The sequence below is a fragment of the Equus przewalskii genome, chromosome 6 (genome assembly GCF_037783145.1).
Source record: "Equus przewalskii isolate Varuska chromosome 6, EquPr2, whole genome shotgun sequence".
Classification (NCBI taxonomy): domain Eukaryota; kingdom Metazoa; phylum Chordata; class Mammalia; order Perissodactyla; family Equidae; genus Equus; species Equus przewalskii.
This window is the reverse complement of record NC_091836.1, coordinates 58379206-58523384: the sequence shown is the minus strand read 5'-3', so window position 1 is coordinate 58523384 and position 144179 is coordinate 58379206.

Genomic DNA, 144179 nt, shown 5'->3' with positions numbered 1-144179 from the left:
CCTCTAATTTCCCTTGGAAGATAGGTTCCCAATCTAATTGTCTTCTCTGCTTTGCCATTTCCCATGGTGGTCAGCCTGCATTCTCCTTGGCTTAATTTTGTTTCCTTAGTCTGGCTCCTTTCCTCTCAGTTATAATTATCCTCACTTGGGCAATAGCATTTTCTGTTTGATCTGGTTTTTTTCCTCCAAAAATCATGCAGAAAGGTAGTCAGTTACACTCTGGTCTTTGTCATTTGGCTGAGCAAGCGCTATCCCCTTTGGGCCAATTTCGCCCGCGCTTTGTGTCAGTTCCTCCCATGGTTTCCTCCCTCCCTCCTCACTTACCCTTTACCCTCACAGGAGAGCAAACCTCTGGGCAGTTATGTTCAAGCCCATTAGAAATAACTGAGCACAAAATCAACAAAATCTCCAAATCACCCTATTTTCAGACTTCCAATTACCAAGTTATGAAATAAAACTCTCAGCTTCTTCCTGCCTCCCTTTTTCTCTGGGGCCCCAGGCAGAAGGCAGAACGATGCGATTTAAAAGTCTTCTATATGCTTTGCTTTTTTCCTTTGTTCAATTTTAGGCTGTAGGGATGAAGACTCAGAAGGATTGGATCCAATTTCCTGTTTGATCCCTTTCTGTTCCACCAGAGATAGGTCACTGAACCTCAGTGTGCCTCAGTTTCCTCATGTAAGGGGTAGCAGAAAGTCCTTTAATTTAATGTAGGAAAACCCTGTTCTCCTTGGGTTAGCTCTCCTGAATTCTGGGTAGCTTCCTGTCTTCACTCAAGGCAAATCTTTAGTTACCTGTCCACCTTTAGATCAGACCTTTGGTTTTCTGATTGCCTTGCACATAAACCTCCTCTCCTCTATTGATTTGAGAAGAGATTCGTGGACACAGCCCCTGCTCCCACACAGGTTCTCCTAACTTACTCCTCTCACATCTATTACGTTTGACCTGCCTCGTCTGCTCTGGATCAATAGCAACTTCACGCAAATCATCTTGATGTGTAAGGCAAGAATAAAATCTTTTACTAATGTGGGTGCTTCTGAGGACACTGGGGACTTCGCTCCACTGGGAGTTGGAAGATATGGACTCAAACTCCAGCTCTGCCATTAATGTCTTGAGTTATAAAAGCAACTCTCTGGTTCCTGGGATGCTCAGTTTCTGAGTAAGTAAAATAGCAATTATAGCAACACCTGCTTCGTACATTTAATCCAGGCCACAATGCTTTCCGTTAAAGTGTTATGCAGGGGGGCCGGCCCCATCGCTGAGTGATTAAGTTCGCACACTCCGCTTGGCAGCCTGGGGTTTTGCTGCTTGGGATCTTGGGCGAGGACATGGCACCACTCATCAGGCCATGCTGAGGCGGTGTCCCACACAGCACAACCAGAGGCACTCACAACTAGAATCTACAACTATGTACTGGGGAGCTTTGGGGAGAAGAAGAAGAAGAAGAAGAAGAAAAGATTGGCAACAGATGTTAGCTCAGGTGCCAATCTTTAAAAAAAAAAAGTGTTATACAATTATTTGAAAGTATATATTCTGGAGGAAAAAACCACTAGCCCATTTCAGGGAGGCATATAAATAATTCCTTATTGTCTGGAACAAATCCGTGATTCTTAGATGCTAGAAGTTCCACAAGGGTTTAGGGCCAAAATCTCATCCTAAAGGCAAATAGCATCTACACTCATCCTATATTCATATGCCCCATGAGGACAAATGGCGTTGATTCTGATCTTGGTACTTGCTACTTCAGAATTCTAGTTGTTTCTTCCTCAGATGCTTTTCCAACAAAAATGTATTTTAACTATTTCATTTCTTCTTCCTAGAATTTTTGACTTTTCTTTTATGTTGCTGCACATTCTGGGATGAGACAGGTCTCCAACATGAAAATTCTTGTACCATTTATCTTGCCTCCATGAAGATGCAGTATGATAACTAGACATTTTTCTTTGTGTGTTAATGAGTATGTAATGACACTATAGTGAGTTTACCCTATTACTTTTCTATTAAAGGATTGGCAGTTGATAATATGTTTTAGTGTAATTTATTTTTCTCAACAAATTTACCCTAAAATGTGCAAACAGTTGGCTGTTACAATACAGTAAATAAAAATTATTTATTTTTGTAACTGATGGTCCAATTTTTTTTCTTTGCTATCATAATTCATTTGGTTTTTATCTTGGATGTCTCCTTGTCTTTACATGTGATGAATATTTTCCCCAATATAATCAATCTTTCAATGGATATTCTTTCTCATATTTATTTGTCAGCAATGTAATACTTTATCCTAGAAGAATTGGGATATTTGATTTTAATTGCTTGTGTTCTATCTATTTTGTTGCAATCACAGATGGAAGGAACTTTGGAAAGTCGTTTAATCAGTTGCTCTGCCTTTAGGTGAAAAGGAGCAAAACAATCATTTACAGGATCCGTGCAGAGAGATCGGCAAAAAAGACAATTCCGCCCTCCTTTTGGGCAATCACTTTTTACGATGAAATTTGCAAGCCTGCTGCAGTTTTACTTCTTTTGGGAAAAAAGTATGTTTTTCCTTTAATCAAAGTAGATATGCTCATTGAATTGTACTCATTGTCATAACTGAGGTTTGGCTGTCACCTAGTTTTCTGCTTTAAGCGCATTCTTGAAGTTTCCTTCGATTTCTACATATTTGTTTGCTTTTATCCTGTGGAGATTTACAAAATATCAGTCCGGTTTTTAATTAGAGTTGTTTTTAGTTTTGCAGGCTCAAAATCAAGAGCCAAGTAGTAGTTTGTGACTCTCTCCTATGAGCCATGTGAAATGTATCACATTCTTTCCTTTCTTGCTTTCTCCAGAATGTATTCTCGTTGGCCCTTTTTAATTTGATCTTGGATTATAAACCAGTTTATTATCCCATTCTCATGATTGCTTCCTTACTGTCCTATGGATTCAGCGTGCTTTATATTTCTTCTGCACAGGTCATTCTCCCCTCAGTCTATCCAATGCCTACTAAATTTACTCTCACTAAAGTCAACAGTTATCTCTTTTTTTTTAAGATTTTATTTTTTCTTTTTCTCCCCCAAACCCCCGGGTACATAGTTGTGGGTCCTTCTAGTTGTGGCACGTGGGATGCCACCTCAGCATGGCTTGATGAGCGGTGCCATGTCCGCACCCAGGATTTGAACTGGTGAAACCCTGGGCCGCTGAAGCAGAGCGCACGAACTCAATCACTCAGCCAAGGGGCCGCCCCCCTCAATAGTTATGTCTTTATAGCCAGAACCATGGAATTCTCATCACCTGCAACCTTCTTGATTTTTTGGTAACAGTGTCATTGTTGAACACTTGAGAGAGTCTGGATGGCCCTAGAGATGCATTTTCTTTTTCCTTCCCTTAATTTAGTAATTTATCCCTTTCTTGAGGCAATAATCTTCTGAGGGCTCTGCTTGATGCATCGTGTGATGGGAGTTTTCCCCCTAGCTGGTGGGAACAGGAACTATGCCTAGCCATGTATTCTGCCTGATACTATTTGCTGGTTTTTTCTCCTGGCCTCAAGTATTTTCCTCAAAGACATGTGATAATTACTACTCAGCTGAAGTTCTGAGAGGCACCTTCTGCAGCTCTCCAGAGGTCTCCCTGTAGCTGTCTCCTCTCTGTTCCCTGCATTGCAAATTTTCCACTGTGGCCTCTCTGAATTCTGAACTCTGTCTTCTCAGCTCAGGGAGACTGCTGAGCTCTGTGTGGGTACATCCTTCCTGTGCTACAGCCTGGAAACTCTCTCCAGTCAGTGAGCTTATCAAAAGTAAGATGATAAAGAAGCTTATCATCTCCAAGCAGTAAGCTATCATAGGGTTCACCTACTTGGTTTCCCTTCTCCCCAGGATCAATGTCCTCCTCAGTCTGCTGTTCAATGCTGGAAACTTTTGTTTCATAAATTTCATCTTTTTTTATTTTTTTTAAAATTAGAGGGTAAACTCAGTCTCTGTTCCTCCATCATGGACAGTGAACACATTTAAATTGTGACTGTCAATGTTAAGCCTACTATATTAGGCACTGTGAGCAGAGCGGTGGAGAAGACAGCTACTATGCTCGTCTTTCTTTGCTCCCCTTGAATGGCTCTATGACCAGACTTCTTCCTTCTTAATCTGACTGTGGACACTTGGATTTTTCAACATCATTGGGCTGGCTATGTCTCTCTAGCTCCTTTTTCCTGGCTCCTGCTTCTTACTGCCAACCAAGACATGTTTATTTGGATAGCTTAGAGAAACCTAAAATAAAAAATGCTCCAAGCTTAACTTATCATCTTCCAGACTTAAGTTGATTTCACCTTCTCTATTCGATAAAAGTAGCACTATTATGTTAGAGTCACCTTTATCTCTAATTCTTCACTCTTCACGTTCAATTAATTACCAATTCAATTATTCATTCAGAAACTATTTGTTGAGCATTTATTATGTATCATACGCTCTTCTGGGCACTGGAGATGTCCACTGAACAGACAAAATTCCTGACCTTTTGTAGTTTACTTTTCATAGAGGAAGGCAGTCCATGATGAAAACAAATTATATAAAATGTTTGAAGATGATATATGCTGTGGAGAAAAATAAGGCAGGGAAGGGGTAAGGAGTGGAAGGGCTGGGACGTTAATTTTGAATAGTATGATGAGGGAAGTTCTCATTGAAAAGATGACGTTTGAGCAAAGATTTGAAGGAGGTGAAGGAGGAAGCCATCAGGACATTTAAGGGAAGATTCAAGTAGAGAGAACAACTGGAGCAAAAGCCCTTGGTGTGCCTACAGTATTCCAAGAACAGCCAGGAGACCAACAGGGCTGAAGCGGAGGGAGTCGGAAGATGTAGACAAAGGATTAGTGGAGGCGGTATTGTTTAGAGGCTTGCAGCTATTCTAAATTCTTTGACTTTGACTCTGAATGAGCTAGGGAGCCTTGTGAATCCTCTGAGCCAAGAAGTGACATTATCTGACTTAAAGGATTACTCTGACTGCTGTGCTGAGACTAGACTGGAGTTGGTTAAAAGTGGAAACAGGAAGAACATTTAGGAAGTTTTTGCAAATATTAAGGTGAGAGAAGATGGTGGACTAGGATAATAGGCATGGAATTGGCAAGAAGTAGTTTCTGGAATAATTTGAAGGTAGAACGTAACAGTATTTCCTGATCGATTTGGATATGGATATGAGAGAAAGGGAGGAGTCATGGATCCCTCTGAGGTTTATGTTTTGTGCAACTCAAAGAATAGATTACAATTAACTGAGATGGGGAAAACCAAGGGTAGAGCAGGTATAAGGTAGCAGATTAGGAACTTGTTTTGAGGCATGTTATGTTAGAGAGGTCTGTTAGATATCCAAGTGGATATGTAGAGAAGGAAATTGCATATACAAATCTGGAGTTCAAGGGGGAGATTCTATTTGGAGATAAGAATTTAAGAATTACCAACATATAGGTGAAATGCAATGTCATGAGATTGGTGGGAACACCAAGGGGATGCGTGTAGCTAGAGAAGAGATGAAGTCTTAATACTAACTCCTGGGAAAGCCAAAGTTAAGAAGACAGGAAGAAGAAAATAAACCAACTAAGGCTACTGACAAGGAGCTGCCAGAGAAGCAGGAAGAAAAACATGAGTGTAAGTTCTTGGAATCCAAGAGAAGAAAGTGTTTCAAAGAGAGAAGAGTGATCAACTATATGGAAAAGGATACTGACGGATTAAATAAGGTGTGGACTGAGAACTGACTATGGCCAATAGTAGGAACCTGTTAAATAGCTCTTACTTTCATCATCTCCTTTTCATTTCTACTGTCCATATCATTTCTTCAAACTTTCATGATGTCTCACCCAGAATTATATATAAAAATTTCAAACAAGTCTTCTTGTGTTGACTCATCAGCATGCATATATATTTCACATTGTCATCGAAGTGACGTTTCTCAATAATGCTGCCATCACATATTTCACAATGCATTGCATTTGTTTTTCCCTGTCTCCTATATCAGATTTACAACTCCTCAAGGTGAAGAGGTAGATTCTTTCACTGTATGTTTAGCAAATGAATAAAGGAATGAAGAAAAGCTCTCCTTGATTACTGCAGCCATCATTAACCCTCTGACTTGAATGCCGCTAGTGTTCATTTAACCCTCGATAGCCATTTATTCTCATTCCATATGCTTTTGTTTTGTCAGATGATATTTAATGTAAAAGTTTAGATTTATTAAGCAGTACCTACAATATTCCAAGCACTACTCTGACCATCTTTAGCCCTTATTTTTCTAAGCATCATTTTTTCTTCACAGTGATCCTATTGGGTAATGTTATTGTCATCTCCTTTCCTTTAGGCAAGGAATTCAAGGCTCAAAGAAGTTAAGTCCATTCCACAAAATCAGGATAGAGCTGTGATTTGAACATAAGCATTTTGCCATATTAAACTGTATTGGGAAGCATTAGGTATAGGACATTCCTCGAAGCTACTGGTCATGGCCTACATTTTTTTCTGTACCCCTCTGGTCCTTTTCCCATCCCCACATTCTGAGAACAGAGCAAGGCCCATAACAGGATTCTAAGAAATGTAAATGTCTGATGATTGCTTTGTGGGATGACCCAGGCTGTTGTCAGGAGAGGTAAATCTTATAGTGGCTAGCTTCTCCTACTTAGTCACCGCCTAGCATATGGAAAAACTGGCAAAAAGCCCAGTGTGAGCAGAACCAATCTCCAGAAAATCTGTCATGCAGGAAAGGTACATGCTGTGTGAGAGAAAAATGTAAATGCCAGTTAAACTGAAAAGAGCTTTGTTAGGGAGAGAAAAGTTTGCAATGCAAAAAAACCCTTTTTTTGAAAATGTCTTCAGATTGAGGTTTTTTTTTTTTATTATGCTGTGAGCTTCTTAAGGAAAGGGGACACATTTTAACAATTTCTTGAACAATATATACCAAGCACAATGCAAATTCTTGTATACATTCATTCATTTAACCTATATGTATTGAGTAGCTATTATGAACTGGGATATTTTCTAGACACTTGGGATACATCACTGAATAAATAGACAAGAATTTCTGCCCCTGTGGGAAGAGAAGGCAGACAGGGAATGGATGGGCTATAAACATTATAAATCACTAAATTACATGGCACGTTAAAAGGTGATAAATGTTATGCAGAGAAAAATAGCGCAAGCGGGATCAGGGGCGCCAGAGTGACGGAAAGGGCAGGTGCAATTTTCTGATCATCGTTGGCTTCCTTCAAAGGTGACAGTTGAGCAAAACTTGAAGGAACTGAAAGAGTTATGAATGCATGGTGGAGGCGGAGGGTCTGCCAGCACCAACGTGCCAAACAGCATGAAGGAGGGTGGTAGAGGTGAGATCACTTAGGCTGTATCAGCCTTTGTAATGACTTGCTCTCACTTGATTGCAACAGATCCTTAGACCGGCCCTATAAGGTAGTATTATCATCTGTGACTAAAAATGAAGAAACTGCAGCCCAGAGAGGGGCAAAGTGATTCATTCGCGGTTGAGTGGTACGCAAATCGGAAGGCTTGAATTCTGATTTCAGAAACAACTCTTGAGTCATCTCAAAAAAACAGGTTTTGTTTTTTTCAATCTCCATCATCTACAATAGTCCCTAACACATAGCAGTTGTTCCATGCATGTTGATGAATGAAGAAGTAAACCTTTCAATCATTCTTTTTAGGTGCTAATCTTCCATGTCTATGTTCTCTTCTCAGATTCACTCTATAAGAATCTTGTATTTGAAACCTAATGTTGACACAGAGAAGAATAAAAATAAGAATTGATGATTTTGATATGGTAAGTAAGACAGGCAGATTTGTATTCATTTTTTTAAGTTTCAATTCTGGTTGTAATATTTACTACCTGTGTGACATTGGGCAGTTTTCTTCTCTGAAAAATCAAGATAAAAATAATATATGCATAAAAATTATGTAGATACATATATGTATACAAATATGTTTATGTATATATATTATAGGGTTGTTAGTAACAACACAGAAGTTAAAGCATGTTTTATATAGTAGACGTAATAAAAGATGATGATGATGATGCATGATTGGAAGACACACAGGAAGGTTCTTTGCTATCAGGTGTCAAATAATCTATATAAAAATATTTCTTATTAAGGTCTTTTTTGGCAAAAATTCAGCAAAGGAAGTGCCACCTTGAGGTGGCTGTTTCAGCTGAAAGTCGCTTTTAATGAATGCAAGAGGGTCTCGGGCTCGGGACTGGGGTCACAGTAACGGATTACTGTGGGCTTGCTGCTCATTGCTCATCTTAATCTTATCTCTAGGGTTGTCAGTCTTGACATTTGGTGATATTATGGAGTCTAGAAAGTTAAAAAAAATGAAAGAAGAGAAAGAACAAGGGCAGATGAGATTCAGAGATTGTCTCAAAAACATAGAAGTGACAAGAGTTTTATCTGAGACTTGACTGAAGCAAGAACTAAGACATAAAGTGAATTCAGTAATATCCAGAAAATATTTATGGAGCACTGAGCTTATGCCAGTCCCTGTGCTGGGCTGTAGAGTTATAGAGACTAATAAAATGACATGGTTGTCCTCAAGGAACTCATAATCTCATAGGGAGGCAAGCACATAAGCAAATAATTACAGCCTAGAGGGCTGGAATTGAACTATGAGCAGGTACGTGTTGCGCACAGAGTAAGGCTCGGTTTATTCGGCTTCATGTGGTGGTAACAGGGGCCACTGAGATCGCTTCACAGCTGTAACTCTCAGACTCCAGCCTTTTCGCTGATGGTTTTAGTTTCAGGGAAGGAAATTCAAGTCAGAAATTTAAACAGTAAAACGTACCTGATACCTTCAGGCTTTTCAGAAGTTTTGATGGTTCAAGAAACTTCTGGCATCAAAATCCAGGTTTGAGCAAGTCTCTTTCAGCTTACAGCTTGAATCTACGTATTTGGAAAGTGGGACAATAGCAAAACCAGTTTCTGTGGTTATAAAGGAATCAGTGTCTTAGAACTGTGATACTGTTTGAGGAAATCACTTAGCTTTCCCATACTGTGTACTCACCTCATAGACAGAGAAAGCAACAACCTCTCAGTGTAACAGGAAAAGGTGCTACTCAGAGGCCCCACTTGGCTTTGAGTGTCTTATTTAGAAATTCAGTAATTTATTCCACAAACATTTATTGAATTTTTACTATAGTCCAGGCACTATGTTGGGTGGTCAGGATATAATTCTTATCTTGAAGGAAGCCACAGCCCATGAGGTGTTACGGCATGATAGCCGGGATGGTTTGAGCCATTTACAGACAGTTTGATTCTGCTTTGGCTACTGCAAGCTTCAACCAAATTAAGCTTTCTTTACTCCAGGCATTAAAAAAAGAAAATGAGGCAGGAGTTAATGCCATAAAATGTGAAAGTGGCAAGAACTTCCCTCCACCCAGACCAACACTCTTGGTCCCAGGGCTGGAAGCATCATGATCTAGTTCTTTCCCTTGGAGGATGCAGGCAGTGGCAGACATGGTCTTTGGTTCCTGTCTAGGAGGTGCTGGTCGTCCTGCAGAGTTGAGTCTCAGGCATATGTACAAATTGCAAGCTATGTTTTCCTTACGTGACAACCAATAAACATTTCCCATTGAATTGGGGTTCCTGGAAACCCCAGGTTGTGAATTAATAAGAGGAAATGGCCTCTTTTTAATTTGGAGGCTTGAACAGGCTGACATTTTCTGCTCATGTCCTACCTGCTAAAGTTTCTATTTTGGGAGAACATTCTTTATACATAAGCATTTCCCTCAAGAAAATCTGTGTATTTGTGATATGAACCGAAATTTAGTTACTCTCTAGTTTGTGCCTTTAAGAGCCACCATCACTTCAACTAAAGTCCTGAAGGGGTGAAAAATCTGCATTTTGACGTGACCGTTCTTCTCAGAACAGCTGTACTGCTGGGAGGCTACTTTTATTGATGGCTCTCCTTGTATTAGCTTTACACTATATTAAATTGTTTAGATGATGTCAGTAATTGTCTACAGTTTCAAGAATGAAGATCTCTTTTTCACGTAAAAAAATCACATACTGCTATATTATAATTAATGACAGGAAGCCACTATGAATACAATGCCATTGTGAAATTAATGTTTTATTCACCACATGTATGTCAGACACATGTGTGAGCCATTTAAGCAGACTATGACAGTGGTTGATGCACAAAGACTGGATTCTGTGGCCCCCCGAAATAGCTCTGCAGCTCCCTGAAATCCTTGGCCCTCGGGCTGGGAGCTGCAGCACCTCGGCCACACTGCTCCCCAGCTTTATTTTCTTTGTTTCATTTCTTTTTAGAGCTTTTAACAACCAACAGGGCATGCTGTTAGAGAGACAAATTCTTTGCCAAGGAAAGCATACTTAGCCATTAGAGGAAATGAAAAATCCAATAAAGCAAGAAATGCAACTTGACCACTTTGGTATAAGCAAAGCAATAACTATTTAATGGCTAGTAAATTTAATTGTGGAGATGACAACTTTTTTATAGCAGTAAATGTGATTACACTTTGGCTCTGTGTTTCTGTGGCCAGCTGTGAAAAGCCATTTGTCACCTGCCTGGCTCTCTGGGTGGCTCTCAAAATCTGCTGTCATTGTCAGAGGCAATGCTAACCAGCCCAGAACCAAGAACGTTTAATTGACCCCAGAGAAGTTCTAACAGGTCACCTTCTCCGTAGCTGCTTTTTTGGGAAGGGAAACACACGAAGCTTGTTTAAGATTTGAGTACTTTGGTTTCGCTGGTTTGGAAGGTAGATGCCTGGCTTAGTTATATGAAATTTTGACTGACGATAAAGTTATTTGTTAGGCTGGGATATGGGCGGCCTCAAGGTAGCTGAGTTAGCTAGACATTAGTGCCTACTCCGATGTTCAAAATCCCAGAGTAGGAATTTTCTTCTAGACAGGCTGGGGAGTAAGTTTGTCAAACTTGTGAATATTCTCATTCTGGTTATGTGTTGAGGGTAACCATTTACTTCTATTTTAGTCTGAAGGAGTTTACTGGGCTCTTTGCTGAGAGCTGAGTTTAACTGGGGAAGGAAGCTTAAGCACAGTGAGTCTTGAGAGGTATGGAGGGGGAAGGGATGACAAAGATAAGGGAGCAGGATTAACAAGGGGTAGACATAGTCAAGGACTGCTAGGCATGTGACATTTCTATGGATACTGCTTTACTACTGCCAAGGCCACTTATGTATATCTCTGGTCATTATGAATCTTTCTTCCTTTTTGGATAAAGCAACAGGAATGTGATAATTACAGACCTAAGTTTGAATATTATCTCTGCTACTTTATACATGTATGAGATACCACATGCATAAAATGGTGATGATGCTATTTCATGGGGGCATCAATTTTTGAGAATAGATATGACTATCATTTTGTGAAAACTGACACTTCCTAAGGGTGGCAAGATAGAATTTTCTGTTGCCCTCATCCACTTTTTTTCCTTCCGCTCCTAACACCTGATAGAGAGAAGCCATGTTAGTAGGAAGACTATGTTATTAGAAGAATCACTGCAGGCGAGATAAAGCTTTGCCCGCTCTACAGATGCTCTGCTCTGAAAATTTCATAAGAGCTGAGCCAACTAGGGCAGGGAGATTGGTAATTAAGGAGTGAATTTTTGTGTCAGGTTACCTGAGTTTGAAGGTTTTATCACTTATTAACCATGAGACTTCAGGTCTGTTACTTACTCCCTTTGGACCTCAGTTTCTGTAAAATCGAGATAATTATAGCATGTCTGACTCCTTGATTGAGCCTGCAGCCATCTGGAACTGGTCCAGGGAAAGAGAGCTGACATGTAGAAAAGACAAGGGGAAGAGTGAAGAGGGAGAAACATCAGAGAGAAAAGGGGCTCTGGATGGCCAACTGTGGCTAACTTCATGAGAATACAAATAAATGCACATGCCATCTTCTGGAGTCCGTGTGACCACAATTGGGCCTCTATTTGGAGGTAATTTGGGCAAATGTTTCTGTTGCTGCTTGAGTGCTTATGGAATGAAAATCTATCTCATATCATTGTGCTCTGATGATGCATTCTCCTGGCTCTTTGAACACAGAAAAACTCCTTCAGGTGTCAGCACTGTCTGTTCTTTCTCCCAAGAACATTTTTCCATCAACTCTTCAAAATAACTGTTTTTCTCTCATCATTCACATCTTGCCTCAAGTGTTAGTCCCTCTCAGAGGCTCTTCTCTGTGTTAGGGCAAAAATTAAGTTGATTAATGTAATAATAAGGTTTCAAAATATAACACTCTCTCACAGGTAGCAGCCCAGGTCTGTGGGGGTATCTCAGCTCCCTGAGGGCACACATGGACTTGGCTTCCTTCCATCTTATTTCTCTCTCATCTCTAGGGTATTGTCCTGGCCCACTTTACAAGCAACGTTAAGTAATTGAGACAGAATTTGCACACATCACTTGCACTCACATCTCATTGGCAGGAAGTTAATCATAAAACCATATCTAGCTGCAAGGGATGCTGGGAAATAAAAGCTCCAGTTGGGCAGCAACGTCCTTTCATTCAGATGTTATCATTTGAACCTCAGGTGACCATACTCCATACCAAAGGACATTCCTATGCTATCAGAGATGTGAACTTTATCTGGAATCTTATTTCCCCAGGAACTATGCTTCTATATTATCTGGATTCATTTTTGAATTTTAATTAACACTGACAGCAATGTTTTTGGTTCAGTCTTCAAGAATACCCATTGATGCGCTAGAACTTCAACACAAATTACCTGCGTATCTTTAAGCTGGAAATCTGGTTAGGTTTTGTAAAATCTTGGGAGCTACTCACTTGCCTTTGTCTTCCAGATTCCTGGCTCTTTAGTTAATCATACTTATAACTCAAGATCATAATTCTACTGCCTGGGTGTTACTGTTCTGCCTTCCCTTCTGCACGTGATCACAGAAGAGGCTGCGTAGTCCTTCTTAGGTTAGTGCTTACAGCAGCCTTTACAAACTGATCTGATTTGGCTATTTGCCATCTGCCTCAAACAGCTTTAGCTTTTGGTGCCTTTCTACCAAGCATATGTCTTTTTGGACAGCAAGAGGTTTTGTTCATTCAGAAGGATTTCATCACCAGGGGTTATAAGCCTATCTTAGTTTTTGCAGAGTTTGAGGTCAGCTTCAGGTATTTTCATCATTCACACTCAAACATGCTACAAATAATTATGTAAATACTGGCTCAGCACCTCATGTATTGCCTGACACATAGTAGGAGCTCAATAAATATTTGTTGAGTGAACTAATACATGAACTAACTTCACAGATGTATTTTTTCCAACAATCTTTGTGATAAATGTTATCTATATTTTACAATTGACTTGGCTACACCGTGGTTACCTGTATAACAAATTGGCTTGGGAAAAATCACCCATCAACATTCGGGGCTATTTGGAACCATTAAATGTTGGCCTTGCCTTCTGAGCGACAAGGTCAACAGTTCTCCTCACAAGAGGACACTATAATTTCTCTCCTTCTCTGTTCCTCTAACTCATTAAAATTAAAATTTAAAAACCTGAATATCTCCCATAGGCATCCTAAAAGTTCTTGCTCTTTTGTTTGCTTTCTTTGTTCAGAACACAGATAATTTTATACCATGAATGGCTTGATTGCTCTTTCAAATATAGTGGCATTTTGTTAGATTTTGAATGGACTTCAATATTTTGTCTGTTTTTGGATGGAAACAATTGGCTCACTTGCATCTGGTTTCAAAATGAAACCGGAACTGCCGTACGTAAAGAGGCCATCTGAATTTAAGTTTCAGGAAAGAATTGCTAAGTGTCTATAAGGGGCCACACACAAGTTACACAGTGCCAGATACTTTTGAGTACACTATCTTGTCTAATAATGTCAAAGATAATCTCAGTGACTTTCCTCTTCTATAAATTATCCAGTTTTTGGACAACTTTTGCAGAAGTGACCTTTCATTTTGGTGTTGTGTGAATCTGTTTAAGGACATACTGGTAATTTCAGCAATTGCTTAATTGCTTGCTATAGAATTGATTGGTTATATTCCATGAAGAGCTTGCAGAAAACAGGGGCTGCCATGTCCATATCATGTATCACTTAGGGCCTGACACAGGCCTTTGACTCAAAACGTGTCTATTGAAAGAATGAATGAGTGAATGACACAAGAAAACAATCACATCCTGTACTTCACCTTTCTCTTTATTCTACTAAATTTATGGAGCACCATGTGCTCCCTTATGATGCCATCTGTTAGGATTTTATCCTACTTAAATAAGTTTGACAGTGCATAAAAGAGCTAGAAGCAGGACAACTGCATAAGCTAACAAGCTAGCCTCGCGTAGTTGCTTGGGTGCTGACAGAAAACAAGACTTGAGGGTCAGAGACAAAGGGCTTTATTATTCACTGTAAAATTGGTAGCAGGAATATCAGCATAGTTGCACCAGTTTGACGATCCCTAAATTCCACACAGCAACAAAGAGGACCAGGTGGTGTCTTCATGCTCAGTGGGGTGCACCACCGAAAAGGAGCCCTATGATTAGGAAATTTACTGCTTTCACAGCATGCAGCAAGCAAATGTTCTTTGATGAGAGGGAGAGCATATCACAGCATAGGTCTATGTAGGGCATTCCTCACTTTCCAGAAGTAGCACAATGACATTTTCATTTTGGTGCTGAATCATCAGAACCTTGTAATTTTGGCCTTCACAGAAAGACGTAGGGCGTGCCAGGTGCCTGTGGTAGATTGAGTCCAACATCAAGGAGCCTGAAGATGCTTCCATGTGACATAGTCACTTTGCAGAGACGACTGAGGTTCTGAGAGGTGAAATGACTTGTTTGAGGTTATACCTGTGATATTCCCAGAACAGAAACCCATTTCTCCAGACTTTAAATCTAACACTCTTTCCATTATACCACCCTTGCCTCTCTATGTGGCTTTTCTTACTCATATTCCTCGTAGCTGTACCACAATTTTCAACTGCTAAAAGAGATTCCTTACGTGTTTCTTTGCTTGATAGCCACCAAAATAAGTGCTACGATCCTGTGGTGCAGCACTTCCCAAAGCATGTTGTGTTGAACACTGGGGCAGCAAAAAAGGCTCTATGGAAAATCATTCAATCCTCAAGTGTGTTTAGGAAATAGTGCATTCATTGTCCCACAGCTAGAACTTTGTAGTGTAGGGAGAGTACAGCATAAAGTTTAAGAGCTTGGACTCTGAAGTCTGGGAGGTTTGGGTTCAAGATCTGCTCATTGTATTTATGGTCCTCAGCATGATATTTCAATTTTATGACTTAGTCTCATCCTAAGAAAAAATGTAGATGATAATATCTATTTCAGAAATTTGATGAAGTGATTAAATGTGGTAACATATTTAAAGCGCTTGGCACATTGTCTGACATATAGCTTAATATGGCTCCATCAGGTAGCCATAATTAATGCAGAATAGAGGCTCTGAGAAATCCTCTGCTAGAGAAACCCACAAAACATTAAATCAGTTTCTCAGATATTTGGACCATGGAACAGTAAATGTATTTATCTTTTGCATTACTCATCTAGATCACATGGGTTTATTACTCTGAAAGACACATTGAAGGAAAATTTCCCGGAGAAGCAAAAAGACTCTGCCTCATTTAGAGATGGTTAGACCAAGGAATTAAACTCCATACAGAGGAGCTAAATTTCATGCAGAACTTCTCTAATTTCCTTGAATTGCTATATAAAACAGGAAAAATTTGGCTCTTGTGGTACTCTTAACCGCAGGTCAGGTTCGTGGGCAGTTTCTGAGATGTGTTAAAACTTCACTGCTTATTGATTTAACTGTATGCCTCTGAAGAGGTTGATTTCACCCTGCCACTGCAGGGGAAATTCTTCTGACGGCAGGTTCACGGAATCTTTATTCCAAGGGCATGTGGCTGATGATCGGACCAAACACACCCCTCCAGAATGCCAAATACTCTGCCCGGACACAGGTAAACACAGGTGGAACCCAGCCGTCAGGCATCTCTGCCCTCTGTGACAAAAGGGAAGTCTGAGCTTAGATTGGTCCAGACTCTCTGTCTGGAATTTAATGAACATTGTGGGTCCTGAGCTCCCCAGCTTTTTGGGAAAAGCTTTCTGTTTAGAAAACTCTTAGTTAAAAGGTCAAATACACAAGAAAGCCTTTGCCAGTGCTTCTGAGAACTGGTCCTTTACTGCCAGGGTGTACTGTCCTGTAAGTGCTAATTATGCATCTCTCTTCCCAACTCTGTGTTCGGTGATATCTTGTTGGTAGCTTAAAACCGGGCTTGGTGGGAGTTTTTACACCACAGAAATCAGCAAATGCTATAATTCAGAGCTTCTCCCAACCCTGGAGCCGGTTTATCAGCCCACTGCCACCTTACTCCCTCAAACGTGTTTGGGTGCTTTCATGCTAGTCATTGCCTTATCACACTCACATCACTTTGGTTATTTGTGTTGCCCGCTAGACTTGAGGGCAAAAATGATATTTTCATTTCTCCTGTATGTTTAACATCTAGCACGTTGGTAGGCATTCAGTAAAGGTGCTTGAATCCATAAATGATTATTATTAAATCATACATAAGTGGGTTATTTAATCCAAAAATGAATTACTTTATGGTCACTTACATGTGATTGAGTTTTCTATGAGAAATGGAAAGAATTGTGTAGGTATGTGCTCTACATTGTTCAGCAATGTGGTCAGCTCAGTTGGAGTATTTATTCTTGGATTACATTACAATGTCTGGAGCTACTCCAAGGATAATTAGTATGTATCTTTATCCCCAGGGCAGGATTCACCTGATTGCTATGGCATCACCCTGTGTGGCCATTTGGTAGGAGGAAATCAGAGCTAAGTCTAATTGCTTTTCCAGCTACTAACCCCTCCCCTTCCCTCAGGATCTGGATGGAATTGCTTCCTCCTTAGAAGGAAATTGAGGTTACAGCTTTTGATGCAATAAAAAATTGTTCATTAGGGTATAATGTCCAGTGTCAGTACAGTTTTAATCAGGATGACCTGTTGAGAACTTTGCAATCAAGAATCACTATTCTTAAGATTTAAAAAGGGTACTGTTGACATTCACTGTGACTAGGAACTGGGCTTTTAAAGTCAGAACAGAATATAGAAACCATTGCTTAACCCATGATAATAAGATTTAAAAATGCAGGTCCAAAGAAGGAAATGACTTATCCAATTGTACCATTAGGATGCATGAGTGACCTTATGACCACATGATTCATAGTCCTTTGCATGCTGAGGCCAATGATTGTGGCCATTGCTTTCTATGATTGGTACTAAAAGAAGCACAATTAATTCTGATGCCAATGGAAGACTTTTATTAGAAGTAAGAAAAGCAATCTTTTATTCTATGCTCACTATGGTGCCAGGCCTGTGCTAAGTGAGTTACATACGTTATTTAACCAGTATAACCCTATGAGGGAGGAATAATTACCCTTATCTTACTGATGAGAAAAATGGGGCCCACAGTGGTTGAATTAGATGTCCATGATCATGTAGTTACTGAGAGGCAACCTGGTGTTTACATCCAAGTGCGTCTCCCACCAAAGTCAAAGCTGTTAACCAATATAGTATATGGTCTTCCATTTCACTACAAGTTCAAAGAATGGCAAATTACATATATGTATCTTATTATATATATATATATGTATCTTCATTTTTGAGGAAGGAAAGATTCAAGTTCAAATATCAATAATATTCTAAAGAAGTTCTTTTGGAAATTATCATTTTCTTCCAGTCCATAATTTCCCTTCTTTCTATGTGTTAAATGTCCTGAGAGTACATACAGAATGCATTTTGGAGGCAATAAGGGAAACAATAAGATCATTAGAATTAAAATTGAGAGGCTGGTGTTCTAGATCTTTCTCTGTCTCTGTATGACTTTGGTCTTGTCACAAGAGGTATAGACGAATATGTATGGATTTAGTATGCATAGTTGAACTTCAACCCAGATGTTCCCAAGCTCTGCAATTACAGCATAAGAATAGGAGAAAATTATACTTATCCATTCATTTATTCATCTTCCAGACAAATGTAAAATTAGAAATTGGAATAAGAGCAAGGGAGGAAAAGTATATGATGAATGCATGCCAATATTAGGAGACCTGAAGCTATTCATTCCTTATAAACTTATTGTGTACCTACCTTGAGACAGGCACTAAAGATACAGAAAGAGCAAAGTCAACACTGTTCTTACTTTCACAGTTTATACTATGATGAAGAAGATAAGACATTTATCAAATCATCTCCCAGGAAAATGTGAAATTGTAAATTGGAATAAGAAGGAAAAGCATTTGATGAATGCATGCTAATATTAGGAAGACCTGATGCCACAGATGTAATAGTAGAGTCTGACCTTTAACTTGAGCTCTGAAGAATGAGTGGTGCTGGGGTCCAAGATGGGGTTTTGCTGCTCCATTTTCCACTACTTTGGGGTTTCCTGTTAAGGGAGCTGTGCTTACAAGGAACAGCAGCCAAATGGGAAACAAAGAACCAATGCTGTTGGTCATTGAGCACGTGTCCAGTCCTCTCCAGTGCAGAGTTTCTCCAGTATACTGTGCTGGAGCACAAAGCTTATGATGGGAAGTGAGCAGGGCTTCCTTCTCCTTCCCCGGACATAATAGGTGAGTTTATGGCAAAGACTGTGTCTGCTATCCAAGTTAGACACAAGTACGAGCTGCTAGAATTGGGAGCACAAATGAAGCAGGAGCAGCTTCTGGAAGGAAGACCCTACCCATAAGTGCTTGTACCATGTGGCTTGGTAGCACAAACAGAAGTAGGAAAGGGTCTGCCACACTTGGGTGCAGTAAGTAAATAGGAAAACGGCAGCCTCTGCTTCAGTCAAATGCAGGAAGTCGAGTGCAAGACAGTGTGCTCACATCATCGGTGTCCCCTCCCCTCAAAGAAATGTGGTCAAGTGTACTTCAGGTTCTGACCTGTCAGATTAGCCACTTCTCTGGGACGGGGCTCCGAAGAAGAAATGTGGGCAGAAGTATCCTAAGGTGGATATCTGAGGGGAGGGAATTTTTACCTCCCTCTCCAGCAAGTAGATGTTAACAAGAGAAAGTGGTGAGGGGATCGGGGGAGTGGAACACTCTAGGCTGATGAGCTGAAAGAAGAACACCTGCAAAAGGCTGAGATGGAGAATGTTCAGACATTCAAGGGATGGAGAGAAAACTTGTGCCTCTGAAGTGCAGAAGATGAGAGTGAGCATCACAGTGGGGAACATGAGGTAGAGAACAGACAAGGCTAGACTATGTGGGGCCTTGAAGCCCACTCTAAAGAGCGATAGTGTTCTGTCAATAATGGGAAGCTCCAGATGGATTTGCCTTAGTTTCCCCATCGTATACAAGCAGAAGAGAATGTCTAAGATCAATTTATGCCCTTAAAAATACTATAAAGGCAGTAGAGCTAGGATGACCTTATGTCCTGATCTGCGTGGGAATGCTCTGTGTTTCTGCCTATTTTCCTAGCTCAAGAGTATCCTGGATTGGATGGTAAGTTATAGGGCCACCTTAGTGTTGCTGTAAATGTGTATGCTCTGGAACCACACTGCCTGAGTTAACATTCCAGCTCTGACATTTCCTGGTGGTGTGACCTTGGGCAATCATTCTGTTCCTTAGGTGCATAATCTCTGAATGGGTTAATATTACAGACACCTCAGAAATACACAATATTATAAGAGAATACTACGAAAAGCTATATGCCAACAAATTGGATAATCCAGAAGAAATGGATAAATTCTTAGAATCATACAACTTTCTAAAACTGAATCAAGAAGAAATGGGGAATTTGAATAGATCAATCACCAGTAAGGAGATCAAAACAGCAATCGAAAACCCCAAAAATAAAAGTTCAGGACTAGACGGCTTCCCTGGTGAATTCTACCAAACATTCAAAGAAGATTCAATACCTGTCCTTCTCAAACTCTTCCAAAAAAGTGCAGAGGTGGGGAGTCTTCCTAACTCATTCTACGAAGCCAACATTACTCCGATACCAAAGCCAGACAAGGACAACACCAAAAAAAGAAAAATACAGGTCAATATGACTGATGAACATTGATGCAAAAATCCTCAACAAAATACTAGTAAATTGAATACAACAATACATTATAAAGATCATACATCATGATCAAGTGGGATTCATTCCAGGGATACAAGAATGGTTCAACATTTGCAAATCAATCAACGTGATATTACCACATTAACGAAATGAAGAATAAAAATCACATGATCGTCTCAATAGATGCAGAGAAAGCATTTGACAAGATACAGCATCCATTTATGATAAAAACCGAATAAAATGGGTATAGAAGGCAAGTACCTCAAGATAATAAAGGCCATATATGACAAACCCACAGCTAATATTATTCTCAATGGAGGAAAACTGAAAGCTATCCCTCTAAGAATAAGAACCAGACAAGGATGCCCACTTTCACCACTCTTATTTAACATAGTATTGAAAGTCTTAGCCAGAGCAATCAAGCAAGAAGAAGGAATAAAAAGGACACAAATTGGAAAGGAAGATTGTCACTATTTGCAGATGACATGATTTTATATATAGACAACCTTAAGGAATCCACTAAAAATCTTTTAGAAATAATAAATGAATACAGTAAAGTTGCAGGATACAAAATCAACATACAAAACTCAGTTGCAGTTTTATACACTAACAAGGAAGTAGCAGAAAGAGAAATTAAGAATACAATTCCATTTACAATTGCAACAAAAAGAATAAAATATCTAGGAATAAACTTAACCAAAGAGGTGAAAGATCTGTACACTGAAAACTATAAAACGTTGTTGAAAGAAATTGAAGAAGACACAAAGAAATGGAAAGATATTCCGTGCTCTTGGATTGGAAGAATTAACATAGTTAAAATGTCCATACTTCCTAAAACAACCTACAGATTCAATGCAATCTCAATCAAATTTCCAACAACATTGCTCATAGAAATAGAACAAAGAATCCTAAAATTTATATGGAACAACAAAAGACCCTGAATAGCCAAAGGAATCCAGAGAAAAAAGAACAAAGCTGGAGGTATCACACTCCCTGATTTAAAAATATGCTACAAAGCTGTGGTAAACAAACAGGATGGTACTGGCACAAAAACAGACACACAGATCAATGGAACAGAATTCAGAGCGCAGAAATAAACCCATAGATCTATGGACAGCTAATCTTCGACAAGGGAGCAGAGAACATACAATGGAGAAAGGAAAGTCTCTTCAATAAATGGTATTGGGAAAACTGGACAGCCACACGCAGAAGAGTGAAAGTAGACCATTATCTTATACCATACACAAAAATCAACTCAAAATGGATTAAAGAGTTGAATGTAAGACTTGACACCATTAAACTTCTAGAAGAAAACATAGGCAATACACTCTTCAACATTGGTCTTAGCAGCTTGTTTCCAAGTACCATGTCTGACCAGGCAAGGGAAACAATAGAAAAAATAAACAAATGGGACTACATCAAACTAAAAAGCTTCTGCACAGCAAAAGAAACCACCAACAAAATGACAGGACAACGTAACAACAGGGAGAAGATATTTGCAAACCATATATCTGATAAGGGGTTAACATCAAAAATATGTAAAGAATTCATACATCTCAACAACAAAAAAACTAACAACCCAATTTAAAAAATGGGCAAAAGATCTGAACAGACATTTCTGCAAAGAAGATATACAGCTGACCAACAGGCACATGAAAAGATGTTCAACATCGTTAACTATCAGAGAAATGCAAATCAAAACTGCAGTGAGATATCACCTCACTCCTGGCAGAATGGCTATAATTAACAAGACAGGCAACAACAAGCATTGGAGAGGATGTAGAGAAAAGGGAACCTTTGTACACTGCTGGTGGGAGTGCAAACTGGTACAGCCACTTGTGGAAAATAGTATGGAGATTCCTCAAAAAATTAAGAATTGAACTACCATGTGATCCAGCTATTCCACTGCTGAGTATTTATCGAAGAATGTGAAAACACGAATACATAAAGATACATGCACCCCTATGTTCACTGCAGAATTATTCGCAATTGCCAAGACTTGGAAGCATCCTAGGTGCCCATCAAGGGATGAATGGATAAAGAAGATGTGGTATATATACACAATGGAATACTACTTAGCCGTAAGAAACAATGACATTGAGGCCATTTGTGACAACATGGATGGACCTTGAGGACATTATGCTAAGTGAAATAAATCCGAGGGAGAAAATCAAATACCATATGATCTCACCCATAACTAGAAGGTATAAACAATGACAAAAACACATAGAGACAGAGATTGGATTGGTGGTTACCAGAAGGAAGGTGGGGAGGGAGGAGGGTGAAAGTGGTGATTAGACACATGTGTGTGGTGATGGATTGTAATTAGTCTTTGGGTGGTGAACATGATGTAATCTACACAGAATTCAAAATATATTACAGTGTACACCTGAGATTTATATAATGTTACTAACCAATATTGCCACAATAAAATAAATAAAAAATAAAATGGATTAATAATAAATCTACATTTAGGGTATGTAAGGATTAAATTATTAATATACATAAAACACAGAAAATAGTGCCTAGAACATCACAAATGCTTAATAAATGTTAACTGTCTTGGCTGGCCCCGTGGCTGAGTGTTTAAGTTCGTGCGCTCCACTTCGGTGGCCCAGGGTTTTGCCGGTTCAGATCCTGGGCACGGACATGTTGAGGTGGTGTCACACACAGCACAACCAGAGGCACTCACAACTAGAATCTACAGCTATGCACTGGGGGACTTTGGGGAGAAGAAGAAGGAAAAAAAGGAAAGATTGGCAAAAGATGTTAGCTCAGGGCCAATCTTTAAAAAAGAAAAGTGTTAACTGTCATTATTATTGTACATTTTTCTGTTTTCTCTTACTCTAATAGTTTTTGGAATAAGCACCTAGAAACTTCTAACTGCATTCCACTGAGCTTACATTTAACAATAGGAATGGCAGGGTTGGTCAGAGACCCCAGAGTTACAATGCGTGAGGATGTCCATTAATGCAAGCCGTCATCACCGCAGGGCATACTACGTGTCAGCTGCCCTGCTAAGTGGTTTACAGAAGGTTTTTCATTTCCTCCTCCCCCACAACCTCTGAGGGCATGCATCATTGCTCTGGTTTATAGATGAGGAACCAGGCTCAGGGAGGTTAAGAATTCATCCAGGGTAACAAAGCAGCAGGATGACTTGATTCATGATCCATGATCTAAGCCATCACATTCCACATCCCTCGGAGGCCAACCTCAGAGGGGAGGCAGTGCTTGGTTCTTCTTAGGAGCCAGCCAATGCTCCTAACCCATTTGTCCAATTTTCCCCTGATTCAGACACATTTATATTTTCAATCTGTATCATTCCCTGGAGCAAAGGAAAGAAATACACTCTTTAAGTCTGTCATCCACTATGCACAGTAGTAAGGGATTTATTTAATTGACACTAAACTTCTTCCTTTTCCTCTCCAAAGGGATCTCCTTGTTCTTTTCTGTGAGAATTGGGTGAACCAGTCAGCGTTCTACAGGATGGTCACAATGTTATGGGTTCCGAGCATGTGCTCTCTCGACCGTCCCCTTTCCTTACTGAAGAGCTAAAACCTTTTCCTTCTGTCCTCATGTCAGTCCTTGTTTCTCAACCCAATGCATCCGTGTTGAAATGATAAAGGTTGTAGTGTATAAAGTACAAGACTGAATAGATGCACTTTATGTTCTGTACTTGAAAGGTTAAGTACATGGGGACAGCAAAAGATTACACCTTATGTGCTCACGTATGATTTTGAGAATCAGAAAGCCAGATTTTTTTTGCAGTGGCTCTTTAATCTACAGTTCTCACTGAATGAAAGTGTTATTATTCCCTTGGAGCCAAGCAGATCTCAGGTGAAATCTTAGTCCTACCATCTACTTGCTATGTGTCCTTGGCAAGTCGTTCCATTCCCTGGGCCCTGGTCTTCCCGTCAGGACGCCCACACGAGGGACACGGACACTTGTACCTGTGAAGCGTAGTTTAAAGGCACTTCAGAGCCACTTTCTCATTGGCACCTTTCAGTAGCCCAGAGCCATTGGGCAGCTTGTAGCGGAGCTGGAAAGATAACTCAGAGCTTCCATTTCCATGTCTAGAAGCAGCTGGTACAAAGAATATGGGTTTTACAACAAGACCAACTTGTATTTGAAACCCACTTCTAGCATTTTTAGCTTTTTGTAACTCCTCTGAGTCTCAGTTTCTCACTGTAAAATCCCCATACAAATATTTCACTCTTGGGAGACGTGGGAGGCAGAATAATGGTCCCTCAAAGATGTCTACATCCTAAATCCCAGGACCTGAGAAGATGTTACCCTCTGTAGCAAAAAGCACTTTGCAGATGTGATTAAGAATCTTGAGATGGGAAGATCATCCTGGATTACTGTGTTGAGCCTGTTGTAATCACAAGAGTCCTTATGAGAGTAATAGGAGGGTCAGACTCAGGGAAGGAGATGTGACAATGAAAGCAGAGGTTGGAGTGATGCAAGGAAGGGCCACAAGCCAAGGAATATGGGTGGCCTCCAGAAGCTGGAAGAGGCAAGGAAATTCTCCCTTAGAGCTTCTGGAAGGAACACAGCTCTTCTGACACCCTGACTTTAGGACTTCTGACCTCCAGAACTGTAGGATGATAAGTCTGTGTTGTTTTAAGCCACCAAGTTGTGAAAATTTGTTACAGCAGCAATAGGAAACTAACACAGGAGATTTATAATAATAATGATAATTTATAGTGATGATGATTAATGACAATAAAATTAATAATAGTACTTAATGTGGTGTATATGTCCCAGGCAATTTTCCAAATTTTATAAATTTATACAGTTTTATACATTATACAGTATATATTTTATGTATTTATTTATATGTTATATATTATATAATTCTCCAAACAACTCTCACAAAAACAACATTTTACAGATGAGGAAACTGAGGCACAGAGAGGCTAAGTAACATTGTTGAGGCCACACAGCTAGGAATGGGCAAAGCTGGTATTTGAATCTAGGCAATCTATAAAACACCTACAGAGAGCCTGGCATGTAGTACTTCTCCAACAAATGGACGGCATTATTATTTTTAGTCCCACCACATCACATTGCTTCTAAATCTCTGCATCTGTAGGGGTCCTCATACTGAAGAGATGGGCCCTCCTGATTCCAGGATCTGATGGAACCAGTCTGTGGGAAGGTCCTGAGGCTGTGCCGGCTATTGTATTGCACTTGCATTCCTGCCCCAGCATCCTTTCTCCTTTGGAACCCATAAATTACCCGGCCTAGCCCTGGTGACAGAATGATGGAGCTGGGCTGGTGCCTGCAGCTGGGCTAAGTCAATAAAGGTGATAATGAACACTAAACAGAATTTGAAGAATGACTGGAAAAATTGCTCCTATTGATATTTCTGGCAGCCATCTGCTGCAAAATCAGGCTGAAGTGGGTTGTTTCACATGGCAACTCCCTTTGAGACAAGTGACGGCAGCAACGATGAGAGTTTGTATTTGTGCAGCTTCTATAAGCATTTTAATATATATTATCTAATTTTATTTCTAGAAAAATCCTGTGAAGTAGGTCTCATCTTACAGATGAGAAAAAAAAAAAAATACACAGGGGTTGATTTCATTGCCCGACCTCCTGGCCTTGTTGTGGCTTTAAAAACAGAGTGATTTTGGAAGTTAAGTAAGGACAAACTTTGGGTAAACTTTGTCAGCATGCTTGGTTCCGGACGTGTGGTCAGGGGCAGCGGGGATCCCCAGCCCCCTGACCAGGACAGGGGCTCAGGTGGTTTCGGCTCTACTCTTAACAACCCCAGGCCAGCAGAGCTCTGCTCATTTGGAATTGTTTCACCTCATAAATATTAGAGACCAACATCTTTAACCTCCTCTCCATGCTTCGCTTGCTCTCGCGGGATCTATCCTCAAGTCCTCTGCTCCGTGTAGTAATGAGTGCTCTAAACTCTACAGTTCTAGCATACTGTGTCCCTCTTTGCTGGCTTTGCCCCCTGCCGCATCGCTAGCTTCTAGAACTATGCTCTACGTGTAGTAGGTACATGATAAACATTTTTTTCTTGGCCAGTTGGTCTGGAGGAAAAAGATTCATGAGACACGGTTTTTGATTTATGATCCTATATAACATTTTTATGGAGAGCCATTTTTAAATCCAGTCACTGTTTTTCTTTTTTTTAGTCCTGATTTGTAAGTTTTATTTCACAGTTACATAAGAAGCCTGAATTCTTTATCAGCCTTATGACAGAGGCACAATGGTCATTATTTTAAAATCACAGCATGTTGAAAGAGAAGGAAGTCCTAGTAGAATGGAGGAAGTCCTAGCACTTAGGTGAGAGAACAGGGGCTTAGAAAGGGTGAGTTCAAGGTCACCCAGTGAATTATTGGTCGAGCCAGGACAAGAAATAGTAATGTACATTTCCTACACACAAAGCACTATAGCAGTTCATATACTCACACACTATTTCATTTAACCCTCAACAAACCTGCGGGGCTTAGAAAGGTTAAATAACTTGCCTACAACACACAGTTTGTGAGGGAAAGATGAAAGGGACAGTCTAGAGCCCTATGCTTTAGGGACGCAGCTTTCCTGACTTTTCCCCACACCTTGAATTATTTATAATTTGTCCTGGTTTACTCCCACATCTTCGGGAATCACTCTTTAATTTACACATCCTGTTGGCACAGAACTACTGTCTTACTGTTTTTGTAAAAAATGTCTAACCAGTAGAAGAGCTTATTTTTCCCCCAGATAGTCACCAGCTTAAAATATAAATTGCTGATGTGTTTGTCTGAGATAACAAGTAAAGTGACTTTTATAACCCTCTACTATCAGAGCCCATTACCAGTTGTTAGTTTATCTGTGTTTTGTACTTTACATTGTGTAAAAGCTTTTCATATATTTTATTCTATTGGATCGTTGTAACAACAGGCATGTAATAACAGGTATTATTCTCTCTATTGTCCAGATAATAACTCTGAAGTCTGTGGAGATTTACTACCCAAGGTCATGGTGCTGGGCAACTACAGGTCCAGGGGCCAGCCAGAGCAGAGTTGCATATTCCACCCTTCCCTGTAAGGCCTGTGTCCCTGCACTGGCTTCTGAGGCAGGTGAGCACAGAGGGAGAGGGAGGTGAAATCCTAGGTATGCGGAACAGGATGTGCGTGCCTGGAATATGCATCTTGGTGCCTCGATTCACCTTGATGCTGATAGAAAAGATGTGGTACTTGTCTCAAGCCTGTTAGGAACCACCGTAGCACAGTATCCCTCAAAGGGGACGGGTAGATGGGTGCATTAGTCAGCCTGAGCTGTCACAACAAAATACCCCAGCCTGGGAGGCTGTACCAACAGAAGTTAATTTTCTCACAGTTCTGGAGCTGGAAGTCCAAGATCAAGGTGTTGACAGGTTGGTTTCTCCTGAGGCCTCTCTCCTTGGCTGGCAGATGGCCTTCTCCTGCATCCTCATATGGCCTGTCCTCTGTGTGTGTGCATCCCTAGTGTCTCTTCCTTTTCTTGTAAGGACACCAGTCCTGTTGGATTAGGGCTCCTCTCTCATAAACTCATTTAACCTTACTTACCTTTTTAAAGACCCTATCTCCAAATATGGTCACATTGGGGGTTAGAGATTCAACATATAATTTGGGGGTGGTACACACAGTTGAAATGCATCGAGTTCAGAGAGTGAGCCCTTCTTTCTCAACGCCTGTTTAAACAGCTTCTACAGCTGCCAAATCTATGGGCGTGGATGGGTTGTGTTTGAAGCTACCAAGTCAAGTCGGCTTTCCTCTCTAAATACTGTGCTTAAAAGCATACCATTTACAAATTGAAATGAGAAAGCAAGAAGAAAGAAATGCTGCCGTAAACCTTCAAGCAAAAGAGAAAAGAAGACTGTGGAGAAATGGAAATAAGTAAACTGATAATTCTCTCCAAGCTGGAAAAAATCAATTGTTACCACATCATCCCTGACAGTGATCTAGTTGAGATCAATTCCATTCGAGTTAATAACACCTGCATGAGTGCCGCTGTAACAGACTGTCAGTTTTATTACTGGTCCTGCGAGCTCCGGGTCCCAGCTTCCAAAATGAATACGAATGAATGCTGGGAGTTCAACCATTACAAGAGGATTTGTTAAAAAATAATTCTTGCGTTTTTTAAACTGTCCGAGACAGCAGTCAGCTTCGTGAGTCAAATCACTCCAAGGGGGCAGCTTATTAGAGTCCACACTAGATGGACTGCTCACCCCAGAAGTTTGTCATATGGCAGAGAGGAGGCTGTGCCGGGATTGTCTGACATTGATGAAAGACTCCAGTGTTGTGTCATTGTCTTCTTGTTATTTTGTTTTTTTAGCCACCCGAGGATTTGTTCCAAGAGGCAGAACTTTTGCAAAGTCTATTTTGGCAGGTGTTTGAACTGTGCTCTGTACCCGGAGCTTGAGGCCAGGGTTTCAGGTCTGCCTCCTGTACAAGCCAGGTTGAAAACGACGCCTCTCTCTATTGTGGTGCAAAACCTAAAGCTCGTGCCCTACCGCAGTCGGCTTCATTTCAAACTGTTGGATGAGTTCTTTAATTTTTTCATGTACATACGTCTTAGTTCCCACCGGCTCTCAGTGGGAGCTCTTCCACTGCCTGCAGCAGAGCCACCTGGGGCACTGGCTAGAAAGGAAGATTCTGAGCCCCAAGATTTGGAAGGATTTGGAGTGGCTGAGGCTGGGACAAGAGATTTAAATGTTTTAGCTAGCATTCCAGAAGATTCTAATGTGTCACAAAGCTCAAGAACCACTATTTTCTGTCACTTCTGTAGGCCCTGGAACACCTGTAGTGTAGTGAAAGGGAAGGGACCTAAATTTTGTTCATTCCACCACAGCGTAGACTGCTTGTTGCTTAACAAAATCTATACTCTCTTCTTGCAAAACTGCTAAACTACATTTCCCAGCCTCCTTTGTATTTATATATGGGCCTGTGATGCAGTTCTAACCAATGGAATGTGATTCTAGGATTGCTAGATAAAATACAGGCTGCCCAGTTAAATTTGAATTGTAGACAAATAACATGATTTCTAGTATAAATACATCCCCAATGCTGCATGGGGTATACTACTTATACTAAAAAAAAAAATGCGTTATTCATCTGGAATTCAAATTTAACTGGATAAAATATAGGATGTCTGTCCTGTATTTTTATTTGCTAAATGTAACAAACCCAAATATGAGGGAAGTGACAGGCCCCACAAACAGACACAGCCCATAGAAAGCTTCCACTTGTGCCCCTCCGTCTCCTTCCCCATTTGAGCTGGATGGATAGCGACAATAGTTGAGGAGCCTTTGGAAACCACCTGTTGAAGACGGCAGGACCACTATCAGTCTGGCTTCCTGAGTGACCTCATGAAGGAGAGCCACCTGCTAACTCATTCATCCTCTGCTCTGTTATGTAAACAAGAAAAAAACATCTAGTGTATCTGAGTTATGATGAATGTGGGGTTCTATTTTCTTCAGCAGTTAGCTGCTAGGCTAATACACTTAATATGTGACAGGAACTACACATGCAAAGTAGCAATTAATCCTCCTTATAACTGCCTCAAGCTAGAATTGTCCCCATTTCACTCCTGGGGCCAGTGGGGCTCAGAGCTGTTAAACAACTTACCAAATATTTTATCACTGATTTATTCTAAGTGTACGAATTACCAAGCTGATTACTTATGGACACTATTTATGGTCATTTGTGAATTTGAATGCTAAATAAATACTCATAATCTGGAAGATGTTGTATTTTGTTTAGCTTCACTTTTATTTTCTATTTTTAAGTTAATTCATTGATTTAGTTGAGGGGCATTCAAAAGCTTCAAAAGGGAACACACTGGGAGGAGTGACATCAGCATCATGGTGGAGCGAGCTCTTCCCTTAGACTCTCCCACATAAGATACAATGAGAAGGACATTCGTAACCCAACAGAGGACATTCATACAACACAACAGATATCTGAGAGATCCATGCAGCCATACATCTGAAGGTGGAGGTGCTGGACCCCTGGGAGGCAGTGGAAGGAGGTAAGGGGATCTCCTCTCCCTCCTCCAATGGCAGCGACTAGGGCACAGATTGTGTGCAGCTCTGAGAGGAGAGCGGGGAGGGGGCAGCCCTCCACAGGACACCTTGGCTCTCAGAGTTGCCTCCCAGCCTCTGGGAAAGCTCCACACTGAGGAGGCTAAGCAATTGTGGGGGTGTCTTCACTCAGCCAAGCACCCCAGGAGAGCAGACAGCGAGTGCAGAGTGGGAGCACCCCTGGGATGATGCAGGCAAAACAAAGAACCCCTCCCTCCAGCTGGCGCACCACTTCAGCCAGTTGGCCAAAGCAGGGCACCCCCAACAGAGTGCCTGTGCATATGTTTGCAAAGCAGTGGTGGTGAGTGGGCAACCACAGACAGACCCTGTCAGGAGAGCTTGCAAAGGACAGCCTGCCAGGGATGGCTGCCGGCCCAGAATACACAGCTCCCTGCCCCCTACCCTCCCTGTGGTGGCAGTGGAATCTGTGACCAGATACTACTGATATGCAAAGGCACAACTCCTCCCCATCAAATAGCATGAGGAAATATATTAACACTCCAGAACAGAAGAAAAATGACGAGCACCGAGGAATCAATGCTGAAGGCACAGAAATTTGCAATCTAAGTGACAGAGAATTCAAAACACTTATCATAAAAAACTTGAGTTGCAAGAAAACTCAGAAAAACAGTTCAATGAAAACCAGGAATAAAGTTAATGAACAGAGGGAATTCTTCACAAAAGAGATTGAAACCAAAAAGAAACACACTGAAAATTCAGTCTCACTATCACCCCTATTCCCTAGCCAACTAATTCCCTATCTAGGAAGCAACACCGTTTCTGTTTGTGTGTTTGTGTGTGTGTGTGTCTGTATAGTTTTAGTTATGTTCTATACATATATAAACACACACACACACACACTTCTATTTTAACCCAAATGGTATCATACTATTATGCTGGAAATAATCGAAGACTATCCGTATAAGAAAAACAGAAGCTCTATTCAGAGCTTGCTATAGCAAGAGAGTCAGCTACCATCATTATATTTGACAGAGACTCAAAGGCAGGCAGAGGAGTGGGAATGTTTTATAGTGAAGAGAAAGGAAGGCTTCAGATGTGCCCTGATTGGAGACTGTTGGCTGGAGGAAGCTGAATGTGGGAGAATAAGAAGCAGGGCATCCTATGTGACCGGTTGGGCCGCTCTTGTTGGTTCTGAATTGTAAGCGGGGACTAATATAGGGAAGCTGGCAGTCATTGACCAAGTCATGACCATTCTGGTTCAATTGCTTACAGAGGTTGTCCTTTGGCTTCCTGGTCTGGTTGCTGCGGGGGGCATAGGTCAGAGTTTCATTGTCATATGTGATCTGACCGTTGTCTGTTTGTATATTCAGTCTCTCACTATGTACACTTTCTGCACATTGATTTTCTTCTATTCCTATTAGACTACAGTAATATTGACTTTTTTTGGTGTATAATTCTATGGATTTTAATATGTGTACATTCATGTAACCATTATCTCAATCTCGCCCCTCAAACACTCCGTCTTGCTGGCATAAACAAGCCATCCCTGACTTTTTTACCACAATTACCCACTGAATCTATTACACCATGTGATGTCAGTATCAATTTATCTCCACTCAACACTGAACACATTTTTTGACTTGACTTACTACATAGTTGCAGTAAATAGAAGCAGGATGTTACTAAATAGTACCAAAAAGAGACATAACTATTAAGAGTTGTGATTGCAGAAGGTTAGGAGGGGCTGGAGCTCTCACGGTCACGGTGGAGGTGTGAAGAGGGAGGCACTGGCGTAGTCTGAAGAGGACTAGGTGCCTCCAAATATACATTTCACTGCATGAGCATCAACCCCTCTGTGCAATTCTGTTCAGTTTGCCATGGTATCAAATATTCTGTGTCATGCTTTGAGCTTAGTGATGGGATATGGAGATTAAGGTCACAATTTTACTCTCATGGATTCACGTTAGTGAGGAAGCCCGCCAACCAAAATAAATGAAGAACAGTGTGCTTAGCGCTTTGGCTGACACGTGAGAACAGTTTAGCTAATCCTGAATTCAGGGCAGAAGGCAGCAGGGAAGGATTCACATCTCAACTGAATCTTGAAGTACGGGTAAAACTTAGTCAAAGAGGCAAGTGGTGTGCACGGAAGGGTATGCAGAGGTCAGCAGATAAGAAAGTGTGAAGTGCTCAGTGCCAAGGAGGAAGAGAACAAGGGCCATCAGGAAGTACCTGTGCGTCATGCTAAAACTATGGATTTTTTTCCCCTGAAGGCCATGTTGATTTCAAATGGAGGGTTAGCGTGACCATTTTGAGGCTCTCTCTTACTCACCCAGGCAAAGCGAGGGATGTCTTTTCCTGTGCCCTCACTGAATGTTCTGTAAACCTCTTCTTTAGCAATTATCTGACTGAATTCCCATTGTTTGTAACTAAAAGGCAGAAGAGCATCTAGGAATTGAAGTCAGATGAACAAGTGTTCAAATGCCCATTCCAGTGTTTATTTCCTTCTTTCCAGCATTTATTTTCTTTGTTTCCTTGGGTAAGCCACTTAACTTCTCTGAATGCCAAATTCTAATCTGAAATGGGGTCGTTCCCACATCACAAAGGCAGAGTGAAGATTAAATGAGATACTGAATGCAAAGTGCTTGGTACTTAATAGGGCTTCAATAAATAGTAGCTATAATGGTTTGCAATCTCATCTCCCCAGTGAACTGAATTCCAGAGCCAGTGTCTTTGCCTATTTGCAGCCCACATCCATCAAGTGTCTGTCACAAAGAACGTGCTCAGTAAATATTTGTGGACTGTTTGTATAAATCAGATTCAGAGTTTAGAAAGACCAATTTTGGCTTTAGAGAATAGATTGCTGAGATGCAGGTTTAGAGGAGAGTTTACCCAGGAAAAAAATGCACTTCGCTCAAAGCAAACAGGCTAGTTTGTGAGACTGAAGGGACCAGTTTTAGTTATAAAAAGCCATGAACAAGAAATAGTAAAATGAATTTTCCCTTGGCACTTTAACTTAAAATAGTCATTGATTATAAATAGCATTTAAAATTGTTACTAACATCATACAAATACTAATAAGGGGAAACATGATTTGGGAATTTACTACGTGTCAGGCCCTGTGCTTAGTTTTATATCTGGATTGCTTTGTTTAATTCCCATCACAACCCTAAAGTAGGTAGTCGTCCTTGCATTTTATAGACGAAGAAACTGAGGTTTAGAAATACAAGGTAACCTGCTCAAGTTAACCTATTAACTAATGTGATCCAAATAACATCCTTGGTGTAAGTAAAAGGATAGTGTGAAGGTTAATTTTATGTGTCAACTTGGCTAGGCTATGGTGCCCAGATGTTTGGTCAAAAACCAGTTTAGGCCTGGCCCCAGGGTGTAGTAGTTAAGTTCAGTGTACTCTGCTTCAGCGGCCCGGGTTCACAGCTTCTAATTCCAGGTGCAGACTTACATCACTTGTCAAGCCATGCTGTGGCGGCGACCCACATACAAAATAGAGGAAGAATGGCACAGATGTTAGCTCAGAGCAAATCTTCCTCACCAAAAAAACCCCAAAGAACAAAACCCCCAGGCTAGATGTTGCTGTGAAGATGTTTTTCAGATGCGATTAACATTTAACTCAGCAGATTTTGAATAAATTAGATTATCTGTCATAATGTGGGTGGACGTCATCCAATCTCTTAAAAGCCTTAAGAGAAAAAGATTATGGTATCCAAGGAAGAAAGGATTCTGCCTACACACTGCCTTCAGACTCAAGCTGCAGTGTCAGCTCTGCCCTGGGTCTCCAGCCTGCCTGCCTGCCCTGCAGCTTTCAGAGCAGTGACCCCTCACAGTTCAGTGAGCAAATTCCTTAAAATCTCTCTCCCTCTCTCTCTCTTTATATATACATATACACACACACATATACATATCCCATTGGTTCTTTTTCTCTGGAGATCTCTGACTAATACAGATGTTATTTCTCGATTTTACAGATGGAGAAACTGAGGCTTCAGGTCCCCCAGCTAATAAAGGTTGGAGCTTATATCTCAAAATTATTTCTTTCTGATTTCACGTCTGGGACATACCATTGATTTCTATATGATGCTCCCTTCCTTCTCTTATTTGTTTTTGGAAGAGAAGAAAGGGAGATGTTAATAAAGGAACACTGATAGAACAGGACAAAGAATCACGAGGAGAGAAAGAGAGCAGGAAGTACAGAAAGCCATAGAGCCAGCAGCCTTGTTTCTAAAGCCGTCAAAGTTGTCTGCCTGGCTTTCTATGGTGGCTATGATTTGGTGTGTCTATTCCCATAGAGCCACATTACGTGGTGATCAATAGGTCCTCTTTAATGCTACCGGACAGCTCCATCCGGTCTGCAAACATTCTCGTTATTCCCCATGATATCACCTTGTTTATTTCCCTTGTGGCACTTAGAATGACCTCTCATTATCTTAAATTCCTGGGTTTATTTGCTTATTATTTGCCTCCCCAACTAGAATGTACATTCCATGAAGGCAGGGATATTGTCTGTCTTCACTAACTGCTTATCTTCAGTATCAAGCACATTGTAGAAGCTGAAGGAATGAATGAATGCCACGTGCCTCCACACCTTTCTGTCTTTAAACCCTCTCTTTTCTTCATTGCCTCCCTAATTGTACCAATTCCTCAAAACCCAATCCAAGCTCTCATATGTCCCAAAGCCTTCCATGATTGTGCTATGTCCCCACAGCATCTGCCTTCTTTCAGTGCTTAAAGCCTACTTACTCTTCCAAATGCTCGTCCCTTTGCCTCCAAAGCTCTCCAGCCTCTCTCCTCCTTTTGCTTAGCCAAATCAGCTTGGACATCCCTTCTTCTATAGGAAGCCTTCCCTGACTTTCAATATGAAGTTTATCCCTCCAATATGCATCATTATTATCACCTTACTACCCTCTTTCTATGTCTTCATGATCATTTCCCTTTGTAATAGTCAATACACTTAAGATAACTTTCTATTCCTTATCACTTTTGAAAGAACTTGTTCAGTGTACACCTCACCTACTACATTTTAAATAATGTAAGAGTAGTCCAGGGGGCTGGCCCAGTGGCATAGCAGTTAAATTCATGTTGTCTGCTTCAACAGCATGGGGTTTTCAGGTTCAGATCCTGGGCATGGACCTAGTACTGCTTGTCAAGCCACGCTGTGGCAACATCCCACATAAAATAGAGGAAGATCGGCACAGACGTTAGCTCAGCAAAATCATCCTCAGGCAAAAAGAGGAAGATTGGCAAGAGATGTTAGTTCAGGATCAATCTTCCTCACACACACACACACACACACACACAAAAGAGTAGTCCTGTTTCTCTCCCTTTCTGCTTTATCTACAGTAACAAATTCTTTGTGCACGCAATAGAAATGAAATTTGAGAAATGTCTATTGGTCGAATGACTGGAGAGTGCTCAATGGTCTGTCCATTTGCAGAACTGTAAGAACCACCACGTTCTCAGTGATGGAATATAAAAGTAGCTATCAATTGTTAAGTGCTTACTATGTGCCAGGCACTTTTCTATTTGCTTTCCATATCCTACCTTGTTTAATTCTCACAAAACTCTGAGAAGTAGGCAAGGTGTTATCACCCCTATTTCACAGAGGAGGAAACTGAGGGACAGAGAGGTTGTGAGGCTTGCTTAAGGTTGCATGGGTGGTGAGTGGCAGAGTTAGTACTCCAACCCAGGCAGTCTGCTCCAGAGCTTAACTTCACCCAAAGCCCTAGAGCTTGCAGTCTTGTTGGGTGGCAGGCAAGAGTTTGAGATAACTGGCAGACTGAATCTTCATCATTTTAGTTTATTTATTATTCCCTTTTTTGTTATTAGTCATTTATTTGTTCTGCAAGTATTTGTTGAATGCCAGGTTCTGTTTTAGGCACTGAAGATGGAGTGGTAGACCAAGCCAACATGGTCCCTGTGCTCACCAATAATTGAATACGTTGTTGTGGTTCTCAAACTTGGCTCACAATTAGAGCACTTAGGGTGCTCTAATTAACTTCATTTAATCAGCTGGCCTAGGGCCTGAGCCTCTACATTTTTTAAACTCTGCAACTGATTCTAACTTGCAGCCAGGGCTGAGAACCACCTCTTTAGTGCTTGGTGCCAAACCAATTCAATATCACAATCACCTGGTAAAGTTGTTTAATGCTGGAGCCCTTCCCTGGCCTTTACCTCCTCCTACCTCCTGACCTAATGACCCAGAGTCTCTGAGAGCAGAACCCAGGGATCTGTGTTTTTAAAAGCTCCGTGTGTGATTCTGCAACTGGCCAGCAGACCCGTGCTTTAGGATCATCAGAGCAGTTGCCAACAGTAAGACTTAACAGATGTTAAGAAGAGTTTCTAGAGGGCTGCGGCAGTCTGAGCTGCATTTATGAACCATATTGCTTGAACCGGTCTTGAAGGTAGGTGGGAAGGAATAGAGGCTTCCACTCATGCTATGTATCATGCACGTACTTTATTATATAGTGTCTTGTTTTAAACATGTTTATTCTATAGGCTTTCTACTCAAAATCTGGTCTGGGAGTCTGTTAGAAATGCAGCATCTTGGGTTCCACCCCAGAATCTGCATTCTTAACAAGATCTCCAGATGATTCGTATGTATATTAAAGTTTGAGAACCATGGTTCTCTATGTCAGCCTGGGCCTCTCCCACTCACCCAATATACTGTAAGGTCCTTGAAGGAATAGGGCGTGACTTATTAGAAGAAGATTTATAGAACTAGTTTAGGCACACATTATTTTAATTAATCCATTCAACAACCCTGTGAAGTACATTATTGTTATATGCACTTTTCAGAAATGTAAATTGAGGCTTAGGAAGTGAAATGTTACTTGTCACTTCTAGTCTAGTGTTCTTTCTGTTATCAGACCAAGATTTCTTTCATTCTTCACTCTCTTCACCAATATCCAACACCTTGATAAACATAAGATTTCGGGTTCAGGAAATTCCTAAAAATTATAGATTCTCGTAATAAGTTGCAAGTGATCTTAGAAGTAATATTACCCAACTCTGTCACTTAAATTTGATGAAACTCTGGACCAGAAGCTTAAGGACCCTGCTCAAGGTCACAGAGCCAGCAGGAATGAAATAGTGAAGTGAACATTCACGTCTCCTGCTCTACATCTGGGGCTCCTTCCGCTACACCTTGGTGCCCACCTTCTTGCTGTTCTTACTCCTACTAATGCCTTGCTTTGCCTATTGCAAAGATAGCTTCTTAGAATAGCCTGATTTTTTTTTTTTTTAAAGATTTTATTTTTTCCTTTTTCTCCCCAAAGCCCCCTGGTACATAGTTATGTATTCTTCGTTGTGGGTTCTTCTAGTTGTGGCATGTGGGACGCTGCCTCAGCGTGGTCTGATGAGCAGTGCCATGTCCGCGCCCAGGATTCGAACTAACGAAACACTGGGCCGCCTGCAGCGGAGCGCGCGAACTTAACCACTCGGCCACGGGGCCAGCCCCAAGAATAGCCTGATTTTTAAGCCCTTTCTAAGACAGAGCCAAATAAGCACTTCGGGTGAAAAACATTTTTAACATGTACCTGTGTGGAAAATTACCTACAATGAACTGTGCTTAGAGTCACCGTGTGATTTTCAGTTATTCCACAGATGCGAGAGGACAGGGGCCTCCCTTTTATGAGGATGTCCTATTCTGAGCCCCGTGCTCAGCCCAGCTGTTTAGTGAGCTTGGCCACCTGGATTCTTTAATTTCTCATCAGAATGTCCTCCAGCCTTGAACAAGTGGTGAGCCTTGGACTTCTTCCTAGCATGTAGAAAATTGTGGTAGTAACTGTTTTTCAGGGAACACACAGTGCTGTCATTTTGTTCACTTTTGATTCTGACCTGTCATTAATATCACATATGCATCGGGGGTTGGGGGGGGTAATTGCCTGACATAACAAAGACTGCCGTAGCTGGCTGTACCAAGGCAAGTGTTAGACCAAGTCTTCAAAATCTTTCATGGAGTTGTTCTCCAAATCTCAGCTTGTTAGAACTCTTTTATTCTAAATTTTGTTTTCTCCATCTTTCTTGCTTTTCCTTAACACATTGTAAAGTGTGCAATCAACTTAAAAGGGCCAAGTGCTCAAATTCAAGATAGGGAGGAGAGCTGTTGCTTTCTCATTTGCTCTGGTATTTGTGAAAGTCCCTACCTCAGTCTCTTACTTTGCTTTGTTGTCCCTCCATAGCCAGCAAAACCATTTCCAGGTTTATAATTAGTAGTTTGACTCCCCACTGATTCCCTTTAACCAAAGGTGGAAGGAATTAATATTATTCTAATTGGAAATATATTAAAAAAGGGAGGATCTTTGTGACTAAGCAGGGAACAAGATCATTAACACAGACACCCATGCTTGATCCAGCTGCTAAAAGTGCCACATACTTCAAAAACTGCTTGATGCCTTTGGTATCAGTCTCTTTAGAGTAAAACCCCATTTATCCAAGGAAAACTCCTCCAATTCTGAGCTTCTGCATGAGACTGGGGAAGAGGTAAACTCTTACATACATTACTGAGTACCTGAAAACAGAGAAAACCAACAAGGGCATTGAAACCCTGAAGACCAGGTCTACCATTTTGGTGAATTTGCTACTTAGGGGGAAAGGAAAATTCCTTTTAGCTGGCAAGTCCATAGAACACCAATCTTGCCAAACAAAAGATGTAAGGGAGGAGAAAAAAGAGAAACAATCAAAGCAATATGCAGAAGCGGGATGACAGTGGCTGGTTTTAAGCACGTAGGGGTACTGGCGGTATTGGCTCTAGTTTGGAAGAACACTATGGGGTTCATTTGGAACGTGTCAATCTGACTTCACACTCAATCCAACCAGCTTGGTTATCTAGTTTCCCAGTCTATTGGAGATTCAAAGCAACAAATTAGAAAGCATGAAAAAAGCTGTTGGAGGCAAGCACACTGACAGTAGCCAGAAAGGACACTGCCAGCTCTCTGAAGGCAGAGAGCGGAAATCTGTGACAAGCAGGCTGAGGAGTCTAAACAGTGTAGACATCAAAAGCCAGCCAGTGATAGAAGAAAGTCCAATAACTAAGCTTCCTAATAAAGACTCCGAGTCTTCAATGAATATTCTTACTTCCAGTGTACTTTAAAAAGACAGAGAGGAATGTAGTATTTTAAGAAATGCTTTACAATGAAGTATTTTGATGCTTGATGGAAGCCTTTTCATTTATCTGGAGGAGTCATTGCCATTTCTTTTTCTTCCTGGCATTTTGTTTCCATCTTTAACAAACATTTTTTGAACTCATAGTCTGTTCTAGGCACTGTGATATGAGCTGAGGGTACATTGATGCACAGAATAAGACATGGTCCCTGCCCTTATGTTTAATGTTAAGACCACGTAATTAATGTCTAATAAATACAGTTTAATGACTGATGATTATTCCATTAGACTACAGACAAAGTAAACTTGTGCCGTGGAATAGAGAGACTGCGTGCTATGTGAACCCATAACACAGGCAGCGAGGTAGTTGGGGTTTGGGCAAGGCTTCCCCAAGGAATTGACCATTGATGCCTGAAGGATGAGAAGAAGTAACTGGCAAAGAGGAAGGGAGTCACTTTACAAGCTGAGGAAACAGACTCCTGTGTTGGAAAAGGGCAGAAGCAGTAAGTGGGGGTCTGCAAGTAGGGGTCTCAAAGGAGGAAAAGAGAGGCAGCCGTTCCTGCCAGCACACGCTGTGCCTGCCATCCAAACGGGTACCAGTGGGCTTCAGGCTGCAGCTCAACAGAAATGTTGGTTTTCTGGTTTGAAACTAGATTCCACTCTGAGGAGGCCGATCTTTTGGTTGATGCATTTAACTATTTCAGAGTTCACTGGTGGGCGGGTGCTCTCTTTAGTGCCGGAACAGTTAGAGGACAGCTGAGGGATCTGCCTTTGCCTACGGATACGCCAGACTCCTGAAGTGGGGAACTCGACAGCGTGAATGGCTTCCAGTTTAAAGTTTGACTATTCCCTTAAAAAAAACAAGGGCAGGGGCTGGCCCCGTGGCCGAGTGGTTAAGTTCGCGCGCTCCGCTGCAGGCGGCCCAGTGTTTCGTCGGTTCGAATCCTGGGTGCGGACATGGCACTGCTCGTCAGACCACGCTGAGGCAGCGTCCCACATGCCACAACTAGAGGAACCCACAACGAAGAATACACAACTATGTACCGGGGGGCTTTGGGGAGAAAAAGGAAAAAATAAAATCTTTAAAAAAAAAAAACAAAACAAGGGCAGCAGGAAAACAGTCTGTGAGACATCCTATGGCAAGAAGAATCTACGAGCAGTTCCAATTTCTGCTACTTCTAAGACTGATGAAGATGGATTGATAACAATAATTGGTATCAGAATCATGTGTCACCTCATGAAACAGAGCAGTGCCACTGGCCTGATAGAGGTAGGAACACTCTTGCCTTATTTTCTGTTTCATTCTGGATCAGAGATCCAGGTCTTTATCAACAGGAAAATTATGCCCCCGCCTGTTATGGACTGCATGTTTGTATCCCCCCAAATTCATATGTTGAAATCCTGACCCCTAGTGTGATGGTATTAGGATATGGGGCCTTTGGGTTGTAATTAGGTCGTGAGAGTGGGGCCCTCGTGAATGGGATTAGTGCCCTTATAGGAAGAGCATTTGAGACATGAGAGTTTTCTCTCTCTTTCTGACATGTGAGGATACAAAGAAAAGATGGCCATCTGAAAACCAAGAAGCAGGGCCTTCACCAGACATGGGATCTGTCGGCACCTTGATCTTGGACTTCCCAACCTCAAAAACTGTGAGAAACAAATGCTTGTTGTTTAAGCCACCCAGTCTACGTGTATTTGTTATAGTAGCCTGAACTAGGTTACCACTTCTCTTCTAAATGGCGCTATTTTAAGGTAGTGCAAACATTGTCCTCTTCTGTTCATAGCTTTTGATCATTCTTTTTAAACTAACAAGACTCAGAAAATAGCTTCTCAGAAAATAAGGAGCTACAGCTGCTGGGGGCAGTGCTTTACACACATAGGGTGTTCAGTAAATCTTTGTTGAATGAATGAAGAAGTGATTCCAAGAGATGTTGGCCTTATAGTGAAGTGCTATGGATGTGGGTTGAGACTGACAGAACACTCACGGTAACACGAGTTGAGACTGTAGGTTCCATTTTATGTATATTCTGAGTTATGAGTATGGGAGGAGTGTAATTACAATCCCGTCTTAGTCCAGCAGAAGGACACTAGAATAAAGCAGGTCAGAAACAAGAAATTGTGACTGGATCTGTGTTCCTGATGATGATATGAGGAGAGAATCCCCTAGGACTCAGTGAGTGTGAATGACCTGAAGCACCACCAGGCATCCTGTCCAAAGACAGACATGAGCCTATGTGGGAAAACAAAAACCAACCAAACAAAAAAATCCCAAACAAGCAAAATCCTCCAAATTCATAACAACAGGGGAAGAGACAATAGACCTAAAGATTCGGAGGAACAGCGTACCTCTGTAAATGACTTATTATGGAAATCCCCCAAAATGTTTGAAAAACTCTTGAAAAGATCTGTGAGTTATAATAAGACAAGACATCTATGAAACACAAGCAGAAAGCTACAAGGAGAATCTGTTCAGATGCCTCATGAGGAGGATGATTTATAATGATAGAGGAAAGGGATGAAGAAGATAAAATGAGGAAGAATAAGTAAGACAAGTAAAATTAGTCAGCAAAATTAAAACACACATTTGAGGAGTGTATATTTTTTAAAGAAAGAAAAATGAAAGAAATAATAAAGATACCAGCAAAAATAAAGGAATTGCATAACAGAATAGAATTGAGTCCAAGAGCTATTTCTTTGAAAAAGGGAATGAAGTTATACTTGTGAAAGTCTAGTAAAGAAAAGAGAGAAACCAAAATGGACAAAAACGGAAATGAAAGAGTTTGTAATAATGAACAGACGAGTTTAAATTTTGAAAAACGCACTGTAGAAAACTCCATGACAATAAGTTGGAAATTTGGCGAAATGGGTGAATTTTGCCTGAGAAAAAAGTCTTACCAAGTTGACTTAACAAGTAGAAAATTTGAATAGATCAATAACCAAAGACTAAATGGACAAGACTTATCAAAGAATTACCTCCAAAAATGTTTAGACAGTTTAAGGGGCCGGCCCTGTGGCCTTGTGGTTAAGTTTGGTGCACTCTGCTTGGTGGCTGAGGTTTGGTTTCCAGGTGTGGACCTACAACACTCATCAGCAGTCATGCTGTGGTGGCAACCTACAGACAAAATAGAGGAAGATTGGCAACAGATGTTAGCTCAGGGTGAATCTTCCTCAGGAAAAAAAGAAAAAGGTTTAGACAGCTTAAAACTTTGAGGAAACAACAAATGATTTTTCTGTAATATACCTTTATTATATAAACTATATAAAAGCTTAAAAATAAGAAAAGCTATTTGAATATTTTATAAAGGTAGCGTGTTCTTATCCACAACTTTGACAAACATAGCACCCCCCACAAAAAAACCCCACCTCTTTAAAAGATGTAAATAAAAACTAGCAGATTGAATTTCAAAGCATGTTTTGCAAATTATCTACTGTCAGGAGCATTTAGCTCAAGAATGAGAGATGATTTAATAGCAGGGCATTTATAAGTAAATTTTTCATATTAATGGTTGATAGAATAAAGTATGTACTAATCTCAATAAATGAAGAGATGTTATTGATAAAAATTAATATCCAAAACTTTAAAAAAACAGAAGATATCTCTTTTTCAGCAATAAAAAATACCTACTTTAACAACAGGTATCATTGATTGAGGATTTATTCTACAAATGTTTATTGAGTGTCTACTATAAACCAGATACTGTTTAAGCCACTGGGAATACAGCAGTGAAAGAAACAGACAAAACCTCTGCCCTCCTGGAACTTAAATTGGAACAAAGTGATGTTTAATACGAGAGACAACCTATGTAGCACACTGATATTTACAAGAGTTAAGAGGGAAAGTAAAGAGAAAGCAGAGTAAGGAACACCTGCAGAGGTATGCACTGCAATTTTAGGTTTGGTGGCCAGAGAAGGCTTCCTAGAAAGGTGACTTTGGAATGAAAACCTGAAGAAGGTGAGGGAGTGAGCCATGTGGGCATCTGGGAACAACTCATTCAATATAGAGGGAATATAATACTGAGAGACGGAGCTGAACAAGCCGGGGTGAGAGCAGCATGAAATGAGGTCAGAGAGGTAATGGGGGTGGCGGGGAGACGGTGGCAGAGGGACAGATTGTGGAGGGACTTACAGGCCACTGGAATGATTTTAACTCTTACTTTTAGTAAAACAGGCCATTGAAGGAGGCCAAGGTAGGATCACTCGACTGCTATGTTGAGATTAGGCTGAAGGGATGGGAGCAAAAACAGGGACACTATAAGAGGCCTCTGCAACCATCCGAGCAATCTACGATAGGGGTACTTTGAAACTGTGAAACGACACAGTGAAGGTAGCACGAAACTCTAGAGAAACTCCCACTAATATCAGAGACAAATGTGTGCTCTCTCGACATTATTAGTTAATACAATTCTGGAAGTAGTCTCGAAAGATAGTAAAAGTACAATTATTGGTTAGCAATTAAAAATGTTAAACAATATTATTTGGTTCTGTGAAAGTCTGTACGCTTGGATTTCTTTTATCTCTCTGTATGTTTTCAATCTCCTTTGAGGCTCATTTCGTTGGTGGATTGAATGTACGTGTGACTGTTCCACAGGATGAGCTTGCAATTTTCTTTGTTTGTGGATAAGTATAAAAGGGTGGCGTCAAGGCAGGGAGGACTCACTGTGGGTTTCTGAACAAGAGGATACAAGCTTGAAAATTAGACACTTCCGGGTCCAAAGTCCAGCTCTGCAGTTTGTGAGTTTTGCCCTTAATTATTCTCTCAGCCCCTTTTCCCTGATATGAACTATAATACATCTGTAGTGACAGTAATGCTCTCCACCTCTCAGTAATGAAGATTAAATGATACGGTACAGTTATCCCTCAGTATCTGGCGGCAGGGGGGTTGGTTCCTGGACCAACCCCCATGGATACCAAAAGCCACGGATGCTCAAGTCCCTTATAGAAAATGGCAGAGTATTTGCATATAACGTAAGCACATCCTCGTGCATACTTCAAATCATCTCTAGATTACTTATAATACCTAATACAATGTAAACGCTATGTACATAGCTGTTATGCTACATTGTTTAGGAAATAATGACAGGAAAAAAAAGTCTATCCATGTTCACTACAGATGCAACCATGGCAGGCCTTTAGATTTGTGGTTGGTTGAACCTGTGGATATGAAACCCCTGGATACGGAGGGCCAACTGATACGGAAAGTAAATAGGCAGGCTCTTGGCGACTAATGAAAGATCTATAGATGCTTACTAAGTAAATCTAAAAGCGAATAAACTGGCCCGGACCTGAAGGATACAATCCTATTGATGTGTACTGATGTGTTTTCAGGATGACAACAGAGTAAATTACTTAAAATAAGATATAACGTGGAAAATCTCCAGGCTGTCCTCTCTTTCTGAAATAGATTCTCCTGTTCTCTCCCCAGAGCCTGCCTTCTTGGAAATTCAGACCTCGTGTCCTCACTAAGCACTTCCCAGACATCTTCCTCCGCTGGGACAGACAGCCTAAGCTCTGAAAACAAAAGAAGAGACGTCTGTGGAGAAAAGGAGCTATGCAGCCTGCCGCCTGAGGGAAATCTTCTCTTTTTCTTGGCATTTTATGGCTAACAATGCCTGCGAATCTCATTTTACACTGTGAGTCTCCTGAGCAGATGTAATGTTTCTCTGAGTCTTTCAGGATTTAAATTGGGCTGTCTGCACCATACGGTTTATACACGAGTCCATGGTTTATAACACAAAGACATAATTGGAAATGGAACAATTTGAGGCTTCCTGGTGGGCTGTTTGCCCAAGATCCTTCAGTGTCTAAGATGAAGTGAGGTAGCAAAATCCCACTGACAATGAAGGCTCCACATTCATTTATTCACTCAACAAACACTAAGTACCATCTGGCCAAGGGCAGGTTACCAAACTGTTGCAACACAGCCTATGTCTTCAAGGGTTTTAGAAGGCTGATTTTCCTTTGACACATCCAACCCAAGCTTCATGGCTAGGGATAACAGAAGTGTTTGCTATTGTCCAACTTTGCTGCCCCACTGGTGCCTGAGGGCTGACAATGGCACAACGAGGCCTTACTTACCACCTGCCCCTCGCCCTCATCGGCGACTCTACATAGAGACACTAGCAAGTTTACCAGTGCCTAGTGTATCTGTCATCCAGCCCAAATAAAACACTATAGAGTGGCGGCTTTATATTTTAGGACTCATTTCATGTACTAATACTAGCGACTTCAGTTTGGACCAGTGATGAATTTGCCTAAGAAAAATAGGCATTCGGCTCTATAGGTATGCATGTACATGTGAATTTTGAATGGCTGCATCATTTTCCTTGTTTCTTTTTAAATTTTCACACCTGAATGTCTTTGTAATCCCAGCTAGATTGATATTCTTCATGAACCCTGGTCATTTTATACCTTGAAATTTTTGGTACCTCCTACAGTTACCTGCTGTGTTTGGAGTGCATTCAGCTGCATGATTCATACATGGTGGGAACTGAAATACTCATTTAATAAATAGATCAAAGATAGGTTACATAAAATAAAGAGAGAAGGAAATAAGACGTTATAGTGGAAGCGTGGATAAGGTGGGAGGAAGTGATGTCAGGAGCTCTCCGTTAGAGGGTGAGAGGGTAGGGAAGGAGAAAGATTTTTTCCCAGTGTTTCCAAGCCATATCTCAGATTGCTAAGGCTGTGAAACTCAGATCTATGAAGAGAAGTATATTCTCAAGGAGCTGGATTCTCATACACTAATCATTCCTGCCTAAAGTCTAAAAGTCTTAAATCTTAAAAGGCCATGTAATATAATTTTAAGATGCAACTTTCAACAGGATGTTGCCTGTCCCTATTAATGGACCAAGGGTGGAGTGCTGAGCAGCTGGAGGGAACTTGCAGGTCTGCAGCTACTGGTACATGATTGCCGTTCAGTCAGTTCTTTTTTTTTTGTATTTTTTTTCTGCTGAGGAAGATTGGCCCTGAGCTAACATCTGTTGCCAATCTTCCTCTTTTTGCTTGAGGAAGATTGTTGCTGAGCTAACATCTGTGCCAGTCTTCCTCTATGTTGTATGTGGGACACTGCCACAATGTGGCTTGAAGAGCAGTAGGTATGTCTGCACTTGGGATCCAAACCCATGAACCCCGGGCTGCTGAAGCAGAGAGTGTGAACTTAACCACTATACCACCGGGCCGGCCCCGGTCAGTTCTTTTTCAGGGGGTGGGTCAGGGGTTCTGAAGGGGTGGTAGTGGTTATGAATATGCTTTGAAAGCAACTTCAGTGTTACCTTGAACCAGTTGACTTGGGCAATTACCAGTACTTAACGATCGTCCACCACTATTTACTGAGCACCACCACTATGTGCCAAATAGTATTTACTACAGAATGTCCCACTTCCTGCTACAACAACCTGATAATTTAGACAATTTTTAGATGAGGAAAATGAAGTTTAGTAAGGATAATGGGCCAAGGTCTCACACTTGGTAAATTGTAGAGCTCTGACTCTTTTGTACTGCGCTGCCTCCTATATTTACTTCGTCTGGGAATCACATTGAACTGCCTCTCTGCCTGTTAGTCAAGCAGAATGAACTATGGGTTAGGGCAGCTTTGAAGAAATTTCTATGCACACTCCACTGTCATTCTGTTGCATTAAACTAGCTGCCACTTAGATACTAGGCAGAGCTAAGCGCTTAATACGGATTATTGCACTCTATCTTTGTGGGGTAAGTGCTACTATTAACTGCATTATATAAAAACCAACAAACCAACAAACCCACAACCAACATTTAGAAGCAAGTAAAATTTGATTCTTAATCATATCCAGTAAGTGACAGAACCTGTTGGGAGATAATTCTCCATGGGTCTCTCATACTTCTGTTCATTTTATGAGCAGAGGCACTGATGACCTTTGTTCTGGATTATGTTTTCAAGGATGTTTGTATGGGGAAGAGTCCTGGATGATAGAGAGAGTGTCACCCTCTGGAGCAAAGGTTCAGGCAGGCTTAATGTCTAGTAATAATAGTAAGATAGTGTCTCCCTTTGGTGCACAGAGCAGGTATGCTTAGTACCCATTATAAAAGATTTGAGCTCCTCAAGCTGAGTCCCTCTCCTATAACACAACCTACCATGGGTACAGGTGTCAACCGGCCCTCTTTGCATCACCCCATGAGAATTGGTTCTTGGAGAACTGACAAAAATGCTTATACTCTGTCTACTGCTATTGCCATGAGTAGTAAACTGTCCTTTGTCTCGGATCCAGGAGTCTTACGTTTTATACCAGCATCCGTGAAACTGTGGCAAGCTAACTTATTAGTTTGTAAGTAGAGCACAAATCTCAGCCCCTTCATAGCTCTCAACAGAAACAGATTCAAATTCAAGTCCGTCCATATTCTTCACCATTGCACTCTTGTGCTAGAAGTTACGTGTTTAGAGGTGAAGTGATATAAGTAAAATAAAATCATCGTGCTTCCTTCCTCATTGGGATGTCTTTTCATTCAAAGTATTTCTGGGGGAATACTTTTTATATCAAAGCCACCTCTGTTTCTGTTCTCCTGTCCTTATGCCACTGTTAGAAGGTGTTTCGGACTCTGACAGTGAACCCCACTTCAGTAACTAGGTAGAGTGTGGCGAAAGGAGTCTGTGGGTATGCTGGCTCTACCGGGATAAGATAAGGGACTTTTTCTGGGACCAGGGCAGGGAACAACAGGAAACCTGTCACCTTGTTGTCCATCTTACTTGTCCTCATAACACAGAGGGAAGATAGGTCTAAACTACAGTCAGTGGCTTCTTATGCCTAATAGTTTACAGTCTGCTGGCCTGTCTGAACTCATCCTGTTAGCTGAATTTATTGACAATATCTTGCATATGTATAGTTCTTTACAGGTTACAAATTACAAAAAGACAAGCACTGGTTGTCTATTTGATCATCATAACCATTTTAAAAGATAGAAAACTAAGGCTCAGAGAAGTGAAGTGACTTGCCCAGAGTCACGCAGTTCCAGAATTAGAACTTGAGTTCAGATCTATTGATTTCCTGCTCAGTATCTTCTCTGCCACACTCTCTCTCATTGAATTTTTTCAATGAGAACTAGCCCTCATGGGCTTTGTAAGGATGTGTGTGCTCTAACAAGAAATGAGCCCCCTCAGCTAACCTCAAATGAGCAGCGATCAAAATAATTTCAGTCTGCGGGGGAGTGATTGAGACCTTCCTAATGTCCCAAATGAAAGAAGAGCATGGAGGTGCAACTTGGGGGTTAGGGAGCCCACAGTAAGCATTTAATATGTATTCATGGAGCCACAAATTAATGGGATTTCTCTCTATAATGTCTATATGATCTCTGTCTCCCACCTTCTTATTATTAGATGGTACGTATTCCATCAGCAATTTTATTCTTACCACATAGGAATGTCACCAGATAATTTTCAGAACAAAATTATCTCCAGATGTACCAGTGTCTTCAGAAGTTTTCTTTTCTTTTTTTCCTTTTTAATCTCTTCAAAACTTTTGTGTGGAAAGTACTGTCTTCGTGGTTGAGAGGACTACAATGATGAGTAACCAGTAATCCTTCTCCTAGAGTATTTTGCATTCTGAAGGTGATTTCAGATTTATACATGAGCAGCTTCAACTCAAAAAAGAATGCAGTAGTACTGTCGTAGAGAAAGGGGCACGTCACTGTGTCTCAGCAGAGAAATGTTAAATGATTCCAATCAGTGCTACTGGTAACAACTTTATTAAGCAGATGTATTAGAACTGAGTCTGCCCAGATGGGTAGGATTTTGGCAGTTAGAGAAAGAGAGAAGACCGTTCCTGGCAGAAGGAACAGCATGGACGTAGGGATGGAAAATGAAAGTGAATGTTACATTTGAGGAAAAGGCAGAAGTATAGGTTTGTGGGAAAATATAATAGGCAACGAAGAGGGAGCAGTAGATGGGGCTAGAGTGGGGAGCGTTGAATACCATTTAAGGACACTCCATATTAATTTGTAGGCTATGAGGAGCCATTGAAGTTTTCTGGGGAGAGGTGTAGCATAATTCACACTCTTTATTTCATAGCTTTGTCTCGACACTGTGACACTGTTAATTACATGAATGGGTCTCATTTTCCAGAAGCATAAATGGAAACTTTGAAAACATAAGTAATTTTCTCTGTGTCATAATACTGATGACAAAGTGAAGCCTCCAGCCAAAGTCTTCTTTTTCCTACTCTGCAGCTACCCAATGTGGAAAATGACCACCTTAATAGTACTTTCCATTACTATTAAGGAAGAAAAACAGAGGGTTGAAAGTAAATGGCCTGGTATAATTGCCGTAGGGCTAATTGGCAGTATCTTCTCATTTTCTAACTCAAGGATTCTCTAATTTTAGAGTGCATACAAATGACTTGGGATTCTGATTCAGTGGGTCTGGAAATCACCTGAGATTCTGAACATCTAAGAAGCTTCCTGGTGATCCTGATGCCTTTGAACCAGGTGTTGGGTAGCAAGGCTCCGTAACATGCCTCTTGCCCCAGCCCTAGGTGGAAAAGACACATGCACTTCAAATTTAACACACTACCTCCGAATGAGTTAATCACGTTTTCACTTCGTGTGTTACTCCAGCTGGGATGTGTCTTTGCACTGTGAAGGAGAACTGAAATTGAATAAGCAAAAACCCCTACGAGTGTCTGAGCTGTTCTAGGAGCACAAAAGGCTTGGCTAACTCTGTTCTTATTGACGCTCACTCTTTTCCTCTCTAACTTCTACAACTGACTCTCTTCTCTCACTGAATCCTCCCAGGTGAAAATATAAGTTAAGTATTTAGGAACAAAAGTAGTGAAAAATTAGGATTTTCTTCCTGAAAGGAAGTTAAAATTTAAAGAACTTTATGAATTAATGCTTCTAAGCTAATCTCAGTTGGTGATTTGAAAGTTCAGAAATGAAGCTATACCGCTTTAGGCGGTTTCTGCCTTGTAAGATCTTAGCCCTGCTCACAGCAGCCCCCAGCCCTGCAGGTTTCTCTCCTCCCTGCATCGTCTCTATGAATTCTGATGAGCAGGGTTCTCAGCCGACAGTGCCAACAGCGTCACAGCCCTCAGCCTTCTTTGCTCTCTACCATCAGCTTCCGCTTCTTTCCATTCCCCCATCTTTTCTCCGCCTTCTTCTCTCTGCACTTTGAAGCCTGTCTCATTATTTTTCATTGATCTCTGGCTTCTTTAACTTCTTTCTATTACCTTTCTGTTCATTGTCATGGGAATAGTATTAGCTGGGAGGGCCGAGTCATGAGGCTCTAGGCAGACCTAGTTTGTACTCAGAGACCCACGGAAAGTCTATTGCCCCTGGAGAAACTGAGTGCTCCCCTGATCAATCCGTCACAAGACAAAGAACAAAAATGCCTGAGACTCAGAGAGAGACAGTGGCTTTTCCAGAGAACCCAAGTCTCCTGACTCTATTTGACGCAGAAGCCTTTCCCTACACGTATCCCTTTCTATTTGTTGATATGGAGACAGGGAAGAATGGACAACCATAGAGCCCTTCCTGTGTCCCAGACACCAGACTGGGTAATTCACCTTATAACTCATTTAAGTCTTGCCAAAGCTATACAAAGTGGGAGTTATGTCCCTAAGTTATAGACGAAGAAACTAAGTTTCAGAGAGAGTAAGTTTCTTAAGCCTGCTCAGCTAATCAGTGGCAGAACAAAATTAAAACCCAATGCTATCTGATAACAAATCCATGGAAATGGTAAAGTAAAAGTGGAGATTAATGAGGAAGAAAATGAATAAATAGTAGAAAATGTCAACAAAAGCCAAAGTTGGTCTATTAAAAAGATCAATAAAATTGATAAGCTACAGGCTAGCTGAATCATGGAAAAAATGAGAAAGAACACAAATTACCAATATCTGAAATGAAAGCGTAGGCATCACTAGAGATTCCACACAGGGGCCAGCCCTGTGGCCTAGTGGTTAAGTTCAGTGGGCTCTACTTCAGTGGCCTGGGTTCATGGGTGCAGATCTCAGGTGCGGACCTACACCACTCATCATCCATACTGTGGTGGTGACCCACATGAAAAATAGAGAAAGACTGGCATGGATGTTAGCTCAGGGCTTATCTTCCTCAAGCAAAAAAGGAAGATTGACAACAGATGTTAGATCAAGGCTAACTTTCCTCAGGGAAAAAAAAAATTTCCATACAGACCCTGAATATATAATAAGGGACTAGCATAAATAGAGTGAACAACTGTATGCCAATAAACTGGATAAATTAGATGAAATTGATAAATCCCTTGAGAGACACAAATTACCAAAACTGACACAAAAATAAACTTAAAAATTACCCTTTATTCATTAAATAAATTGATTTCATAGTTAACAAACTTCCTACCAAGAAAACTATAGGGCCAGATGGGTTCACTGGTGAACTCTATCAAACATGTAAGGAAGAAATAATACAAATCTTATATAAACTCTTTTAGAAAATATATGAAGCCTGAACTAACCTGTTACCGAAACCAGACAAAGACTAGAAGAACATGAATCTACAGCCCAATATACCTCATGAACAGAGAGGCAAAAATCCTCCAAAAATGTAATCAAATAAAATCTAGCAATGTAACAAAAGGATAATATGTAAGGAACAAATGGAGTTTATTCTTGGAATTCAGGCTTGATTTTACATTTGCAAATAAATCATTGTCATTCAGCATATTAACAGAATAAAAGAGGAAATATTTATGATGATTTCAGTAGATGAAAAAATTATTAAAAATATTCAATACTTGGTCATGATAGAAGTCTTAACAAACTAGGAAGTGAAGGAAGCTTCCTCAACCAGATAAAAACAATATATTTAAAACCTACAGCTAACATAATACTTAATAGTGAAATAGGTGAGATTATGAAAATGTAAGGATATTCACTCCTTTTTTTTTTTCTGGTGAGGAAGATTGGCCCTGAGCTAACATCTGTTACCAGTCTTCCTCTATTTTGTATGTGGGATGCCACCACAGCATGGCTTGATGAGTGGTGTACGGGTCTATGTGTGGGATGTGAACGCAGAAACCCTGGGCTGCCAAAGCACAGTGGGTGAATTGAACCACTATACCAGCAAGCCAGCCCCAGGACATTCACTCTTATCACTACAACTCAGCATTTTACTGAAGGTACTAGCCAGTGAAATAAGTCACGGATAAGAAGTTGACATAAAGAGTAGAAAGGAAAATATTAATTCAGACAACATACCTGTTACATTGAAATTCTAAGGAATTAAAAAATATGTACTAGAACCAGTAAGTAAATTTACCACAGGCACAATATATAAAGTCAACATACAAAAATCAATTTTAGGGGCCGGCCCAGTGGCACAGTGGTCAAGTGCACACATTCTGCTTCGGCAGCCTGGGGTTCACTAGTTTGGATCCTGGGTGCGGACATGGCACCGCTTGGCACACCATGCTGTGGCAGGTGTCCCACATATAAAGTAGAGGAAGATGGGCATGGATGTTAGTTCAGGGCCAGTCTTCCTCAGCAAAAAGAGGAGGATTGGTGACAGATGTTAGCTCAGGGCTAATCTTCCTCAAAAAAAAAAAAAAAGAAAGAAAGAAATCAGTTTTATCTTATGATTAGCAACAATTGGAATATGACTGAAAAAAATAGAATTTGCTATAGCATCAAAAATATGAAATACCTAATGAAAGATATACAATCCCTCTACAATTAAATCTACAAAACACTGCTGAAAAAATTAAGAAATGCCTGTGTAAATGAGAGATGTACCTTGCACGAGGATTGGAAGACTCATTATTGTTATAATGACAGTTCTTCCTAAAATGATCTATAGATCCAATGCAACCACAATCAAAAGCCCATGTGGCTTTTGGGGTAGAAATTGCTAACCTGATTCTAACATTTACATAAAAATGCAAATAATTCAAAATAGAGAAAACAATTTCGAAAAAGAACAAAGTGGGAGGACTTGAATTCATTGATTTCAAGACATTATAAAATTAGAGTAATTGGAGAGTGTTCATAAACATAAGACCCATACTTCCATGTTTAATTGATTTTTGACAAAGTTGCGAAGGTAGTTGAATCAGGGTAAAGGTAGTCTTTTCAAGAAATGGTACTGAAAACCTGGTTATTTATGTGAAAAAAATGAACCTTGGCTTTTACCTTGTACAACACACATTTGAATTGTTCAAATGGATTACAGACTTCAATGTTAATGCTGACATGAAATTTCTCAGAGAAAACATAGGAGAAGATCATTATTACCTTGGAAAAGGCAAGAGTTTTCTGTCTGGTATGTAGAAAACACGAAAAGGAAAAAATTTTTGTTCTATTTTTAGATACCATTAAGTAAATGAAAAGACAAGTTGCACACAGGTAGAATATATTCACGATTCATATTATTAAAAAATGACTTGTCTTCAGAATTTACAAATAATTCCTATAACTCAATAATAAACTATTATTTTTTAAATTTTTTGTGAGGAAGATTGGCCCTGAGCTAACGTGTATTGCCAATTGTTCTCTTTTTGCTTGAGGAAGATTGTCACTGAGATAACATCTGTGCCAATCTTCCTCTCTTTTATGTGGGATGCTGCCACAGTGTGGCTTGACAAGTAGTGTTCATCTGTGCCCGGGATCCAAACCTGCGAACCCTGGACCACTGAAGTGGAGGGTGAGAACTTAACCATTATGCCACTGGGCTGGCCCCAACAATTGTTTTAAAAGCAAGAAAATTGCATGAAAGACTTAAGTAGATATTTAATGCAGAAATATTTTTAAATGGCCAATAAACATAATAAGATACTTAACATCAATTGTTATCAGAAAAATACAAATTAAGCTACAATGAGAAACCAGCACACACCTACTGTAATGGCTAAAATTAAACAGAATAACAACACCAGATGTTAATGATGACGCAGAGCAAACAGAACTTTCATACACTGCTAGTTGGAGTATAAAATAATTCAGCTACTTTGGAAAACAGTTTGGCAATTTCTTATAAAGTTAAACCTAGACATATGCGGTAGCCTTGCAATTCTGCTTCTAAGTTTTTACCCAAGAGAAATAAAAACATGTTATAGCCGCAAAAAAAGACTTGTACACACACAGAAAGATTTGTGTGCATGTATTCAAACAGCTTTATTCATAGTGGCTGAAAGCTGGAAAGAGCCAAGATGTCCAATAATGGATAGATAAATTGTTGCATATTCATGCAATGACATACTACTCAGCAGTACAATGGAGCAATTTCTGATAAATCCAACAATGTGGGTGAATCTCAAAAGTATACTGACCTACAGAAGGCAGACAAAAAAAAGAGTACAAATAATTCCATTTATGTCAAGTTCTTGAGTAGGCAAACCCAATTTTCGTTGATAGAAATCGGAGCAATGGTTGCCTCTGTAGAGGTCCAGTGATTTGTTTGGAAGAGACACAAACGATCATTCTGAGGTAAAGGACATGTTCTGTGTCTTGATAGGTGTGCATGTTACACAAGTGTCTATTGAAACCTTTCTAGCCATGTTCTTAGGATCTGTGTATGTTACTGTGTAATTTATGCCTCAATAAAAAATGGAAAAATGTTATTGTCAGCTAAAACAGCTCACTGGCTAGACAGAGAATGTCAAACCTGCTTTAGAGAACTCCTTACTTGCTAAAGGGATGAAACATGGAATAGACTCATGTTAAGCAGATGTATTCCAGAGTTATGAGAAACGTGGATGGAAGGGAAGAATTAAGGGAGTATGGAAAAATCAGACATGGAAAGAGGGAGATGAGCAGATGGTAAGTGTGATTGAATAAGAGCAAACGTCACTCTGGAGGAATGTTACATTCTTGCATATGTCTTTATTTTCCTCTCTTTAGGGCTCAGTGTCCTTTCTATAAAAATAAAGGGCTGGACCAGGTGAATCTCCTCTCTCTCCCGCCTATCTCACGGGAAGAAAGGAAAGGAGTAATTCATGAGTGTTTCTTGCGCTATAGGTTTGGAGGATCCTTTCCCCAGATTTTGTTCGCTGGTCAAAACACAATATATAGGAGAATATTTGTTCATTCGATAGTTATCTATTGCGCAGCTGTTACAAGCACAGTGCTGATCAAGGTGCTAAGGATACAACAAAAACAAATCAGGCAAAGTCCCTTTTCTCATGGAGTTTACATTCTAGTGCAAATGTAAAGGCACAATCAGGAAACAAGCTAATGTATACATACTGTGTGCATGGTAATAGCGCTGTGCAACAAAATAAACCAGTGAGGGGGGTAGGAAGTGCTGGGACAGGAGCAAGGGACTTTTCTTATAAAGTGGTCAGGATGCCTTTGCTGAACATATTTCTTTTGAGAAGAGGCCTTAAGTACATGAGAGAGTGTAGGACATGGCATCTGGTGGGGAAGTAGAGAGAAGAGCAAGTGCAAAGGCCCTGAGATGGGAGCATGTTTGGTGGTTTGAGGAATAGCAAGGAAGTCAGTGTGGCTGGAGGAGAGTGAATAAGAGAGAGTAGTAGGAAGTGAGGTCTGGGAAGTAGCTGGGCAGATCATGTAGGGCCAAAGCCATTGGAAGGACTTAGGCTTTCACTGAATGAAATGGGGAACCTTTATTTAGTTTCATCTTATTTTTCAGCAGATAAGATCTGATGTACATTTTAACAAGATAACTCTGACTGCTGTGTGAGTGATAGAATGTACCGAGTAAGGACAGAATTAGGGAGTCCAGTTAGGGACTCCTGCTCCTCCAGGCAGGAGGCCATGGTGGCTTGGGCTGGGCTGGTGCTGGTGCACGTGGAAGGTGTCTGAAGTATTGTCCATGTGGCGGGTCATGGTCTCATGAGCTCCTTGTCAAGAGTCGTTTAGCCCTCAATGATTTCCCTTCCCAAAGCAACCCTTCCTTTTCATGGCTTAAAGTCTTGCAGGGGACATTCCCATTGCAGGTGATCTCCTGAAGACCTTGCTCACCTGCTCCAGAGGGTCCACGCTGCAATGGCCATGCACAGCACAAGGAAGATCCATGGGCTGGGGAGGCGGCCAGACTTCATGCCTTCCCTAGTCCTCCCGCTAACCTGGGTTTCTGTTTTGTAACTTGATGCATTCATGCTGTCCAGTTTTCTTTTCTCCAAAATAAATGTGATGAGCTCCCATTATGGTAATTCAGCCCCATTTCCCTAAAGGAGGATGGTTAGAGTGAGGATAGGTAAAAGTATCCACAAAAGATTGGCTCTTCCTCTGGAGCGTAACAGATGATGGACTCCTGAAGGGAGCCTTTGAGATTCAAATACAACCTGAATGTTAAATACTGTGAACCTGGGGAGACACAGAGAAGGGCTTTAGTTTTGACTCATTGCTGCCTTAAACATATTGTCTGATCTCAAATCTCTCAATTCCATCTCGAAAGGTTATGAAGTTTCCTGATCCCTTTCAACTATAAGAACGGATCCACTTTGATTATGAAGCCTCACTTTCAGTTATAAAGAAAGTGTATCTAGTCTAAATAAAAACTCCAATCTCATACCCAATCCAAATTTCCCTCTATTTCCACCCCCAAACCTTCCCACTGCAGCTCAGGTGTGTTCTGTGGCTCAGCTGCGAGCGTGCTCGAGATCTCAGCAAGAGCCAACTGTGAGCATCTCTTCCCCAGCCTGAGTTCAGTGATGTCATGTCGGTGGATTAACATCAGTCATGGTGGGAGTATTTGCCCCCACGGATATTGGTAATCGCTACAAATCAAGGTTTTCCCATCCAAGGGAGTCAGCAGCAGACCACTGCTCAGAGGTATGTAGTGGGGAAAAGAGCAAATTTTTCTTTCTTTTTTTTTTTTTTTTTTTTACTTTCCTCTTCCTTCTTCCCCTCTTTTTCTGGCTCTTTCTTCTGCTGTGCAGGGGAGGGGTTGAGATTTAGAAGATAAAGGGAGAAGGTGTCATTTAACTGGTGCTATTACAATCTGGCCCTGGATGCTCTCTGAGTGGCAGACATCCATTGCTGGCTTTCTCTTGGAGAAGGAATGTGGGCTCTTAGAAGGATCTTGCAGGATCTCCACAATGCACAGTTCTCTGGCATGGGCAATGGATTTCTTGGCTGACCTTTTGAGACCCTCTCCAGCTCGTGACCACCTGCAGTAAAAACCATAGCCCGTTTCTAGTGAAGTTTCCTTGCTTAAAAGACCTTTTTCTTGGGTAGATGGAGTACATTCAAGTGGCCCCAACCCTGCTTCCTTTTATAGCACCAACCTGGGCTATGCGAAATGCGTGCATCCTGGCTACAACAGAAGACTGGAGTCCAGGCTGCCCCGCTACTGCCCTCTCTGTTGTCTCCCTGCCATCCAGACTGCTTCAGGCATCTTCTATGTATAAAATTCTCCAGGCCAGGGGTGGGCACCATCTCTGGGCTCACATGTACCCCCCGTGTGACAGGGCTTTGTCAGGCTCCTGTGAACTTCCTCACTGTGATCCTGTCTGCTTTGATGGCAGCCCCCGAGTGAGCCCACAGATCCTCTATCTCAGCAGGCCTCCAGCCGGGCAGGGAGAGAGCAGGCTCCCTTCTGCAGGTACCTCCGTGTCTGCCGATGGTTGTCTTGGAGCTTGCCTCACTTGGCCTGGGGTATACAATCACACAGCTTTCACGACCCGCTAGTCTAACTGTTGTGAACCTCATAGTTAACACAACTCAAACTCCTTTGTCATTTTTGTTCTTTTGCTTTGACATTGGCTCCAGGAGTGGATTAGCTGTCTTTTGCCTGCTTACCATGCAAGGGTTCTGTTTTAAACAGAAAAAAACATGAAGTTACCCCCAAAAGACAAGATAAGAGTTAACCACCTTCAGGGAAAATGGGGGCTCCAGAGCAAAGCCTGGCTGACTCCAAGTGTGCTCGCTCCGTATGGCAGCCCTGCGTCTCAGTATGGCTCTGTAGCAGCTGTGCCTGAGGTGAGCAAAACAGCCTTGTCACAACTGAAATAACCAGGGCAGGCTCACCCTCAAGGCAGGGGGTTAAGCTCTTTTCCACCTTATCTCACTTACCTTTCCCACAGTCTCCATGAGTCAGGCACTATTATTATCTCTATTTTACAGATGAGGAAACTGAGGCACGCAAGGTTAAGTGACTTGCACAAGGTAACATAGCTCTTAAGTGGCACCACCGGGATTCGGTCCAGTGTGGTCTGGCTCCGCTTCCATGCTCTCACCCGCTTTGCTCTCCTGCCGCCTGGGTTAGGGGTTAAAGGCACGGGTCTGGAATTCACATGAGATCTGAGTTTCTACGTGACCACAGGCCAGCTGCTTAAAGTATAAATGTTAGTGATAATTATTATCTCCACAGGGAAGGAAACAGAATGGTCACCAATCTCAAGTCCTATGCTCCACTGTTGGCTTATCTGTTCATTTATCTATTTATCTCTGGATTTATTTACATCTCAAGTTATTTACTTATTTATTTATACCTATTGAGCACTGGCTATGTGCCAGGCACTGTACTGAACACTTTACATATCATCTCATTAGTAATTACAATTCTATGAGGTCAAAAGTACGGCTCACCCAATTTTATAGCTCAGACAAATGCAGAGGTTGTATTTTTATCTATCCCCAGCTCCAAAGCCAATATGCTTCTTTTATGATAATATGATGTTCAAATACAAGGCTTTAATTTATTTATTCATTTTCATTACTGTTATTCTAGGGCATTATGTTGGAAGTTGGGGCGGAAACTGGAAGGGCCCTCTAACAGGGAAGGGCTCTATTAGCACCTACAAGATAGGAAAACATCCCGGGAGGGATGAAAGGAATACGAAAGGTGAGTGTGATAGATGACAAGCTCCCGCGCCTTCACCAAGTGCTGAGAGGCTGCTGTGGAAGTCAGGGCGAGGTGAGTTCCTCAAGCCGTCCGTGTCTCTGCCGAATCAATACCTGTCAGGGCCCAGGCAGAGGGAGAGCAATGCTGCAAGGAGGTTGGACTTCTCAAGGTTCCCTGAAGTCTGCAGGCATTGCTCTCAGCTGGCAGGGATGAGTTTGACAAAGACTCATGGATGCCGCGGGACAGGCAGTAGGCAGAATTATGACTCCCTTTCTGCTTCTGCAGTGGGATTTAAGTGGAGAGATGTGGGAATAATGTCCAGGACAATGGCCTCTCCCAGCATCAGGTGTCTACGCTGGGAAGGGTGCTGGGTGAAGTTGAGGAGATTCGTGTCCGCCAGGAGGATGACCCCAAGAGTCACAGGGATTCTCAGACAAGGGCAGGGAGGACAGATCAGGTAAACCCCTCCCAGCTGGGGCCTTTTTCCAGTTGTGTTCTGCATGGTCCTGGGCATTCCCCCAAGTTGTTTCCATGCTGCAGGAGCAGCAAGCGAAGGAGAGAGAGGAGCCAAGAGGGCCCAGCCACGTCACCTGTCGCTCAGCAGAGAAGTGCCATAATTTTGTTTTACATATTATAGGCTTTGGTCTAAGTTTGGTTTGAAAAAAGCCTTTTATTCTCCAACACTCCTTTCCCAGCAAATCCACACCACTTATGTGGGGTTTTTTTTTTTTTTTTTTGTCTTTCTTAGGGCTTGGTTCCTAGCAGGTACTAGGTGAATAGTAGTCATTATTAATAACGGTATTACGTGGCACCTGCCCCGAAGCTTGCTGGTGTTAGGGGACATGGATGTTCTCCTCCTGCTGTTTCATGAGAAGCTGGGTAAGGATGTGTTTACTCCTCACACTCCTCGCTCTCCTTCCAGAAGGCGTTGTACATTTGGCTTGCCCTCTGGACTCTGGATTCCAAGTGGATCCTCTCTTATCCAAAGAGCAAACAGCCTGTAATCATGATGAAGGCATGGAGGTCAAAGTGCTTTATGAATTGTAAAAGGTTATAGAAGTATCTGGGGCTGTTACCTCTATGTATTTTTTAGGAGGAAATAGAGTCACAATGAATACTACTAGTGGGAATTTGGAAGAATTCCCTGGAGAAGCATTAAGTTCCCCAAGCTTTTAGCTCTGGGACACTGATGGAGATGCTGAGAAGCCTGTGTGACAGGGTCTTTACCTAAGAGGAGTCTGCCTAAAGCCTCACTTAACCAGACCCTACCTGCCTGTGGCTTCAATTACATAGAATGACATCATCGTTTTTTTGTTACACTTCTATGAGAAAGGTAAATAGCAGGAAGACGAGAGTTCATTAAATATTATTTTTGCTTTTGCAGGCATTTATTTTGCAAGCGTAGATTTAGAGTGTGCTCTGTGGTAGTTCATTCAGTGCACATCTACGAGCCTGATCATGACCAGCCCAGGCCAGGTCTTGGGGCGGGGGCTGGAGGGAGACGGAAAGGTCAGGAGTCAGCTCAGACCCAGACACTGTCGCAGAGCAACACGAACATGCGAACATGCTGCAAGATGCCTGGAGTGCAAAGTGATGACAAGTGACATCCCGGAGGTACAGAGCAGGCAGGGAAGTGAAAGGAGCAGTTTCCTCCGGGCCAGGGGAAAACAGAGTGTGGCAGCCCTGCATTTATAGGACTCTTGACTAAAAGCTGTTTCTATTGGTGCCATTTCTAGCCTTGGGCAAAATTGGGAAGTGAGAAAAGATTTTTATACTTTTCAAATCCTTTTTCCTCTCCCTCTTTTTCATTGCCCACGAACACCAGTGCCCTTGTGCTTCCTCTCCGTTCCCTTTGAACTGAAAGAGATTCTCCGGTCCTTTGGGCGCTTGCCATAATTAAATAACTAATTAATTAATTAAACAAATAGCTACCGAGTACCTGTTCTGTGCCCGGTACTGGGTACCGTTCGCAGCCCTCAGGAAACAGCAGAGAATGAGACAGACAAGTTTCCCTGTCTTCTCAGAACTTATCCTCCTGTGGGAGAGACGGAAAATCAACTAGTGAAAACAAATTAAATGGTATGTTAAAACTTTTAGGTAGGAATAAGAGCCATGCAGAGAACGACCTCAGGTTGTTGCCATAGTGAGAGATGAAATGGCTACTTTAGATAGGCGCGTCAGGGCAACCGTCTACAAAGAGGGAACATTTGAGCTAAGACGAATACAGGGATCTCGGAGTCCAGTGTTTCAGAAACAGGGAATGTACAAAGACCCTGAGGCAGCAGTGAGTTTCAAGTGTTTGGGGAGTAGAAAGACAATGTGTTACAGAGGAGTGAATAAGAGAGAGCACTAACGGATGCAATTAGAGAGGCAGACGGGAATTGGAATTTTAATCTAAATGTGATGCAAATATGTCTACATCTTCCTTCCAAAACAAAGCATGCCTGAGTCTTCTTTGAAGCCTACCTCAGATCCCTTACCGGGCCGGGCGCATGCACAGCAAGCGCTTGATAAACAGTGTTTGTCTGGAGCAAGGGTCAGGTCATGAACCCGGACCACAAAGCCTTGATGGTAGGAAATTAGGCGTTTCATCCCGGAGCTAGGAGAAGACTTGAGGTCTTCCAGGTGTCCCAGACAGCACCCTGTGAAATGGCCGCTGTCCCCGGATCACCAAGACCTTCGCTTTCTCCCTGGCTCTCCATTCCTTTTCCATAGGTCTTAGGCATTCAGCTTTCTTCTCTTTCTCTTTAAAGCTGCCCCTGTCATTTGGGGGTCTCCCATAGCAAAGCCTGGATGCACAGTCTGCCCACCCCGTGCTGGTCCCGTGGAATCGCACACGCTGCCTCACTGAAGAGGAGAACAGTCCATCACCAAAGGGAAAATAACATCAACCACAAGCTGAGAACGTTGTTAGGATTCTTTCTGAAGCTTTTCCTCTCATTCCTCTTGGTAGACTTGGGGAGCCTTGCTTCATTTTCTTCCTTCTGCTGTTGCCTGGCCATGCAACGGGGAAGCTTTCATCTTCCTAATTCAAATACTATTTTTTATCACGCTGTCACTGAGGGAGATTGGCAGAGGACTCAGGCTGTTTTTGACTCCATGTTCTAAGAGCCCCGCTAAATATGCTGCTGAAACTTGCCTCCCGTGTGACTATATGAGAACAATTCATTCTTTCATTCCTCACAGCTGCAGAAAGCTCAACTTTCTGTCTGGACTCGCAACAGTTATCATAAAATTCGCCCTTTAATTCTCCTCCTCCTGTGGCTTGAGAAAATGGTGAGTAGTGTTGGAGAAATATCATTAAAAACAAAATCTGCTCCCAAACCAGAAAACCTTTCTACAAAGTTTAGAAGGGAAAGAAGACAGTTTTATTATTGAGTAAGCATTAAAGCGGAATGTGATGGATATCACAGGCCATCCCCTCAAGAGAATGCAAAGACAGAAAGGAACCTCAATCTGTTATGTAGTAAAGTGGATACAACCCATTACATTCACGTTTTCGAGATAAATTTGCTAATTTTCTCCTACGTTTATGATTGGAGGTAGGTTTTGGAATTTGGAGTCAGGTGTTAGCTGAAATTAGGCCCATCTCCTCCCAGGAAACTAGGAGATTGGACATTTTTATCTTCCTTGATGATTACATTTCAAAGAGATGGCTCTGAGGTCCTTGAGAAGATATTTCTGAGTTGTGAGACTGGCAAGAGGTTTATTTAGCATTTGCGCTTGCAGGAGGCACTTGGGATGCTGTGTCACCAAGAGCCTGGCAGATTAAAGTGCAGGTCCCTTAGAAACATACTCCGGAAGTGAGTGTTGGCTCAGATATTTGATCTTTCCACCTGGCCGGAAGTTCAAATCTTCAGTGCTCTCAGAGTTCTTACTGCAGGGGTCCCACCTGGTAATACATGATTCCTTTTTAGAATTTCTTCTAGAAAACATATTAAATAGATGTCTGATTATTTGTTAAGATGAAATTGACTAAGTCTCTTGCCTCCTCTGTCCTTCGTTGGTTTGTAAACTGGCCTCCCTATAAGGAGGGCAGGGACAACTGAAGAAAGAGGCAGACCACTCCAGATTGGTAGGTGGCAGGTTTAGTAAGCAAGAGAACTTACATAGAAGGCTTGTCTTGGGCACTGGCAAAATGAGTAGATCTCCACACCCACTTGCCAGAATCTTAAAGGTTTATATAGACTCCTTAATGGGATTCAGTCACGTATACTGTCCAGATGGTCTCAACAACACAGTTCAAGGATACATCCCTGAAGACGGCTCCCACTGTGGGAACAGTGGGCAGAACACACACCCCAGGAACAGGGGTGAGGGGGTGAGAATCCTCCAATTGCCAGAATCCAGCTCATGGGTCAACCGGCAGTCATATCCTCTGGATGACCTCCTCCAACATCTTCTCCCCAAACGTAGGAAAACAATCTGAGGATAGTTTCTCCCAGGCGGTTCCCTTCTTCTGCCTACACAGGACTAAACAGAGAAGCCATACCCTGACTCTCAGATGGGAATCTGAGTGCCTGGACTTTGGAGAATGAAGATCTGGATCTGGTTCTGGATCCTGTCTCTTCTCTCACTAGCAGAGCAACTAATCCATTGGGGCTTCACTTGCATCATCTGCCAAGGAAGATAATAATGGTTTTGCCCCTCACACCTTCCCCATCTTTGCCTATGTAGATAATTCCTTTTCATTGTACGGAGCTCAGCTTTCCCTTCCAACATGCCACAATTCTTTTTAAGCTTATTGCAGCTGTAGCTAATGCTTGTCCATCTTCCATACTATAAGGACAGAGGACAGCGACTGCCTATTTTATTCACTGCTTATCATTAGAAACTGCTTATAATAGAGATGGAAAAGAACCTGTGGACTGCTTGCGTGAACCTGCCAGTTGGAGCGGTTGTGAAGATGGAGTGCTGTAGCAGCAGCATTTCTTGGCATACATACTCCATCCTCCCTGCCCTTCTTTGGAGGCTAAGACCCAATGAGCGAGGCTTCTTTCCCCCGTAAGAACAGCCTAGAGCATTTCCTCGCCCTCAACTATCGCCCTTATTCCTAACGTTATGACTATGCTAAGACATGCTAGGTTTTCCCAAAACATTCAGCACTCGTTCATACTCTGTATGTAGCCAGGAAATTGGACTTTCCTTTTTGGGAAGATTTTTTTCAGCCAGAAGCTGAATAAAAAGGGATTCTTCTCCATTCATCTATTAACCAAACAATTAAGTTAACATTCAGGACATTTTATTTAGGAAAAGTTTTATTCCATTTTGGAAGGGAGAGGAGGGCAGCACCAGGAGAGAGTTTGGGTAAATTCTTTTCTCCGTTCTCAAGGTTTCCCTGGACCAGAGTGTTCCAGTCCGCCAGCCAGCCGGGGCAGTGGGGAGAAAGGCTCAGTGGAGTGAATCTGACACTTGCAACGGCCCAAGAGAACTACGCTTCCACCATGACGTTTGCTGTTTGGAAGCAGAGTTTCTGATCATTCTGATAATGTAAAAACTGTTGGTTAGCTTCCTTCTGAGCTGTCGGTAAAAGGCACACTGATTTTAAACATTAGTAGGAATATGAAATCTGGATAAGAGATTGTTGGTCCCACAGGACGTTCAAGCTTCAAAGGAACAGATGAACATTTGCATAACCTTCTATGTGAAGACAGCAGCCAGAGCTAATTTTTAATTTATTTCCCCCTAGAGGAAATATCTCTTGGTTACTCTTGGTCAGCCACACAATGATGGTTCAGTAAAGTCATTTAGGAATCTGGAGGAAAAAATCCAAAAAGGTTCTGAAGGTGAAGGGAAAATAAACATCCAAGAACAGATTTTTCCCCGCTAAATTTAGGTGCATAAATAGTATACAAATAGAAGGTTTGCATTGTAGACTTTACTGGATGACATTAGCATATTTGAATTTGCTGAGTTGTCTCTCTTACTTTGGTATAATATTGTTTGTTATGGACTGAATCCTTTTGTTTTCCCCAAATTCCTAGTTGGAATCTAATCCCCATTGTGGTGGTATTTGGAGGCGGGGCCTTTGGGAAGTGATTAGGTCAGGAGGGTGGAGCCCTCATGAATGGGACTAGTGCCCTTAAAAGAGACCAGAGAGCTAGCTCGCTCTTTTCCCACTGCGTGAGGGATGCAATGAGAAGTCAGCAATCTGCAATCTGGAGGAGGTTCTCACCACAACCCACCACGCTGGCACCCTGATCTCAGACTTCCAGCCTCCAGAACTGTGAGCAAGAAATTTCTGTTGTTTATAAGCCACTCAGTCTATGATACTTTTTATAGCAGCCTAAACTAAGACACTATTTCACTGCCCATTTACTTAAAAAAAAAACCCAAAAGGTAATATTAGGTCTTTAATTACTTGAAAGGACACTCTTGGTGATCTTTCTTATCTCTTATTATGGAAATTATTTCAGATTTTTAAAGTAGAATAATTGATCATAAGACTATTCTACAATTTTGGCTGTGGGTCTGTGTAAATGACTTTGTGTGGGATGTTGGGTGCTACACCCTAGCCTTTATCCTGGAAAATTTTAGTCTACTATCTCACTACCAATAGAGGAATAAGGCCTTTCAACATGGCCATTGTAAATATTAACTACCAATATTTGCATAGTGTTTTATCATTTAGAGTATATATCTGCTTATTGTATCCAACCCTCTTAGCAACTGTAAAAAATATTATTACACATTGAAGAAATAATAAGTAATAGTAATAAAATAAGAAGATAGGAGCACAATGACTTGTCCATGATCATACACCTAAGGACAAAGCTAGTATATAAACCCCTTTCTTCTGATTCAAATTTAATGTTCTTTCCATTATGTTTGTCTTTTTAGAGTTGAAAATAATGGGTGAGGCTGACTCCAAATGGGAGGACTTTCAGAATTTTGAACTGCAGTGTTGCAAGGAACGTTAGGGATCACTTAGTCAAAACTTCCTTAGAAACAGGAAGATGAGAACTGCTGCCTGCACCCAGACCTTTAGGGGGAGAGGCAAGTCTTAAAGCAAAGCTTCTGACATCTGGGCTAATGTTCTGACTGCACTGCCTCTCTTGCTCCCAGTTCACAGCACACGGTAACACATGGTATGCATGTGTGTGTTTATGATTTATTTTTATTCTTGCTTCTTTATTTCTTTATTCCTTATTATTATTTTACTTCTCAGTTGGTTATCTTCTAGAAAGCCAAAATGACATTTTCCAATAGAAGAGAAGGCCCCCCGATTTTCACCTTACATACTTACAATGCTGCGAATTCAGGTTTTATTTGGGATAGGCATCATTTTCCTATTTTGGCTAAAAAAAATGAGGTGCCAGAGTTCTTAATAAATTAAACACTTTATTCCTGCCCTTTTCTTTCTTCTGCATCGTTTCTCAACTTTTAAACTTTTATTCTACTGAGGCTTTCAGTATTTTCACATAAATTATGCAGGAGAGAGGGTCAGTAGGTGTTGCTGTAAAAATAAGCAAAATATATATATACGGAAAACTGACCAATTCATGGGACAAACCATGAAAGGCTTTCTAGATTTTTGGTGTTGGGATCAACTTGTCTCCACCCGAGTGCTGGCAGCGACCTTCTTTTCCCAGCCTAGTGAAGCAATAAGTTAGTAAAGGTGGGAGCACTGATTTATTGGAGTGGGCATGTTTCAGCATCAGTTTGGATTTAGAAAGTGTTGCTGTCCTGTACTGTTACAAAACACACCAGGAAAATTATTAGGCTGGGTCCTGCAGAGATTTTAAGGAGGTCTAAGATGAGGTAGTGGTTTCTACCACAGACTGGGGACTTGCTGGGGTGTAGAGTTACTGCAAATCCGTAACATTTCTACAAACTTAAAAAATAGTAGTCATACGTCAATGTGATGGGCTCAGAATATATTCAGGCAGCTTTGCCCTACCCCAGCTTTCTTGGGTAAGAATTGTGGTATTTTGGGGGTTGCTGACCCTGAGCTTTTGTGGTTCTGCTCCAGGAAGTGGGTAGAGCCACAGCCTGGAAAGGGGCCATTTCCAGAATGGGTCGGGGGAGGGAGAAAGAAAGAGACAGCCAGTGAGGTCAAGAGACAAGGACAGAGAGGGACCAGCACCTAAGGCTGAGTTTGGAGCGAATTCAGGGGAGTTTAGACAATAAGACTGGAGAGGTAAAGCACCAGCAAGATATGAAGGGTGTGAGGAAAAAACCAAGGGAAAGAGGATTTTAACACAGTTTGCTATGTGATCAATGGCTCTCCTTCAATTCCTCTCATGGAGACTTCAGATATGATTGAAATTGTTTTTAACAGGTTTTTTATTTTTCAAGATATAACTCTTGTGTTTTGAACCTGACATCAAAATTCTTTTAGTATTCATGATCATATTTTTAAATAATATGCTTTTGCCCCTATATTTTTCTTCAGAAAATTTGGACATTATTCACTGTCTTCCTAGTTGTGATTGAAGCTTAGTCTCCCCCTCCCCATGTCTGCTCCTCCCATCCTTTAAAATAAATATGTGTCCCAGAGTTTGGGTTAAATCAGTAGCCAATGTTTTTTTATGATGACCGTATAAACATTATTTATGGCTGAGCCAGTAGTGTTCCTTTGCCGTATTGTCTTCTACTTTCCCTGTAGTTACTCACTGAGTTATGTTTTAATTTACTGATTTTCCATAAATCTATTGGTAATTTTCTCAATAAGTCTATAGAGTACCTGTTCATAAATTTTCCAAATGTTCTGACTAGACGAAATAGTTTCTTTATTTCCCTGGACACTCTCCCTCCTGTAGGGCTCTATGCTCCTGCTCCAATACGAGCTAGTGCCTCTTTAAACCTGATTCATATTTCCTTTATGGGACCCCCTCATGCCAAAACTTTGCATTAGAATTCCTATTTCTTGTGTCCTCTGCTTTACTTCGAGACATATTCTCCTGATTTGGTGGGGCAAATCTTTAAGAGCTTCCTAAGAAAAGACATTGGGAGGTAAAATTTTTGAGATCTTACTCATTTGATTGATGGATTGGCTGGATAGAGAATTCTAGTGGGAAATCATTTCCCTCAGAGTTTTGAACATATTGCTCAACAATCTTATGGTTTCCACGTTCACTGCTGAAATAGCCATTGCAGTTTTGGTGTCTTATTCGTATGTGTGTGAATTGTTCTTTCTTGCTGAAAGTTTTTAGGATCTTCTCCTTTCTCCGGGTGCTCCACATTTTCATGGCGTTGTAACTCAATATGGACACCATCCTTTTATGTGTTAGACGCTTGTGGGGCTCTTTCTGCTGCAAACAAGGGAAACCTGTTTTTTGTTCGTTTGTTTTATAATTTCCTCTCCTCTATTTTCTCTTTCTTTCTGGAACTCATGTTAATTGGTTATTGGGCATCCTGGATCAATTCTCTGATTTTCTTAACATTTTTTCTCTTTTGTAAACTATTTTATGTTTATTACTCTTTCTGAAAATTGTCTCAATTTTATCTTTGAACACTTTTGTTTTATTTCTATGTCTGATATTATTAGTAGTATTTTATTATTCCCAAGAGCTACCTTTTTGTTCTCTGACAATTTTTGTGGTATCTTTTACTTGGTTCATGATGCCGTGTCTTATTTTCTCTCCAAAGAAAATAATTCTTTCTTATTCTTCCCATATTACCTCCTTTTCCCATGCATTGAGTGTTTTTGTCTTTTTCTTTGATTTTTCTGTCGATGACTGGTGGTATCAGTGAGGGAGGCACTCGAAAGCTATTAGAAGTTCTCTGTGTTGGGGAAAGATTTATTAACAAGTGGGCTTCACAATGCAGTGGCTGGACAGCGAGCCAGTCTTCTCCTTGGAGGCCCCAAAATGTCAGCACCCGGAGATCTTTTCCTTGGGGTTGCTCATTTTCTCCAATCTCTTGCTTAGAGGATATAGTCTGGCTACAAACCTTCTGGGATCAGGACGTGAGAGGTAGTTGGTGTCCTGTTTCAGTCTGATACCCTAGCCCTGCTTCTTGCTTGTGTGCCTGAGTGGAGCCAATATGTCCCAGTATCTCCAGACCCAGAAACTCTGTCTCATCCGTGGCCTGGGAAATTTATTTGCATATCTGAGAAGTGGGGGGAAGGGACTGGGTGTCCTTTTTTCAGGCTCATGCCTCACCACAGGCCTTTACTGATACTTGGGACCTCCAATTCCTGAGCTGCCCTGGGTTTTCCTTTGAGCTTCAGCTTCTTCCTGCATTATGCTGAGGATTCCGTATCCCCTGTGCATCAGTTATCACTCCTACACAAGCTTTCCTGCGTCTAGAAAAGGAAAAGAATTGACATCTCCTATTCTCTCTTCTCCCTTTTCTTTGTCCTTAGAGGTTTAAGCCCTTCTCTTTTCAGTGGGGTTTTTGGAGAATGGAGATAAATTCACATGTTTAATAACAGATGTGAGTAGGGCAAGTTACCTAACTTCTCTGTTCCTCAGTTTCCTCATATATAGGGTGGGAACAGTAATAGTACCTGCCTCCTAGAGTTGTTGGGAGGATTAAATGAGTTATTACAGGTCAAGTGCTTAGAACAGTGAAAGTTCCCAGTGAGTGTTTGCTATTGTTATTTATTAGTAGTAGTATTCAATATGTCATATTCAGCTATTTCCTACTTGACTCTTTGTACTTCTCTTGTAGCACATATGATTAAAAAGCAAAAACAAAAACACCACAATGTACTTTGAATTAGAACATTGGGCAAGAAACTAGAACAATACAGGGCACACAGTAGGTGCTCAATAAATGTCTGCTAATTCTGAATCTGTATCCTTATTTTCTCTTCCCACTTAGACTCCAAGTGCCTCTGCCCGTCCCAAAGACCCAGTTCAGTGTTTTTATATACTAGCTGTTTCCAAAGGTCTGTCAAGTTGAACCAAATTGAATTTGCATTGGCACCTCTTTTGGGAAACAGATACACTACAAAGCTTGATTAAGATGTCAATAAACTGAGTGAGATACAGATTTTTTACCAAAATTTTAGTGCTGCTGCCTCAAAATCAAAATATTTCGAGGCATTTTTATTACTTTATTTCCACTCCACGAATGTTATTAAAGAATTCAGCCAGCAAAACGTTGCCTTGTGTGTGCTGCAGCGCCTTGTTTAACTCTTGTTTCACGCGTGTCTCTGGAGGAATTTGTTTCAGGGTTGCTTGCTCATCATGACGTTGAATTTTCTCTTCTATTAATTCTCCTTAGCAAATCCTAGGCTGTGACGATGCTGAAATGTTTACTTCTAAGCTTTCCTGATTTGGGGCATTCACTCAAGATTCCATCTTCACCTATTCTTGGAGATGGATGCTATTTTAAATCTTGCCTCAGTACCCAAGAAGGTTACTTTGTTATGAGTGTTCTACAAGTTCAGCCATGCAGCTATACATCTAGCATTCAGGATGGGCAGGTTGATGCAACCCAGGGCCAAGATGGATCCTACTTTGCAGACTCTTACCAGGAAATCTGTGATATAAGAGCAGACAACCCAAAGAGGCGGGCTCTGTGGTCTCCAGAGCCAAGAAAGGGAAGGCACCTAAGGCTTGTGCTACCATACACAGAGGTCGCCATAATGGACTCAGGGGAAGATCCTGGAGAAGCCTCTATTTCCCTGACTGAATACCATGCATGGTATGCCTTATGCTTCCTCTTTCCCATGTATACAAACATAAACCAAGAAATAAAATTCTCCTTTTATAGTCAATTTCAAAATGTTTGGGAAAACTTGCACCACTTCTTCTTCTCATATTCCTGTAGAACAGTATTTGAAAGTTATTTTAAATTACTTTAGGACGTCGTCCTCTCGTCCTAAATGCTTTTCATGTCAACTGAGATTTATGACAACTGATGCGGCAGAAGCTCCTATTTGGGAGAGAATTAAATAAGATTCTAGAAGCTAAATTTTGTAATCTTTAAAAATAGGCCAATCTAAGACTTTCCCCACTAGCATTTGAAAATTTTACCAAAATATATGTGCTTTTCTGCACAGGTGATGTTTTTCTTTCTGGGCTCAAGCCTGCCTGAGCAAACAGGCTGCATGGAATGGGAGGCCAGGCTGTCCTAGATGCTCTTGGAACAGGCATACCCTCATGCGAATCCCTCTTTCATCTGCTCTGAGGGTATGTTTTGGCCTGGAGGAAACTAAGCCTGAAATTATATCATTGGAACATTATTGTGGGACTCTTTGATTGAGCCAAATCCATTCCGAACCTAATGAAACAGCTCAGGTTGACTTTGAATCAGAGGAGTCTGATCTTCCTCGTGGAGTCTATAACTCTCATTCACCCCAAACCATAGAACACTTGAAATACTTTCACTTTCAGACTCTGGGACCAATCCTGGCTTTAGGACGTGGCATCAGCATTGTAGAGAGCTGGCAAAGAATGAGCGTGCTTGTAATTTCCTGGATCTTTCCCTGGAGACTTGGCTGGCAACTTTAAGAGAATAAACTAAAAACCTGAGCCACAAGGCTAAGTGAGATGCACTCACAAAGCTGTAAATATTTATTTATAGGCCTGGACAGTTATGCAAATATTTGGCACTGGTACTTTCCCTACAACAGACATCAAAAATAAATTATGGCACTTCTCAAAACAGCACATCCATCAGACACTACCAAAGGGGTTAAGATGGCACACAGGAAGAAACCTCTGCCCATCACCGAGTCAGCCGGCCGTAACTGGCAGAGTTTGTGCACTGAGAGGGAAAGAGGAGCTGCTTTTATTGCTCAGAGTAAAAGAACTGTTACCTTTTGCAGACGTATGTTTTAAAGGGACCTAAGTGAGTGATGGACCTAGACATGGATACAGGGGCATCATTCTATGACTCCAATAAAGGATAAAGCCAAATAGACCCTCATTTATTTTCTGACTTTGCTTTTTCCAGAGATTGAATGTCCTCAAAATTATAAATTATGTTAATATTTCTGAACCAACATAACAACGATTGATCTGTGGGACTCGCACGTATTTTCTTACCATCTAAAGGAATTGAACACTCCATGTTAAGTACGGACGACTGAAAAATAAGGGACAAGTCTTTAAACAATGTATATCTTAGGAAGGTTATCCACTGCATTTCAGATTAAAATTAATGTCTATGCAACCAATTTGTAGGCCTGTAATAATATTTTGGAATCCCTTTAGAATTCTTCACTTTCTAGAATGCCTGCAGCTTCTTTTTATTTACCATATTTTTAATAAGAAGTACTTCATTCATTATGGTTCAAATAATCATTGATGGATTATGGAAAAAAGTCATATTCTGGATTCCAATTGATGAGGAATTTATGCTGTAACTCAAGGAAAGGCAAGCAACAACACCTTTCTTCCTCTAAAGAGGTTTTTAATGCCAATGTCCAAAGATGACTCAGTGATTCCAGGGAGCTCTGAGCACTCCGAGCATATGTACAGATACTCAATATTCCCAATCAATGTGACACTTGAATTAAGCTAATTTATTCAGTGCAAACATGACCTTGAATTATAGAGTAATATTTTAATGTTGTGCTCAGGAACTTTACCTACTGGGAAGAATTTTAATTAGAGTATGATAAGAAAAGGCATTTAATTTGGCTCATTGACTTGTCTTTGTTCAGAAAATAATTGGCACTGTTTGGAAGCTGCATGGAGGGTTTCACATTAAAGAATCATTTGGACAAATAAACAGATACACTTTGGAGTGGGAGTAAGTGAGGTCTGAAGTTCCTAATTCTCTTGCTTGCCCATGAATGAAATTAAATAGTGCTGAAGGTTTAAAAAACCTCACTTCTTGAAAGCGTATCTTTGGTAGACATCCAAGCTCTTGTTATTTGTTTATTTTACCCCCATTATCTTCAGGACATTCACGTGCAATATAAAATTATCGAGAAAAGGAGTCCAAAAGTCTCACTGTTATGTTTAGCCTATCTTTTCTTTCAAAAACATTTATTTAGGGCCTATAAGGTGCTTAGTAGGGTTTTGGTATTTGGATCACAGTAATTAACAAGGAAAACCCTGTGTTCCAGAGGCTTTCCGCCTATTGGGAGAGACGGACGTCTAACCAGGCACTAAAATGCAGTGTGACCACTGTGATAACAGGCAGGCCAGAGTGCTGTGGTCGTCTCAACACACCCCAAATGAGGCACAGTAGTGTATCCAAGGCTTTGTCAAATATCCCATTTATTCTGGGATTTTAAATAATTATAGAAAACTATGCTTTGATAGAATATAATGTAAATATGAAAAAACCCTGGCCCTGCATCGCAAAAGTAAATAACTCATATAAATTCAACCATCCATTTTTAGTACCCTTCCTAGTTTTCACAGTTATTTCCTTTGACTTCTAGCTTAGGGGGAGAAAAAAGAAACCTCTTCAAAGGGCCTCACTCACAATGCTATGAAACCTATCCTCAGTGCTCTTGTTAGTGAGACAGCTTTATATCAGTCTGTGAGATTATCTGATTAACATCTATCCCCCACGTTATGTTATAAATTCCATCACGGCAGGGACGGCAGGGACCCACTCTCTTTTTAATTAACTTTTGTATCCAGAGTGCCTTGCAAAGTGCTTGTCCCACAGTAGATATTTAATAAATATTTGTTGGTTGGGTAGATGGATGGATGGATGAATGAATGAATGAAACACAGATACTAGATAGAACTCTGTTGCAGAAATGATGGTGACCTGGACTAGGGAGTTGACATTGGGACTGCAGAAAAGTGGATGGGTTTAACAGATAGGAAAGTAATGCAGGACTTGGTTACTGATTAAATGTATGGGGTGAGGGAGAAAAAGGCGACAAGGATGACATCCAGATATCTGGTCTGAGTAATTGGTAGCACGTTAGTGCCCTTCCCTGAGACAGACAGATAAATTATATCCCGATGCACTAAAAGGACTTGTAGATGTAATCAAAGAATGACTGTCAGTAACCAGAGAGAAATGAAAGAAAAGGAGAGAGGCACTAAAACATGGGAGATCAGATAAGTGCTGAGCTTTCAGGAGAATTACTCAGAAACTCTGTGTTTTGACTTAGAAATACATTTAATAAATCTATTTGTATTAATTTCCTAGGGCTGCCATAACAAATTACCACAAACTTAGAGGCTTAAAATAACAGAAATTTATTCTCCCACAGTTCTAGAGGCCAGAAGTCTGAAACCAAGGTGTCAGCAGGACCATTCTCACTCCGAAGCCTCTAGGGGAGTCCTTCCTTGCCTCTTCCAGCTCTGGTGGCTCCTGGTGTTCTTTGGCTCGTGGCTGCATAACTCCAATCTCTGCCTCCATCTTCACATGCATTCTCCTTTCTCTGTCCAAGTCTCTTCTTATAAGGACACCAGTCACTGGATTTAGGACACTAATCCAGTATAACCTCATCTTAACACAATTACCTGTGCAAAGGCCCTATTTCCAAATGAGGTCACATTCTGAGCTTCTGGATGGACATGCGTTTTGGGGAGACACTGTTGAGTCCACTACATCATTCAACATATTTCTGCAAACAAGACGGAAAAATATGATCTGAATGAAAAGCTTTTCAAAAATTATTTACTGATGTATTTGTGTCAATTATTTTTTAGTGATATTTTGAAGAGTCTTTGGACCACTAGTGTATATTATTTTCACTGATGCCTTGAATGTAGACAAAGAATACGAGTGTGGCAGAATGTCAGGAAGCCTCTTTAAAAGCTCTAGCCCCAGTCACTTATTGGCTACGTGGCTTGGGCAAGACACACATCCACGTTTCAGACTAGGTAACTATAAATCTCTGGTTTCGAGAACCTAGAGATTCTGAATTAAATATAACAAACATTCTTGTAACTGCAAAGCTAAATTCATAAACAAGAGAAGTGGCAAGGGGCCATAAATGAAGAGGAAAGTGCTAAGAGGTCAAGAATGTGAGCCCAGAAGCCCAGCAAGTGGCCCTATGGGGATTAGGCGAGACAGGTATCGGGCTTGGTCACTGAAGGGCTTGGAGATAGAAGATGAGGCTTTCAGGCATTGGAACTGAGCCTTCTTCTCCCAGATATGCTTTAGGCCATCAAGGCTACTACACCTCCAATAAAAAGATGGATCAAAAAAGAATCCCTTAAAAAGGAAGCTAGTCTCTGGCTATATTCTCAGTAGAAAAAAGTCTCCCTGAGAATTCACAATAATGAGCCTAAATCTTCTTGGGTTTGAAGGGGTCTGAGAAATTGATGTAGAGTTGCTGACCAAACTATATAAATGTTCGACACAGTGGTAATACAGCAAAAGGGGTTCTTCAAGATAAGCAATGATAACAATGGTAATGCATTTCTCATCCTGCACATCTAATTAAATATATATAAAGAACTCATACAACTCAATAGCAAAATACCAAACAATCTGATTAAAAAACGGGCAGAAGATCTGAATAGACATTTTTCCAAAGAAGACATACAGATGGCCAACAGGTACATGAAAACATGCTCAGCATCGCTAATTGTCAGGGAAATGCCAATCAAAACCACAATGAGATATCACCTCACACCTGTCAGAATGGCTATTATCAAAAAGACAAGCACTAACAAATGTTGGTGAGGAAATGATGAAAGGGGAACCCTCATGCACTATTGATGGGAATATAAATTGGTGCAGACACTATGAAAAATAGTATGGACGTTTCTCAAAAAATTATAAATAAAACTACTATATGACTCAGCAATTCAAATTCTAGGTATTTATCTGAAGAAAATAAAAACGCTAATTCTAAAAAATATACACATCCCTATGTTCATGGAAACATTATTTACAATAGCTAAGAAATGGAAACAACCTAAGTGTCCATCAATGAATGAATGGAGAAAGAGGACATAATATACATACAATGGAATATTACTCAGCCATAGAAAAGAATGGAATCTTACCATTTATGACAACATGGATGGACCTAGAGGATATTATGCTAAGTGAAATAAGTCAGAGAAAGACAAATACCATTGATTTCACTTATATGTGGAATCTGAAAAACAAAACAAACAAATCAAAACAAAACAAACCAACCAAAAAAACAAGTTCATAGATACAAAGAACAGATTGGTGGTTGCCAGGGGAGGGGGTGGTGAGGGGTGGGTGAAATGCATGAAGGGAGTCAAAAGGTACAAACTTCCAGTTATAAAATAAATGTCATGGGGGGCCAGCCCTGTGGCGCAGTGGTTAAATGCACACATTCTGCTTCTCAGCGGCCTGGGGTTCGCTGGTTTGGATCCCAGGTGCAGACATGGCACTGCTTGTCAAGCCATGCTATGGTAGGCGTCCTACATATAAAGTAGAGGAAGATGGGCATGGATATTAGCTCAGAGCCAGTCTTCCTCAGCAAAAAGAGGAGGATTGGCAGTAGTTAGCTCAGGGCTAATCTTCCTCAAAAAAAAAAAAAGTCATGGGATATAATGTACAGCATGGTGACTATAGTTACTTATGCTGTATTGCATATTTGAAAATTGCTAAGAGAGTAAATTCTAAAAGTTTTCATCACAAGGAAAAAATTTGTGTAACTATGTATGGTGTTGGATGGTAACTAGATTCATTGTGGTGATCGTTTCGCAGTGTACACAGATATCAAATCTTTATGTCATACACCTGAAACTAATATAATGTTATATGTCAATTATACTTCAATAAAAATTAGGGTAAATGCGTTTAAAATAATAAAATATATATAAGAATATTAAATTTAAATATTTAAATATATAACCATTTTATTATGAACATTATATTTTATTTTTTATTTATTCATTATAAAAATTTTATATATACGTACATAGAGAGAATAAAATAGGACAAATCCACCATAATAATGGTAGATTTCTCTCATGAATGATAGTAACAGGTAACATTTATTGGGATTTTACTATGTCATGTACTGCTCTAATTGCTTAATATGTATCAATATATTTAATAGTCATAACAACTTTATAGATAGATTTTATTTTTATAATTATTTTATTTGTATCAACTACTTTAAAATAAATAACAACCGTATAAGGTAGATATTATTATTCGCTTCACTTTGAGGCATATAGGGGTTAAATAAATTGCCCAAGGTCTCAGCTTATAAATGGTAGAGCCAGCTTTGGAACCCCACCAGGGTGCACTAGTAACTACTGCAGAAAAATACTTCTCAGTAAATAAAAGCAAACAAAAAATAGTAAGTTTATAGAAAATTTGAACCACGTAATCAGTAGCTTGACTGAATGGACATATACTAACTTTGTACTCTAAAGTAAGAAATACATTCCTTTTAATTACACATGGTGCATTTATAAATATTGACCATGTTTTAGAGCAAAAGGAAAACAATGAAAACCAAAACTCAGAATCTTACAGACCATGTTTTGTGACCAGAGTAGAATTAAATTAGAAGTCAATAATTAAAAACTCACTCTCTCCAATATAGTGGTTTTTTTCAAAATACGTATTGCTAAATGATGTGTTGATCAAAAAAGAAATCATTATAGAATTTAGAAAATATTTAGATGGAAATGAAAATGAAAATACTATCAAAATCTGTGTGGCTACATATACTATATATAAAAACTATTATGATTATATCAAAATAAGTGCATCAAAATAAGCGCAGCAAAACAGTCCAAGAGAATCATTGAAAGTCTTTCTGTAAAAGAAGAAAAATGAAAATTTAAAGACCTAAGAACCCAAGTCACTAAGTTAGAAAATGTTCAACAAACTAAATCCAAGAATTAGTGACAAAGATGAAACAATATGGCTTATCAACAAATCCCAAAGCTAGTTCTTTCAAAGACTAATAAAATAGTTAAAACTCTGTCAAGATTAATCAAGAAAATAGGAGAGACACAGATATTTCTAAAAATCATTAGAAATGTATGAATACTTTAGGAGAATGATTTGGAAATTTGGTTGTAATGAGCAATGTCATAGAAGATATTAATTCTAAAGAGATTTAATGAGAAATAGAAAAACCAAATAGACCTCTGATGATTAAAAAAAAATGGCTAGGTTATTAAAATTCTCTAACCATCTTCATTTCAAAACACACCAGATCTGAATGGATTTTCAGGTGATTTTTCCCAAAGATTGAATTTCAAACTAATATGATTTTTTTTGAGAGGATAAAAAAAGAAACACTTCTACTTAATATGAAGTAATACAGTTACAAGTATTTTAGTTCTCTTCCTTCTGGGAACATGGGAGGAGTGAACTTCCCCACATTCTTGAAGGCAGGCATGGCCAAATATAGGTGACTTATTTTGGCCAATGGAATGAGACCGGAATTAACAGGTGCCTCTTTTAGATGGAAGCTTTTAAGAGAAAATACGTAGCTCACTGTTTTCTTCCTCTGATGGGGTGCTCACAGAGCCACTGGTAGAGGTGAAGTCCTGCCACCTTGGGTTCTCAAATGGCCTAGAAGGAGCACTGCCCCCTGCTGAGCTCGTTGTGCATGTTGTGTCAGAAAAAAAGTTGCTCTTAACTATTGCTTTTTTATTTTTAAGCATAAACTAGACTATTGTGTTTGACACATGTGGCTGCTCTTACCTTGATATAAAGATCAAACGAGGGCATCATGGAAAACAAAAATAACCAACCAAAAAAATACATAGACGAATTACAGGCTGGAGAAGAAAATTCTGAAGCAAAGTATCACCAAAGTAAATTTAATAATGTTAAAAAATAAATCTTGACCAAGCATTGTTTTCTGAAGATCCAAAGCTAGGTTAAAATGATAAAATTTATTAATATAACTCACTTCATTAGCTTTATATACAAAATATAACGGATGCAAAAAAGTATTGATAAAATCCAAAATTCATTCATGATAAAAACTTTTAGCATAGTCAAAATTGAATGAAACTTTCTTAACCTGATAAAAAGTATGTTTCAAAATCTTATATGGGTAATTGAGCTTATTAGCTAATTGTAAGATGGTAGAATAAATTCCTTTCAATCAGAAACAAGTTAAGGATACCTCACTGCTTCCAATTGAGTATATTAGAAGTATAGCCATCTCTGAGAGAGAAGAAAAAGGAAGAAAAGTTGTAGGAATTAGAAAAAAGGAAACAAATAGGTTGCTATTACTGATGATATGACTCTGCATACAAAAAAAATCTAACAAAATCTACAAAAAAAAATCAGAACTAAAAAGAGTTTAGTAAGACTGATGAGCACACAATTATAGGAAATTAATTGGATTTCTAGGCACAAGACAAGAAATAATTCAAACGTATAATTTGCAAAACAACCAGAACTACAAAAAAATCACCTAGGATTTGATCTAAAAAACATATGTAAGGCTTTTATAAAGAAAAGTATGGAATTACTGAAACAGATAAAAATAAACTACATTAAGTTTAGATATATTCTTGAGTAGAGAGACAATATTATAAATCAAGCAATTATCCCCAAAATTAAATTCGAACATCAAATGCAATTCCAATAAAAATACACAAAGGGACTGATTTATTTGAAACTAAGTCAGTAAATATAAGGCAGAAAAAATTTAAAGATCAGTCAGGGCAACTGTGATGAGTCTTGCTAACATAATTTAGTCAGTAAGACTGTGATTTTGATGCAAGAAAAGATAAATGCACAGAAACAGATCCACTACATATGAAAACTTGGTTTATAACATAGGTTGCATAAAAAGCAGTGCGAAGAGAATAGATGATTCAATAAATAGCCCTAGAGAAACTGAGAAAGAAGTAAGCAAACTGAAGAGAAATAAAAGTCAATCTCAGCTTCTTGCCCTGCCTGCAAATGACTTCCAAATGTCCTAAAGACATAACTTGAAAGGCCAAACCTGAGTACAGAACATATGGGACACTGTGTGCACAGAGAATAATTTCTTAACCAACAAATGGACCAGAACACTAAAAATATTGATAAATTTTGAGGTTGGCCTGGTAGCATAGTAGTTAAGTCAGCATGCTCTGCTTTGGAAGCCCAGGGTTCGTGGGTTCAGATCGCAGGCACGGACCTATACACCGCTAATCAAGTCATGTTGTGGTGGCGTCCCACATATAAAATAGAGGAAGATGGGCACAGATGTTAGCTCAGGGACAATCTTCCTCAAGCAGAAAAGAAGATTGGCAATAGATGTTAGCTCAGGGCCAATCTTCCTCATCAAAAAAAAAAAAAAGAGAGAGAAAGAGAGAGAATTTGCACTAAATTTAAATCTTTTATGTAACCAAGACCTATAGACAAAGGGGAAGAGAAATTGCAGACTTGCAGAAGATATTTATAATACATATAATCAAAAATTAGTGCTAAAAATGTATATGCGATGACTATGAGTGAAAAATTTTAAAAAGACAAAAGAAAATTGGTAAAAGGGACAGAAAATTCCTGGAAAAGGAAAAACTAATATCTGATACATGTACTAAAAACAGTTCAACTTCATTAATAATGAAGGGAAGACAAATAAAGCACTGAAGACATGCCATTTTACTCCGACAGATGGGCAAATACTAAAAGGCTGAAAAAGCAAGTGTTGGCAAGAATATCGAGAAATGGGAGCTCTCATACTTTGCTGGTGGGAGTGTAGATATGATAACCGTTTTGGAGAATGATTTGGTAATAGCTAGAAGTTAACAGAGTGCATACCTTTCAACAAAGTCACTTCCCTAGGACTACATTTTACATTGGAACCATTCTCACTTGTGTACATAGGTATCTATAAAAGAATATTCACTGTAGCATCATTTGTAAAAACAAAATATTGGAAGCAATGTAAGTGTCTATTAACAGAAAAATGGAAAAACAAATTAAAGTATTGCATAAAATGTAATATTATTAAAAATTAGAATGAATATACCAGAGTTATGTGTATTAACATAGAAACCTTTATTTCAAAGGTGCAATGTTTAGTGAAAAAAAGAAAGTTCCAGAATGGTGTGATTAATACATAGTTTGAATATGTGCAAAATTCATGCTTACATAGGAAGACTATATAAACATACCTGGCAATAAAAAAAACAAATTCAGGATATTGACTCTTTCTGGGATACACAGGAAGGAGAATGGATTTGGAGGTGCCTTAATCAAATTTGTTGTTTTATTTTTTAATAAAAATATCTCAAGCAAACATATCAACCTGTTAGGTTTGACAAAGCTATCAACCATGTATAATATAACATGTACCTTTTTTTTGGTAAAGAGATATTTTATAATAAGGTAGAAAATATTTCACAATAAAACATTTTAAGTTAAAAAAAAACCCCTATATTTATTAATTGAATACAACAATGAATAATAGAGGTTTGAAGTGTGGATGGGATTTTGACAGGCTGAGACGAGGAAAGGGTTCCAGATGAGAATGTGGACAAGGGCAAAGGCACCGAGGCAGTGATGTGTAGGGTGTGTGGAGACGTCAGGAGAAATCTCCTGCTCTGAGGGAGACAGCATGGTGCACTGATGAGGAGCGAGGCCCATAGAGTCAGGTTCTAGGCCTAGCTCTTGTGTCAACTTCATGGGCTTGCTGGAAAATTTAATCAGGAGTACAGAAGTCTGGGCACAACACTTGTCCCTTAGGACTTCTACCGTGGCTGTTAATGTCATGGCCATGGGGAGGTAGAGGGAGTGTGGAGGAGGGGGCAAAGGCAGCTTGGTACCAGATTCTCACAGACTTAAAGTCTTTAGACTTTATCCTGAAGACAGTGAGAAACCATTGGTGGTATTTTAGTAAGAAAATAACTTGAGGAGGCCCCCGTGGATGGGCAGGTGTGAGGCGAAAAGGGGAGATGGGAGACCTCTTCCTGAAGGGGGCCAGTCAATGTCTGATGACAGAAAGGGAGGGAGGATAGGCCAGCAGATGACACTGGAGTTCCAGTCTGAGTGAATTAAAGAGGAAGGTGTGTTAGCATAAATAGAAAAGGGAACAGGCAAAGTTATTTGGGAGATAAAATTTGTTTCACAGGAAACTTTAAAAATAGCATCATTGGTCCAAATCCCACCTCCCTCCCCATCCAGCAACACTGTAGGAATCTTCAGGAAAGCCTTGTGGTACTCTGTCCATCTTTCCGTGTTAGGCAGGGTATCCCTGTGAGGAGTGCATATGACTTGTGTCCAAAATGTCTGGGTTTAACTCCTGGCTCTGCTAACACACTACCAGCCTCAGTTTGCCCTTCTGTTGAATGGGAATGAGAATACCTTCTTCACAGGGTTCTTGTGAGGATGAAGTGCAGTTTGTTGCAGGTCCATGATCCTGCTTAGAAATGTGCACTGGGCCTTTCATCAGAGAGGAGGACGAATTGTTGCCAAGAATTCTAAAGTGAATGGGCTCCCAGTTGATTGCAGGTTTACAGAAAAATGATGAAAATTTCTGGCTTACACAGTAATGAAGAGGTTCAAAACAGCAATTCTTCTTTCACACAGAGTAGTAATTTAGCCTGAGTAAGTTAAAGCACTGGTGAATAATTGATTGCAAAATGTGCATTATGATGTGCATAATTTAGTCAAATAAAAGCTCATGAAAAAAGTCAACTTCAAAGAGTATTAACTCAGGAGGCATAGTGTTTCTGTCTAGAACATCCTTTGAAACTTTAAAACATAAGTGGATTTAGGGAAATTGCCAATTACTTATTTGAGGAGAAACAGTTTTTTGTGCATATCAAAGTGTGTATCTTATATAGTTAAATACTGTTATATATTTTATTAGCATAGACACCATATGTCCAAAATATTATAAATAGTAGTTACCTTATAGTCAGTATAAATTATATTTTTGTAACTACCATATGTGATATAGAAATATGCATATATCTAAAGTAGGCACCATATACAGTCCATAACTGTATGGAGTACGTATCAGATAGTATACTCATATAGAGTTAACATGATATGTGGGCTATACATATCTAGACATTTATATGGGCAATATATATATATAAACTGTCTACCTTGTATGTAGAAGCCAGTAAGAAAGTATACGTAAAAGCATTTTGCACACCTTAAGTTACTACCTCCATCTTACCATGCATGTTATATGTACATATACCATATCTGCCAAAGGTCCAAAAAATATACAGAAGGCTTATGTAGTAGGAATTTTTTAAAAATTTCTAATATAAAAGTGATCTACTCCCTTTTTCACAATTATTGACTTGTTAGGGATCAAAATCTCCAGTGAACCCCATATGTGGATGATACGTATTCTGACCAAAACCAAATTACAAAATTTAAAAAAATGTGAACCAGTTTATACTGAAACCAAAGCTTTATGTTTTCTAAAATATGTAAGCCAACAAAAGCCTTCTCAGATTATTAAAATGCATGAGTTACTGTATTTTGCAAAGATCTCTGGGTCGTCATAAAATACCAGGTGTGCCGAGGTCCTTTGGGGGGGCTACATTTCGCTTTCCCCTGAGCTCTGCTCTGGGCTCTGGACCTGCTGTGGACACGGAGCCTGCTTTCTGATAGGTCAAGGGTTCACTGCACTGCAAGGTTTTGGTGTTCCCAGGCTTGAATCCCAGGACTCTGAATGAGAAGCCATTGCAGCCCTGCCTCACGGATGGCTGGGCAGGCAGAACAACCCATTTGCCTGGGCTCCAGACTGTCACATATATGGCAGCATGCAGTCTGTTTTCCAGACTTCAGATTGTCATGGAAACTCAAATGATCTTAATTCTCATGAGTTGGTGGATGACAAGGGTCTGTGATGGTCAGCAGCACTTCCCTGCTTTATCCTAATTGACTTCATGTTACAATACCAACATTGTCTACTTCATACTTTTTTCACTCTCCTCTGGACATCTGCCTGTCTGAATTTTCTGCACTCCAGTACATGAACAATTACACATTTGTGTATGTGACTATCATATAGTGAGCGCTGGCTTTGCAGTAGAGATGGCACTACAGACTGGGAATACAAAGATTAATACCATATAGAGATTGTCTTAAAAAAAACTTGCAATGTAGAAAGGGAGTTAATACAGAGCTAACTACAATACAAATGTGACGTGTAATACTGACGTTGTAAGCAAAACAATGGGAACACTAAGGAGAGGAATCAAGTCCACTCTGAAGACGGTCTTGCTGACCCAGAAGGATGGGTAGGATTTTGATGAGGAAAGAAGGAAGAAGTTATTCAAGATAGCATGAGTGAAGCATCAGCAGGCTCATGGGCTGGACTGTGACAGGCAAGGAGAAATGGCAGAAGATAAGCCAGCACAGGATGCAGGAGGCAGAAGGAGTCCAGTGTGTGTCGGTGTCGCAACCCAATGTACACATCAGGATAGATGCGGAGTGGGCTGATGGCCACTCTGAGTTTATTATAACCAGCGTTTCAATATACACATAGCTTACAGCTGTTAAACATACACAGGTGTTCTGGATGAAGTAATTAGCGAATGCCAAGAATTCTTAGTGATTTCTCAAGGAGCCCTCCCTTGGCCTCTGTTTTGATACTATCATGTTATTGCTGTGCTCATATATTTTATCTCGGAGCATGCAAGGCCTCCTAGGCAATGGCTCCTCCTGCTCCCGATATCATGTCTCCATCTGTGCCCCCGGGCGACTGCTGCCTGTCTTAGGTTGCCTCCCCCTGGAAGTCTTACCCGTCATTGGCTAACCGGCCTTCTCACCTCCGGGTCACAGTTTGGTGGCAAGCTTTTTCCAGTGATTATTAACCCTTCCTGTGTCAGGGGCGGCTACAGTGTGAATTTTTTCTGAGCTCTAGGAGGAGATGAGATGCATTTTTTGTGTGAAGGAAGGCGGCAGACGCTGAACTCCAGGTTCCCTGGGGCTGTTTCAGGCTGGAGAGCAAGCTGTACTAGTGAGACTGACACCAAATATGCGGGCGGGCCTGCACAACTCACTGTTTGGATCAGTAGCTCCAAATAAATGGAGCTAAAGAAAGGGGCTGCCTATAATCCCAACATTTTCTATAAAGCTGGGGACTCCTGTGGGCTTGGAAAGTAGTCGCTTTGATGTTAATTGATGCCAACTGGAGAGCATTACAGTGATTTGGAAGATCAAAGACAACACTTAGAACTAATTTTCAAGATCAGACCACATGGCAGGTGTAAGGGGGGAAGAAACGAGCGCCACTGGACTCAGTACTAATCAGTCTCGGTTACTATTGCAGGAGTCTGCTGGTCACTGAGGGCCTCTGCACTCAGGGGTACTCAATCAGCAGATGAACATAGCTCAAATGTCATCCAGGGCACAGAGAACCCCAGGTCAGAAGCCTGTTACAGGGAGTCAAAGAATTGAAGAAGGCTAGCGCGAAAGAGCACAGGAGCCCTCATCTTTCCCTGTTTCTGAGAAATAGAGGACCACAACCACGGCTGAAAAGCAGAGAGGCCTTAACCACGTTGCCCAGGAGCCAGTGATGACAGCTTCAGGCTGTAAGGGATGGAGAATTGCAACCAAGGGCTCTACGCTCTGTCACCATATTTTCCAAATAAAAAACCAGGGTGTGTACTCTAACAAAGGACGTATTCCAACTTGTGATTAATTTTCATGGAAAGACAAAGGGAGGAAATATTTGCAGTATGAGCTGTCTTAGAAAAGCCACACGGAAAAAGACTGCACAGTCTTAGGGCCGTGCTATAGGAGGACAGGGCGTTGGCTGCAGCAGTTTGAGAGGAAGCTGTTCCAAGTGGCAGTCCCATGTTGAAGGGATAGGAGTGCCAGCCACAGCAGGACAAAAGAGAGAAAGTGGCATTGCCTAAAGAATGCGTTCAATAAATATTTATTACTGAATACTTGAATAAATAAATTAATAGCAAGAGACGTTAAGGAAAACAGGCGATGGGAGGGGCAGATGAGTAATCACGTCCCCTGGCTGTAGAGAGAATTGCAGTCGTGCTCCAGTCCCAGGCTTCCTGCTTAATAGTGGTCCCTAAGCAGCAGCAATCGCTCCATCTGGGAACTTGTCAGAAATTCAGAATCTTGGGCCCAACCTCAGACTTACTGAGTTATCATCTACATTTTGACTCACTCCCCAGGTGACCATGCGCACGTTATAGTTTGAGCAGAACTGCTCTAAGGGCATGTCCTGTCATAGTCAATAGGAAGGACAGACGAATGGGACCCAGGATTATCTGAAGCTAAACAATCATTGTCTACAGGCTGTGGGGACAGGCGGTCAAAATCACAGGTTTCATGAAGGACAAACACACAGAATAGGGACAGACAGAAACAATCACAGGTTGAAAGAGATGATCAGAATCACAGATTGTGTGAGAAACAGACCAAGCACTGGAACAGAATCAAGGAGAATTGTCTAATGTATGGGTATATACACATCCAAGAAAAAACTGAATTTAAAATTTCCCCTGATGCCAAAATGGAAAGAGAACTCCCCCTTCCCTTTTCTTTTAGCATTCCTTTAGAAAACTTGAAGTTGTAAATGCTTTCTCTGTCTGTTTGAGATGTATATAAATCTTTTTAAAAGCTAAATAAGCCTTTGGCCAGTCTTGCCTCCCAAGAATGTCTCTATTGGAATCCTACTGGCATTTCTTTGAAACATGAGCATCCGGGAAGATGGTACCCTGGTCTCTCTGTCTCTGTGTGAGCTTAGCTCAGGTGCCTGGCTTCGAATTGGAACTAGCTGCTTGTCATCATAACATTAAAGTTTTATTTTTCCTTTGGATAAAGACAGTAAACATATATGTAATGGATTGTATCTGCCTGGCTCTATAAAGTGTGAGGTTTCTTTCTGCTTTTGCAATCTCTTTAGTGCATTGCCTGCGATCTTCATTGTAATTAGGCGTAAGGCTTCATCACCAACAAAACTGTTTCATTCTTTTCTGTATTTTGTAGAGGATTCTTTTGGGTTGACAGGAAATTTTAATTATTTCCCCAACAGCAGTCAAGGGGGCATGGGGATCTGAGTGTCTTTGCTACCAACTGTGTGTAGGTAAAATGACTCCCATCACGATTGTAGGAAATGGCAGCAGAGTCAGAGGTGGATTGTCACTTGATTTGTCTTTGACAGTTCATGATGTATAATAGTAGGTGTTCACTATTTTTCTCAAAAAGGGATTAAAATTATGTGATGATGGAGCAGGAATTGTTTTTCAGGCAGAACGACAAAATTCTGAGAGCATCAATCTCTTAGAACCCTTTTCCTTAAAGTAGGAATGAAAAGTGGTCCATCTAGTTCTAAAAATCGCAAATGACGGCAATGTAGGAGCACAACCTGAGAAGCCTGCCCTTCTCAACAGAGACTCTGGCCCTGAGGGCCTGGACTGGGAGGCCCTGGGGTCGCTGATTTTGCTCAGGGAGTTGGGAGACCAGAGCAGTGTAATTGGCTACATAGCTAGTACACCTCCACTAGAAGATCTCCACAAGGGTTGGTTGGTCCATTAACTTACTTATTCATTCATATACCCAGACATTTATTAAACATCCTCAGGTCTTAGTTTCAGCACTAGGTGCTGGATGTACTAGCTGACTAAAGCTCAGTTCTTGCTCTCAAGGAGTTCACACTTATTGAGCAAGAAAGACACATAAGTGATTATAGCAGAGAGTGATAAGCGCCCTGCACAAGGAACGATAAAAATTCAGAGGACAACTGATAGGCTGAGGCAGGGTCAGGGAAGTCTTCTGGAGGATGATACAGCTGAGCCCTGTCTTGAAGCTGGGAGTCCAACCTCTGTAGCTGTGACTCTCACATTTTTTCCAGTTGGTCTGGCTAATTCCTAGGACCTAGATCCTCAGGTCTCAGCTTATGTAACCACCACCAGGAAGCCTTCAGCGGCGCTGCAAGGCCAGGATAGGTAATGCTCCTTTGTGCTCCCACAGGGCCCTGCAGTCCCCCATCACAGTATTAGTCTTCATTGTGAGTGCTCGTTTACCTGTCTGTCAGCCCCACAACACATTGTGATCTCCGTTAGCGCAGGGACCTCTGTATCTCCAGTACCCAGCGTGGTACCTGGCACACACGCAGTACTTAATAAATACCTGTAGGATGACTGAATGTTAGGTGAGAAGCTGTTATTAAGGTAGGTGTGAGAGGGGTTGGGAGCCGAGGAGAGAAGTTATTGACATTGTCAGTAGAGAGAACAACATGAGCATATGAAGGCAAAAAACAGTTAAGTATTTTGTGTAAGGAATGACAAATATTTTAAAGTTGCTGGACCATATATTGCAAGAGAGAAAGTAGCAGGAGATAAAATTGGGAAACTAAGCAGAGACTCTGCTTCAGTCTCATGGTAAATGGAGTCAAGTGCTCTCCTTCATTGACCACCGTTTCCCTTTGGCGGGGTCTTGAGAATTGACCATTGAAGTTGACAACTGTCTAATGTGAACATGGTACAGACAATTCTCCCTGCCATGTAACCAAGAGATGCAATATTTACAGTGAAAATTCTGAAACAAATATGGTGGCCTTAACTGCAGCCCATTATGAGCCTTTGGAAGACCCTTCCCCAGAAAGACAGTTAAGCACCTCAGAGGGGACCTTCATGCAAACTGGATCCAGGAATTGGGCATAACATGCAACCAGAAATATCTAACTAGCACCTAATATATGCCAAGTTGCAGAGTGTCTGACAAGACCATGGTTGGCCACTAGCTGTTCTCAACACAAGCCTGTTGATAGGCTAGGTTCATGATGGTGGAGGATCGGAGGCTAGCTGTGGCTGTGTCTATACATCCAATCTGACCAACTTTTGAGGCTTAGTACAGTGGAATCCTTACTGGGACAAGTACTGACCTCAGAGATGGTCTTGGGAGGAACCATGGAAATCAGGCAACGCACTGGGATGGGGTCTGGATGAAGGGTCAGAGGATCTGAGTTCCATTCCTTGCCCTGTCCCAAACGAGTTCTCTGTTCACTGGCAAGTCATATATCTCTGTTTTTGTGGATGCAATGAGATCTTGAATGCAGAACTCTAAAATAGTAAGCAATTATAGCATTTTATTACTTATAAAAATCTGTACTGAAACTGATCATGCAGTCACTATGAGCCCAGCTAAATACGAAGGACAGTAGGGGATATAAAGAAGTAAAACTTTCTATTCCTACCTTCAAGATTCTTTTTTACTTTAGCAGTAAAGACAAAATCAACACACACATAACAAAGAACAATTAAGTACTGACTAAGTGTAATCTGAGTTCAGATAAGCGAGGAAACATTGAGAGATGGAATTGCTGAGGAAGGCTGCAAACTGATTGGCACAGAATGGATTTACCCTTTCTTTTTACCTCTTTTTTCTTATCCTCTGTATTCCCGCTTTCAGAAAACAAAACCTCTCTATATTGGTTCATCATAAAAACTCTCAACACACTAAGAAGTGAAGTACCCTAATTTGACAAAAATCATTTTTGAAAAACCTACAGCCAATATCATATTTATTAGTTAAATTCAAGGTTGTCTGTTCTCACACTTTAATTCAATACTCTACTGGAAATTCTAACAGTGCAATGAGGCATGAAAAGCTAATAAAAGTCATTAAGTTTGGAAAATAGAAGTGCAACTGTCTCTTATTGTAGAAAACATGATTGTCTCTAGAGAAAACACTACAGAAACTACAAAGCAACTAGTAGAACTAATGAGTGAATTCATCAAGGTCACAGGATATAAGGTCAGTATGCAAAAATTAATTGTAGTTTTATATACCAGCCACAAACTTTTGGAAAATGAAGTAAAAAAATATATATAGTGGCTTCAAAAGAGGAACATAAGATACTTCGATATAAATTTAACAAAATATGTTCAATACCTATACACTGAAAAGTACTATACATTGCTAAAAGAAATTAAGAAGACCTAATTAAAAGCAAGATATACCACGTTCAAGGATTGGATGACTCAATAGACAATTATCTTTAAATTATTTAAAGTTCTAGAATAGGCAAAACTAATCTAGAGTTGAAAAAATTCAGAACACTCTGGAGGGGTGGGAGTGTGTGATTGGGAATGAACATGAGGAAATTTTCTGAAGTTATGGAAACATTCCATGTATTAACAGGAGTGTGAGTCATATAGATGTATGTACTTGTCAAAACTCACGAAATTTTACATCCAAGATTTTTGAGTTCACTGAATGTAAATTTTATCCAAGTAAATAATGTAATCATGTTGAACTCCAGTTAGTAGATTTGCTTTTCACTATGGTATGAGATAGCAATTCTGAAACTATTTTTTGTGTATTCTAAACTTGAGCAAATGAGTAAATGTATTGAGAAAATGGGAACCAGGTTTCTCACAATTATGGATATTCTTCTGTGTGTATGTATATATGCATCACATAATGACGTTTTGGTCAGCGGCGAACTGCATATGTGACAGTGGTCCTAAGATTAGTATCGTATAGCTTAGGTGTGTAGTGTGCAGTAGGCTATACCACATAGGTTTTTGTAAGTACCATATGATGTTCGCACAATAATGAAATCACCTAATGATGCATTTCTCGGAACATTTCCCTGTCATTAAGTGACATGTGTCACGTACATATATATGTATGTATGTACGTGTGTGCATGCATTTGTATGTGTGTGTGTATTTAAATATACCTATATACCCTAGGTATGTCCACTGAGATGGTCTAAAAGCCATAACATATTTGTAGCAATGAGCAAAGCTAGAGCCCCAATCTTGATTTCTAAATATCATTTTCTATTAAAAGGAACTAAGTCTCCTTAGAGAAATGAATAACTCCAGGACCAAGGAAGGGAAATTATGAGTTGATCCTGGAACATCTTATTTTGCCAGAAAGTAGGAAATTATTCAATGAATGATGAGAACATTATAAAGGGACACCAGAGACAGGCTGAAGTAGCTCCCATTGGCCAGATCTGGGACAATTTAGGCATCAAAATAAATACAATCATGCACCACATAACTATGTTACAGTCAGTGATGGACCACACATATGACGGTAGTCCCTTAAGATTAATACCGTATAGTCCAGATGTTTGGTAGATTATAGCTCTATACCATCCAGGTTTGTGTAAGTACACTCAATGATGTTTGCACAATGACAAAATCACCTAATCACACATTCCTCAGAATATATCCCCGTTGTTAAACGACACACAACTGTAACAGCTCTGTTCTCTTGAGAACTCTCAAGGTCAAGAAAGATGAAAAAGGGCCGAGAAATTATTCTAGATTAGAGGAGACTACTAAAGAGATGTGACAAAAAAATGAAACATGTGGTCCTAGATTGGATCTTGGACTGGAGAAAAGAGCTTATAGGATATTATTGGGGAAGTCGATAAAATTTTTGAAAAATGGATTGTGAATTAGAAAACAGATTATGGCAATATTAAATTTCTCAATTTTAGATAACTGCATGTGATTATGTAGAGGGTGTCTTTGTTTTTAGGAAATATACACTAATCTGGTTCTTAGAACATAGGCACATTTAGAGATAAATGAGGAAAATTATTTTTCTCATTTCATGGAGAAAACTTATCTCCAACTTATTCTCAAATGGTTCATTACAGAAAAAAATATATATATAATGATAAAGCAAATGAGCAAAATGTAAATAAATGGTAAATCTGGGTAAAGTGCATACAGGATTTCCCTGTACTATTCTTGCAATTTTTCTGTAAGTTTGAAATTACATAAAAATAAAAATTATCAAAAATGTGGCAGGATGACTGAAACAAAAGTCAGCATAATGGTTATATCTTAAGGGAAAGGGAAGTTATGGAAATGCTATTAGGAAAGGGCGTATGGGGGCATACGGAGACTTTCCACATGCTTGGAATTTTCTGTTTCTTAGTCTGAGTATAGGTATGTAGTTGTTTATCTTGTTATTATTATTGAAACTCATTCAGTATATGTTTTATAGCCGTTTATGTAGTAATAGAAGATGAGATACCAAGAGGATAAATAACCATCCAAAATGATACTACTTATTTATGGTGAAGTCAGGGCTAAAACCCAAATCTTTGGATTTCCACCAAGTCCATTTCTCTGCTAGGTGACAAAGTTGGGAATCATGATGAGGTTAATATGTGCTTGGCTACAGAACTCCTAAATCCTTTCCTCAACCAGCCAGCCCTCTCTACCTGGTCCCAAAGGGAAATGTATGCACAGAAAAATTTCCTATTGACTGATAAAGCAAAATCAGTGTTGACTGGGTCCTTGATCCCTAAACCCAAAGCAATCTCTGGTGAGTAAGCTGGACTGGGTAGAGAACTTCTCTTTTCTAGGCTAGAGATCTCCAGGCCCTTGAATCACAGCAAGCTAAATGTCTTACTTCACCCATTCTCCCTAACTACCTCCAAGTCTTGGATTGCATGTGATCCTAATGGTGACAAAAATTTTCACCAGGACATCCCAGCTAGCACGTGGAACAAAAAAAATCTCTCTGTGTATATGCTTATTGATGTCCTACTAAGGCCCCATTTCTTACTAAAGCTGCCCAATCAGATCCTTGCCCTCAACCAGGTGAAAATGATACTTACCCTTGAGAATGGAGTGGAAAGTGAGCTGTGAGCCTGTTCTGGCCAACAGACACCATTATCTGTTCTTATTATAGGCCCCCTCAGGGCCAAAAAGACCACAGAGGCAAGTACATAATTGAGACCTACCAGTCTTGTGAATATAGACAACTTGAGGAATTCGAGCTTGTGGTATATTGTGAACAAGTCTAATCATAACATTCTTTGTCTGCTTTCTTATTATGTGACTATAAAAAGATACCAACAGCGCATTTAAATTTTCCTGTAGAGAGGAAATGCGCAGACCATAATGAAGGTAAGAATATGCTTATAACCATATGTTTGTTCTCACAAAAAATGTGCTAATATAAGAAATGTTCCATTTTGAAGTTTTCGGAACCATGTGGTGGTGGTGGGTTGAAACTTCCCTGGTGGGTTCTTTTAGTTTTTTTCCCCTCATTTCTTCACATTGTTCAATCTAAAGGTTTCTCTACTGCCACCTCCTCCCTGCCTCCCCCAACACCTTGCTCCTTTGTATTAAGGTGCAGCCTGAAAACAATCCAAACAATGTCATATTCCATATACTTGGGGACAAAGGAAATGGTTGCTTAGCAACAAGGCACTGGTAAAAATTTTGAGCATTCTTTTACTTTTGCTTTCCATTTTAGGACAATGCTCAGGAAGCTGGCTGTAAGCAGAGAGATTCAAGACTAAGAGAAGAACTCTGTCTAAAACGGAAGGAAAAGGAGGAGGGGGAGGAGGAAGGGGAGGGGGAGGAGGAGGGGAGGGGAGGGAAGCATTAAAGCTTTTTGACGCGGTCTAAGCGGCCCTCAGTGGCGATGGGAATGGAGAGACTTGGCCATAGGTGGGATGGAGCACTTCACTTTTCTATTTCCCTTCTGGTTTCCTTGATGGTCCCAAAACTTAGCATGGGATTCCCATCGATTAGCTGACACTGAAGGGCACTAAGGGAAGCCAGCCTACACTCTCGCAGCCATTCAAAGCTCAGTTGTCTTGAGGGCTTTCTGCACAAACCCGGAGTGCCAGCAGATGAGAGTTTATTTTGTCTGTTGTTAGGCCTCCTTAAAGCATCCGTCTGGCCTCTATAGGATGACTATCACCATATTTCAATCGATTTCTATCAGGGACATTTTCCCACATTATTAAATATTTTGTGAAAATACGGTTCTTTGGAAACTTCTGCTATAGGTATTGCATGACTGACCTATCCATCCCTTATGGCACATTTAGTTTATTCTGAGCAATTTGTTTCCATTAATGTTGTTTCCATGCATTTACTCTTCTATAACTCTATATCTCAGAATATTTCTGTGGGATGAGTGGCTAATAGTAGAATTGACAGATTTGAAAATACCTTAAATTTTTTAAAATTTTGAATTTTTAAAATATTCTTGATATTTGTAAACTAATTGCCTCCAGAAAATTTATACTAATACACCAGTAAATATGTTCTGATTTGATGGAAAATAACATGTTGATGGTTTATTTAGCTATTATTTGGTTACTAGTTAGGCTAAATATTTTTTTATAGTCTTTCTTCCTCAAGTTTCTGACCATGTTATTGCCCATTTATTTCCTATTTGAGTATTGTCTTTTTTATTGATTTATAAAGCTCTTTATTCACACATGTGACACACACACACACACACACACACACACACACATATCCTTTATACGACTACTGAAAACCAAAGGATAGTGGCAAAAAGGAGAGACTAATATATTTGTAGTCATATTTGTTGAAAATATTTCTCTTATTTGCCTTGTACTTAATGGGATTTTTTTTTTTTTTACTTTATAGGTTTTTATTTTTACTTTATGGTTTTCTATTTTATTTTAGATGTGCAGTTTTATGTATTTTTGTAGCAGCCCAAATAGCACAGTGATGAAGAACAGAGGCTCTGGCATCTGATTCCCTGGGTTTGAATCTTGGCTCTGCTATCTCTACACTGTGTGATCTGGGCCAAATTACTTTAATATCTCTCTGTCTTTCTTTTCTCCTCTATAAAATGGGCTCTTAACTGCACCTACTCCTGGTAGGCAGTGAATTTTCATCAAATTAGTACATTTATAAAGCACATAGAATGATATCTGGAACATTCTAAGCACTCAAGTTAAAGTATCATGTAACAGATATACTAATCTATTTCTTTGTGATTTCTCCCATGGCTTTTATGCTCAGAAAGTCTACAGCCACAGAATAAAGTATTCATTTACATCTAGTTTTATTTTCCTCATGATTTATTCACTTACTTACTTATTCATGTTTTATGTTTAACTCTATTTTGGTATATGGTAAGAGTTAAGTTAACTTGATTTTTTTCCCCCAAATGTTCAATGTTTCCTTTTGTCAATTCATCCGCCTTTTCTCATTGGTTTGCATAATTCTTTTGTCATTTGCCAAGTTTTTATATACACTTTGATCTACTTTTATCTTTTTTTTTTTTGAGGAAGATAAGCCCTGAGCTAACATCTGCTGCCAATTCTCCTCTTTTTGCTGAGGAAGACTGGCCCTGAGCTAACATCCATGCCCATCTTCCTCTACTTTATGTGTGGGATGCCTGCACAGCATGGCTTGATGAGTGGTGCATAGGTCGGCACCCAGGATTTGAATCTGTGAACCCTGGGCCGCAGAATCGGAACGTGTGAACTTACCTGCTGCCTCACCGGGCTGGCCCCTTCGATCTGTTTTTAGATGATCTGTTCTATTCTGTTGTTCTGTCTTTTGATTTTTATCCTAGTGCCATATTGAAAAAATCAATACGTTTTAATATTTACTAGGTCAATTCTGATCTGATCATTTTCAAAATTCCCATAGCTATTTTTAATTGTGAAGCAGTCCAGGTGATTATTTAAACCATTTTAATATGTTAAGTATATCGTTGGCTTTTGAATAGGATTACACCGATCTACAAATTTATTTAGGGGGAACTGACACTTTTGAATTATTTAGTTTCTTCATTTACAAAATCTTCTGTATCTCTCAACAGATTTTTTTACTGTTTTCATAAACCTTTCCATAAATTTCTTAATATTCTTAGCAGTTAACATTTTCTTGGTAATCGTAAAAAGAATTTTCTCCCCTAGTATAACTAGATGTAGGAGGAAACATGTTTATGGTCACAGTTCTCAATTCAACCTGAATTTTCTTTACTTACAGTGTCTTTGTGTGTTCTTTTTGTAAGATGTTGGATTTTGAATCAGGGACTACTTGCCAAACATTTACACTTGAAATGTGAATACTCAGTATCTATAAAATTATTTTTCCTAATTACTTTAACAAATTTTTACTGTGTCCCAGCTACATGTAAGGCTTATTTACAGAATTAGAAATGGTTCCTGCTGTAGAGCTGACATTAGAGAATTGATTTAATGACAGCTGGGATAAGCATTACAGAGAATGGCTGGGGTACAAGATGAGGGGCTAATTTGGGGCCTGACCTCGTGTAGGGCCACAGCAGGTAATCTCTAGGAAATGACATTTGGGCTGAACTCTGAGAGATGAGTAGGAATTAACCAGCAACCTATGGATGCTTGTGACAGAGGAGTGAGGAGTGGGCCAGAATGCGGGATGTTCAAGGAATTAAGGTGGGGCCTCTGTGGCTGCATTGCAGAAATGGGGAGTGAGGTGGGAAGTGATATTAGCTGAGATAAGTCTTTGGGGATAGTGTCATAGTAAGATCTTTAGCCTTAACAGAAAAACAGAAGTCAGTTTGAAAAAATTAAAAACAGAAAAACTACCCAGGTAGCTAACACTATATATGTTATTATAGATATGTTATATTTATTTGTATATTTATATTTATTATGTATACGTGTCCGTCTCCCCCCCCCGCCACCCCCCCCCCCCCCCAGAAACTAGGAGTTTTCCCATGGTTATATCCATCCTGTCATTATACCCCTTGGAGAGTTAACATTATTTTCCCTGGGCAGAGGAAAGTCTGGCTTCTCCTCCAGATTTCCTGACAGAGTTTGCTCCTCTAGTCAAAGGCCAACGAGGCCAGTGTCTGCCACGAGATGGAAAAGAATCAAAGGATCTCTTGATTTACAATCCTGTTTGCTGGTCTTTCGTCAGTACTCTCTTGAGCAAACCTAAGCCTGTTTTGTAAGAGTAGTTGTCTGTGGAACAACCACACAGTCCCTTCTGTGAAATTCAGGAATGATGAATGCCAAACGGGCTTATGGGATATCAAATCAAGGGCCAAACCTGAACTACCGAATATACTCTAATTGAGGCAATAGTATTAGCTAGGGCATGGTTTCTCAATTTTGGCACTGTTGTCATTTTGGGCGAAATAATTATTTGTCCTGGGGCCTGTCCTGTGCCCTGATGTTTAGCAGCAGCAGCCCTGGCCCCTACCTATTAGGTTCCAAGAGCATCCTCCTCCAGTTTTGACAACCAGTCATCCTCTGAGGGGCAAAATTGCCCAGGTTAAGAAACACTGAGTTACAGAGATTATAAAAGTCCTTATTCCTCCCAGTTAAAACTGTTATATCCATTTTGTTTTGCCATGAATTCACTCACCCACGGTGACATTTAACAAATTAGACAGAATTTTTACTAACTGCTAACTCTGCTATAGTGTACAAACCATTGTCATATACATGTTTTATTCATTTATTTCAGCAAATATTTATTAAATGCCTGCACTGCGTAGGCACTCTGCTGGTTGCCAGAGCTACAAGGCCAAATGAGACAACATTGCAAGGGGCCTAGACTACAGGAGAAGACAAAAAATAAGTGAGAATATCATAGGTGCCCAATAGAAATGAGACGGAAGACTACTGAGAGAGAAGAAGAATAGTTAGAAACTCAGGTGAGGGGTGGAGCTCCCAGGAAATGATAACTAGAAGTGAAACTCCACAATGAAACTTGCAACATGGTGTTTTTCAGGCTGATGGATTTGGGGAGTGGTTGAGGAGCTGTAAGACTTACAACAGTATTCTAGGACATGTATTATAATCATCTCTGTTTTAAGGATGAGAAAACTGAAAGATTAAACATTTAGCGTAGGGCCACATCACTAGATAGCAACGAAATTAACCTATCAATTCAAATATTCCCTGATTAACATTGTTTGCCTTTGCTAGTTGAATACAATGGAATAAACAAGACTTGGAGTATTCTTGACAAATAGTCCTTTCTAAAAAGAAAAAACCCTGCAATGACAAACATAATACTCCTTTATATTAGTATATTTCACAAGGCACATTCACAGACAATATCTCTTGTGATCCTTCCACCAACTCTGTCAGTTAGGCAGCAGGCGTGCATTATGGTTTCCACTTTATAGAGAGAAAGGAGGCCCTCAGGGAGTGTGTTTAGGTATAGTGCTCACAAAGCATGCTGCCCTTCTCTGCATGGATATATGGCTCCCATAGGGCAATGTAACGGTTCTTTGTATTTTAGCTTGTCATTGTATTTTAGCACCAGGATACTGTCATCATTTTGCTATCCTTGAAAGCAGTTCAATTTCTGCACTTAGAGCTGAAATTATAGTGTCCCAATGCTAAATTTAAAAGAGCAATTTACTGCTGTCCCCATGAAGAAACAGAACCAATCAATGCAATAAAAAAATTTAAGATCATTCTGTACTTTGTACAGTTGCTATTGCAGCCGTGTGACTCATAGGGAGCAACAAACTGCCTGTCATTATGGAATATTTAGAAAGCAGAACAGTGCTTGGCCTGAGGTAGGCATTCAAGAAATGTGTGTTAGAAGGAGAGATGGAAAAGTGACTGGATGGATGAAAAGGTGGATGGAAGGATGGTTGCTTCCAGGAAGAAGAGTTGGTGACCTGTTGTCTCAATTTTATGGCCTTTATCATCTACGTCTGTTTTCTGTTAGGAATATTCTCCTTGTCACTGGCTTCCACAGGGTTTTGAATCCCAGTTTTATCTGAAAGAAGGACAAGAACAGTTGAAAATATGGAAATCAAGGGCAGCCCTTTAGTTTGGCAATCTCTTCCCTAAAGGAGAAGTGTTCAAGGCCCACTATGTTTTCCACGAATGCTCAATGAGCAGACTTAAACTTGATCCTTCCCCCTTCCTTTCTACCATATCTGGTTAGTTATCAAGTCCTGTCACATCTCCCTCCTGTGGGAGGGGGGAATTTCAAAATTGTCCCTTAATTTCCATTTTTATTCTTGTCACTTTTGCTCAGACCTCTATTATCATTCCTGGGCTGTTACACTAATGTATCAAATGGTCTATCTTCTTCATGATTTTCCATTCTATCTTGAGCACCATATTCAAACTAAAATTTAAATATTTCTCTTATCATTTCTTCTGTCTCCTAAAACTTTCAGTTGCCATTTTATTAGAGTGAACGGGCTTCAATAGGATAAAAACAAAATACTGGAGGAGATCAGGGGAGGGACACCCCTAGACTAAATCTCGTACTTTCTTCTTGATGTCACTTCTGGATCTGTAGCTCAACATTTCCTATATTATAATTTCATATCTACCCTATCTTGTAATTATTCATCACTCCTGAAGTCAGAGATGAAATCTTACTCAAGTCTGGCTCTTAAAAACCCAGTTCAGTGCCAGACAACCATACATCAACACATACAACAATGAGCAGTCACCAGTTACTTATTCTCTGCGAGGAGCCAGGCTGAAATCTTTATACACATTTTCCCGATTGATTACCATAATGCAGCAGGCATGATTAATGTATTAGTAATGTCTCTATTTTACATAGCAATATCAAATATATATGATATAGATACAGATGTAAAGAAGTCAAATAACTTGCCCAACAGCTATTAAGTGGTGGAGCCAAGATTAGAACACCGTCACACCATCGGTGTAATGCCAAAGCCCATGCTCTTGATTACTTCCGAATCTTAACACAGAAATGATTTGCTGTTGAATGAATGAGTGTTCCTCTTTCTCTGTGGGTGGTTCCTCTTCCTCCAGGACTTCACAAAGACTTGAAAGAGGTCAGGCACATTCAAACGTTATTTTTCTTTTCCTTTAAAATGAGAGTTGTTGAAGTTGAATTGACAAAAGTGAAATTAGCCGTTCCAGAGAAGCCACAAGCTCCAAGCACACGCAAGGTGTTGGGACAGATAAGTGATAAGAGTAGTGAATGTTGGTGCTGAAAGGGCTGGGAATGGAGCCCATGCATTTATCTAGAGGGGATCACATTATGTGTTCTGCTTCATGTGACCAAATAAAATAGTGGGTCTAGGGGTGACAATTCCAGGGGAAGGAAATGGTTGCTTTCTGGAGGGCTCCACCAAGTTCCCCTCCTCCCCTGGGTAATCCGGCTGCCTTACTTTGTCCTCTCTGCTTAGAGATGACGTCTCATTCTTTGCCAGCTGCAAGCCATTAAAGGGATGAAATTACAGGTGAGGAAGCTTGCCTGTGCAGAGGAAAAATGAACTGCACTGGGTTTGGTAGGATTTGGCAGCTGTTCCACACAGGCCACTGTAATAAGGTAAGGGAATAGGAATTGTGCTAATGGACAATACTAGTCGGTCAGCTCAGTCTCCTCCCCTCATCTAAACAGGTCTGTGGGCTTTGGAGAGGTTTTATAGCCTTAGGACTTTTAAAATCTTTTGATGATGCCGGTTTAGCTGAAGCAAACCTTGAGGATTTACTCTGGGTCAGCGCTATTCGGAGGAAGGAGCTATGATAAAGTGGAAAGAACATGGAAACTGACTTCAGGAAATGCAGGTTCCAACTGTGGCTTGGCCTCTTACTGCTACGCAAACCTTTCTGAGCTTCAGCTTCTTGTCTGTAAAAGGAGATAAAATACCTGTAAGAGGATTATTTTGATGATTGCATACAATTTTACTTGTGTAAGAGTCTAAAACATGGGACATCACTCCATAATTTTTCTTAGCTTTAAATGCCCAGTTGAAGACTCCTCCCACCCTCACCCCCACCCCAGGGGATTTTGATGGAGACTGGTCTTTGCTGACCTACAGAAACAAGTGATAAGGGCTAAGGTTAAACAAGCAAATAATTGTGTAATTAGAGCCCCAAACTGTAAATGTTTAAATATCTCCAGCCTCTTTCCTTGGCCACTAAGGAAAATTCTGGCATTTTCTGCTCTTCTGGAATATGGTTGATGAAATCCCCCTTTATAGATCTGAAGACCTCTGGGAACTGACCAAATAATTCATTTTCCTCTTTCTCTTGTAGCTCTGTAACCGTTATCTATCGTACTTAAGTGAGTTACACTAAGGACTGAAATCTCATTCCAAGTTAACTAATGATATAAAGTGCAGCAAGAGATGAGGATATGTAATGATTTCAAGATACTGTGACAAGTATCTCTGTCCAAAAACTGTGTTTCCTTTCCATTTAAATAGCAGAAATAGACTTGCTCACAGAATCTACCTCAATTCAGGCAAGAGATTTGCCATCTTATTTTATCACAGCCCACCATTTGGGCTCTGGGTGATACAATGAAAGAAAGGACTGAGTGAGCCCTGAGGAGGTCTTGGTACAAGGTACTCACCCTGGGTGGAGGCAGCTCAGCAACTTGATGAGCAGAATGCAGGACCCAGCCCTTCCTGGGTCAGTGCTCTTGTGAGAAAACTGGGCCACTGTTCCTGGTGGCCCTGATTAATGAGATTATAGTACCCTCTCCTCCTTTAAAGCCTTTGTCTGCTGGTATCAATAGAGAGTGGTTGTGGATTGCAGTGTAAACCTCTATATGTCTTCTAATATCAAGTAAATATGGGCCAAGAATTGCTAAGAATTACAAAGAAAAAATACTGATTAAAGTATTAATCAAATTTTTTGAGTGCCTACAATGTGCTAACCATTGAGACAGGTGCTTTCAAAAATACTGTTTCATTTGATCCCACAGTAGATGTAGAGGAAATTATTATTGTCTCTGGTTCAGAGGTGAAATAAGATTACACAGGAAACAAACATCAGAGCAAAATTTTGATGTGAAGTCTTCTTTTTATACCTTTATGCTGCCTTAAAACTTCCTGTCTGTGTGATATGGTCAAATTCCCTTCATTCCAAAGCTTCTCCCACATTACAGTGTGGGTTGGAATATAGATTATTCCTCCAGGGTAAATGTGTGGGAGATGAGCTGATACTAAACTGTACAACTTGGCTTTAATTTGGATAACTTCTTTTTCTCTTTTCTTGATTAATTCTATCTTCACTGGTCAGTGAAGTGACTGATCAGAGAAAATAAACAGTGATCCATTTGACCTACCAGCATCCTTAGGCAACGTGCCTAATAAAAAATCTATTCATTGATTACTTGAATCATTCATTCAAGACGTAAACATTTACTGATGTCTTATTTTGTTGTAGATTTGGTTGGGCATCATTCAGAATTATGAAGATAAGAGATGGGGCTGAAATAAAGGATTTTGCTCAAGTAGGGAATACAATCATGTGTACAAATAACTGTGATACTCATCCTTCCAAACTCTGCCAAGTTATTGTCGTCTCCTAGCAGCCCTCCTGCTTATCTTTTGGGTTATCAAGGCACACTATACGTAAAGCTTTATTAGCATTTATCCATATAATATTGAAATTTTCTGATTATGTTTTTATCTCCCCAATGGAAGGCATGTTGCTCACTGGCAGGGACTTTCTCTTATCTTTATACATTCCATACTTTATCCCATGTCTCTCATGTATTTGTAACTATGAATAGGTGAGGAATTAAGTCATATAGTACTGAAAGAGAATGATGTACCAGCTTCAATGTGAGTGTAATGGATTAAGATCTGTTTAAAGAGTTGGGAAAAATTCTCAAAGGAAGTTACCCTTGAGAAGGAAGAAAGGATAGTTAACAAGTGCCATAAGAGAAAGTTGAGAGGAACTATGAAGGAGGAAGCAAGGACCAAGGACATGCAGTCAGAATGTAGAGCACACACAAAGAGAGCCATGGAGACATAGGTGGCTAGTGTGCTAAGCGAACAGTGAATAATCTAAGAGGCAGGAGTGAGGGGTAAGTAAAAGTGGATAGGTACAATGGGTAGGTACGTTGAAGACAGGTTTTTGAAAGAGGTACAGAAGGATTAGAGTTTGAACCATGTTGTATGAGCAACGTGGGACCGTAGCAGGTTTTCTAGGCAGGAGGCTGACATATAGAATAAGTAATTTTTTAAAGATCACACAGGTTTCAGTTCACCGCTTTTACACACATTTTTCTGTTCTTTGGATTTTCTTGGGAAGATGCAGGGTGGCATTGGGAAATTAAGTGGCAATGAGGCAGTCCTGGTAGGGATATTGGAAGGATTGCCATCTAAACTTATACTTTTATTCTTTTAGTCTACAGGGAATTATAAAAGAAATTAGGTATGGGTATAAAGTGTTGAGGATGGGATTTGGATCCCAATCCACCTCAATAATGTCTGGAAAATAAGAAATTTGTAAGTCTTCATTAAATTTCTCAGAATCTTGGTTGATTGTTTTCTTTAAGACCTGGCTGCAAATTCTGAGTTTTTACTCTATTGCTCTGTTCCTGTTACTAACTGAATAATTTTTGTAAAAATAACCAAAACACAAACAATTTCTTCACTGTATTCTCAGTAGCCTGGTTCAGGCAATACTCTCCTCTCCACTTCCTCCTCTTTCTGGATTTGTCTCTAACTCTGCACAATTATCAGGTTCATTTTCCAATGGGTTTGTTTGCTTGTGGCTCACGTTGTCAAACCACTGTATAATTATTGGGTCATATCAACTTCTTGACAGCAGTACATGATGAAAATAGAATAGGGTTGGCTCATCTCTGCCCATCAGGCAGTATTATGAAATTGTGTGTATTTAACTGGAGCTGGTGATTGCTGCATGAGAGCCTATCATTAGGTACAGCAGGGTAATGCAGTGCAACAAGTCTCAACTGAATTCAGAACACCCGTGTTTGAATCCCAGCTCTACAAGCTCATCCATAAAATGGAAATTATGCTAAAATGAAACTATGCTTCTTTTTCCGCCTCAAAGTATTTCTGTGTGAAACACACGAGCAGACGAAAAAACGCTTTTAATTGGCAAAGCAGTATAGCACATGAAGTATATGCTTAGGAATTAATTACATGGGTTTTGGACTCAGGAAATGAGTTCAAATCCTGGTTCTGCCACCTACTAGTTCAGTAATCCCAGACAAGTTCCTTAATGTCTCTGTGCCTTACTTTCCATATCTGTAAAAATTCTTTAGTCCACATCACAGGGCTGTTGTCAAGATTAAATATAATAATGCGTGCTGGTTGTAAAACATGTCTACAAATTCTCTGATACACTCTCCATTGAGACATGAGGTTGGTGTCCCTCACCTTAATCTGGGTGGGCTTATGAGCAACAGTGGAAGGGGTGCTCTGTGACTTCTGAAGCTAGATCATAAAAGGCCTTGCAGCTTTTTCCTTGTTCCTGGAATACTGAGCCACCAGGTAAGAATACTGAGGTTTCATGCTGGAGAAATTACATGTAGGAGCTCCACCAACAAGGTGACAGATATGTGAGTGAGCAAACCATCTTAGAAGTGAACCTTCTAGCCTTAGTTTTTCCAATCTCCAGATGCTTAATTTACCACCAACCATTCAAGTCCTCCTAGTTGAGGCCCCAGGCATGGGGAAGCCTGGACAAGGCTGTGCTCTATCCAAATTCCTGACCTAAAGGATGAGCATAATAACATGGTTGTTTTAAGCCACTAAGTTTTGGGTGGTTTATTACACAGCATTAGATAACCAGACCATTATGTATATAGAATATTTAGCACAGTACCTTGCACACAATAAGCACTAAACAAAAGGTGATTATCTGCTTCATTTCACTGGTGTTGAGAACGTTTGTTGGTTACTACTTCAGAATCCTCTCATCCACTGCCATACTGACTTGTCCTCAAAGTACACTGATATTTCTTTGGGTTACTTACCTCTCTCCCATTGTTAACAGCTGTTGTGGACTAAATGTGTCCTGCAAACATTTTGGGGTGGATTTTTCTCGCACTTGCACCCCAAAGAGTCCTACTAATTTTAGTACAGCTTATTAGATAAATGATCTTCAGTGACGATTTTTAGTCTATGGTTTTTCAGCAAAGCTAACTTGGAGACATAGTGTTGTGCTGCTTATGTGATCACTCCATTGGCAGTCCAAGTAGATAATGAAGAAGAGCAAGACCCTTTCAGATGGCCATGAAATAACCAGATTTATTATTTTTTCAGTTTTGAAATGCTTTTCAAATCACATAATCAGACACTAAAACTTTTGAAGCATTGTTAGTTTAGAGTTAACCATGGAGAATAGTTACTTGAGTTATTTCTTACAATCTTTTAAACATCCCTGAGAAATACTGGGGACTATTGTTTTTCAGATGTAATTGTGTGTGTGTGTGTGTGTGTGTGTGTGTGTGTGTACACACGTATATTTGTATACACACAGATATACGTACACATATATACAATCATCCACATTGATAAATAGAAAGATACACATACAACCACTTTTCTTTTGGTGAATCATTTATAATTTTGGGAGCACTTACCTATCTATCATCTCATTTCACTTTACAACAGCTCTAGATCAGTGTCTAGTCTTAGTTTTAGTATTGGTATGACTAGTACTAGCTTCTAAGTTTACGTAAATGAGAAAAATGGTTTCAGAAAGGTGATCCAACTGTCCAAAGACACGGAAGTAGTAGGAAGTATACTTTTTGCATCCAGAACGATTGAGTAGACTTACTTTTCCCTATTTCTGCTGCCAAGTACAACTAATACCCTGATATTATATATCAACATAAGAAGATTTCAAAAGATAGAGAGAAGAAGGTAAACAGGCTTGGGTCTGGGGGATCCAAGGAACAACATGGTGGTGAGTTCCTTAGGTTTTCTTTTTGCTTCGTATATCCCAGACAGGGTACTAGAGAAATCAGCAACTTAGAAACACTAATTGGTATAGATAAAAAAATACATATACCTCAAAAAAAAACCCACTCTCTCTCACCATAAGACTAAGAAAGGAGCAGCCTAGCAAGATAGAAAACTTTTAGGCAATAGTCATGTTACTATGGCCAAACACAACAGAAAAGACTGAGGTCACACCTCCAATCCCAGCTGTCAAAGACCAAATAGAAAGCCTAGACTTCCACCATTGACAGTCTCTAATGATGCACCCCAACCCCACTGGCAAGGTGGTGTTACTGAAGGCCAACTGGGGAGTTGGTACTTTCATCCCCTCTGGAGCCTCCTTGCTGCACCTTGTTGTCAGTGGAGACCATGTAGGGGGCTGGACTTCCACACCTACCTGACAGTAATGAGGCATTCTTCCCCCTCCCTGTTGGGGGGTGCGAATCAGAGGAGGCCTAGTGGCAAGTCAAAACTTTCACCATCACCCAGCAGTAACGAGGCCATCTCCCTGCAGTTTCAGTGGAGGCCAGGTGGAGAGCAATAACACTGTGCTACTACTCCTCCCACCCATAATCATATCAGCAGAGTTCTAGTGGAGAACATGAACTCCCACCCATGCCTAGCAGTATGAGGTGCCTCTTCCTTCTGGGAGTGTCAACAGAAACAAAGTGGGGCACTTGAACTTCCACCTCAGTCTGGCAGGAACAAGGTGGTGGACCCTTCCCTGTTGGCACAGTGTCAAAGGAGGCCTACTAAAAAAAGATTTAAGTAAGATCCAGAGTCTCATAATCTAGTACCTAAAATGTCTAGATTTCAATAGAAAATCACCTATCATGCAGAGAACCAGGAAAATCTCAACTTGAATGAGAAAAGACATTAATAAGACACTAAGGCTGAGGTAACACAGATGTTAGAATTATCTGACAAAGGTTTTAAAGCAGCCATTATAAAAATTCTTCTATGAATGATTTCAATGGATACTTTTGAAACAGTGAACAAAATAGAAAGTTCCAGAAAATAAAGGGAAGATATAAAGAATAGTCAAATGGAAATTTTAGAACAGAAAAAGACAATAACTAAAGTAGAAAACTCAGTATAAAGATTCAACAACAGAATGGAGAGGGCAGAGGAAAGTATCAGCAAAAAGGCACAATATATTTCCGGCTAAAAGAAAAGAGCTGTCAACACAGAATTTTATATCCAGCAAAAATATCCTTCAGAAGTGAAGGAAAAAATCCAAGAGTTTCAGATGAAGGAAAACTAGGAAATTCTGTCACCTGCAGTCCTACCATAAAATAATGAGTAACAGATTTCTTTCTCTACTTAGAAAAGAGATGATAAATGAAGGAGTCCTGGAACAGCATAAGGAAAGAAGAAAAAAACAATGTAAATAGAAAAATATTTGAGTAAATACAAAAGACTTTTCTTTTCTGTAATTTTCTAAATTACACTTGACATTTGATGTAAAAATTATAACACTGATGTGGTTATTGATATTTGTAGAGGAAATATTTAAGACAATTAAGTTACTAATGGGGGAGGGTATGGGGTATAAAGGGAGGTAAGGTTTACATACTTTACTGAACTGATAAAATATCAACATGAGCAGGCAGTGAAAGGTTATGTATGTATAATACCCAGAGAAAACATTAGAAAAGCTGTGAAGAGATATACTTCAAAACACTATAGATAAATCAAAATGGAATTCTAGAGGATGTTCAAATAACCCACAGGAAGTCAAGAAAAAGAAAACAGAAATGAACAAACGCAATACAAAACAAAAATAAAATGCATTTCATTTATACTATATTCCTAAAACAACAACATTTTAGAGCTAGAGAATAAATTAGTGGTTTCCAGGTTTTAGGGATGGTGAAAAAAGGTGATTATAAAGGAGTAGCATGAGGGAAGTCTTGGAAGCGATGAAATAATTCTGAATCTTGATTGAAGTGATGGTTACACAAATCCACACATCTGATTAAATGGCACAGAACTACACACCATTGGGCAAAACTGGGTGAAGGGTACATAGGACCTCTTGGAACAATCTTACAATTTCCTGTGAATCTCTATTATTTTAGAATAAAAAGTTTCTAAAAAATGTGGTGAATATTAGAAGCAAAACAAGACATTGTATCTCTTGACTCCTAGCCCAGCTTTCTTTCCCTTGTATTACATGGCTATTGAAACAGCCTTTAGGGAAAACAGTAAAACATTAGGGATATATGGAAAGTCTTATATATCTTAAGTGATAGTTCTCTTTTTCAAAATTACCTGACATCTCTGTCAACACTCCTTTCCTTACTACACCTACAGTTGTAATGCCAGAGCTCACCTTGTCTCAACTATTCTGTGAATACATGTCTAACTCCACCAGCCCCACAATGGTAGTCAGAATTTCTATAGACTCTCAAATGTGCCCCTCATATTTAACATGATCATATGAGGTCTAGTGCTTTTTGTTGAATTATATTTGCTAGCCCTAATTATCTAACCAGTTTATAAGCTCCATAAGATCAGTCACAAGTGTTATATCTTTTTCTGTCTGTATAGCTGGCTCAGAGATATTTGCTAAGTGCCTCATAGGATGATCGAATGATGGTCAGGTGCATTCATTAGAAAGTTGTTTGCAAAATTTTCAAAAGCAAACCCTTCTCAAAATTGATTTAAATGGCATTCCAGAGACAAATTTCCCAAGGAATTAAAATATTTACCCCAAGCAGTATCTATTTTCTACTGCCAAAATTTTAGCCACATCTTCTAGCATATCTGTTTATGTAGCAAGAAAAGAAAATCCAATTCAAATTGGCTTGAAGAATAAAAGGAATTCATTAGAGATGTAACTGAAAGTTTAGGGGCAATTCAGCCAAAGTTTGATCTAGGGTTGAGTGATGCCAACAAGGATCTGACTTTCTGATCTCTGGAACGTTGAGTTTTGCCACAGGTTTCACACAGTGTCCTGGTCACTCCAGGGTCTCCCCTAATTACTGCAAAATGGCTGTTCCAGTTCCATTCCTGACATGTGTACCACACTCTCCAGAGAAAGAGAGTTTTCAAAGAGAGAGAAATCTGTCCTTTCTCAGGTTACCCAACAAAAGTCGCTTTGCATTTTTCGATCCTGATTGAGTACTGCACCTATTCCCAAAACCTATCATTACAGCCAGGGGGATTAAATAATCAAGTTCATTTTAGCAATTCATGAACCACTCCTGGATCTGATGGTGGAAATCAATAGTACTCAAATTAAGTGAGTGAGAATGTGTGGGTAAGGATTCCTCCAATGCAAACTTAGGATACTTTTGATGGATGGAAGGATATGTGGATGCTGAGAACTTAACTAACAATGTCCACTGCATAAATATTGCAGGACAGCAGAGACTGTGACTAGGGAGGACTCCAGAGCCCTTTCCTTTGGAGCTGGGCCAAGAGTCAGTAGATACCAGTTTCAGATCTGACTTTGCATTTTGTTGCATTGGTAAAATAAATTAATTTCTGTGAGTGTCACCTTTAAAAAATTATTTAGGTGGAGATAATGCTGCTTTACTCAATGATTGGGAGGATCAAAGGAAATAAAGATTGCAGACATGCTTTAAAATTTGTAATTAGTATTGAATAAAGATAAGGTGACTGTGTATCTTCCACATGTATGCCTTCATGTTAATATATTTATATGTGTATTTATCCTGTGTATTGTTTTCTGTTTCTTAGAGTTCTCCTTATTAGAATTGAGATCTAAAAAACCCCAGAAAATAATGTTTGTGGAAAAACAAGTGCCGTTTTCCCTTCAGCTATAAATGCAAAACCATTTTATTGTTTGTTAGTCAAAAAAAAGGTGTTTGTATGGAATGGATACCTGTGAGATATTTTACATGTGCTGTCTCATTATATTCTCACCCAAATTTCATAAGGCAAATATATCGACCCAGCCTTTACAGATGTGGAACTGAGTTGAAGTATCTTATCACACATTAGTAAACAGAGGATCCAGATTCCAACCCGCGTCAGCCTGACACCAAGTCTCTGCTCTTTCAACAACAGAATGTTTTTGTTAAAAGGAAGATCTAAGTTCTCCCAGAGCCAAAGAATATTTGAGTTTTAAACAAATATCCCTCTAAAATGCAGGCTGTCTAAAGGGGTATTTTCAGTGTCTTTAGCTCTTGTATAGCTGTTCTTATGTCTAGAATTTAAGATTTCAAAGTTTAGCCTAATCATCTTGCCATCTGCTCTGAAATGATGAGCCCATCTGTCAAGATATTCAAGACAGTATCAGATTCCATTTATTCTATGAGGAGACAATGACTTTTGAAATACCAAATTTGAATATGTCTGATTACAGCATTGTGTTATGCTGAAGAAACTGCAAAGCTAGTTCCATCTAGTTGAGTGATAGCTGAAGTCCCAGCATTGATAAAGTGATGATGAGCAACCAAATTGGAAAAATCCAGACTGCCAAAAGCTGATTTAAGGATTTTCAAATCTGATATAATGACCTCTGTCCTAATTATTCCTACATTATGTTCAATAATACACATTCTCTAGAAGTTTTGGAAGTAATATTCTTATACTTACTTATGTAGCATTTTACAAAGTGCTTCTAATTCCGTTACTCATGTAATCTTCATTTAACATAAGCATAAATTATTATTATTATTATTATTATTATTTTGAGCGAGATTAGCCCTGAGCTAACTGCTGCCAATCCTCCTTTTTTAATGAGGAAGAGTGGCCCTGAGCTAACATCTGTGCCCATCTTCCTCTACTTTATATGTGGGACGCCTACCACAGCATGGCTTGCCAAGCTGTGCCATGTCCACACCCGGGATCTGAACTGTCGAACCCTGGGCCGCTGAGAAGCAGAACGTGCGCACTTAACCACTGCGTCCCCGGGCCGGCCTCTAAATTATTATTCTTACCATTACAAGCAAGTCATGTTCTAAGTGGAGTTGCCAATCACATGCTTCTAAAAGGGAAACATGTGGGCCATGGAAGTGTCCTGCCTGGGGACCAAACATGAATATGACAAGGCTGGTGATGCTGCTATATCCTCCTTTATTATTATCATTATTTTTGGTCAAATGAGTTTAAACAAACAGGCCCTTTCGTCTTAACATGATTTGACTCTTGAGTGTCTTTTAAGCAACAGTGGTAGAGATTATCTTCTCTTAACTCCAACTTTGCTCTATTTTAGTTAACTCTAGGGTCATCTAGGTTATAAAAACAAATTAAAATCCCCAAACACTTTCTCAATTTCCGAGACAAATTAAGCCCCCAAACATAAGTGAAACATCTCTTATTCCTCTGTTTCCCCTTATTCTGTTCCATTTCACCCTTTGTTGCCAAATCCATAACTCAGGTTTATTTCTGCAGCTCCTGAATTCTTACACTGGAACTGGCACTTCCAAAGATCTAATATTCCATCCTAAAGCACTTTTATATGTGTGTGTGTGTGTGTGTGTGTGTGTGAGGAAGATTGGCCCTGAGCTAACATCTGTTGCCAATCTTCTTCTATTTTATGTGGGACACTGCCACAGCATGGCTTGATGAGCAGTGGTAGGTCTGTGCCCAGGATCTGAACCTGTGAACCCCTGGCTGCCTGAAGCAGAGCACACAAACTTAACCACTATGCCACCAGGCCAGCCCTAAAGCACTTTTATACACTCCCAAACTCCCAAACTTTCAACAGGACACATAAACACATCACGAGAGAAGCCTACATACATCAAATTTAAGAAATTGCATCATTCTCAGAATCCTAGGTATGTTACAATCTAGGCACATATTGCCATTACCAATTTAGACCATTATTAAGATTTTGTGTTAGTGCAAGAAAGAAATAGATAAAGATCACAGGAAAAAGAAAAACAGAATATCTCCCATGTTTGGGTTTTCCAGCATGCCAGACCATTTCTAGCTACTGAGTTCATGATCCAGGTACCGAAACCTCATTGAGAGGAATATCTCAGAAGGGTTACCTACACTGCCAAGGGCATTTCCCCCACCTTGCTGGAAGCCAGGGTGGTGCTAAAGCCCATGCTGTTGCTGTTGGCACTTCCCTGTCTGATGTCTTCAGGGGCCTAGTTTACAAGACTGCTTAGTGTCTTGCCTCTCTCTGGTCCATCCTTAGCAAAGAACAATCTAAAATCTAAATCTCATCATGTGGCTCCTCTTTTTTTAAAAAAGCTTCGCTGGCTCCCCTCCATAATCATGGTAAAATGGGATGACACTCAGCTGAGGTGTTTGGGCCTTTGAATGCCTCTCCGACATAGTTTTGCATCTCTTCTGCTCTCTTGCTATGTTCAAGCAACACCAGTGTGTGGTTCCCTGGCACAAGCCATGACTAAGTCAGATCATGTCTTAGTCCTGCTTAAAACCTTCTAATGGCTGCCCATGACACTTAAAGTAAAATCTGAACTTATTGTGTCTGTATACCAGACCCTGTATGATGTGGACATTGCCAGCTCTCCAGCTTCGTCTCTTACTGCTTTCTGCCTGTCTACTATTTTAGTTGCCCTCCTTTTGTGGCCAAGCTCTTTCTTTCTGCAAGGATTTTGTACATGCTGTTCTGTCTACCTGGAATGGTCTTTTTGTCCTCCCTTCTCTTGGCTGATGCCTCTCATCCTTTAAATCTCAGCATAAATATCCTCTTCTCAGAGAGGACTTCCATAGCCATTCTACTTAATGTAATACTCCTTTATAAAGGAATCAAATTATTTTACTCCTGAGAGCCTATGAGTGTCAAATATTTGTTGAGTAAACCAACTAAAATTTCTTCCTAAGATTCTTCTAGCTTACCTCTGAAGTCTTTGCTAACGACCTAGGTGGAATCCATTTTTTCATTACATCCCGGTGGCAGATAGTGTGTGCACAAGTGTGTTGCATTTAATTGTTTATATGACTGTCTGTCCCACCAGCGAGCTTCCTGAAGCCAATGTACATGCATATTTGTATTTCCAGGACTTGAAAAATACCAAGTTCTCAGTAAGCACTGGCTGATTAAAGCAAATGAATGAATCCCGCAAGCAAATTTTGACTTTATATTTGAGTAACTTAGGATCTCAGGGCACCAAATATGTGTTAGTGTGCAGGTTCATGGCCTAAGTATAGGGGCATGTTACAGGGTATCATTTAACAGATAAATCTGACTATTGTATGTTTACCTTTCTTCTTTTCTTACTCAACTCCTGCAAAGACACCTTAGGCCAAGAAACGTCTTTCTTAGCCCCTGGGTACTGAAAGAAGATGCCCTTTGTCAACAATACCAAGCAGATTCACTGTGCCCTGTATACCCAGACAGACCCTGCTGTCTTGTGCTGGAAGCCTTGTCTCCCACTCCTTTACTGGCATAGTGTCAGCATGTGGGTTAGCTCAGTCCTGGCCTGCGTCTCTGGTCCTGTCTGCCAGTTCTTGCTAAAAGAGTCAGCCTAAGCAGATGTATGTGTATCAGTTGGCCTCTGCCTTTGGCCAATGATGATCGGGTTAATGTGGAGACTGATCCAAATGCAGCCAAGCAGATTCATTCATCCAAAGGCAGAAGGTGGTAATCTGGACACGAGCTATACCACTTTTCAACTTAGATAACTGGGCTTCCTATCCTTATTTCCTTTTCCCCACCTTCCTTCTTCACATTTATAAGAGAGATTGAGGCTTGCTGAGGATGGCACACAAATTATAATCAGAACAACTGGTAATAATGGTGGTGTTTGGGGGAGGGTGGAGAGTGGTTTGTGAGTTCTGAATCCTTCCAGAAGAAAACTTACTACATTCCAGATGGTATCTTGTCACTGAAAAGCAGTGGAAACAATGCAGGATGCTGTTGTATCAATGAAACAGCTCCAAACACTTAGTAATGTGAACCTGGAGTTCTGAGCCTGAGCCACCCAAGGATTGGTGGTCCTGCCCGTCCACTGTCCGCACCTGCTGACTGATCAAGTCCAGGGCTTGGAGACGCCACTTTAAGTGCTTGTATTGTGTAATCTTGGGCAAAATCACTTGACTTCTTTAATTCTCAGTTTCAATTCCTTTTAAGTACAAGGCATAATATGTCTCCCTTTCCTGACAAGGTTTTTTGTGAACATTAATAGAAATAATGCAAAGTAAACAAAACTTAATTGGTGGAATGATATGAACATCTGGGTTATTATCTATAAGAAACAAAACAACCAAGCGGATGGCAAGGGGATAATATGTGAGACTGAATTCTGAGCCTAGGAACATAGGGAAATCTGACAGGAAAATGAAAAGATTTGTACCACACAGCACTGCAGAGGCCCTTAAAAGCCCTGAGAAATGACTGTTAAATAACCAGAGGCCATTCTTCCTTCTTAGCTTCATAAAGCTAATTCCTCCTGTTAGTCTTCCATCCAAAAGAAAGAAATGGGTAACAAGAGAATATTATGATTTTACCTGGAGTGATTCCCCAGTAAATGAAAATCTTTGGTATTTTATGCTTAACATGCTGATTCTTTTTGATAATTGTTGCTCTGCAAAGAGAAAAAGAGAAAAGGAAGGAGGGAGGGAGGCAGAGAGGTGGGGAGGGGAGACGAGGACCAGCCTCATCCCAAAACTTAAATCTTCCTTATTCCTCCCGCATCAGCTTCGAAGTGAAGTATTCTTCTTTTAGTTTTAATGTCCTAAATTCTTTTCCCTTGAGCTCAACTACTTCTTCACCAAGTCACTTTCTCGAGGAGATGAATGCCATACTTCTGGATCTGATTTTAAAACTCTAGATTGCATTGTGGATTTCCTCGAGTTTCACATTAAGGGTATGAATCTTTGCCAACTGCACAAAATTACATCCTTTTGTATTTCACAGTAAAAGAGCAAAGCAGTTTGAAAAGTTTGTATGACTCATTCTTTTTCTTTTTTTTTTTTTTTGTAACTCTGAAGTTTGGAAAAACTTTCTCTTCTAATAAATTCTTGATGTTAACATATTCCCATATCCAGCATCCCGATGACTTTCATTTTCATCTCTAGGTCAGAGTTGTATATAAGTACAATCCTACTCTGGGCCAGATACTTAATAAATATGACCCCTTGTAAGCCTAAGAAAAAAATTATGATGTGGATAATTTTTCCCGTTTGTTAAAGATGAGAGAGCTAAGGATCTATGGAGTTAAGAATTACAATGAAAATCTCAGGTAGTAAATGGCAGAGTAAGAATTTGAACGGAGGTATTTCTTCCCTTCCAAGCTCTTTTTACGGCAATATTCTGCCTTCACTTAGGAATAAAAACAAGGAAGAGTTGTTTATATTCTAACTGGAGACACAGCTGGAGAGAGATCACTGGGAGAGCAAAGATAAACACTTCACAGCCCCTTCCCTCAGGGCATTTGTACTCTTGTAGTAGAGATAGATACAGACAGAAACTGATAATTACAAAATTCTGTGATAAAAAAATAGAATATCACCTGACATTTATTGAGTGTATTCTATTTGCAAAGCACTGTTCTATGTGATTGTGTTGACTCATATAAACTATGTTAGAGGAATTCATGGTGGGTGTGGTAGCCAAAGAAAGGGTGGAATTAGATCTGTTAAAGGGATCTATTTCATCATCATAAGAGGAGGACATATTAGAGCAGGTGCTGAAGGATGGATACAAATCCCCATAGGTATGTTTGGGTGGGAATATTGCAGGCAATATATGTGCAAAGGCAAAGAGATGTGGAAACGCTTGGCATTAGTTTGTGCCCAAGAAGAGGGAGTGGGATGGATCAATTTGAACAGGCAGGCAGGGATCAGATACAGAAAGGCGATGCATACCATGTTGTGGAGTTTGGATTTTATCCTATTGGCAATGGAAAGCCACTAAAGTGTTTTGTCTTGGTGAATGACATGAGACCTCAGCCCCCTGATCACACCAAAGGTGAGCGTCTTCGCCAACCATAAATGCTGAGGCCATGGGACAGGGCTGGAGGCCAATTTCTTTCAATGTCTTTGGACCCCAGCTCTTGATTGCGCCAGTGCAGGGGCTGGTGCTTCACCAGTCATGCAGCTTAAAAGTCTAAATGCCTGAGGACTGTGGTCCGTCCAACGACAGGCCAGCTAGATCCCTGCGTGCTTCCCCAGAAAGTGACAGGCAACAGAGAATCCACATGTTTTCTACTTCTCTTGTCTTCAGAATTTGCCCCAATAAATGGAGAAAAAAGCTTGGCATATAGGCTGCTTGGAATTCACTCTTGTTTGCTTGCCAGGCAAGCGCTCCCTAGCATGTTTGGAGGAACTCCTTTTCTGCAAGTTAAGCAGATTCTCACTGCTACCCATGTTGGCCTAGATGTCATGCCTCCTGAAGGCAGGGGACTAGAACAAAAGGCTTTTGATGGTCCCTCTTGACTTTGTTTCTACAATAGACCTCTCTCTATTCTGAGGTACAGTCATCACTTAATTGAGAGAAAAATGGCTTATTTGCCTCCAATCTATTCTTAGAATTTTTTCATCTTCAATCAGTGGTCTCTTCACAGCTTGCAGTCTCAGGCAGATGTGGGGTCCTGGTGTCATGCACAGAAGCAGCGTGATTATAATCACGTTCCCTTAATGATCTCATTCTAATGAGGCAGCAGCTTGATGCCCCTTACTCCTTTCACAGATCCGCCTTGGAAGCCCTGTTCTAACTTCATGCCTGGATAGCTCCCCTTCTATTTATGCTTTCTTGCTATTCAATAGAGCTATGATTTCCTAGTTAGTAGGCACCCACTACTTATGAAGCACCAGCCTTTCAAGGGAAACATTGAGTCCTCCTTTCCTTCCTTTTAGGGGCAATTGGTAAATTATTTCTTCCTGTTCCCACCCCAATTTATTACTGAGCTCACTAAGGCACATCACCTCCTACAAGAATTCCTTCTGCTAGCCACCTATCCTCTCCTGACACCAATGACACTGAAAATTTGCCTTCTTCCTTAATTCTGAAGCCCATTTCATGGCATTATTCCTCCAATCTCATTTTCCAGGCCAATTATGATCTCATTATCTCTGCTAACTTGCTACATTATACACACGAAGATTTATTAAAGATGAGATTATGATCTTAATATTTAATTGCTTTTTACGGTGTGGTATTTGTTTTGAAATGAAACTCTGATGTGGTGGCATTTCTCTATTATATACCATTCAATGACAGTCAATTAACTGCAAAATAAAGCAAAATAAAATCTTAGTTGTGATTTTCAGGAAGAAAGGGTATTTCTATTTAAGCCCAGATTACTCACATTCAGCTGTTTAAGATGAGAAGTGGAACACGGGGACTTTAAAGAGAAATGTTACCTCAGAGCTGTAGAAAACATTCCTTCTCCAATGAAAACATAGTGAATCTGATGGAGGAAAACTCAATCTTCATCAACACAGACATTCCAAACATGTAGCTCAGAATCATGTATCCAGGCCATTAATTCATTGACATTTATCCCATTCAAATGTAAATTGATCTATTCATATAGATACCTGCTCAAACATTTATTAGTCACCAATTCTATGCTAGACACTGGAAGTTCAGCTTAAATAAGACATTAGCAACCTGTGCCTTCAAGGATCACATGTTATAATAGAAATGGTAGAAGAGTGCAAAGGGCAGCGTTAGGAAAGGACTTATGCAAAATGAGGAGGCCTGTGATAAGAGGAAGTGATGATCAAGTTGAGTGTTGAAGATTTAGTTGGAGTGAGTGAGATAAAGTAGAAGAGGATAGAGACAATGCTGACACATGAAACAGCACGTGCAGAAACATCAAGGGCTACAATCTGACAGCCTGCAGTTGGAGGATTGCTTGAGAACTGTTCTGTTTGGTCTTAGGATAGTGTTTTAATTTGACTTTCAGTGCTTTTATGCATGCATGCCACAGTTTCTACTACTCCCTATTACATTACACCTCGTTTACACACTTATGTGACCCACTTGTCTCTAAATATCTTTGAGTTTTCGATACTTGGCAAGGAGACAGCAAACAGAATGAGGCACTAGAGAAGCTTCAAGAAGCTCAGTATGGGCAGAATAAAGAGTGAATGCAGGGAAGAGGAAGAAAGGAATCTGCTGAAGTGCATGGGAATTTGAATATGAAGAGCCTTGCATACAATGAAAAAGAATCCGAATTTCATCTCGAAAATTAAAGGAAGCAATTAAAGCAGCTGAAGCAGGAAATGTCAGGGTCGGATTTGTCTTATAGAAAGATCATGAGGCAGCAGTGTGCGGGATGGACTGGAGGAGATAAAAAATAGAAGACAAGAATGAAAGTTATAATGTTATTGATTAAACTAGGCTGGATATCAGAAAGGCCTACACGAACAATCAGAATAATGGGGTGGAACATATCTTTTGAGATATTAAAAAGATTGAAAGAGTAAAACTTGCAGATCATGGTTGTGAGAAGTGATTAAAAGGGAGGTGTCTTGGACGAAGTCTATTTTTCTGTCTTGACAGCTGGATTCATGATGGTGCCATTTACCAAAAGAGGGAAGGAAGATTAAATTGTAGGATTTTAGAGCCCTTTTCCTTGTGTCCTCACTCATCATACCCTCGCCTGGAGATGAGTGCTCTGCTTATATGTATGATCCCACACTTCAAACAAGGAGCAAGGAGAGAGGTCATGGTTTCATGAAGAGAGTATTAGACTTATAATCAGGAGACCCAGTTTTGCACCATCTCTTTATAGGATTTTGGACATATTATTTTCACTGTGCTTAAAGTATCTTATTTGTAAAATGGAGATACTAAAATGTTCTGCTTAACTCAAGGCTTATTTAAAAGACAAAATGTGCTAAAAGAGGTAAATTTACTTTGGGAAGTCCAAGTGTAAGGAAATAGCTAAGAGATGAATTAAGTCTCTTGGGCACACCATGTCAGGAAAGTTAGCATTCATCCAGAAGTTATCATGTGGGCAGATAATAAAGCAGTAAGAGAGATAACAAACTTCCTGTGTCAAAATCAGAAGCAAATGAAGTTAAATAAGCCCAACATAAACTGGTGAGATGGAATGAAACCTTGAAAGTCAGGTCAGATGACAGGGAAATAATCTCTCTGGGGAGTCAGAGGAAGTAACACTGAGGAAGGATGCCAGATTTGCTCTACAGTTCTTCCACTAGAAAAACACAGGCTAGAGGTTCACCAGGAAGGTGCATTTGCTGGCTCCATAAATCCGGCACACCTGGGAGGAAGCTTGTGAGCCGCATAGGGCAGCTGGAGATATGGGCTACCTGCTGTATCTCTCAGAGATGCTGCCTCATCTGTGGTGCTGAGGATTCAATGTGACAGTGATCTCTACCTCAGATTCTTCTGCAATCCTCTTCTGAAGCAGATTTTAGTGGATCCCTAAAGCATGGTCCTAAGGAGGTTGCTTAAATATAGGGTGGTTATCCTAGTTAGGATATGAATTAAGTGTCTGTAACAAAAAGATTCCCCAAATAGAGTAGAATAAACAAGAAGAAAGTTTATTTCTTTCCCCTTTAGAAGTCTTGGTAGATGGTCAGGGATGTGTTGGTGATTTGACGGAGTAAGAACCAGAGCTCCTTTTATCTTAATGCTCCATCACTGTCTTATCCACATGTCTGAAACTGGCTTGACATCACATCTGCTGAGAATACATTTTGGCCAGCAGAGAAGGGTAAAGGGCAGGAGAAAGCACACTCCTTCCCTTTTAAGGTCATAACCCAGAAGTTGCACACATTGCTTATGTTCACTTAGGCAGAACCTAATCATATGTCCACATCTAGCTTCAAGAAAGGCTGGGGAGTGTCGTCTTTAGCTGATGATCCATGTGTGCATCTAAACTTGGGAATTACAGAAGCAGAAAGTGTGGTTGGATACTGTTTTCTTAAAAATCAAGCTATAATTTATATACAGTGCAATGTGTAGATCTTAACTGTAACAGTTAAATGAGTTTTAATGAATGTATATACCCATCTAACCCACACCTTTATTAAGACAGTAAGCATTTTCATCCCTCTAGAACATTCCTTCATGCCCCTTCTAAGTCACTCCTCAACACCCAGGAAAGCACTGTTCCAAATGTCATCATCATAGAATAGTTTTGCCTATCCTAGAACTTCATGGGAATGAAATAAAAAAGCATAGACTACTTTACTTCCTTCATTCAGAAAAATGAGGTTTGAGATTCATCAGCCTTGTGAGTAGTATTCCGTTATATGGATTTGCCGCAGCTTGTTTGCCCATTCTTCTGTTGATGAACATTTGGGCTGTTTACAAATTTGGACTGCTATGAATAAAGTGACTATGAATATTCATGTGTAAGTATTTTTCTGGACATTTTTCATTTCCAGGAGTGGACTTACTGGGCCACAGCATTGATGTATGTTACACTCATAAGAAATTGCTAGTTTCCTAACCAGCAATTTATGAGAGTTCTAGTTGCTCTAAATCCTCACCAAAATGTGCCATTGGCAGAATTTTCAATAGAAACTCTTCTAACAGAGTTATTGGGTTTTGAAAGGGAAAAATAAAATAAACACAGAGAAAATGTTCATAAAATGCTTTGAAATATATAAAATCTTATAGAGAAAAATGATCCTATGACAAAATTTGTTATAAAAAGAACTCTTTGTAAGACTTTACAGTGTAATGGAATTCTTGGAGTCAGAAGACGTGGGTCTTCTCTCTGAGATCCAATTTTTTCATTAACAAAGTGGAGACAGGAATAGCCTTTTCAAGGTTTTTGTGAGATCTAAATAAGATAATGTGCCTTACACTAGTACAGTGCCTAAAAGAGAGTAAAGGATTAGTATGTTTTAATAGCATCTAAGATAAGGTAGTTTTATGCAAATCATCATCATCACTATCATCATTATCACTAACTTTAACTGAAATCTTATCATACATCAGGAACTGCTAAGCATTTATACATTTTAATTAATTTTTCAAAACAATATTTCAACATTGATTTTTTTAAATTGAGATATAATTGGCATAAAACATTATATTTGTTTCAGGTGTACAACATGATGATTCGATATTTATAGATATTGTGAAATGGTCATCACAGCAAGTCTAGTTAACATTCATCACCACACGTAGTTACAAATTTTGTTTCCTTATGATGAAAACTTTTAAGATCTATTTTCCTAGCAACTTTCAAATATACGACACAGTATTGTTAACTAGAATCATGTTGTACATTATATCCCCATGACTGACTTATTTTATAACTGGAAGTTTATACATTTTGACCACCTTCGCCCATTTTGCTCACCCCCACGCCCCACCTCTGGCAACTGCCAATGTCTTCTCTGTGTCTGTGAATTTGTTGTTATTTTTTTTTAGGATCCCACATATAAGTGAGATCATACAGTATTTGTCTTTCTCTGTCTGACTTATTTCACTTAGCATAAGGCACTCGAGTTCCATACATGTTGCTCCAAATGGTAGGATTTCCTCCTTTTTTATGGCCAAATAATATTCCATTACACACACACACACACACACCCCCCACATTTTCTTTATCCATTCATTCATCCATCGATAGACATTTAGGTTGCTTCCATGTCTAAGCTATTGTAAAACACAGCATTTAATTTGTCATCCAACTGCTGACCTTTCTATCCATGGTTTCTGGCTTGCACCAAATAAAGCATGCTGCTCTGTGCCTTTTGGCTAACAGAGAAACCATTGTTGTACCAAGAGTTTGTGCAAACACAGAGGCATCACTTAATGCACACTGGAACTCATGGGCAGAAGTGTCAGCAGTGGCATAGATACTCTCTTTCCCTGTCACCTTGTCGAGGATAGGGAATCCTTTGCTGGATCATAGCCCCATGGTGTATCCATCTGTGGCTCCTCCCAAGCATATTCTCTGCGTTGTTCTAGGGAATTGCAGAATTGTGCATCTGCTCATTCTTCTGTTTATAGGTTCCAGCCTGTACCAAGTGACACCATCAGTGTTTGTTTAAACACGTTGCATGTACTATATAATAAACTATGAGCCTGAACTCAGGAAGAGTACACAATTTGCTCAAGCTTGTAAAGTTACCAAGTTGAAGAAGCAAAATTCAAACCTGGCTGTGTGACTCAAAGCCTCTATTCTAAATAGCTATGAGATACTTACTCCTTACTTGGAATTTTAGGTATTCATTTGTTTTAAACCTAACTGAGACTTCATGGTCTTTTCTGTATACAGTTTAAAACTTCCTGATGTGATGAGCCTGAGAAGGCCAAAGGAGAAACCAAGCATGTGTAATGAATTTGCACATGCAGTGAAATGACAACACGAAAACATGAACAGTAATCCAACGATGACCATCTGAGTATCTAGGTCATCCCAAAGCAAATCACTCAGGCACAGTTTTGTTTCAAAGACTAGAGAGAACACAAACTTCAGGCAGACAGACCTGGGTCAGAATTATGGTTCTCCCACTTGCTGGCTGTGTAATTTGAGACATGTTACCTGAACTGCTTAAGACTCAGTTTCTTCATCTGTAAAATAAATATATTGGTTCTTCTTCCTCACAGGTTGGTGTGAGGATTAAATATAACTTACAATTGTCATATTTTGATGATTTTTAGGAAATCATTGATTATAAGAAGCATGCCTTATCTTATTTACGATTAAGAAGAAATATCAATTAATTTTAAGTTGTAATTGATTGGAAGACAAAAAATCTGGGTATTAAACATCAATAAAGTGCTAAATGCCTGGTACATAGGCTCCCACTAAATTATGTCTACCATTGGGATTTTTGCTATTATCACTATTATCATCATCATGTAAACTCATAAAATTGGCACAGAGAAAATTTCCTGTAGTAATATGCCTCAAAAAATGGAAGATGAATGATTTCCTTGAAGCTTTCAGGTGCTCACAACTCTACCTATTAGTATCTCAATCACTGTGATATCAGGACCTCGCATATCTGTCAACTATGATATCTGTTTTATTTTATTTTTAATACCTCGGCATTAAACCATTATTGGTGAGAGAGTTTTCCAGAGGGAATTCTGAAAAGCACAGAAATGGACTTCTCCTTCACCTGGTGATAGAAATGAAACCAAGTATTATAAGTCCTTTCCAGTTATGTATCTTGAGCAATACAGGTGTCACTTTCAAAGTTAAAATCTACATTCATGCATTATCATTCAGAGATATGGAGAAAAAAAATCCCTGATAACAGAAAAAGCATCTCTTTCTGTTTAAAGTACTAATAACAGATAGAAAAATCTTTTGTTATACAATTTCTAAGGAAAAGAACTTATTAGGGAAAAAAATGTTTCTTTGGGTTCAAATCTGGAGATTTAGTATTTACTAGTTTGTGATCTCAAGCATGTTACTCATCCACTGTGCCTCAGTGCCCTTAGTCATACAATGGCATAACAAGACTTATCATTCAGAGTTGTTTAAATGTCCTTCCCACGTGCAGTTTTTTCTGTTCCTCTCCTTCTTGCTGTTCCTCTTGACCTCCACTTATACTTCACATCTTCGTTCTAGTACCTCCTCCATAGGGAATTATAGAGAAGCCCCAAGTAATTCTTCTTTCTAGACCCTAAAATATTAATTTAAAGAATTGTTTTTATAAAAATGTGCCTAACGTCTGTCTCCTCCCCCAGATTATGGGCTCTGTGATGTTAGGGGCCATATATTTTGTTTTTTTATTCCAAGAGCCTACCATGGCACCTGACACACTGTAGACACTTTGTGATTTTCCCAAATGAATGAATGAATGAATGGATAGATGAACAAATGAGGTTCAACTCCTGGCACATAACAAGCCCTCGAACGGCAGCTATTGCAATTTCTCCAATAGCTCAACGCCATTTTTATGAAAACGTTTGGAAATCCTGTTTTAGCTTTCTTCTGTCTTGCTAGGTTGCAATCATTTTAGCCGCATTAAGCCTCTCTGGGAACTGGCTCTGTTTTCAGAGATCATTTGGATTCATATGGCTGAAGGAAGGTTGCTGAGCATACTTGTCATTGCATGCTGGACTGTGACAATCTTTATCCATTTGATTGGACTTTAGTGAAGATTTGTTTCTTCAGAAATTAAGGCATTTTCCCCTGTTGTGAGTGAGAGCAAGTCAACAGCTGCTGTAGAAGTGCCAACACTCATGGATACTTTCCCACTATCCATGAAGCCCCGTGACAGGAAAGAGCAATAGTCTTTGCCTGAGGAGTTGCCTGGAGGGAAAGCACAGCCATTTTCAAGTGCACTGAACAAGTGGGTTTGACAGAATAAATGAGAGTCTCTGAATGGAACCACAGCCAGACAGAGTGGCTTTCATCATGATAATCTCTGCCAAGTCCAGTCCATTATTCTCAGAGTGCAAAGAGGGCTATTTGTACATGGCAAAAGATGTATAGAATGAGCTGGAAACAGTCTCAGAGATTTCTGGAGAATGATGCAGCTTGTTTTCATGTACATGGATTGAGCAGGCAGAGACCATTGACCAAAGCTGTGGCACCACCCTGGTTTTGGTCTGACAATGGAGTTTTTTATACTCAGCCTGGATTCTGAAGTCAGACCATGTGGATTTGAATGGTAGGTCCATCACTTATTAGACGTGATCTCTTAAGAAGAATTCTATTCTTGATCCTTTGGTAGCATAAGTTCTTTGTCAATAATAAGGGAAATAACAGTACTTGTCTCACAGAGTTGCTGAGAGAATTAAACCAGTTATTATGCTTAACATGGTGAGCTACCACCATCATTATTAACAGTTATTCACACCTTAGACTTTCTGTCTCTGACACTTCCTGTCTCTGACACTGTGGTTGACAATTGTATATGGTGCCCTTTTTATCATTACCATGGTCATTATCACTGTCATATATAGGTATGGTGCTTTATAGTTTTTAAAAAGCTTGCCTATTCTTTAACTTAGTCAGTCTTTATAACAACCCTCAGAGAAAAAGAAACTGCAACTCATCTAATAAAATACATAACCTAACAAAGATTTGTCAGGGGCCTTAGGCTCTGCATTAATATATCGAGAGAAATGCAAAGAAGTTCAAAGGAGGCTTTCAGACTAGGAAGAATAGACAGAACTTTAGAAACTAAAATTTTTGAATGAATGCAACATGGCAGAGCTTTTTCTGGGTGCATTACCAGTGTTATTTGAGTCATTAGTATCATCACCACGTAATGTAAGTCCACTTTAAATAGGGATTTCACAGGTCGTAATGGCCGGAATGGAATTTTAACCCAGTTATATCTGACTAGAAAGCCAATGTTCTTTCCATTATGCAATAATATTCCTTCAGATAATAATATTAACTAAAATGTGCTTAAGTGCCACCCATCACAAGCAAAGTGGCATAAGGTGTTTGTGACAGAGCTTGCACTGTTATGTCCAGGGTTTGGAGGATGAGTGACAGGGAGCCTCAGGGACTGGAATCAGAGACCAGGTCATAATCAGTTGCCTTTATTTCGCCCGTGCCTATCACAGGGCATGGCAGATAATGGGGGCTGGGTATATGTTGGTGTAATGATGGTGACAGAAGAGGAAATAAGAAGTCAGGAAGAGGAGCAGGCTAGATGGGTAAATGGCCCGCAGGTGTTCCCTATCCCTAGATGCTTCTCTTGTTCCCTTGACACGTTTTCCAAGTCACTATGTATTTTGTTTGTCTCTCTTTTGAGTGCACTCTCTTTTGTCAACATTCCAGATGTGAAGACACTTTCCAGGTGTTACATGCTGATTGACATATGATTGATGCTGCATATAGAAGGATTATTGTTTCTGTTAGGGCATTGTACTTTTCTTAACACAACCTAAGACTAAGAAAGTTTTTGGGCTACTGGATCACGTTTTCCCAGGTCTAGTCTAAGCTTATTTTTAACTGAAATCTGAGAACTTTTTGACTAAAACTCCAACATCCTGCACATGTGTGACTGATTTTTTTTAAACCGAAACTCAGGACTTGACAATTATTTCTGTTGGGCTATTCATGGAAAGACGGCTTTTTGAAAGACACAGAGTTTTAGGAATTGTTCAGATGATGGAAGTGGATAGGTTGAATTTAAATGCAGCTAGAAAGGGCTTGTCAGGCTGAAGGTATGCCCAGGGATGGTTGAAGAGATGGATAAGCAGCTTTAGGTCCAGGGGGTTGGTTTGGTGGAGGCGAGGAGACTCTTTGAGAGAATACCCTGCAGGAGACAGTGAGGGTCTGAGACAATGTGTGCTCCAATGAGAAATGACTGTGAGGCCTGGTGAGGGCTGGGAGGAAGGGAGCTCTGGGAGAATGTGGAGTCTCTCATCTTTTCTATCTCTTCAAACCCCCTTTGGGAAGATTTCCTTTACTGTACTCAGAAGTACCAAATAGAAGTCAAAGCAATAGTTTTTCTATACTCAATAAATTGGAATGTCTACCTCCATCAGTTAAACCTCAGATAAAAATAGCTTGAACAAGGCAAGCCTGATTCAAGGGCAGCATTTCTCCTATAAGTCCCACATATCGAGGATGATTCATAATTACAGTGGACACTAGAAATAGGAATCCTATTGTGGCACTGCACAGTGTTCGCACATTCAATTACTGCCTTTTGCATACTATGCCTAATGGGTCCCAGCAGTTAATAGCTAATACAGGGAGCATAAAGCCACTTGTCACATTTTTAATACATTCCGTTTCTTTCTGGCTGCTTTTGCGGCTTTCTATTCCAAAAGCCAAAATTTACCCTCACCACCCTTTCATTCCCTTTCTTTTCATTCATTCTAAAGAAATAATTTTCTTAGTGCCCTGACATCATTTCTGGCTGAATTTCTTTCTGGAAGGAGTTTAACAAAGTATTTGTTTCATGGCCTTAAGATTTTGGTAGAGACACTGATAAGTGGATTAAAGGCAGGAGCCCAACTTAAAATGTATTTAAAAGAATAATTATTGTGTCCACCTGGCTTCACCTATCAGAAGCAGAAGCTCTTCTTGCTTTCAATTGCTTGGAATATTATTACTGAAAAATGGTAACAAAAACAGAGTATTTAGTGATTTCAGAAAGATTAAAGGAAATGGGGTTCTTAGCATGATGCCATTAACAGATCTTCTGAGTAAAAAATACCTTGAGTAAAGCTACTCTGGACAAGAAATAGGATGATAGTTCTTGGATCTCCTCAGTCATTGGCTTTGGAAGCAGTGGGTGAGGAGGAGAACACAGGTGTGCTCACAAACTGAGACCCCTTCAGGAGCCACACAGGGCTTGGCTGACTGCAGGGTTGCCCTTGGGAGTTAGAGAATTACCTTATCTGTTGCAAGGATCCTAAGACCCTCATCTCAAAATGTCAAAGTATCCAGGAATAACATCTTGGAAGTCATAGCTTACTCTTTGAACAAAAACATCAATTTGTGTATTTGTTGTTCTCTCTTCTTTCCCTGGTTCCTCCATCTCCCGAGACTCTTGTCCAATCATAGCAACCCATCCCAAGTTGTCTGCCATTCAGAATGGGTTTCAAGCTTTGCTGTCCCATAACTAGATCTCCTGTGGAATTAAGATCTTAGGAAGCTGAAAATTGGCCTAGTCAACTCGACTGGACAGGTCTGTATCTGTGATGGAGAAAGCAAGTTTGTACCTTACTACTACCTCACCCAGGAGTGTGAGAGGAGAGACATACAGCATCAACAGGGTGCTATGACACTGAATCCTGGGATGTCTGTGACATTGTAGCTAGAATCCTGCAGCCAGAACTCCACAAAGGCTAGACGGAGTTTCAGATTCAGGAAGAAGGCATGTCTTAGGCTGTCACGGACACCTGGTGGTTGGAGAAGGCTTATTTTGTGATCCAACGTGGGAAGCCATCCTGAGAGACTAGAGGGTCCCCTGAGAATGTTAAAAGGCTCTGGAGAGAGGCAGGTAATGTTTTACTTATAGATGAACATAACTGTTAGCTCTGCCTCTATCAAAAAACTAGTTTGAACAATAATGTGTGCATTGGAGCATATTGTTTTCATTAGTAGAGCCATAGCTGTAGAAAGAAAACAGCAAACTGAAGTGTAAACTCCATAAATCTCAAACAAAGACAGAAGACAGAGTACCACACATGAATAGGGGAATGTTATTCTCCAGGATATCTGAGATTAGGTCAAGAAGGAATAGATTTATACCTCACAAAGAAGTTTAGACTTGAGAAAGCAAGTGTCTTTTCTGGAATGATTAGGTGATACTAGAAAATATCAGAGGTAATGGAATCTTTGTTGAAATGTCCAGTCATTTCCATTTATGCTCCTGATTATCTTTTTCCTTGCATTTTCTTTGGAGGCTGTTTGAACTAGAGAAGATATTTGTTTTATTTTGGTTTTTTTTTTTTGAGACTAAAAGACTAAAGTATGGTCAAGAAGTTAGGATTCTGTTTAGTCTATTTTTGTCTTTCACATGGGATTAGACAGAAAGTCATTTTTATTTTTATTCTTGTTAAAATCGTTACATGGTCTCTATGAACATGCTGCCCCTGCCTTTGCAAGTCAAGCATAGTGAATATTAGTGAAACCATTGTTGATTCCAGATTCTACAGCAACTTGCTGACTATGGCTTTTCACTCTAGTCAACTGAAGATTCGCAAACGGACCTGGTGACATAACAACTGGTCATAAGTGAGGTTGGTCGCAAGATATTATAAAGATAAAGACTTAGACCCTGCTGAGTGTTTGTATTTTTTTTTAATTTAGCGCAAATTTTATGGGAAAAGACAATGCTCAAAGGAAGGAAGAGTGATCTCATGTTCAAGGTGAGGAAACAGGGAAAGACATAGGCTATATTTGCGATATAACAATAGGTTTCTGGGGCTAGCTCTAGAAGTGAAATTTTACTAACTACCAACTAACCCAAGGACAAATAGTGGGAGTAGCTTTTTCAGTAAGTCTTTCATTATCTTGTTTTTCTGTTTCAAAATGAGAATAAAATATTAGGAAATAAATATGGGAGACTGTCTGGTATTCTTGGGTGCACACTTCTGTGGTGAAACTGGTTGTGTGTGGGTTGACTTTAATTTGGGCACATATCATTTAAATTCTCAACTTGTATCTCAGTATCAGAGATAAGACAATTCAGCATATTTCATATTCCTCAATCTTTCAGTTTTTAAGCTTTTTCTTTTAACTCTTTCCATCCCCTGCTTCTTTTTCCTGTGAGAGAGCTTCAGTGTTAGGATAGCTGCCGTTATAAATGTAAGAGTCACGAATCAGGATGACTGCTTCAAAAATTATTAATTCTCTTTGAGGCAAATTTTCATCAGGTTAAATGCACACCCAACATCTCTTCCCAGTTTATTTCCCAAGGTTCTATCTGGGAAATGTTGTGTCAGTCTGACCTGATTCATTAAAGTAACTCACAGGAGCAATTTCATGAGTTATTGGCTCCAAGCCTGATCCATGAATCTTGTGGAATGGTTGTGCTCCTGAAGCTATCACGAAGCCGTGTTCAAAATCAAGCTTCAGAAAAGGAAGTGCTGGCTTTCATTCTTTGTTTCTAGGAGTTTCCTTCCTTCCTCCCTGCCTCCGTACCTCCCTCCCTTCTTTCCTTTCTTTTACTTAGAGAAAGAAAGATAAATGAACATTTGCTAAATAAGTTTCACTAAGAAAATCTAGAATGAGTCCAGTGCTGCTTATGTTCTGGCCCTTGGTAACTCCTGGGATGGAAGGAGGCAGAAGTGGAAACTAAACACAGACATTGGCACATCAGAAATCAAGTCTTCCTCTTCCTCCTTCAGTCTACATGCATCTATCTTCTCAACTCAGTTCGTGTTTGCTATCTGCTCTGAACCTGGATGGAAAAAATGTAGTGAGATACTAGTTCTCAAAACCTTTGACTCCATATCAGACTTTGTCTTTGTGGCTCATGCCCATTATCTATTACCAGAACACTTGACAATTTCCCCCCCATGGCCAATCTGAGAGCTTCATCTTTGGTATCTCCAGTGCACAATCTTATATTAAAGCACTCATCACCCTAAATTGTAGTCTTTTGATTATGTTGCTTTCTTTTCCAGCATATTATGGGCTACTTGATGGAAAAGAACATGGTTTATTCATATTTGTATTCCTAGTGACTAGCAGAGTATCTAAACAGAATAGGTTCTCATGAATTGTGAATGAATATTGAACACATGGATAATTGCATGGATGGATGGCTGGATGGATGGATGGATAGAAGGATGTCTGAATTCTTACCTCTTATTTCCCAGGAACTTAACATTTCTCCTTTGAAAAGTGAAGCTTTGATGAATACCTCTAAGATCTTTCCTAGCCTTTTGGGATTCTACTGACTAGGGTTCCTTCTCCAAAACATGTCTCTGGATCCCTTGCTTTTTTTTTCTCTCCCAGCCAGGGTTCCTGATCTCTACTGCCTAGACTACCTGGAGTCTGAGTCCTATCCTGCTTATTGCATTATCCTGCTCAGCCCTGGCTTTCCTGATTTGTCTGGGTTTTGGGTCTCATCTGTTTAAGTAGTGTTGCCCCCGCTCATCCTTGTCCCTCTCCCATTAAAGTCAGAGAATGGCATCATTCTATGAAATGCTACACTAGACTTGATTAATGATTTAATATCTCACAATGGCTCAAATGTACATACTATAGAAAGGCATGGCCATACTACTTTTATCCTTCTATCCATTTTTCCATCTTCTGTACCATTTTATTGAGTGGGTATTATGTGCCAGATACATTACAGTCATTCATACTTTGCTTAACAACAGGGATATGTTCTGAAACATGTTGTTAGCTGATTTTGTTGTTGTGCAAACATCATAGGACCTACTTACTTATATATATATAGGACTTACACAAACTTGCATAGTGTAGCCTGCTACCCACCAAGGTTATATGGTACTAATCTCATGGAAGCACTGTCATCTATGCAGTTCATTGTTGACAGAAATGTTGTTATACGGTTCATGACTATGTATGTGTTTGTGTACTTAGGATAAATGATGAATAAAATGAGTGCCTGATCTCAAGAAGTCTAGCAGTCTATGAGAGATGGGCATGAAAATCTGTAAGTATAATAAAGTGGTACGGTTTGAATGTTAAGAGAGAAGTCTGTACAGAGTAGTGTGGGAGATCAGAAGGGAGAAGTGGTCAATATTATCTAGAAGAGAAGGCAGGAAAGCTTGAGCTGAGCTAACAAGGAACTGTAAGTAGGTCAGTATGGTTGGAGGTTAGAACGTTAGAGAAAGGAAATGACTGGAGGGTACTACTGAGGCCACATCACAGCTCGACCTTTCTCTCTGCCCTTTCCTGCTTCCTTCTCCTCCTTCCCTTGGGTGTTGACTTCAAAGGCATAAACATCCTGTATGCTTAACTTGTCTCAGAGACTACTCTACTGAGAGCACAATCCACTACCCAAGGAGGATTTCTGTAGGTAATGAAGAGACATGAAATGGGAGAGTAACATGACAACAACTGTGCTTTAGGACTATCACTTTAGTAACAGTTTGGAGATGATACTTGATAGTTCAGTTATTATACTATTGCCATAGTCCACACAAGAGCTGATCAGGGCCTGAAATTAGGAAGCAAGAGTGGGAATGGAGATGGGGGAATAGAAGTGCCACAGATATAGAAAAGGAAGAAATTGGTCATTGGTGTAATATGAATAAAGAGGGAAAAGAAGTTGAAAAAGAATGAGGTTCACTGAGATAGAGAACTCAGGAAGAAGAAGAGGTTTATATTGGGTGGGGGAGGTACGCAGGAGAAACGGAATCCAGATTTGGCCATATTGAGTGTGAGTGCCTATAGGATATCTGGATAAAGAAGGCAGGACATGCAGGTAGGTCTGGATTTCAGCAGAGAGCTCTGGGCTGGGAAAAGGAACGTGGACATCATCATCCTATGTGTGGAGGCAAATCGAGAGAAGGAAATGAGCTCACTCAGAGACAGATCTATAAAGAAAAGAAGAGGTTTATCGACTGAACTCTGGAAAACATACACACTTAAGACACAGGCATAAAAAGAGCCAGTGAAAAGGATGGAGAATGAATCCTCAGAGCCATAGACAGAGAAGGAGGACAGAGATTTGCAAAGGAATGCAGGCAACAGTGTTAGTGGTCAAGTAAGATGAGGACTGAAATGTTACTTGGATTTGATGTGTGATAATCAACCATTTGTTTGTCTTCTATCATGTTCAAAGGACTCGGTGAAGCACAGGGTATTTAGGACAGAATAATGCTAGGTCCTGCCCCATGGTAACCACAGTCCGCTAAGGGATAAGTACAAGCAATCAGAATATTTCCAGGCAGTGTGCTAAGAGCTTTGATGAACATGCACACACAGTGCTGGGAAAGCTGAGTTGGGGTTTCGGGGGAGAACAATCCAGTCTTCTGGGAACTACTCATAGATGATAAGGACCTTGGGAGGTGAATAAGCTTTCACCAGTAGAGAAGCAGAAAATATTCAGGGAAGGATAAGAGGTATGAAAGGGCCTAGTTCAAAATCAATGACTCATTATTTATCTAATGGCCCAAAATTTCTCGTGAAAGAATGGCATTGAATATTCAAAACATTCTAAAGCTTCAGCAAGCTAGGCAAACTCTCTGCGGCTTCCCCTCTTTCTCCTCTGCAGAGTAACCTGCAGTTCCAGCATCTCTAAAATGAAATCACCTAAGTCACATCTCACTCGAGAGAGGTCCAAAGATTCTTCACAGTTTTTCGGCTGAAGCTGCTGCTTGCTCTAGGGCCTAATAAACAAAATTTTATTTCTAACAAATGTAGCCTTTCATTTTCTACAGCCGGGGGACCAGAATTTTGAGCTTAAAAAATAATGCTCTTTCCCAAATCTGATTTTCAATGCTATTTGTTCACTTTCTTTTAAAAACATAGCATTTTCTTTCGGATTTTTATAGTCATACTTTTTGTTTTTTGAAGTAAAAAATTGCATGTATATAGGAAAGAAAATAAAAACCACCTGTAGTCCTAGCACCTGGAGATGACCAGTTTTCACAATTTGAAGAATTTCTTCCGCTATTTATTTTAGCATTCCTTTATATTGATATTGTACCTACACTTTACATCTTCACAGAAGCATTACCTTATTATATTATCTTCTGACTTCTGAATGATTAGCTTGACTTTTTCCATCAAGCTGTGTCTCTAGGTAGCCGCAGACTCTGTATTTTTTTTTTTTAAAGATTTTATTATTTCCTTTTTCTCCCCAAAGCCCCCCGGTACATAGTTGTATATTCTTCGTTGTGGGTCCTTCTAGTTGTGGCATGTGGGACGCTGCCTCAGCGTGGTTTGATGAGCAGTGCCATGTCCGCGCCCAGGATTCGAACCAACGAAACACTGGGCCGCCTGCAGTGGAGCACGCAAACTCAACCCCTCGGCTACGGAGCCAGCCCCCGCAGACTCTGTATTTTATCTGCTACCTTAGAAACACTTTCCCAAATGCCGTCCTTCCCTGCTGGCCTGAAGTTGCCGACTTGTGCCCTGCCCTGTATTCTTCACCGGCTTTCCGGAGGACCCGAGACTTTAGACCACCCTGTACGGTGTATGCTTGTTGGGATGTTTTCCAGGGCAAGAGCCGTGTCTCGTGGATCTTTGTGTGTCCACAGATTAACCTGAGATACGATAGACTTTTATTATATATCTGCTGACTTAATCAATAGTGACCAATGATATCAAAATAAATAGCATTTTTGAAAGTCTAGGTGACAGGCGCTGTGACAAGAGACTGAACCCATGTTATTACTAATCCGCATCACAGTGCTCAGCTTCACAGGTGAGGTTTATTATTCCATTTTTTCAGACAAGGAACCCTAGGTTTAATTTCATTGACTCTAAGATATGAATTAAAAATCTTTATTAAGGAGAGCAACTTGAACCAGGTAAATCACTATGGTGAGGCCCCAGGTCCATTTCCTTCACCTAAGCGTAAGGTCAATGCCAGTCCCTACATAGGATGTGAAACGGAAGAAGAGATTGCTAGCAATAGGACAGGAAAGACAAGATACACCAATAAGGTGATGAATCAAGGAAAGGAGGAGAGGAAGCTTTCTACTGACTGGGGAGGAGTATTTCGTCACTGACATTGTTTAGAATTACCAGCACATAGTAATAATAATAAAACCATCTAAAGGCTACCTCTTTTTATTGTTTTTTAATTCTCTACAGAAAATACATCTACTTATTGCCTGTAATCTCCACAAACTGATCCTGCCCATCACACACCTTAGTATGCTCTGCACATATAAAAATTTTTGATTATAACAGGATTGTGTTTGGCAAGTGTCAAATGAATACAGTGAGAGTGAACAGTAACTCATTTTTAAATCAAACATCAAAATCTACTCCCTCCATTCCATTATTTGAACATTGTATCTTTGGGCCAAAGATGATGAAAAGAGGAGGCCAGCACTGCAGTGAGGATACAGTAGTAGGCAAGTCTAAGATTAGCTTAGGATAGTGACTTTTGCAATCAGATATCTGGAAACATGCACACGTACTGGGGCTGCTTCCTGATTGTCTCTCAGCTGTGTCCTCTTAGGAGCATTCAGGGTCCTCCAGTAACATGTCATTATATGTTTGCATTTGTGTCTCCAAATACCCTAAACACGTTCATTCCTTGGTAATAACAAGAATAATAGATACAATTTATTAAATCCTCACTTTGAGCTAGACACTAATTTATATAGATTACCTCATTTATCCTGAGTAAAAGCTAAATAATCTCCATATAATAGCTAGTAAGGAGGAGACCTCAGATTTGAACTCCAGGCCATTTAATGCCAAAATCACTGCTCTTCCCATTATTCCAAGCCACTTTTTGATCTCCTGAGACCTTGCTTGTGGTGAGCATTCTGCTTGTTGAAGATTTTTCTGCTAAAAGCTTCTGATTTTTCCATTGGAGAACTGCATCTTTCCCATTAGATATATTCGCAGTGAGCCTGTCAATCAAAATGGCTTACCTTTCAGCTGGCCTGACATGGAGGTTGACCCAAGCTAGGCCAACCAAATGCTTTGTCCCTAGATTTTGAATTTTGAGCAATGTGGAATAGTATGGTCATTGATGGAATTTATCCATCCCTGTACTGAAGCCCTAAGGAGACTTTTATTAGTTTCTGCTGTTAGATTCTAGAGCTGCCTTAGCTCTGGTCCTTCTGAGCCTTGTTACTCAGATTTTTCTTTACTTCTGTGAGCTATCTCATAGCTTTCCAAAAAATTACTTTTTGGCATAAATTAATGAGAGTTGATTTATTGCCTGCAACCAAAGAACTCCAAGAAACATTGCCATGTACTGTGCTTTGTCTATTAAAAACAAAGCAAACCAAAACAAATAAAAAATTAACCACTAATCCCTACGGGGACACTTGCTTTGTTTTATGTTCTACTCTCACTCTGATCTCTTCCTCTTGTTTTAGAACATGCCACTGGTCAGGGCTGGGAGCTTTAATAGACTCACTTAGAGACATAAAGAGAGCAGAGGGTTCTGGGGGCTCTAAGATATGTTGCAGACTTACAGAAGCCCACTGTGCAAATGTGGAAAGAGAGAAATAGATGAATAAAAGATCTTATCAGTCTGTTAGAGTGAGTTAACGGACAACGTAGAACCAGGCATCAGCCATCCACTATAAGGATAGACTTTTATATAGTGCTTTGACCATATAATTACGTCATTTTAAACATCTCTTTACAATATAGTTTCGCCCAACCTTTAACTAAATTTTGCTTTATTTTTCCAAGGAATTTGTTTTACAACAAAATCTTAAAGTATTTCATGAAACTGGTATAAGAAATGTATTTTTTTTGAGGAAGTGGAAGAATCTCTTCATTTGTGAAATTATAGAGCATAGAGAGATGGGCTAGTAGAGACTCCATCTCTCTTTGGAGAGTCCTTGAGCGTTAAATGATCCAGATGCTTAAGGAGTATCTTATGATTCGAATCCATGTGCTGAAAGTAATTTGGTGTTTGGCCAGAGCCCCAGTATTTGTTAAGAAATTAGTTTATCTTGGGAGTAGTTCACTTAATGCTGCACAGAGGATTTCCTTTCCAATGCATTGAAAGTAAACGTGCCTGAGAAGAATTCATTTGTTCGCCATTCATGCATATGTATATTTATTGTCAGGACATAATTATTGAGTGTTTTGCAGGAAGGATTAAAGATGACAAAAGTAAATGGCATTTATCACTTCAAGGAGCTATAACAGAGAGAAAACGTGTGAGACAAATATCCCGAAGTAGTATATGCTGTCTGTAGTTGAAGAATACATAATCCTCCTCCAATCAAAATCTCTCTATCTATGTATCCTGATTTATTATTCTTAATGCGCTCTTCACTATTTGGAAGTCTCTATTCATGTATTTAATTATTGTCTTTATTATATGGCCCTCCCTAGAATGTAAGAGGGCTGAGGACAATAGCTTTGTCTGGTTCATCTCTGTCTTCCCAGCAGTGAGAAGTGTGCCTGGCACAAAGACCCAAAACAGATATTAACTGAATGAATGAATGAGCAGTGAACTTTACCTAGAAACTCTCTTTTATTTTTAAACATTGACACCTGAGCTAACATTTTTTTTCCTTCTTCTCCCCAAAGCCCCCCAGTGCACGGTTGTATATTTTGGTTGCAGGTCCTTCTAGTTGTGCTACGTGGGATGCTGCCTCAGCATGGGCTGATGAGCAGTGCTAGGTCTGTGCCCAGGATCCGAATCGGTGAAACCCTGGGCCACCAAAGGAGAGCACACGAATGTAACCACTGAGCCATGGGGTGGCCTCTAGAAATTCTTAAGAAGGTTCCAAAAACAAAGAGATGAATAAATTGCATCTTAAAACTTCAACTTAAGTTTAAGAATAGAGTCAGTAGGGATAGAAGGGCCCTTTAGGATGCAACGTATTTCAGAGAAGAACATATTTAAAAGTATGGCAGAGAGAGATTAAGAGGTTGGCTTGTTGAAGGAGCACTGAATAATAGCTCAGGTTAGTAGAAAAACTTGAAAGGCTTCTTGGTATTGATTATGAAATTTCAACTTTAACGTCTCAGAAACGGTATTGTCCATGAAAGGTTTTATGACAGGGGAGGGACAGGAGTGACAGGATGCTGTCTGTTGGGGAATCAGGCCTGCGATACTGCAAAAATTGACTGGAAAAGCACTTGAGTTGGCAGGGAGACCCAGTTAGGATGCTGCTGCAGCCGTCCAGGCAAGAGATCAAAAAGGTTCAAATTATGGCCCCATGGAAAGTGAGGAAGAGAAAATGAAAATTAATGATTTTCCATTCACTGGAGTTCCACTTATATGGGCCATCTCATTTACAGCACTTCATCCACTGAAGGCATTAAATGCTACCGAGCACACCTGCTTCTTAACTTGAGCATCACTCAAGAATAGAACTCAAGCCAAGTAAAACGCAATTTTCTCAGTATGGGACTTCAGCTAAAAACAAGTGAGCACAGCAGTTCCTAATTGCTAGACTGGTAACTTTTTACCAAAGTGGGGAGATCAATTTGAAATAACAACAACAAAACAGGATGCATTCTGTGGCAACCCTCTCTCCAAAGGCAATCTGGCCAAGGGGAGGTCTGCAAAATCCACATCTGCTACACATAGAAAGTTTAAAAAAACACAAAAGACAAAAAAAAAAAAAAAAAACAAAAAACAACCAAACAAAAAAAGCTTCCAAGATCTAGGGAATGGAACAAGAACTCAAAATGCAAATAACCTTACATTTCCAATGTTTTTACTGGTGTCTGATTTGGGGACGAGGTAGGGTGGTAATTGCTGGCTTTTACCATGGTCTTAAGATATATACCTAACTGATCACATGACATCATTGCTAGTGGCCCCTCTCCAATCTTATGCTCCCCAGAGCCACAGAACAGCCATGACGCTGGGACACACCATTTGGGAGATGGAGGTGGAGGAGGTAAAGACTGTCACAAATCATTGTTAATAAAAATAAAGTATAGAAGCTTGAGCATACTTCACTTATGTTTTTTCATTGTAGCTGATTCAAGATTATACCTAAAATAAGACCACATTCATCCAGTGACATTATACCTTACTTTCTTGAATGTAAAGGAAGAGGCTGTAATGCCAGGTCATTGGGGATTTTCATCACCTTGGCTCTGACCTTGGAGGAAGCTGCAAATGTGAAGATTGCTGCTAAAAAAAAGGGTTGATAATCGCTGACCACAGAAGATACATTTTGGACTCCTCTAATAATATTCAAAACCTTTAGAACTTGGCCCCAGCCTCGTCTTCTTCCTCTACGATCTCTATGCCCAGGACACACTTGATGTTTGACAGTCTTGGAACATGTTGCACTTCTTTACCCCTGTTTCTTTTGACTGGAATGCCCTTCCTCTTCCTCCACTCTCCAGTCTCTTTGAAGTGCTTTCTGACTCTCCTGCTGTGAGCCGTGCCCCATGGCATCCTCCCACGCCTCTAATTGCAGCACCCACCTTGCTTTACAAGATTTATGTGTCGGGGGCTGTCTCCTCTAAAAGACAACAAAGCCCTTAAGGGGAATGACTGTCCCACTCACGTTTGCAACGTGCCTGACTCATAGTCAACGTTTAGGGAATGTTTTGTAAATATTGAAACAGTCGCGTCAGCAAGTATTAGATTTGTGATAATTTTCTATGTCACAAGCCTAATGAAATATTTTTTAAAAACATCTGTTTTGACATGTGTCTTTTCTTCTGCTGGAAAGAGAATTACTTCACATCTTGGCCCTGTTAATTTAGCAAATATTTCTTGAAACATTCCTGAGACTAAACCTGATGTTGGTGATCAAAGATTACTAAAATGGTGTCCTTACCATCAAGTTGCTCACAAGATAATGAGACACATACTAAGCCCCAGGCTTTCTATCAAACAGGTGTGTGTGCATTTACACACACATCACAAGTTGCTGCAGAATAATTATAGTTCATTAGGCCATGCGAAAATGGGGTCATAGGGTCAGCGCTATGCTCAAAGAGCAGAGTTGAGGAAAGTGGAAATTAATTCTAATGTTAATTATGATTAGAGATTGGGGCTTGGGGGCTTTCCGATTTGGGTAGATAGTAGCTTAAACTCACTTCCCCTTAGATCTGAGTTATATTCTATTTGGAATATATAAGTTTGGAAAGATCCCTGACTAAGTCCTCTGAGAAGTGGAAAATGGAAGAGACAATCCTGCATATAACCTTCTCTTCTCTTCCCAATTAAGTTGAAACACTTCACAGCCCAGCCTTCAGGAGAAGCCTGGAAGGGAAGAGTTTTCTCATCCTGAATCTGAAGCTCAGTGTTTGGGATTTAATCAGCAGTAGTAGATGGACTCTTAAGAATGTGGATGAATGTTATCTAATGATTGCTGTGTAAGAGTGAAATGCATAACGGAAAGGAGGAGAAATAAATGGCACTGATAAGAACCGCATTTAGAGTCTCAAAGCCTTGGTCAGAGATGCTTGTCTTAAGTGAAGCCAGTTTCCAAGTGCTCTGACCTGGGTTGTGAGAGAGTGATCTATGTCTGGTGGTGCCACAGCAAGAGATGTGATTTCCAACTACTGGCTTGGAAGAGAGGTAGAAATTGTGGGTGCGTTAATTAGGATATTTCAAATATCCAGGCTTAGGGCATATTTGGAGGATGCTGAGGGTTGTTCTTTGACCTTGGTCAACCCCAGAAGACCTATTATGGATCCACCATGAGAGGCTGTAGAGAGCAATGGAAAACATAAGCTTTGGAGTCTGGCAGTCCTGGGCTGGTTTCCAATTCCACCACTGTGTGCTTTTAGACAAGTCACTTCACTTCTCTGAGGCTCAATTTCCTTATCCATAAAATGGAATAATAGTAATTCACCATGGTTTTGCCTAAATGTTACTTACTGTAAGCTCAATGAATGGTGCTAGTTATTAAGATCATATTGGTAGAAGTTAAGACAAAGCTCTGAACCAGATATATCTAGCCCCGAATCCTGGTCTCTATCATTTAAAAGATTTGTGATCTTGGAGAAAGTATTTCACCTCTTCAGTTTTTTAACTTGTAAATGGATGTCATAATAATTACAAGGACACCAGCCTCTTATGTTTGTGGTGAGGATCAAATGAAATGACACACTTGACCCCCTCAGTACAATACCTACTGGGTAATAAGCGTTCAATAGAAGTTAGCTATCATCAGCATCAGCATCTCTAACCCCAGTGTAACCTTCAAATGTCTGCACATTTCACCATTGACATGATCCAGGTAGAGTGTGGGTTTCTCTATGTTGAACTTTTCACCCAGTTGCAATGACCTTAATGCAGGTATTGACCTGTCCAGCATAGCCAGTTTTGTAACAGATTATCTATTCTTACCTCCCAAGCCTGACACCAAGTATAACCAATAATGCTCTTTTCCGTGACTAGCATCTCATATAGGCAAATGAAGTTCTTTCACGGAGATTATGGTACCTCATTGAGCCCAAAAGTTTGAGAGTCTGGATTTCCTGGTATAATAAGGGAGTTATACTGGGCGAGAGAGAGGACATGCATCAGCATCCTCGTCACGACAGTCACCATTTACTGACCAGCATCTATGTGCCAGGAACTTTATGTGCACAATCTGATGCTTTTAATCTGCACTCTTGCAGAGCATGGTAGGAGGGAAATGGGCAGGAATATGGCGCCAAGGGGACCTCCGGGGACCTGTGAAGAAGGCCTTGGTCTTGGAATAGCCCTGAATTTTCTCAGGTCCATTCTTTTGCTCAAATGGTTTCCTCTCTTGGGAATTCCTTCTCCACCTGGAAATATCCCATCTGTGCTTCAAGGCCCCACCTACACGGCACTCTACTCATGGGAGGGCTCCCTAACACCTTCAGTGAGTTAGCAGCCGCTCCTCTGTGTTCCCCCAGCACTTGTCCACAGTGTTTTTATAATTAGTAGCTGTGCTGCGATTGTTGGTAAGTTGTCTACCTCCCTGATCAGCCATAACTTCATGAGAGGAAAGAACGTTCTATTCATGCTGCTTATATCCTCAGTATCCAGCACACGGCTTGGCATATAGTAAGTACAAAACATATATTGGTTTTGAAGGACGTAAGTTTGCCTTTGAGACATTTCCACCTGCACTGTTAGCGCCCCTTCCCCTCCTGGCACGAACACCCAGCATCAACACGGACCTCTGGCTTTAGTTCTGCCAGCAGAGAACGAACCATTAGCATTCTGTAAAAATCTTCCCTTTTTTATGTAAAGAAATGGTAAGAGCCATTGAAGTCTATGAAATAGTAAGTATTTTGTTTGTTATTTAAATAGTAACTGAACACGTAATTGACGGATTTGATCTGTGAGTGGGAATGAGGTCTGGGTATCCTGGGATCTCCATTTTCCACAATTATTTCCTATATGAAGCTAAATTTATTTCAGTGCCCATCAGATTCCAGTGGCCGGCCAGGAAAGACTACCACAGAGCTTTCTGTGGGAGATGCCTCTTGACACTTGGGACTGAAGAAAGGTTCATTTTTCTCTCTCTCTCTTTTTTTGTTTTTCTGAGGAAGATTGGCTCTGAGCTAACATCTGTTGCCAATCTTCCTCTATTTTTTTTATATGGGATGCCTCCATAGCGTGGCTTGAAAAGTGGTGCTAGGTCCATGCCCAAGATCCGAGCCTGTGAAACTCTGGGCCACCAAAGAGGAGTGTGCAAACTTAACCAATATACCACCAGGCCAGCCGCCTCATTTCTCTTTTAATAAACTGACAGCTTCTTCCCTCTTCTCTCCTCTAGTGCTTCCCTCAGATCTGGCTGCTCCTTGAATGACTAGCTCTGTGTTTGTATCCTCAGGAAAGGAAACCATGATGCAGATCAAAGATTCAGAGGGTCAGAGGCAACTCAATTCCAGGATGCCCTGTGTGCTGTGATCTTGGTTGCCCCATATTATCAAAATAAATAAGACGGAATTAGCTCAAAAGGAGGAAGGGCATCACTACAAGAGTTAACTCCATCTCCTGAGGGCTGTGATGTTTGCTGGACAGATAAAGGCAAGGAGGGGACCCTCTGTGAAAGGTCTCCTGGGCTGTCATCTTCAGAAAGTCTTCTAAATGCTGCAGCAAGCACAACGAAGCATGCTGTACAGTCTCAGACATTGAGAAGTTAGCATCAAAAACCAAGGTAGTCACAGGGCCATGGTTTATTGCACAATAACTATACACCAGCTTATTATTTATCTCACTACAGTGAGTTAAGCACATGATTATGACTTTCACAGATATGGACGAAATTAAGCCTTTCTGTTGGATATAATTTAGCTTTGAGTTCCCCACACTTTAGAATTTCACAGAGCAGTAAAACTTCCAACAAAATTTGAGGCTGTTCATTTTACTAAAGGTGGATAATTTTTTAAAAGCAGCAACTGCCATCTACAATTAGAATCAAGTAAGAAAAAGGGACATTTGCTTACATAAAAGAGCACAATCTAAGAATAAAAAGGAGTCTTTTAAAGTGAATTCACTCATCTGTATGGAAAACTTGCCTCCTCTGCTACATAGCAATTCTCACACTGGGTTTTTATCTGAGGATGACTCTTGCCAGTAGACACCAGGAAACATGTGCAGAAGCATTTACGCAGCCCTATAGAATAACTGGGAAACAATCCAAATGGCCAGCTACAGGACGATGGGCAAATAAATATGTGGTATGTTTACATAAATAATATACCATACTTAGGAGAAGTGGACAACAGCTGCATGCAAAAAAATATGGATCTTAATAAAAGATTAAGTGGTAAAAATTCTGAAAAGATAATATACAACAAGACACCCTATTTATAAAGTAAAACTTCATGATATACTTTTTAGAATTATACGTAAATGTTTATGTGTATATATGTGTATTTGTGTATATAATTGTTTAAAGAATGAGAATAAGAATATCTCAGATGAGGAAAGCCGTGAGAATGAGATGAAGGAGAATTACATATACAGATTTAAGTTATGGCCAATGTTCTAGTTTCTGTGTTGGATAGGAAATATGCCTATATTTATTGGATGCTATTGTTGTGAACAAACAAGGGTTATGCATAGACCAATGACGGGAATGTGTCACAAACCAATAAGTATAATAATAATAATAATTAATAATTACTATTGATCCATTTTTGTCACCTGAGATTCAAAGGCAAACAAAACTCAACAAAACAAGACAACAAATCTCTCAGTGTATTGTCTTTTTTCCTCCATTTTCCTAAGGAAATTAAATTATTTTTAAATTATTTAAGCAATAAATTTAAAGTCTTGAATTATATTATGGAACAGCATTAGGCAGCGTGTGAATCCACCTTTGGAACGGTGATCTAGACCAACCGACTCAACTTTCTGAGAGGTGAAGACTTGTAAAGCTGGCCCTAGACTTGGGATGCTACTAAAACTTCTACTGGGGAGTCTGGATGAAAGACAGAGAATGAAAAGATTGGCTAAATGCACAAAGGACAGGCAACAGATGCGTGGGTTGGGAAATGTGTAGATAGAGTGTAGAGGAGACAGCCAGAGGCACGGGATAGGAAACAGATGCAGGAAAAGCTGGAAAGAACATAATCACTGTGAAAGAACATAATCCTGTGAAAAGTACTACCACTATAATTGCTTATTAATTTGCATCTCCTTCCTGTCTGAAGTAATAGGAAATTTACTCTGATGTAGAGGGAAGACGATGGGGAGCCATAGTTCTCATGGCCTTCCCTTCAGCTCTGAAAGAGGAAAAATTTCCACTTATTCTGCTTGCTGCAGGATTTGTATGGGAGAACTGCAGAAATCACAATCCAGTTTACTGCAAAAATGCTTTAATGATTAGTCTGCCTAACTGACTGTTCAGTGATTGAGCTCAGCACATCACCACCCTACTTAAAACCCCTCTGTCCATCTCCATAGATTTTAGGGTAAAGTTTAAGCTTCTATAGGACAGTCTGTGAGTTGGCCTTGCCTGCCTGCCCAGCCTCATCAACCATGCCTCCCTCACAGGCACTCCCTCATCAGTCTCTCTGATTGGTTGGCACTTCTTGACTATAACATGCACTCTCTGCCTTTGCCTGTGTTGCTTTGTCTACAAAGCTGTTTCCCCCTTTAGAGTCTAGGTGATGCCACGAATCCCCCAGTGCTCAGTTCGCTCCAGCACCCTATCTCCAGGAAGCCTTTCTTGACCACCCTGCAGGTGGGCTCTCCCTCTATGCACTTCTCTCATAATTTTCTTTTTTCCTGAGGAAGACTTGCCCTGAGCTAACATCTGCTGCCAATCTTCCTTTTTTTAGTCTGTGAGCCACCACCATAGCATGATGTCTGACAGATGAGTGGCATAGGTCTGCATCCAGGAACTGAACCTGGGCGCCAAAGCAGAGTGCACCGAATTTAATAACTAGGCCACCAGGGCTGGCCTTCATAATATTTATAGTAATCATTGATTTACACTTTTATATCTGCTCCATACTGAGAGTTTTAAAGGGAGACTTTTATGTCCCTTGTTCCTTATGGCTCAAATACCTTTTGGAATGAAGCAAGGTCTACACAAACATGTAGTCATCTTTATATCCCCACTGGCTAACATGAGCCAATGTATATTATATTCAATAAATATATGTTGAGTGGATTGAATGTCAAAGATAATCTTAGAGCGAAAAGTAATATTCAACAAGTAGAGGGAGGTTTCCTTTCATCTGGACAGCAGCAGGTTCAGTATTTAATTCAGTTAGTGGGTGGGTTCAGAGAAAGCTGAGCTGTCTGTCTGTCAGGGAGGCTGTGGGAAGGGATTTAAGCATTAAACTTTTAACGGGGGTTGTATTCTGCCAATGCTTTTTAGCTGTCTTTCTGCCTCAGTTTCCAGCATCTTTTGACAGTGGGTTCTGTCGTTCACCTCTGAGCCGTGCTGGCACACAGTATAAGACAACTTTCTAGACCCTGACGCATAGGTATGCTCATTGCAGCTCAGTCTCTGAAGGGCAGCTTGGCAGCATATATCAGGTGTGCATCGCTGACCTAGCTTGCCAGAATTCCATTCCATATGGACTCTTTCAGATGCAAAGGGACTCATCACTAGGTTAGTGACGTATTTTCAATACAGAGCAATTTGAAGGATCCTCTTTGAGTTTCTTCTGGGGAACAGTTGCAACGGTGCCTTTAAAATGCCAGTGAATCATCTCTAACTGGAGCCTAAAATTATGTGATGAAGCCATCTGTATTGCACTGGGAAAATATCATGTGGCATAATTAATTCATTGGATGTGATGATTACTTAGAATCACAGGAAGACAGTGTTGGAAGGGCTCTCATGAGACCTTGTTGAAAATTCCCAGATTCC